Source organism: Mytilus galloprovincialis, chromosome 13 (assembly GCF_965363235.1).
Source record: "Mytilus galloprovincialis chromosome 13, xbMytGall1.hap1.1, whole genome shotgun sequence".
NCBI classification, from domain to species: domain Eukaryota; kingdom Metazoa; phylum Mollusca; class Bivalvia; order Mytilida; family Mytilidae; genus Mytilus; species Mytilus galloprovincialis.
The window spans coordinates 9984284-10128462 of record NC_134850.1 but is presented as its reverse complement, the minus strand read 5'-3'; the positions used below and the strand labels follow the sequence as shown (position 1 = coordinate 10128462).

General features: G+C 31.4%; 5 protein-coding genes and 2 long non-coding RNA genes across 11 annotated transcripts; 3 read left to right on the top strand and 4 right to left on the bottom strand.

The window, feature by feature from the left end:
- The first annotated feature begins 9637 nt into the window (after window positions 1–9637).
- Window positions 9638–15854, top strand: LOC143057394 (uncharacterized). The gene is made up of 7 exons (XM_076230699.1): window positions 9638–10350; window positions 10874–10985; window positions 11745–11834; window positions 12738–13040; window positions 13665–13766; window positions 14694–14792; window positions 15745–15854. The coding sequence occupies exons 1-7, from the start codon at window positions 9664–9666 to the stop codon at window positions 15852–15854; spliced, it is 1503 nt and encodes a 500-aa protein (XP_076086814.1). The 5' UTR covers window positions 9638–9663.
- A 6067-nt stretch (window positions 15855–21921) lies between these two features.
- Window positions 21922–29330, top strand: LOC143055960 (uncharacterized). The gene is made up of 5 exons (XM_076229022.1): window positions 21922–22024; window positions 23292–23376; window positions 24138–24232; window positions 25020–25139; window positions 25993–29330. The coding sequence occupies exon 5, from the start codon at window positions 26005–26007 to the stop codon at window positions 28105–28107; it is 2103 nt and encodes a 700-aa protein (XP_076085137.1). The 5' UTR covers window positions 21922–22024; window positions 23292–23376; window positions 24138–24232; window positions 25020–25139; window positions 25993–26004; the 3' UTR covers window positions 28108–29330.
- A 13561-nt stretch (window positions 29331–42891) lies between these two features.
- Window positions 42892–47204, bottom strand: LOC143057393 (uncharacterized). Its single transcript, XM_076230698.1, has 5 exons — window positions 47092–47204; window positions 46139–46267; window positions 45495–45839; window positions 44552–44629; window positions 42892–43154 (listed from the first exon to the last, which is right to left on the bottom strand). The coding sequence occupies exons 1-5, from the start codon at window positions 47198–47200 to the stop codon at window positions 42892–42894; spliced, it is 924 nt and encodes a 307-aa protein (XP_076086813.1). The 5' UTR covers window positions 47201–47204.
- A 9017-nt stretch (window positions 47205–56221) lies between these two features.
- On the top strand, window positions 56222–58187 carry LOC143057183 (uncharacterized). Its single transcript, XR_012972659.1, has 3 exons — window positions 56222–56750; window positions 57310–57378; window positions 57921–58187. It is a non-coding gene; the product is annotated as an uncharacterized LOC143057183 (long non-coding RNA).
- An 8862-nt stretch (window positions 58188–67049) lies between these two features.
- On the bottom strand, window positions 67050–94253 carry LOC143056485 (uncharacterized). 4 transcript variants are annotated; one of them, XM_076229560.1, is made up of 15 exons: window positions 94017–94253; window positions 89343–90028; window positions 88941–89052; window positions 88324–88425; window positions 86164–86463; window positions 85044–85097; window positions 83999–84097; window positions 82216–82314; window positions 81228–81326; window positions 80549–80644; window positions 79271–79962; window positions 78761–78872; window positions 77838–77939; window positions 68923–69231; window positions 67050–68009 (listed from the first exon to the last, which is right to left on the bottom strand). In XM_076229560.1, the coding sequence occupies exons 2-15, from the start codon at window positions 90024–90026 to the stop codon at window positions 67186–67188; spliced, it is 3684 nt and encodes a 1227-aa protein (XP_076085675.1). In that variant the 5' UTR covers window positions 90027–90028; window positions 94017–94253; the 3' UTR covers window positions 67050–67185. The 4 variants fall into 4 exon arrangements, with proteins under 4 accessions (XP_076085675.1, XP_076085678.1, XP_076085676.1 ...); XM_076229563.1 differs by having other exon boundaries at window positions 79271–79473; XM_076229561.1 differs by lacking the exon at window positions 82216–82314.
- A 3379-nt stretch (window positions 94254–97632) lies between these two features.
- On the bottom strand, window positions 97633–102003 carry LOC143056863 (uncharacterized). 2 transcript variants are annotated; one of them, XR_012972546.1, is made up of 5 exons: window positions 101807–102003; window positions 100231–100294; window positions 99661–99742; window positions 98833–98966; window positions 97633–98087 (listed from the first exon to the last, which is right to left on the bottom strand). It is a non-coding gene; the product is annotated as an uncharacterized LOC143056863 (long non-coding RNA). The 2 variants fall into 2 exon arrangements; XR_012972547.1 differs by lacking the exon at window positions 99661–99742.
- A 19319-nt stretch (window positions 102004–121322) lies between these two features.
- LOC143057067 (uncharacterized) lies at window positions 121323–138614 on the bottom strand. Its single transcript, XM_076230299.1, has 6 exons — window positions 138519–138614; window positions 130901–131012; window positions 129629–129757; window positions 127961–128305; window positions 124778–124855; window positions 121323–123609 (listed from the first exon to the last, which is right to left on the bottom strand). The coding sequence occupies exons 2-6, from the start codon at window positions 131007–131009 to the stop codon at window positions 122825–122827; spliced, it is 1446 nt and encodes a 481-aa protein (XP_076086414.1). The 5' UTR covers window positions 131010–131012; window positions 138519–138614; the 3' UTR covers window positions 121323–122824.
- Between the last annotated feature and the right edge of the window lie 5565 nt (window positions 138615–144179).

Sequence of the window (144179 nt, the reverse complement as noted above, 5' to 3'; positions counted from 1 at the left end):
GATCTCATTATCATGCATCATTTGGTAATGTTCGTTTTATGTTTTTTAGCATTTTGTTTATATACCTATATGCTGTAGCGCCACGGTATTTGGTGTATGGTGTCTGTCTGTCTGTCTGCATGTTTCATATATGACGTCAATTGTATTTGATATATTGAATGATAGTAAGATGTCTATGTTTGGCTGTCGATCAGGGTTCATATACTTTCGACCTTATGCTCCGAATTAATTGACCAAACATAACATTTACATTTGCCAGTTTCTCAGGTACTGTAAGGATCGGAACACCTATATTTGGTATACGGGATGTTTGTAGAGATTTGTATGGCATAGTTCATCTGACCTTGCCCCCTTTTTATGAATCATTGACAATCTAAAGCGTATTTGACGCTTCTAGTAAAAACCGTAAATATTACAGACGCTCAACAAATATACTATCATAAGTACGAGACATTTCAGCATTTGCGCTCTGGTATTCTTTAGTCTGTACTCTGTAGTATATAGTTATCTCATTGTAAATCAATTCAAATATGCTACGTTGTATATAAAGATACATAGAACTAATGAATGAACTGTTACACAAAATGTTGGTTATTGTTCGATCACAAATTGTTCATGAAAGATGCTGTTTTTGCTATAAGTTTTTGGATGATGGTTAATATTTTGTATTAAACGTTACATACCCATATTATTGGCTAAATAGTGGCTGTTTGCCTGAATTGTACTAGACCGATTCTCAGATCTGAATTTTTTACACTGATTTAGACACGTTTTGAGTTTGGTTTTTTTTTTTACTTTCGAGTTAAAGTGTTGAATAAAAAAATAATAATATCTTTAATGTTCATTCTTATCAAAATAGTTACAGGCTTCAACCAGTTGCAGGTATATCAAATGGTAAAAGAAATCTTGATTTCTTATTACTAGTATTAAGTCTGGTCCCGCATTATCTTTCACGATCAAAATAATTCGTTGCCTGATCTTTCACGATCAAGTGTGATGACAATTCAACAAAACTCAAGGTTTTCATAAACAAATTAACGCTTTAAAGGGAAGAGCATACTTTTATTTTACTGTACTATCAGATACACCGAAGATTAAATTTCAAATCTATCATGATATATTGAAATATGGCCATTATAGGTACAAATAGCGTGTCTTTTTTAATTAATTCGATAGACATGCATTGCGCCTTTTGTGTTTTTTCATAAAGTACTGCATATTAACTTTATCTTATTGCAAAGTAATGTTGAAGAAGTTGAACCATTTTGACAGACATATTTTTTTGTTCGGATTTGTGCCGCGTTTTGAAAATTAAGCGATTTTTTCACAGATTCTGAACTAGAATGTACATTAAATGTCTTTCACGATCCGGTACCAGAGCTTTCACGATCGGCTCGCAATACTTGACTCCCGTTAGATATTCTTTCACGATCGTTTCTCTCGTTAAACCGAGTGACTATAATATAAAAATATATGGTTTCCTGTTGGAAAAAAATAGGATAAATTTAAGTAGGTAAGATTATTTCTTTTTAAATAGTTTACATAGACTTTATACATTTACTGGGGTTAGTGGTGTACATGTAATATCAAACATATTTTGACCTAACAATGTCCATTATTGTGTCAGACTAGGCATGCTGATTTTTGTTTGTAGTGAAAAAGGGAACAAAAAGTAGCAGCAACATACAAAAGTACAGTTGGATCATTTTTCTTGGTGATGTGCTAATATTTACAAAAAAGCTTCAGATAGATTCAATGTAATCAGTTTTTAAAAGGTGGAAGATTAGAAACCTTGCCTTGATCGGAAAAATTGTAATTCTCAAATCATTTGCAATATTTAAGCTAATTTGTGTAATCTCATACAGCTTTTTATGAAACTCCAAAAATTAAATCGAAAGTTATTCGAACTTCTCCTTTCGACGGGGAACTGAAATTCCAAAAATTTAGAATTACAGCTGTATTCCTTTGGCATTATGTGGGTAAAAAGATTTCTGTCAAATGAAAACATGTTTTAATATGCAGAGAAGGTAGCAGAAATATGTAACAAAGTATCATTGCATATCCTTTTTTGTGTAAGGTTTGTTTTACATTGAACAAGCTGTTATTTTAACAATTCCAGTCAAGTATTCTGTATATTCCTTTACAAAAACTTTTGAGCTTTTGATTATTGCCATTTGTTTAGGGACTTTCCGTTTTGAATTTTCCTTTGGGTTCGATATTTTTTTCCTTGACTTTTTTTTAAGATAATTTAAACTTTATTAAGGTAAAAAAAAAATAGATTGTAATACTTGCCACCGGCCATTATTCAATTTTCAAGAAATTAATCATTAATGCATTTATAATACTTTAATCCAAAATTCATGTATTTTGTTTTGATGTTATATTTGTTATTCTCGTCCGTTTCTGTGTGTATTATATTTTAATGTTGTGTCGTTGTCGTTGTGTCTAATATTGGATGCATTTCCCTCAGTTTTATTTTGTTACCCCGATTTTGTGTTTTGTATACAGCGGTATACTACTTTTGCCTTTATTTTAATACAATAAACTCAAATCCATGTTGACCGAGGACCAACTCTGTGATTGTGTAATGAAATGATTAATGGTGGTATAAAATCAACTGTTAGGTCCAAGACCTCCCTTTCGTATGCATACATATAAATAAATGTTAAAAAAATGATAATGTCTTCATTATTTATTAAGATAGCAAAAAAACATTTTGATTGGGCCTTGTTGAAAATGTTCGATAATGCATATGTTTCAATTTTAAACATGTATGTATCATTTTTTTAATTCTATTTTTGTCATTAATTTAATATTTCCGTACATAATAAGCACTATCTCGTGATTTCGATTGCTTTTATGTCACGTAGTTTTCTTTGTAACAGTTAAAATACATGTAATGTTAAAGGTTAAGTATTTTCCTACAATTGTTGTGACATTATAGAAATACAATGTTAACAATTATTTCCGCATCAGTTCATTCCCTGTTATCAATCTCATGTTGTTTTTATTCGGCACGATATGAAGCTTATCATATTTCAATTAAAGGAACGGTCTATAATAATGAGACAAACCAATATCGTATGATCCTACCGAATTAGGAATATGCCCGTTGTTATCAAATATTTCGTTTCTATGTATGTTGACGTTTGTTTTTGTTGCACTCCAGTGGTCCTGTTATTGCCTTGATTTTCTCTCATAGTTATCCTCGTTTATAATTTGTAACCCGTATTTGTTTTCTCTCAACTGATTTGTAACTTTTGAACACCGATATACAACTGTGATTATAGCTTTTTTTTTAAACTTTTGTCATTTGGTTTTCTAGGAATATTCAAATATAAATAATTTTATCACATATTTGTACTAGAAAAATCCAGTTGTAGGTACATTATCCATAATGTATATGATTTTAGATTGAACAGGTTTCATTTCAAAAGGTTGAAAACATAGATTATGTAAACTGATGTAAAGTTTGAGTACAGAACTTCTTCGTACTAAAGTAATATTTTCTGTGTTTTAAAGTAAAGTTGTGTCGTACTATATGTGAACGAAATACAAATAAGTGTTTACAAGAAGATACAGCTTCAGTAGTTGGTTTATACTTAAATGTAAATTACGCCAACCGCTCTTACTGTTTAGGTGTTCCGTCTTTTATCATTTTAAATACATATTTAATTTATGTATGCTAAATCAACTCATAAAGGATCAAGGAATAACCCCCATCTAGAGCCTCGTACAAACTGTTTTACTTCCGATGATTATTTTCCAATACAGGAACAATTACATTTGAAAAAATAAAACATAACACACTTTTTACTATTTGTGCGTTTAAAAGTTTTAGTTTAATTCATGGTTAAGCTTTTGTCAGTAATTCTTAATCTTGTAAATTGCAGTGTCAATGTTTATGCTATTAAGTCGAATGATATATAAATATGCTGTTTCCTGTCTCCTGTTGGAAAATTGGATACATGTAAATAGGTATGAAAAATCCTTTTTTCTAATTCTTCGTCAATTTATTCCTCTCTGCACCCATAGTATAAAATTTGTTTATCAACGTGTGGTTCGTTGAATCTTCATTGGTTTAAATACGATTATGACGTCGATTTTTTTTTGCTATCATCTGAATTTCATATTGTGACGGCATACAAAAAGGTGACCATGCCTGATGACGTCACATATAAAGAACGCATTTTTTGCAGATCATTCGCAAATAAGGAATACGTTTGCTTGCATATTGTTTTTCAAATAAACACAGATTCTTCCACCAAATCTCGTGTAATACGATATTTATCCACTCTCGACAGTTAAATTTGAAATATTTGAAACGCTCAGCAAGCTTCGCGTTTCAAATTTGAAAATTTAACTGTCTCAAGTGGATAAATATCGTATCACATTCGATGCAGTGGTAGAATCTATGTTTAATTGAAAAATAATTTACGTAGACTATATAAATGATATTAAAAATAAACTTGAGTTGATGGTGTATTATCAAAAATATTTTGATATAACAATGTCCATTATTTTATCAGACTAGGCATGATAATTTTGGTTGGTAGTTAAACAGGGGACATTATACAACAGCAACGTAAAAAAATGTTCAGTTTCATCATGTTTCTTGATGATGTTCTAATATTTGCAAACAAGCTTTAGATAGATTTAATGGAATCAGTTATTATAAAGAGCAAGATTGGGAAACCTTAACTTGATTATAAAAATTGTATTACTCATATCACTTGCAATATCTAAGCTTAACTCACACCACATCTTCCTATATCTATTATGTATGTCATTTACTCTACTTATGTAATAAAATCTTATGCAACTAAATACAACGAGATATTAACAGGTTTTTTTTATTGAATGGTGGTACTCCAAAATGTAAATTGGACGTTATTCAAAAGTCTCCTAGAGATGGGGGACCCAAAATGTTGAGTAACAACTGACCTCCTTTCGTATTTTATGGGTAGACAGATATCTGTCAGATCATGAATTCAAATGAAAACATGATTTCAAATATTTTCCCTCTTTTAGATTTATATATTTCTATGTTGTGTAGTGTGATCTATTGTTTGTCTGTCTGTTTGTCTTCTTTCTTTTTTAGCCATGCGTTGTCAATTTACTTTCGATTTATGAATTTGACTGATTCCTTGGTATCTGTCGTCCCTCTTTTATCTTCCATGAGTAAAAATGGTTGGTTATCATGTTAGCGTGGTGTATAGATATAGACGATACCGATCTGTTTATAAAGGGAACATAACAATTCTGGTACACACAAAATGTTTTTAGATACCACATTGAAAAAATATCATGAAATAAATCAGGGAAAATCAGTCAGGTTGTTATGTACCGATCGAGATGTTATAGGATATGGGTTAAGCACGTTGAGCTCATTGGGTGTTGGCAGTGCTAAATATAGCTTGTCCGAAACATACATTCATAATTATATAGATTATGTAGATAAGGCGTCGCTACAGTAAAATACAAAAGCAAATAAAGACAAGAAATCAGCAGTTTGTATTTCAAAAGTCCAATATCTTAAATAAATAGGGGTGATATATGCATAACTGCGTGGCAATCTGAGAATTCATATGAGATAAAGTTTTCTACACTTAGATTATGTTCAGAACAAAATCACAGCAATTGCACTAACATAGTATCCGTATTTTCGAACCTGTACCACAGTACTTACTATTGGGCTATTGCTATCCACGTTGATTAACAACCAACCAGCAGAGATAGGGAAAGTGAATAGTAATTACACATAAGGTAACAATTTTCATAATTACCTTTGTACATTTTGACAACAAATTCAAATGTATTATCCGGGATTTTCGAGATAAAACATTTGTAAGTTAATCTGAAATGTATAATAAACAAACACGAAGAAACACAAAAGCTAGGGCTAACTAATTTTTGATATGACGAAGACACAATCTTTCAATTGGTTAAATTACGGTTTGGATCTGGCATGTCAGAAGCTCCTAGCAGTCCTTTATTAATGGATGTGGAACTGTTTTCTTGCTTAATCATTTTTTTTTAATTTTTCTGACATCGGACTAGGACTTCTTTTAAACTGAGTTTTACTGTGTGTATTGCTGTGTGTGTTTTATGTTACATTGGCTGCATGCTAGAGGTATACGACGGGGTAGGGGAATTCTCCGCCTCATCTCTTGACTTACATTTAGAAATTAACAATGAGTTAGTGGAAAAACAAAACTTTACGACAAAAATAATGATTCAAGCTTCCCATTTGTGAACTTTCCATTTATAAGCAGCTACATTTAAGCATCGCCTGCAGAAGGAGTATATATCCCCCGATTGACACGATATTCCAGATCTTTTATTTCCTATCTTAATTTCCTCGATACAGGGTTACTGCTAACAGGGAAGCATTTAAACAAAAAGTTTAAAAAGATTAAGTGTATTAACCCTTCGTAAAATGTACGGACAACATCACAAGTTCGTTGACCTTAATGGAATATCGGTTTCACAGATGATATCGGATATGTGCCTTAAGTATTAACTACAACCCTGTTCCCTTTTTACGAATCTGACCTACCTATAAAGATAAAGTACTGGGTTTATAATAACCAAGCAGTACGACGCGTGCCATATGTGGAGTAGGGTCTAATTACCCTCCGGAGCACCTGATATCACTCCCAGTTTTTGGTGGGTTTTGTGTTGCTTAGTCTTTAGTTTGTGTCTTGTTAACAAATTTTTGTCTGTTTTTCCTTTCTTTTTAAGCAATTACGTTTTATTTTCGATTTATGACTTTAAAAATTCCTTCTGGTCTGGTCGCCCTTCTTCAATATCTTACAAAATATGTTATACCTCTCCGATATTTATTCGCCTATCGAAAGTCTGACGCTGTAGGCTTTTATCAGTCTAGTATGATTTTAAATTTTAGTTCATTTATATGTTTATTAGACTAGTACATCTTGAGGGTCCAACTAAAGCCCGCTTCCGTGTTTTGTATTTTGTCCCTGTGTTTAAGATCTATTAGTGCGATTGGCTGCCTTCTGATCTGTGGTCGGGTTGTGATCTCTTTGACACATTACCAATTTTCATTCTCAATTTTATCGGTAGAAATTGAAAATGTGGGTTTATTGCCAGTAACACTCAACTATTCATGAGAGACCAAAATGACAGGGAAGTAAGCAAGTATAAAAAACTAAACGATCTTCAACTAAGTCAACTTGTTCCACAAGATCAAAATAGTCGTAACCCATAAGTTTGTGACATATTTGAAAGGAAGCATTAGCCAAATTCGCTTTAAGATTCAGAGATATGAATGAATGATGTCATCACAAGTAAAACAACAAAACTACAGAACTCCGAGGGAGAATTAAAACTGACAATCCGTAATCAAAAGGCAAAATTAAAAGCTCAGACCATAAAATGAATGGCAAAAAACCGTCATTTTTTTTAACTTGGTACAGGCATTTTCTTAGGTAGAAATTAGAGAATTGAACCTCGTCTTATAGCTAGCTAAACCTCTCACTTCTATAACAGTCACATACAATTCCATTACATTGACAACGCTGTTTGAACAAAACAGTAAGACATACATGTATAATAGGAACAAATGTCAAAAACATATATAGCGGTACAGCAGTCAACATTATGTAATTAATCATTATAAGGCATAAAATAAGTTACAAAGAAACAAGTATACATTTCAATTCAATTTTGTAATTTGTTTAAATAAAGTTTTCTTTTAAATATATCGCTATTAGAAGAAATACTTGGAGGACTTTGTCATTAGAGTTCCAATATGTAATACGATATATATCGGAAGATGTGATGTGAGTGCCAATGAGACAACTCTCCATCCAAATAACAATTTAAAAAGTAAACCATTATAGGTTAAAGTACGGCCTTCAACACGGAGCCTTGGCTCACACCGAACAACAAGCTATAAAGGGCCCCAAAATTACTAGTGTAAAACCATTCAAACGGGAAAACCAACGGTCTAATCTATATAAACAAAACGAGAAACGAGAAACATGTAAGTATATATATATACGAGTCTAAATTGAAAACTACGTTCAAACCTATGATTGCGTTGGATAAAAACCGCAATTTTTATACGTGTGCATGTCAAACAAATTTCGTTGTAGAAGGGTCTAAAAACAGCACAAACAACATTTTCCAAAAGACCAAAAAAAGTGAAAAAGTATATTTAAACAAAACGCATTTGACTAACAGGTCGAACAACTGATGTTCTTTAACCCTGCTGACTGCCATTGACGATTGCTAAATAAAATTGATCACCAGATGTAAAAAAAATGGATCTTAATATGAATTTAATACGTCACAGAAAAAAAAAATATTTGTTAACTTGTGGCTACGATGTTGTGCCACAAACATTCGGTGTCAATATTTCTTTAGTACACCAGATCTAGATTTCGACAATATATGTCTCTTCAGTGATGTTAGGGATCGAAACGGTATTTGGAAGGCCATATAATTTACTCTCAATTTAAGATTGACTCTTGAATTTTAGAGACAATATAGGATGAACGGATCATATAAACCGGAGGGGAAATATGATACATGCCCAAACAAAAAATATAAACGAGTCTAAATTGAAAACTACGTTCAAACCTATGATTGCGTTGGATAAAAACCGCAATTTTTATACGTGTGCATGTCAAACAAATTTCGTTGTAGAAGGGTCTAAAAACAGCACAAACAACATTTTCCAAAAGACCAAAAAAAGTGAAAAAGTATATTTAAACAAAACGCATTTGACTAACAGGTCGAACAACTGATGTTCTTTAACCCTGCTGACTGTCATTGACGATTGCCAAATAAAATTGATCACAAGATGTAAAAAAATGGATCTTAATATGAATTTAATACGTCACAGAAAAAAAAAATATTTGTTAACTTGTGGCTACGATGTTGTGCCACAAACATTCGGTGTCAATATTTCTTTAGTACACCAGATCTAGATTTCGACAATATATGTCTCTTCAGTGATGTTAGGGATCGAAACGGTATTTGGAAGGCCATATAATTTACTCTCAATTTAAGATTGACTCTTGAATTTTAAGAGACAATATAGGATGCACGGATCATATAAACCGGAGTGGAAATATGATACATGCCCAAACAAAAAATATAAACAAGTCTAAATTGAAAACTACGTTCAAACCTATGATTGCGTTGGATAAAAACCGCAATTTTTATACGTGTGCATGTCAAACAAATTTTGTTGTAGAAGGGTCTAAAAACAGCACAAACAACATTTTCCAAAAGACCAAAAAAAGTGAAAAAGTATATTTAAACAAAACGCATTTGACTAACAGGTCGAACAACTGATGTTCTTTAACCCTGCTGACTGCCATTGACGATTGCCAAATAAAATTGATCACAAGATGTAAAAAAATGGATCTTAATATGAATTTAATACGTCACAGAAAAAAAAATTTGTTAACTTGTGGCTACAATGTTGTGCCACAAACATTCGGTGTCATTATATATAAACAAACGACAACTACTGTACATCAGATTCCTTTGTTCCTTTCTTTCAAACTTTAGATGGGAATTTCCAAACTTATTTGCAAACTTGTCACTTTAACTTTTTTAGATAAATTCTCCCTGACGTCATGTTTTGTAGGAGGAACAATCTATAATAAATTACACGCACTGTTATAAATGGCTCCACAAGAGAAAATCAATTACTTCAAATTAGTGGCTCTCATTGCTGATATCGCATGTCTTGTTATCTGGCAGTATATAAGGGAAAATATTCTAGGAAAAGATTCTTTTGAAACATTTCTCAATAAGAAGAAACATACATTGGTGCACTTGTATGAAACCTTACCATGTTGTGAATGTATAGTTAGTAAGAAGATAAATGGAGAAAGACTAGTCTCAAGGAAACAGTTCCTCGTATTATATAAATCTATTGACCGGAACAAGGTTTATTACCACAACAAGTATGCTTGCAGAAAGTTGACACAAATTTGCACATGTAATTATTCTGCGAATGACAATGTAGATGTCAAAGTTGTTGATATCACACTTGCAAACTATATCATTAAAAGGTGTGGGAAACGCGAACAAGGGGTAGACAATTGGATTGAACAGATAAAAGACGTCCGAAACAAAATATTCCATCTATCTGATATACAAAAGATAACAGATCACAAATTTAACAGGATATGGACACAATTAGAAGGATCCATATTGGGAATAGCAAATCTAATGGGCAGTGTATACGTAGATGAAATTGAGAAAAAGATTTTACAAACAAAGGAACATATATTTATTTCTTCATATATGTTGAAGTATGAGAAACTTTGCTGTGACTACTGGAGAAATAAATGCGCTGAATTTGAGGTATGATTAACCATGTTCTGTATTCGTTGAATAAAACGATTAAATTTCAAGCCTCAGTTAAAAGTCAAATTTTCCAAATTAATCTTTTTATAAATTTTAATAAACTTATCATAGAAACCATAATTGAACTTTTGTTTTTATGCCAGACGCGCGTTTCGTCTCCAAAATACACATCAGTGACTCATGAATAAAAAAAGGTTTAAAAGACCACATGCTAATAAAGTACGAAGTCGGAGAGCATTGAGAACCAACAATTCCTAAAGATTTTGCCAAATACAGCTATGGTAATCACAACATTCAACTTGAAATCGATTGCCACGTTGTCCATAAACAAACATGGGATTATCTACACGCTTTTCCTTATATTTTTGTCTTGTGTTATAAAACGTTAAAAGTCTCTGGTTGATATACAAGCACACCCAAATTGATAGCAATTGATTTGTATTATATTTGAATATGATATTCAATTTTTCAAAAAATTATTAAATTTTTGTATTTTTTTTTAATTAATTTTTTTATGAAGAGAGCTCAGATACAGGTTTTCGAAAAGAAAACAGAGGCTCTACACATGAAAGATCCTAAAGTGTTCAGTAAATCCATGGAAAAGGATTGTCAGAAAACCATGGAAGAAATTCGTAAATATGTTGATTTATGTACTTAAGATTTCGACAATGTCCAGGTTACAAAGGTGGGGTATTCTTGCCGATGGTACAGAAACCAAATGAAATGGTTGTATGTAATGATAAATAACCTGTGACGTTGAACAATACAAAACACACATAAACATATTATCATGAAGATACAAGTGACCCTGAAAGGATAAATGTAAATCAAGTCAACCGGTGAAAAGAATAAAACATACACATACAAGGGAGCAAACCCAACATTTCAGTAAAACCATCGTGCTGTTATCCATCACATTTGTTGTAAACACTAGTAATGATATTATCATCATTTATTTTGACCAGTTCCCACAAATGAAATAACAACAACGAAACATGTATTTCTAGGTAAACTGTTAACCAACTTCTTTTCGCGGATACTTAATTTCGCGTTTACCCGTCCTAGATCACTTTGCGGCTATTTGATTTCTCGATTTTCTGAAGTTCAATAAATAAACTCATCATAGATACCAGGACTAAATTTTGTATATACGCCAGACGCGCGTTTCGTCTAAAAAAGACTCATCAGTGACGCTCAAATCCAGGAATGATCCAAGTATAACATATTCGCGACGATGAATATTGGCATTATTTTTCTACGCGCGAAAGTCGCGAAAATAAATCGCTCGCGAAAATAAGTTGGTTTACAGTATACGACTGTTTTATGAAAGAATATATGTATGTCTTGCAAAACATTAATTGTTACATCATTCATTACTTTTATTTGGACAGGAAAGTTTAGAACTTATGTTAACAACATTAATATACTGATCAAGGTATTTGGAAAGACCGAAGATGTGAACACATTATTAGTGAACGAAGGTATGATGATTCAGGAGTGATTAATCCTTTGCATCTTTTCCCGTTTCAACAAATTTGATCTATTTCGGTAATATCCGCATCCGTGTTACTTAGTCTTCGTCGTGTTTTTGTTGTTATTATTTCTTTTAGAAGTATGAGTTTGGATACCTTTTTTGATAAAGTATTAATAAAGAAGTGGCTAACATTCTTTTCTTGATTCATGGTAAGAAAAACAATAAGGAGATGTGATACGATTGCCTATCGGAAAACTACCCACTAAAGTTCATATGAATTGGATGTAAGCAAGTATAGTCAACCGTACTGTCTTCAAAAATGAGAAAAAAAATATCCCAGCATAGTCGTTTTTATTTCCCCGACATGCAGCAAAATTATGAAACAATCCTATTGAGAAAACTGACGGCTTAATAATTAGCAAAACAATTTGAGAAAAACAAATATGCCAGATATAAACAAATGACAAACCCTGAATTACTAAACTAACAGCTCCCAGTTTCGGAAAGCATATTAAGAATATAGACATTTGTGCGAGCGCTCAACCCGGCCTATCATGGAACAGTTTTGTAACAGCACAACTTACATGTAAGAACAAACTATAGGACGTGGCAGAGAATATATCGATCCCTCATCCCTTACACCAAAAAAGACACAAGTAAAGATCTCAGAGTACTCAAAATTACTTACATCTAGTTAAAAGTCAATAACAACATAAAAAAAGAACTTGTGTTTAAGACCAGTGCACACCCAACGTCAACTGTATTTAGTGTAAAGACGCCAATAACAATCAGAGAAGAACATGACCTTCTGCATTGCCAAAATATAGGCATCGACAGTGGTACCGCAAAGGTACATGAAACAGTATGTGTAATATTTACTTTGTTTTTAATATACTGATACATATTTTAGACATCCAGAGAGTACCCGTTTTCCTACAACTTGAGTTACCAGCTTCATGGTCCAGAACGAAAGTTTTGGAATATCTGGAGGAAATGAGAATAAATGAAACGTCTGAAATGAATTTGAGAATTATTGCAGTTTCTCCAGATGATCTTAACTTGTATTCAGAGATAGCAAAGACTGTTCTAAGTAAAGTTGATCTACTAAAAGATGAAGTCCAAAAACTATTGTCTGGAATGCTTTTAGAGGCGGTGATTAACTCAAAAGAAAGTGCTGAAGTTGGTTTTAATGTAACAATACCAACAATTACAGGTAATTCTTTTTCCAATGCAGGGGTTACTATATTAAATCACATGGCATGGTTTCAGATGTAGCACTTTTTTCAAAACGTTTCAATATTTGCACAGGACTTAACATATTTAGGTCTGATAAACAAAAATGTGTATGGTATTATAATTGCACTATATGTATATATGTTTAAAGAAACAAATTATCGAACAGCATAATATGTATTTTTGAAAGAAGCATACTTCTGTTGTAAGAACTCCCTGGTAATGAAGCCAACAAACAACAAAACGTTCGATAAAACGTTACAAATATATGTACACAGGGTGAACAGTTTTCTGCAGTTTTCACTAGTCAAAATACAATAATATTCGACGATGTTTGTGCTCTATGTAAGTAGAGTCAATCCAGTACGACATATAGTCACATATTGAGAAATCTGGCGAAAAATTATGATGACATTAAATGGCTTTAGTTCTATTCATGTAATAACATGTTGCAACATGTGTGATAAAAATTATCATTTTAACCTGCTAGAAGAGCTGCGAAACTCCTCAAGAATTATGTTTTTGATAGATTGCTTTAAAGTTACTGATTATTTGAATTTTTGCCTGTTAACCATACATAAGAACCCTAGTTGATATATTTTAGAAGAGACTAGTCAGATAAATAGTGACGATGAACATGGTCAAGCTGAACAGCCCGACCATCCCTCGGCTATTCATGATTGCAAAACAAGAACAGAATTTAATGGTATGTAAACTAGTAAACCAGTATAGAAAACTGGAATATCTCAATAATTTGCTAGATCATATATACAATTTGTAGTTGGCCCGTCATTTAAACTTACACGGCTAAAAAGTCACCCAGCGTATTTTATTTTTGGTAGATTGTACTTACAGGGACACTAGCAGTCAAATTCATATTAACCGATTTGACTCAAATTCTCATATTTGTTTTATAGCAATTAAAAAACACTATAATAAATTATTTACAATGCATAAGCTGTATAATATGTATTGTCTTTTCGGTCGTATTTTAGTTTAGACGCCATCTAATTTAACCATTGAGATGACCCCTCAAAAAAACCAAACGGTCACATAACGCAATATAAACATAAACAGAAATATAAATAAATATGTGGACCTCAAATTATTTTTCTATATCAGTTTGATTTCCAAATTAAGGTTAAAAAAAAAAATTTTCGATTTAACCCATAGAAAAATGATGTTTTGTCGACGATTCAGTCAAACAAATGATTTACCTTTGATTCACTTTTAATTTGCCATTCTTTTCTTTAATTAGCATAACACGCATCAAACATGCATAACCATCCCGAGCTAAGGGGTTAAATTGAAGTTCACATGAATACGGGTTCAATGAGGTCAAATTATTAACGTGCAAGTGAAAAATTTATTATCGATGTTTCTTAGCTTTTTTAGACAAAATTTAACCATACTGGCTGATAATAGCGAATTATTATTTCACTCTTTTACTTTCAATAATGATTGAACAAAACATCATATTTTGTTTTGGATGTATCTCAGTAAGTGCCCCTGTAATAGTTTATGTTACTTTAAAATGCCACAGTACGTGTAAAGAGACATGGTGACAAATATGAAACATTATAAATTTTTGCCTTGTAAACCATACATTAGAACCCTAGTTAATATATTTTAGAAGAGACTTGTCAGATAAATGGTGACGATAAGCATGATAAAGCTGAAAAGGCAGACCATCCGGCTATTCATGACTGTAAAACAAGAACAGATTTTGATGGTATGTTAAACTAGTATACTTGTAAAGAAAACTAGAATAACTCTATCATTTGTTAGATCAGATATAGTATTTGTAGTTGGTCCTTCATTTAAACTTACACGGTTAAAAAGTAATCGAGCGTAAATTGTTTTGAAATATTTTACATACAGGGGCACTAGCTGTCAAATTCATGTTCAAAGATTTTACTCAAATTCTCATATTTGTTTTAAAACAATTCAAATTATCTATCCAAATTATAATAAACACTATTATAATAAATAATTTACAGTGCATAAGATATATAATATGTAACTTCGTTTCGGGTGTTTTTTTAGTTTAGACGCCATCTAATTTAACTAGTGAGATGACAAAAAAAAATATCACATAATGCAATATAAACATAAACAGAAAATTAATATAAATAGAGATGTGGACCTCAAATTGTTTTTTCTATATCAGTTTGATTTCTAAATTAAGGTTAAAAAAACACTAATTTTCGATTTTACCTATAGAAAATGATATTTTGTCGACGATTCAGTCAAACAAATGATTTACCTTTGATTTACTTTCAATTTTAACATTCTTTTCTTTAAATAGCATAACACGCATCAAACATGCATAACCATCCCGAGCTAAGGGGTTAAATTGAAGTTCACATGAATAGGGATTTAATTAGATAAAATTATTCACGGGCAAGTGAATAATTTATAATCGATTTTTCTTAGCTTATAAAGACAAAATTTAACCATACTGGCTGATAAAAGCTAATTATTATTTCACTCTTTTACTTTCAATAATGATTGAACACAAAACATCATAATTTTTTTTTGATGTATCTCGTTGCTAGTGTTCCTTTTATAGTTTATGCTACTAAATGCCACAGTACGTGGGAAGAGACATGGTGACAAATATGAAATATTATGAATTTTTGCCTTGTTAACCATACATTAGAACCCTAGTTTTAATATTTTAGAAGGAACTAGTCAGATAAATAGTGACGATGAACATGATCAAGCTGAAAAGGCAGACCATCCATCGGCTATTCATGACTGTAAAACAAGAACAGAATTTGATGGTATGTAAACTAGTATACTTGTAAAGAAAACTGGAATAACTCTATCATTTGTTAGATCAGATATAGCATTTGCAATTGGTCCTTCATTTAAACTTTCACGGTCAAAAAGTATTCGAGCGTATTTTGTTTTGATATATTGAATTTACAGGGGCACTAGCTGTCAAATTTATGTTCATTGATTTTACTCAAATTCTCATATATTTTTTATAATAATTCAAAATATGTATCCAAATTATGGAAAAACACAATAATAAAAAATCTGCAATGCATAAGCTATATGACTGTCCCTTTGGTATCTTTCGTCCCTCTTCTATATAATATGTAACTTCGTTTCGGGTGTATTTTAGTTTAGACGCCATCTAATTTAACTATTGAGATGACCCCCCAAAAAACTAACGGTCACATAACGCAATATAAACATAAACAGAAATATAAATAGAGATGTGGACCTCAAATTATTTTTTCTATATCAGTTTGATTTCCAAATTAAGGTGAAAAAAAATAATTTTCGATTTAACCCATAGAAAAATGATGTTTTGTCGACGAAACAAATGATTTACCTTTGATTCACTTTTAATTTGCCATTCTTTTCTTTAATTAGCACAACACGCATCAAACATGCATAACCATCCCGAGCTAAGGGGTTAAATTGAAGTTCACATGAATACGGATTCAATGAGGTCAAATTATTCACGTGCAAGTGAATAATTTATTATCGATGTTTCTTAGCTTTTTTAGACAAAATTTAACCATACTGGCTGATAATAGCGAATTATTATTTCACTCTTTTACTTTCAATAATGATTGAACAAAAAACATCATAACATAATTTTTTGATGTATCTCGTAGCTTGTGCCCTTTAATAGTTTATGCTACTAAATGCCACAGTACGTGTGAAGAGACATGGTGACAAATATGAGATATTATAAAGTTTTGCCTTGTAAAACATACATAAGAACCCTAGTTAATATATTTTAGAAGAGACTTGTCAGAAAAATAGTGACGATCTACATGAAAAAGCTGACTTGTTTGTTATGATTGTCACAACACTGAAAGCGAATGAATACTAGAATTTTAATAATCAAAGCGACACGAGTGACGTCAGTTTTACAACAGGAATAAACTAACCCTTGTGTAACACTTGTTTTTATCTCTATTTTTGTGATGGGTTCGTGTGTCTCATTTCTATCTCGCATGTTTTATTATTGATGTTTGTTCGTATGTTACTTTTATTCCTATTATGAGCCGGATTTTCATTTGATCCCTTGTTATAGCTCATTGTTAAATTGAATGTAAAAGTGTATGTGCCTATATGTGTGTGTACTTACTTACTGGTAATCGTGAACGAATCCATGTTGTGAACTGGGTCAAGTTTAGCTGAACTATATCTTTATTTAATTATCCTAGATCCAACTTGACGGTTATTGTTTATTGTGTTGTTAAATTCAAGATTTATAGAATTGTAAATCAAATGAACTGAAAGTGTTTCAGGTTTTTTTTTATTTTTTTAAATTGTGTCTACTCAACATGCTCAATATATAATTGGCATGGGTATCACCATTTTGAATTAACGCAACAACTTGAATTCGACGAGTTGCTATCTCTTATACAACAGCATCGATTGATCAGATATTTATTGTGTAACTATATTTTCTAAATGCGTCAGAATTGAAAAAAAACATGATAGTATTCCAACTCCGGCTTTATTTGGATAATATCTATGATGAACTACATTCACTCCATTGAGAACGTATTGCTTAAATGAAATTGATCTTTTGAATATAAAACACCAAAAGAGTGAAAAAATATATTTTAAACAAAACGCATATATCTGTTTTGTTCACGCATCGTTGTAAATATAACGGAATTTGATGAGACTGTCATATAAGTGACAGGTTTAGCGCTATAAAACATGGTTTAATCAACCATTTTCTACATTTGAAAAAGCCTGTGTCAAGTCAGGGATATGACAGTTTTTGTCAATGCGATTGATGTGTTTTGTCATTTGATTTTGTCATGTGATTAGGGACTTTCAGTTTTGAATTTTTCTCCTAAGTTCAGTATTTTTGTGGTCTAACAGATCGAATACCTGATGTTCTTAAACCTTGCTGACTGTCATTGACGATTGTCAAATAAATTGATCACAATGTGTAAAAAAATGAATCTCTATATGAATTTGATACCTAGTAAAAGGCAATAAATCTGCGGCATTCTTTTGGTCTTTTGGAAAATATTGTTTGTGCTCTACAACGAAATTTAATACGTTCACGCTTATAAAGATTGCGGTTTTGATCAAACACAATCATAGGTTTGAACATTGTTTTCAATTAAGACTTGTACAGTATATATATTAATATATATAACTCGTCTAAACATCAACCCAACAATGTTAGATCTGTAAATTTGCTTTCGCAAATTTTTGGTTCTTCCCTCGCCGGGATTCGAACCCATGCTACTGTGATATCGTGACACCAAATCGCCTGCACTGCAGCCGTCCCGCTAGACCACACGACCACCTGGGCTCTCAAAAAAAGAGCTTTCGTTGCTATGTGTTACCTTTCCACGTCAGTTTTAATCTAGCGGCGTACTACAGTACATGATATATAAGGCATGAAGATGTTATTGTTACAGATCAGCTAAATTATCTATAGTAAAGGATCCTACAAATTAATGTAAGATACAGTCACAGAAAATAATTATATTCATAAGTACGTCTGAGTCAGTGACAACCCTACAACTGATGTATCCATCGGATCGCCATCAATGATGGTGATACATGGCTGTGTACATAATGTATATACAACTCGTCTAAAGATCAACCCAACAGTGTTAGATCTGTAAATTTGCTTTCGCAAACTTTTGGTTCTTCCCTCGCCGGGATTCGAACCCATGCTACTGTGATATCGTGACACCAAATCGCCTGCACTGCAGCCGTCCCGCTAGACCACACGACCACCTGGGCTATATATATATATATATATACATACGAGTCTAAATTGAAAACTACGTTCAAACCTATGATTGCGTTGGATAAAAACCGCAATTTTTATACGTGTGCATGTAAAACAAATTTCGTTGTAGAAGGGTCTTAAAGCAGCACAAACAACATGTTACAAAAGACCAAAAAAGGGAAAAAGTATATCTAAACAAAACGCATTTGACTAACAGGTCGAACAACTGATGTTCTTTAACCCTGCTGACTGCCATTGGCGATTGCCAAAAAAACTGATCACAAGATGTAACAAAATGGATCGTAAACTAAATTTAATACTAAACCGAAAAAAATTAACTTGTGGCCACGATGTTATGCCACAAACATACGGTGTCCATATTTTATTAGTACACCAGATCCGGATTTCGACAATAAATGTCTCTTCAGTGACGTTAGGGATCGAAACAGTATTTGGAAGGCCACATAAACAGTACCCTCATTTTTAGAAAAAGTACCCTCACTTTAGATAGACCCTTGAATTTTAAGAGTCAATATAGGATGAACGGATTATATAAACCGGAGGGAAAATATGATACAAGCCCAAACGAAAAAGTATAAACGAGTCTAAATTGAAAACTACGTTCAAACCTATGATTGCGTTGGATAAAAATTGCAATTTTTATACGTGTGCATGTAAAACGAATTTCAATGTAGGAGGGTCTAAAACAGCACAAACAACATATATATATACTCAATAACCTGTTAGTTAAAAATAGCTATAGCAATGTTTTAACATAAGGAAAGTAAGCATACTGGTAAATAGAAAAAACTGCAAAAAGAAGCCTATTGTCAATTTATAGAATTTCGTAAGCAATTCGTCTATGTGTATGTCACTCTTTGTCCACACCTTTTATACTGGTATCAAAACTTTAGCTTACACAGGTGCATTTTCTCCTCAATTCTGATACTTAATATTAGTTATATATATTAATTATTTATTTCATAAAATACTGGTCTGTTTTTATTTTTCCAGAATCTGTACGATTTAAGTCATATTTCCAGTTTGATATTAGTCGGCGACTGAGGTTACAAATAGAACCAATTCAAAATAGTCTCATAAGTGATTGTGTTATCAAAAATGATCATTTGGTGTTTACTGATTATTTCAACAACATATTACATATCTACAATATAAATGGGAGTCATTATCGAACTATCAGATTGTCAAATCATCCGAAATGTATTGCAGTAATAAAAGAAAACGACGTCGCTGTCTCGTTCAATCGAGATATAGAAATTATCGATATCAACACTGAACAAGTAAAGAATACAATTGTTACGCGTGGTGTTACTAGTGGTATATCTTATCAAAACAAACTGATGTATGTTGTAATTGGTCACCGGACAATAGATGTAATGAAAATAACGGGAGAAATATTTCGATCCATTCATTGCCCTTTTCAATCACTGCACATAGGTTTATCAACTGATACCGACAGTTTGTTTCTTACCGATCCCTTAACTCTTACCGTATACTGTTGTGACTTGTATGGATCGGTCAGATGGAAGTTTTCCAATGTAAAGATGCCAATGCCGACGGGAGTTACGACGGATGATAATGGTAATGTTTATATTGTTTGTAATAAATCGAACAATGTTGTAGTGGTATCACCTGATGGTAAACATCATAAAGAATTACTTACTGAGAAAGATGGACTGCAAAAGCCAACAGGAATATATTATGACAAATCGAACGACTGTCTGTTGGTGTGCAATGGAGGGACTTGTGATGCATTTCTATTTAATGTTAAACATTCAGTTAAAAATTAATGAATGTCATTTTAGTGAATGGGTAAATTTAACATTGCAATTTAATCAGTCTTACATTATTGTTATACTGCGCTGTATGTGACATGCTTTTAGTTAGGTACATGTTTTGTTTTTTTAACCCATTCACATTAAGGAGATAATACGTGTAAAGGAGCTGAGTTTCTATGAGATTTGTGTATCAGTTAATTAGTAGTAATTAGTTCTTATAGCATTGTAATTATACAAAGACTTCAGACAATAAACTTTATCAGTTACTGTCTGATATGGCATTTTCATAACATATGTTCAAAGATGCTTCAATATTTTCTTTTTCTAAATTTAAAAAATGTAACATTTGTGAAAAGTCACGATGCGTGACAATTATTTGTATCGCTTTGACTTGGATTTATTTGTTGTTGATTTGTTCGATTTATGATTTTTTAAAGAATATCTAAATGCAATTGCTTCTTTTTGATTATTAGGGGAAAGTTTAAATTACATTGCTGTTTTAAATGACTGTGTACAAGACTGTAAATGTTTTAATTACTGTTTATCGTCCAGTTTTAAAATCAAAAGCAATATAAATATATTCATATGTGAATGGTTTTTTTTAAAATAAAACCTGCTTTGAACTATTACCACACTATACAAAACCAGTTTTTAAATGTTTATGTGTGCAGACGGTGTCATCTTTAGCGGACATATTATTATAATTTCGAGCTAAACAGAGGCGAGACATTTTTTGGGGGTTTCGAGACTATAAATCCGGTACACAAGGCAAACATGTTGAATGACAATTCTACTGAAAAACGGTTGTAATTGGGATGTTGTTGTTTCGATGTTGAAAATATAAAACAAAAATGAATTTTGTATGTACTATATGTTCATTATATAAATCAATCTTAATCCGATTTGAGAAATAATTAGTATCGAAAATTGTAATTTTAAAGGACGATGTATGACAAGTGCAGTATTTGGCCCCTTTGTATGCAAAAAAATGAATAACAATATCTGGGGCAAAAATGACCACAAACAGTTACTGAAGTTTTTTATTTTGTTGAAATAAACTTATTTTTCAAGTTTTTGTAGGAAATCGATTATAAATGATACTATGAATAAATTATAAACGGGGGTCTATACGGAAAATCGTACTTTTCTGACTCTACTTTGAGTGATTAAAATATGAGCGCAAGTGAGAACATGTAAAATATTTTACATATGGTTTGTATGTTATAGTTTTGGCATTATATACAAATTTCATAGATGTTCTCAACTGCGCTCATATTTAAATCCTTAAAAAATATCATGTACAGTCGTTGATTTTTGCGTGCGGTTTATTTATGTCTGACAACTTCCGGTATCAGTTGCCAGGGAAGCTGGATAGCATCAAAGTCAACAAACAACGCTGCTGTGATAGTATATGATTATAGTTCAATGGTAAATGTAATACTTATTCATGCAAAAACAGAGATATATCATAAATCTCATGTGGCAAAATGCACGGGTTCCATAAAAAGTTCCAAGAAGAAACGAAAGAAATCAAAAAATAAATTCACGAAAAAGAGCAGACGTCACATGTTAGCTCACTATATTACAAAGCAGAAATTATAAAAAGAGTGGTAAATGTAATAGTTGTATGTCAAAAACAGATATATATTACAAACATTACTTGGGATAATGCATAGGTTCCATAAATACTTCCAAACCAAAGAAGTATAAATTCACAAAAACTCGGGGTCACCGCCGTTTCTGCTCAGAGGCTGAAGCCATTGAAGGAACATACATCATACTTGTTTGCAAGCAAAAATTGAATTGCTTTAGCAGATCAATCGTTTTCCGAATGTAACCGTGGTCAATTCAATTTGACATCCAGATGGTCAACCATCGGGTTTAAAAAAAAACAATTTGCATTTTTGTACGGAATTCCTAAACTGATTATCTCCCCTCGCATTCATAATAAAAGTAGTTTTTAAAAAAATTACCTTTCATATATTTGTTAGAAATAAAATAACACAACCATAAATCATTTCTTAGTGTATTATATAATACATAATAGCAGATTTTATGAAGAAAATTCAAATTCAATAAAATGTTGCAGCAACAAATAACAAATTATGCAAATATTGTAAACCTATTGACCTGAAAGAGGGTAGATGTATGACTATATAAACCTAAAACAAGTTATTTTTAGCCCTGTAGCATTGCATTTATAGTAGAAAAATGTCCAGAAAAACAACAAATATTTTTTATAACTGCTTCAATTCTTGATATAAATATGTCAATGTAAATTGTGCTAATATTTCTAAACAGACATAGATCAAATGCAAAATACATTTACACTAAAAAAAAATAATAAGTTAAACAGAATTTGATGGATTAAAATAAAATTAAAAAAGTTCATCCAGGTTGACAATTCCTTCCCAGTTGTATGTTGCAAATTAAAAGGACTTATTATTGTTCCTCAAAACAAAACAGATGGTAGTTGGCCTCCAAATTACAATTAAGAAGAGACTCAAAATCAAACATTTAATAATAGGTCAGGGTGAAAAGGAAGTGAAACATGTGTTAATTGTTCTTAAATATGAAAAAAACATTATTTTTTTTTTATTTAGGTTCACTTCCTTTCATTGGTTTCCTAAAAAAACTGTTTGAAATATATACCTTGTTGTTTTTTAATTTCATAAATATTTAATTTATTTTGTAGATTGTCTCAAAAGTTTTGAATGAGAATTTATATGCCATGTACACCATAAATGAGCCATGAAATGAATTACAGATGAATTCTAACTGTAAGTTTTTGTTATTCCAAACTTTTGTTAAGTTTGATACTATATTAAAACTTGCAAATATAAATTAAATGGTTCTTAGAGATGAAAAATAAAGTTCTTTTATTTAGTATAAAAAAGAAGATGTGGTATGATTGCCAATGTCCAATGAGACAACTATCCACAAGAGACCAAAATGACACACACATTAACAACTAAAGGTCACCGTACGGCCTTCAACAATGAGCAAGCTCATACTGCATAGTCAGCTATAAAAGGCCCTGATTACACAATATAAAGCAATTCAAAAGAGAAAACTAACAGCCTTATTTCAATCAAACAAATGAACGAAAAAAAATTATGTAACACATAAAGAAACAACCAGTCTGAATTACAGGCTCCTGACTTGGGACAGACACATACATGAATAATGTAGCTGGGTTAAACATGTTAGTGGGATCCCAACTCTCCCCTAACCTGGAACAGTAGTATAACAGTACAACATAAGAATGAACTATAAAAATCAGTTGAAAAGGACTCTACTCATCAGATGGACAAACATACCAGTGGGCGTGGCTGGGCACTTATACATCCCGAAAAAAAGACACAATGAACAGAACTGAGAGTACTTGCAGTAATCTGACAGCTAGTTAAGGTTAATTTTCATTCATTGCTTTCTAGTTCACCATGTTAAAAAAATTCAAATGTTAAAATCATTTAAGATTATTTTAATAAATAAATCCCTTGCTGCTTTGATTTTCATCAATTCTTTTTTTATTTTGTAGATTATCTGAAAAAAGTTTTTAGTGTGGATAAAAAGACAACAAAATAATTAAGTCAGGAAATGAATTAAGAAATGCATGAAAGATGAATTGTAGCCGTAAGTATTTGCTATTTTTATTTTCAGTAGAAGACTATAATATTAAAACTTGCAAAACTAATTCATTCACAGCAATCGAAAGAACCTTGAACATGTATGTTTGTACATACATTGGACAGGGGCAGTGGGGTCATCATTTGAAAGTGGTGAGTCTGTTGTTGAAGGTATTAGACATGATATCTTCTTCAGATCTTTATTGAATTGAGAACAAACTTTAAAAATTTTCATAATAAAAAAAATCCAACTAGTACATGTACAACAAAATTATAAGCAAAAGTAATTATTAAAGATAAGTAATTTGAAACTCCAACTCTTCTTGAACCCCCCTATAAAGCCCCTCAAAATTAAAAAATAAGTGCTGATCTGTCAGAACCCTCGTTACACTTTGTGTTTCATTAAAATATTCTCATCCCAATAAGCATGATATATTTGCTGCTGAAGTAAAACACTATGCACAAGTTTATCAGCAGCATAATATCATTAAATATAAAATATTCTGTATAATCATAATAAAATCACTGCGATATAGCATTTTTGAACTTAAATGCAGCATAAAGCAAATAACAATTAATCAATACATAATAAAAAGTTTGAAAATATATTAAAACCACTTATGTATTTAATTTATATAGATTGTATTTTAAGTCAAACATCATGCACATATTTATGTCAATTATAACATTTATTTATTTTTTAATTCATTACATTTGCACTCTTTCATTTTCTACCCTTGTTGTAAAATCTTTGGTTTTTTTTAAATTGCAAAATATTTATTTTTCCTTTTCAGATTTTCGCCACAGATGCATTGTACCATGAATGTTGATTTTGCTATAATGTTTACAGAACACCTATATATATATATGTCTGATGTTGAACAGTATATAAACAAATTAATGCATATCTCACAGTAAGTATTTGTTAAATGTTTTTTACTAGAAAATTCAGAATTCGGATAATAAATATTTGAAGTTGTCGTATGAGTGCCAATGAAACAACAAGTGGCTGATCCAGAAATTTTCATAAGTGGGGGCCCACTAACTGACCAAAGAGGGGCCCGCTCCAGTCATGCTTCAGTGATTCCCTATATAAGCAACCAAATTGGGGTCCAAAATTTAACTTGGGTTGATTTCAACAAAATTTGAATATAAGGGGTTCTTTGGTATACTTAATCTTACCATGTATTTAGATTTTTGATTTTTTTTTGCCCAGTTAAATATCAAACAGGTCCACATTGAGGTCAAAAGGGTCCAATATTAAACTTTGTTTGATTTCATCAAAAATGTTATTCTTGTTATTCTTTAATATTCTGAATCAATCCATGGCCATGTATTTAGATTCTGGATGATGGACCATAATATGTAAAACAAATATTTTGTAGTTCATCAGACCACATTATCAGACTATATTTATTCTGTGTCAGAAACCTTTACTGTGTCAACTGTTTGATCACAATCCATATTCAGAGCTGTATCAAGCTTGAATGTTGTGTTCATACTTGCCCAAACTGTTCAGAATTTGACCTCTGCTGTCGTATAAAGCTGTGCCCTTTGAAGCATCTGGTTTAATTAGTTTGTTATTTTTTTCAAATTGTTGTACATTAAGATTCAAAGGCTCCAAAATAACACTAAGCTTGATTTTTTGGTTCTTTTTTAAATTGGTCTACATTAAGGTCCAAAGGGTCCAAAATTTCACTATAGTTTGATTTTTGTTCTTTAGGTCCAATTTCACAGTGTTAATTTTTTTTTTATTTTTCATTCCAGTATTTTTACAAGATGACAAAGTCTATCAATTGCTGTCTTTGTAAGAAAAGATGCCAGCTAAATAACAGAAGACGCTGCTTCAGTGGTGTATTGAAGACATTCCTTACAGAAAAATTGCAGAGATGTGTCAAAGATACAGACAGGTTATGTGCATCTTGTACCGCAAAACTTTATAAACAAGTAAAAAACTGCAATAAAACAATTAGATCTCGCTCCATTGAGACAAACAATTCTTTGGAAAACAATGTGGAACATATTCTTGGAGCATGTGCAGCTAATGTTTTCACATCACCAAAGTCAATAAGGCTAGAAATTAAATCTGCACCAAAAACACACAGGTACTGCATTGTATGTAAGAAAGAAGGAAACACTAGGCATCGTCTGGTAACAATAACATCAGAAGCCAGAACTCAATCATTTATTGAAAAAGGAATTTTCATTAACCAAAAAAGTCGATGTTGTAAAATACATATGGAAAGCAGGTTTTTTAAAATACAAGCATTAGATGTTCTACAGTCATCAAAACAACATGAGTACTTCTCTCGTACTGACATAACAGGTCTCTTAAATGATTTAAGAACAATAATGAAAATGACATCTTCACGTTTAAATTTTGATATACCTGCACTTATGACGGAAGAAAATTATAATGACTTAACAGGACTGAGTAAGGAGCAGTTTTGTGATTTACTCGGATACATGTCAACTGTTAGGAGTTCTGGAGTAAGGTCAGTAAGGACTTGTCTGGGAGTATTTCTTACCAAACTCCGTGTCGGGTTGTCAAACAAAATTCTGGGAACAGTTTTTGGGTTGAAAACATCTCAGGTACAGAGAATTATACATGCAGCAAGAAGAACATTAATGGAAACCTTTGTTCCACATACACTAGGCTTTCAACATATAAGTCACGAAGATTTTGTAAAAAAGCATACAACACCAGTAGCTAAGCAACTATTCACGACAGATCCAAGACAAGCTGTGATCGTCCTGGACGGCACATACATTTTCATTCAAAAAAGTAGCGATTACCATTTTCAAAGAATGTCTTACAGTATGCACAAACACCGCCCATTGGTCAAACCCATGATTATTGTAGGGACAGATGGCTATATTCTGTCAATCTTGGGGCCTTACTTTGCAGATGGTCACAATAACGATGCGTCCATAACTAAACATGCAATAACAAACAACTTAGAGAACATAACAGCATGGTTAAAAGATGATGATATCTGCATTGTAGATAGGGGTTTCAGGGATGCAGTTCAATACTTAGAGGATCAGGGGTATATGGTTAAGATGCCTGTTTGTATGGTAAAAGGAAAAAAACAGTTGACCACGAATGAAGCTAATCTAACGCGCTTGGTAACCAAATGTCGCTGGGTTGTTGAAAGCACGAATGCCAGATTAAAACAATTTCATTTTTTTGAAAAGGTGGTTCCAAATACAATGATATCCAGTATTGGTGATTTAGTAAAAATTACTGGTGGTATACTAAATAAATACAAACGACCCCTTGTCTCCAACCCTGAAAATGAAGAGGTAGCAAAGAAGATGCTTGACCGCTCAGTCTTAGAGAACAGTCTGCAAACTTATGTAGAAGAGAACAACCTGATAAGACGGAGAACAGTATACCTACCAATTAATGCTTCTGGCACAGTACTTGAAAATTTCCCAAAGCTGACAGAGGAAATGTTAAGGGATATCACATTAGGTATCTACCAGCTAAAACAGGCACCAGGATACACAAGGGAACATCTCTCTGAATCCGGAAATTATGAACTTTTACTTTGCAAAGATTCTGAAACTCTTCTGCAAGTAAAAATACAATCAAGACATTCCAAATCCACAATCCATACATTATGGATTGACTATAATGATCGATCAAGTGAGGTCACACAGAAGCCTGTAAATGGATGGTACTGCACATGCAAAGTTGGGGCTCGGATGGTGGGATGCTGTGCACATGTGGCAAGTGTGCTGTGGTATTTGGGACTAGAGCGGCACATGAAAAGTCTCAAGCCATCACGTTTATCAGGAAATACCTCCATTTCATATGCACATACTGGTACACTGTCAGATAATCACTCAACATCAGCTGCTGGTATTGAAGAGTAGACAATAGTTTCCTTATCAGTATAACCTCATTAACATTAATTAGTAAATAGATGAATTTTATTTGTTTTTATATATTTAATTGCTTGAAGTTCATATTGTCTGATAATTATCTGTTTATATATATTTATGATTTAGGACATCATAAAATCAATTAATTGCCTTTAAATTGTGAAATCCTTATATATAACAATCTAGTTAATATTACAAATGGTGAACAATTTAACCTGAATAATTAAATAGTAAATGCTATTTCTTATAAAATCAATTTGTAACAGGCGATTTGAATAGTAGATACAGGCAGCTAATGTTTTTTATTTAGTATATTTTCTTGAAAAACCAAAATACTTTTTTTAAATATGTCAAATGTAGGATTTATAAGAGCTTTAATATGGTTCAAAATTTTGAACTCATTCAGAATAGACATTTTTTTTTCATCTAATAACTGCATCTATTCATTGCCTTGTATATTTTTCCATAAATCGTCCTGAGACAAATAGTTATAATATTTTTCTTTGGATTTGCACATATTTAGACAATATCTCTAGTCGCTACAAAAATTCAAAAAAAATCATTGGCTGGATTTATGACATTCCATTCAAAACAAAGTCTTTGTCACATAAGATTAAGTTTGATTTTGCTTGTTTACCATTAAGTAATTTTGTTAAAATTATCATATATTGCATTTAATAATTTTGTTTGTTTATATTTGTGTGTAAGTGTGTATGTGTGTATGTTAATGATGTTCATTTACTTAGGAGAGGTAGTATTTTTTAATGCTTGAGTATGATTCAGTTGATCTTGTTTATTTTTTCATTCTGCAATGAAATACTATATATACAAAAAAAATCGACTTGAAATACATATTTTACATTGATGAAATTCTATTTGAAAGAGAGAAGGAAACAGAGAGAGTGAGAGCAAAAGATAAAAAGAGAGAAAATGTGTGTGTGTGTGTGTGTGAGCATGTTTATCTGCACTTATTTGATTAAATACATCTTTTTCAATGGTAATATTGGAAATAGAGATATTTACAAAAAAAGAAAGCAAAAAGAGATGTGTCATGTGTGTGTTTGTGCATGTAGTTCAAATCCCTTTAACTTACTAGTGAGATGTATAGACAGGAAGACAGACAGACAAACTCATTTCCCTGGTACTTATAATATTTTATTTTATTGCATTTCAATAATAGTATGTATGAATAAAAGGATATTTGTTTTTTTAAAGATTTGGTTGTTTTCTTTAGTACCAAATTATAACTGCATGGTAAACAGATTTCATAGGATGACACAAAAAAATCTTCTTCTAAAAAAATGTGTAATGGAAGAGAGGTAAAATACTACATTTTTAAATCAACAGAGTACGTGTTGTCAACTGGATACACAGAAAATGTGACCTTTTATTTATTCTAAAGAATTTGTGTATAAACAAAAATGATCCCTTGAAGAATGAACAGAAAAAAAATCTTATTGACACAGTGATATTGTTTGCCTTAAATTAGTGGAGAATAAAGGCTTTTTCCCCTAGAGAAGATTCCCAATTTGAAAAAAAAATGGCTTAAAATTATTCCCAAAAAGACAACTTTTCCCCCCAACAGTGCAGTCTCAGTAGTAATTGTGCATTATTTCAAACTGAAAAAACACTCATTTATACATTTTTCATGCCTAAAATGACTATATGTGCAAATTTGAGGGTCTATTTATGTATCATCACTGACAAAAAGGGGTCTTATTTCAAAGCAGGGTTTGACCCTTGAATGGGGGTCTGTAAATTGAAGTTTCAGTCAAATTCATGGTTTATTCTAAATTTCCCAATTTGATGAAAATAACGCATATCTTCCCAATAAAAAAGGGTAGAGGTAGTTTTGAAAAAAGCCAACAATATCACTGTGACATTCAGCAAAAACAGTTGACTGAAGGTTTGAAGTTTCATATTGTGAGTTTGATTAACAAAGTAGAAACAATGAACACCTGTCAATTTTCAAACAAAAATAATGCAGAAATGTAAAAAAGACAGCCATGTTACCCAACTCATCTGAAAAGAAACCCATAACACACAGAAGAAATGCAATTCTGGAACTATGCATACAATTAAGCTCCATTTGCAACCAATGCACTTAATGTTTAACCTGTTGTGATTGTTAAAAAAGAGTATATACTGAAGAAATCATAAGATACACATATTGTTATGCAGCTACATTAAGAAAAATACTGCAGCTTATATATATATATATATGAAAAAAACATTGATTTGTCAAAATCAATCATATAATTTTTATACACAAATGTAACATTTTTTCAAAAAAAAATGGTTACCATGCAAAATTGACATTGCAAGGTAGTTTTAGGTCAAAGAACTTAAATAATATTTAAAACTGATGCATAGGAAACCGAAGCTTGAAAGAAGAAACATTTTGTTGTTGTCATGCCATGAAAAGTGTATGTGCAAATACATATCTTATTTATTGAAATAGTATGGTTGCTATGTAAAATACATGTTGCTAGGTAGTTTTTGAGCAAAATACCAGTCTGAAACTTATGAAAGGAACAAACTAGCTTGTCTATATGAATAATATGTTGTCAAGCACCAAATGAATGTTATGTATACAACAACATACGTTAAATGCCTGAAATAGTATGGTTGCTATGGAAAATACACGTTGCTAGGTAGATTTTTTTGGAAATACCTTTGTTAATACAAATGCATTTGAAAATCTAGCCAGTAGGTATTAACTATTTATTTGTGGTTTTGTGGTATGTGCAACTACATACGTGAAATGCCAAAAATAGTTCGGTTGCTATGCAAAATCCTTGTTGCTAGGTAGTTTCTAAGCAAATTTCAAGTCTGAAAGTGATGCATGGAACAAACTAGCTTGTTTGTATTAGTACTATGCTGTTGTCATACACCTAATGTAACTTGTTTGTGCAAATACAGACATTACATGCCCGTAATAGTGTGGTTGCTAAGCAAAATTATCTGTGTTCTGTAGTTGCTATGCATAATACATTTATTTTCTTTGTTGAAAGAATAAAAAAACTTTAAACAGATTATCAATATAATATAGTTTAACTTAATAAACCATCAAAAATCATTAAAAAAGAGATTTTTTGACGAAAAACAGACAATGCAAGTTTTAATTCAGAAATTGGTTGCTAGGCAACCAATCAGTCACAGGAACAACTAAAAGTTAGTATTTTTTTCAGTACCTGCCCAAGGGCTATTGATGGTATAAATATGAACAGGTTCTGAGAGGGGGCCAAAAATGACTCTTATCATACATCGTCCTTTGATGGAATCAACATCAGAATAATAGGTTCCCTTCAGTCTTCATTATAAGAAGCCAATGGAATACGAGCTAGTAGAATAATAGGTTGCCTTCAGTCATCATTATAAGTAGCCAATGGAATACGAGCAAGTAGAATAATAGGTTCCCGTCAGTCATCATTATAAGTAGCCAATGGAAGACGAGCTAATAGAATAATAGGTTGCCTTCAGTCATCATTATAAGCAGCAAATGGAAGACGAGCTAGTAGAATAATAGATTTTGTTGCCTTCAGTCATCAATATAAGCAGCCAATGGAAGAGACGAGCTAGTAGAATAATAGGTTGCCTTCAGTCATCATTATACGTAGCCAATGGAAGACGAGCTAGTAGAATAATAGGTTGCCTTCAGTCATCATTTTAAGTAGCCAATGGAAGACAAGCTATACGAATAATAATTTGCCTTCAGTCATCATTATAATCAGCCAATGGAAGACGAGCTAGTAGAATGATAGGTTGCCTTCATTCATCATTATAAGTAGCCAAGGGAAGACGAGCTAGTAGAATAATAGGCCTAGGTTCCCTTCAGTCATTATTATAAGCAGCCAATGGAAGACAAGCTAGTAGATGTGGTTGCCTTCAGTCATCATTATAAGCATCAATGGAAAACGAGCTAGTAGAATAATAGGTTCCCTTCAGTCATCATTATAAGCAGCCAATGGAAGACAAGCTAGTAGAATAATAGTCTTTGATGAAGGAAATGTAACGCTAATGCGCAAATCACATTATTGTTTTTCTTCCAATTATTGGAAATGCAATTTTTAAACCGTTATGCGCACGGGAATTTTTTCTGTTTTCTATGCGTTTCGCGGACATTGATGTATTCTGTTCGTCTTTCCAGTTTTTAAACCCGTAGAAATGTTCATGACATATGAAAGAAATTAAATTATCAATCAGATTTCTCATATTTTCTATTTAGAGGGTGGTGCTAGGCCCAAAATCGTAAAAATACAAAAATTAAGTCATAGTGAATTCGAAAATAGAAGAAGTTTGGCAAACCAACATAACACTAGAGAGATAACGACTAGAATCCTTCGGTTAATTTGGAACCGACATATATCGTTACAGCAGAAGCATACAAAAAAAAACCCAGAAGGGTTGACTTGTTTGAAAACTACAACCTGAAACCTAAACAAAATTTAAAAAAATTACATATGTATTGTGCTAAAATCGGCATTTGAAGAGTATAATAAGATTTGATTGTTCTATGTCATCTTTTAACAGAAGTTGTTACTGGAGCTGACAATATGTATGTGTCCGGGTAGAACGACCTTTAATAAGAAGTTTGAAAGCTGTAAAGTTTCATTGGTTTTCTGCAGTTTAAGCTCAAAGATAAAAAAAATTTCGATATGTAGACCAGTGACTTTTGAAGATTACACCAGTGTGGTGCTAATGTTTTTCGGTCTCATACCAGTCTTTTTTTTACCTGTTATACTTTGATAAGTAAGATAAAGATTTTCCCACCAATTATAGATTTCATTTAACTCCTTTATTCGTTTTGTACTTTTTATTGATTTTTTTACTTTTTTATGTAAATGTTTTTTTGTAAATGTGCAAATTTATTTTTTACAAGATAAACATTCAGATTGAAATATAAGTTTCCCCTGAAATCGATTTAAATACAAATTTTGTCTAACCAGCTAACTGTATTCATTTTGATATATAATGATGTGGCTCTTTGTGTTATAGACAAGCGACATGAAGGACAAGGTTAACATCCAATTTTACATTCTGTAGAGATATACCTAAAATAACTTCGTACTTCATATGGCCTTATTTTTTTGGGATTCGAGCGTCACTGATTAGTCCTTTATAGACGAAACGCGCGTTTTGCGTAAATAAAAAAAAACCTGCCAGTGGTATCTACGATGAGCTTATTTATAAGCTATATTCTCTTCATACTTTGAACGACAAAATAATTTTATATCTCTACATGAGTAACGTTTACATGTTGGCGTCAAACGCACAATTCTATGTCAGATTTAATGTTTATTAACAACCTCATTAATTACTTTCTTATTTTTGTATTTTATTGTTTGTGTCAAATCCACCCATTTGGTCCCAGTACTTATAATATTTCAATAAATTAAAAATAGAAGCAATTAATGTGGTTGTTAAATTTGATATACATGTATTTTTTTCTGTTTGCTTCTTTGTTAGATAGGTATTTGTTTTTATTGTGATTTAAAAGATTAGAACACACTAGGGACTGCTGCATCACTAATTATGACTGTTTTACCCGTCTGCATCACGTATCGTTATCGATATAATGTATTATGATGCGACTGTCGTGCACGTGTGAGGTTCAGTGCTAAACAACCAGGTTCAATCCATAATTTTCTACATCATAAAATGCATGTACCAAATTAGGAATATGACAGTTGCTATCCATTCATTTGATGTGTTTGAGCGTTTGGCTTTTCTATTTGATAAAGAAATTGGTACTTGTTATTTAAAAGATAATATAATAGGGTTGTGTGGTATATATATTCAACATTTATAAACTCTAAACTTCTGAACTTTAATTCTGTTCTTTAATCTTCATTCTATGTCTTTAACATAATTCAATTTGGCCGCTTTCAAAGTGTATGTATACTGATATTGGTTCAAGGTAATGTATCTAGAGTTGTAAAATAAAGGTAATCCCTAGGAACAAGTACGAAAAGAAAACAAAATAGCAATGGGTATGATATATCTGCATAAAAGAGGCGTGATTTGTGAAGCAGCAGTTTTTTACAAAGTGCAACTTTAAACAAATACCTAAATATAAAGTTTTATGTATATCTTTTTAAATGATACAAATTGTATTAAGTGTTTATTATGTCAAAACATAGTGTGGGCAAATGTTGGATTAGATTCAAAATGCAAGAAAAGAAGACAAATTACCCAAGCTGTTCCATGAAAATATTTTTAGAATACAAACAATGATAAAATTCTGTTAGAGAGAGGATTTAATCAACTATATAAAAGTTTAAGAAAATATATAATATTAAATTTGAATTTGTTTACAGATATGCAACCCACAAAAAGAGCAAACGACTTTAGATTAGTTGCATTGATAGTTGATATTGCATCCCATATTATTTGGACATATATAAGAGAAAAATATTTTTTGCAACTAGGTTTTGAGTCCATTCTGAAGATAAAAAAGGAAAAACACAAATTGCATCACTTTTATGAAACAAGTGGATGTTGTGAATGTTTGTCAGATATAATAAAGGGAGAAAAAATAATATCAAGAAAGCAGTTATATTTACATATGACAAATATAGAACATGCAACTAATCGACTAATTAAATGATAGAAAGGCCACGATTTCATATTTGGAGGATAGAAGGAGGATACTGTTGATGCATGATTATGAAAAAAGAAGATGTGGTATGATTGCCAATGAGACAACTATCCACAAAAGGCCAAAATGACACAAACATTAAAATTTATAGGTCATCGTACGGCCTTCAACAATGAACAAAGCCCATACCGCATAGTCAGCTATAAAAGGCCCCGATAAGACAATGTAAAACCATTCAAACGATTTTCCTCACTTTAGATGGATATAGGTTATAGAAGACTTGTCTGTGTTTACCAACTATACTTTCTAGCAGTGAGGCTACAGATATGAGAGGGACATTCAAACTCAAAATTCAAAATTACTGACAACGCCATGGTTACTAAAAGCAAAAAACAAACAGGCAAACAATAGTACACAAAACACAACATAAAAAATAAAAACTTGTGTACATTCTTTCTTACACCAACATACATTATTTTAGTTGTCGTAGTATCTGTAATCTGAATTAGTTAATCGTAAAACTTAAGTTAGTTGATTTTGAGAAAACTATTTACAATACCAGGATTATAATTTAGTACGCCAGACGCGCGTTTCGTCTACATAAGACTCATCAGTGACGCTCAGTTTACAAAACACAGCTATATTCAATTGGTTCATTCATAAACCATTATCTATGAATTAACCAATTTTGTATCAGAAATTTCACCTCAGGCGTATATAATAAAACAATCGTTAAAACGACAAAATGTGGGATAAACCAAATGTGACAAAGTTATGAGTAATATCTAACAACTTTTTCAACGTGAATGAACGAGCATATCAGTTAAAGACAAATAAATGTAAGTAGAAGATAAGCTCATATATATATATATATATATATATATATATATATATATATATATAAAATGAATATCGAAACCCAAGGAAAATTCAAAATGGAAGTTCCTTATCAAATTTAATATTAACATGATTAAGTTATATATTAATGTAAGATCAATTTGTAACTAAAACTTGTGTGTAAATCGTCAATGCACTTGAAGCATAACGCGTGACAGGAGACTTGTATTATGTGTTATACCGAATAATCGCGTTGTATACTTGTGTTTTAGATAAACTTCAATAACTACCTTTCTGATCTAACATTAAAAAAATGAAAACCTGTCATCCTTTACTTGTCTGTTTTATACAAGACTGAAGGTTGTATGTTCGTAATTAATAATTCGGAAGTTCTAGGAGCATATATTTTGAATGTCACATAATCTGGACACGTAAACACTTATCAGCTCCACCAACACGTACACGTAACAAGAATGACACAGACAACACATCATATTAAAGTGTTGAATGCACTAAAAGTTGCAGTTCTCGTTATTATTTTAACATTGATTTTTGGATTGTAACTTGAGTTAAACGAGGCAAAAGTATGTTTTATATTGTTGGACAAACATTTTGTCTTTTCAGTTTTGATATTAAAGAAAACAAAATAATGGCTACATTAAACCTTAATAATAAAGGACTTGGATATTGTAACATAATCATACAGTCAACAATTTTATTTCGCTGTTCAACAGTCATACATATCTCAAGCGAAAACAAATCCGGATCACAATCCAAACCGAAAGAAACACATCAACTGAAACATGTGAAAGAGGGAAACAACAGAACAACAGAAACAGAGAACTGCAACAAAAAAAACGGACTAATTGATACAACTGTCATATTCCTGACTTGATACAGTCATTTAAGGAAATACTGTAGGTTGTACCTGGTGTTATTGCTATCAAAACCTCCCGCTTATATGATAATGTTAAAAATATCGTTCAAATGACAACATTACATGACAAGAATAAAGTACAATTAAACGCAAAACACTCAGAACAGATAACTACATACATAGATAAGGTAATAGTACATCACTTCATTTAAATCACAGAACTAAAAATTAAAGAAACAACAGACACGTCATCCTCTGCATTATATTTAGACTTATACTGTAACGTTTATGGGTCATCGTAATTTCCCCTTTTTCTAGTTTTAGGTACTATATAAAACTATAGTTGTCCGGTCACTTTTTCGCGGGGATCGTTTTTCTCGTGCTTGGAACTCAATGTCCAGACTTGGATATTTAAACCTCGTCAAAGCAGTTGTCTTTAGATTGGGGAAAAATTTTGTCCTGGTAAGTTGTACTTTAAATTTCAGTTCATTTTGTATTTTGATGTTTGACTTAAATACTTATTTCTTTACATTTGATATATTTCTTTTCGGTCTTGTAGTCAAACAGTTCAAAAATATTAAATTACGTTTCCCTTCCAGAATAAATAGAGGGAATTGTACACTTGCTAGATATTTTATGATTTCGGGTTTATAAAGAAATGGAGTTCATTTTGATAGCGATATTTAGACAGATGGTTAATCCGAGGGGTATTTTGGAGTAACGATCGTCAATCTACGGAATTGTTCATGCCTTACTCTGAAATAGAATTTTGTATTATCGCATGTTTTGGTTTTGGGTCTTGAACTGGTCAATGATATTGAAAAACGTTTTCAGACAGTGCTCTGGTTGGACTGAAAATTAAACGGGTATAGATAAATGCGATGTTTTTTTACTGGATCGATTTTTGTTTCCTAGTCATAGAATAATGAGGTTCATGATCTAGTCTAACAAAGTGGGTATATTTATTTTGTCTTGGAAGGTTGACGTCACAACTTGATTGATCGGATACTAATTTAGTTAGAGACGACTAGTGTACAGCTCTCAATATTTTAAGTAAACGGACACCGCAAAATTCTAGTATCATATTATTGTATTCAATTAGATAGCACTAAGGCCAAACGCTTCTTTGAGTTGGTTAACTTGTCATGGGTATTTTTCACCGCATCGTTTGTCCAAAAAGAGGAAGTTCGAAAATGTATTGAAATTCTGTGATTGATATTTTCACATGGAGATACCGCGATATTTATGTATTCATATTGTCTTTGTCTATTAAATATGAAACTGTTTTATGAATCTTGGTTATTTGTTATCTGAGCAAATACATTGCTTGGCAAATCGTCATCACTGGTCATTTTTAGGTTTCTTATACCTGTCATTTATTGAATTTACTGGTTCGTAGTATTGTCAGTATGCTGTCAGAAGAACGTTGTGTTTTAAAACAAAAAGATTCATCGGAATATAACAAGACCTTGTTGACAAATATTCCGTTTCAACTTCACAAATACAACATAATGGTTGTCAAGTCTACATGCTAGGTACTTACGTTGTTTATCATCTTTATTAGGTTGATGCATGTGGTATTTTTTTATTTGTATTTGTAAATTAGTACTTTCACTGTTAATTCTAGTTTTGGTAATATCTATTTGACGTATCTTCGTACCTATACAATGGTATACATACCATCACTATGTTTTATGTAAAGTTTTGTATTGTTGTCTTTCTTTTTAATTAAGACCTTTGTATAGTTGCCTTTTTGTTTTTCTTTGTTGACATGTTTGTTTGTTTTTATAGTTGTTAAGAGTATAACTTAATGTTGACTGCTGTACCGCTATTTCTGACTTTTTTTACTAATTAAGAGAATAGAGTAAGGACTGGTAGACTCGGAAACAATATTATGTGTACAGCGAGGATGACACAATCTGTTACCATGGTTAGGTTGTGAAATAGCATAATGAAAATATGGATCTGCTTAAAGGTCTCGTTCGCAGCAAGGTTTATATTCATTCGTACTATGATTCTCTTGTCCCTTATATACTTTTAATGTGTCACTGGATGTTCAAAAACAATCTACCCAGCTATCCCAAAATTTCAGAAAAGGTCATCCGGTTTTACATTTATTATTTCATACAATTTTGAGGGTTTAAACATTTATAAGTATAACATATATATGAAAAATAGTTACATTACAGAATATGAATCAATTGAGAAAAGAAGTCATTAATCAAATGTAAAACAATATGCACTTAACAAATATAGTTGTTATCACAAAATTACCGTGCGTTCACTTTAAGTTGAATATGTCACGTCAAATAAAAACGCATCACAAGTCCCACTATCATACACCAACAAACAGTCGTTTGATTTTTCATAATAAATTATTGTCGGAATTTGCATTCCATCTTTCTCAGTAAATAGTTCCTTATAATGTTTACCATCAGATGATACCACAATCACATTGTTGGATTCATAACATAAAATATAAACATTACCTTTCCCATCAGTTGTAACATGCCGCGGCTTTATTTTCGTACCAAAAGTACAATTCCATCTGTTTGATCCATACAAGTTACAGCAGTATAAGGCAAAGTTGAAGGGATAAGTTAGGCACATGCTGTCCGTATCAGGAGATAGGCATTGTACCGATGATTTTAAAGGACAATGAAAAGATCTGATTATTTCCCCTGTCATAGTCATTACATCTATTGTGTGGTAATCAATAACAACATACATTAGGCCGTTTTGATAAGATAGTTTACATGAATAACCACGCGTTACAATTTTATTCTTCACTTGATCTGTACTGATATTGATTATTTCTACAAATTTTTGATCATATGATATGGAACGCCATGACTGCCTTATGTTAATGATCAGCATTATATGCAGTGCTCACACCATTATATTAAGTGCTCACAACATTATAGTAAGTGCTCACAACATTATATGCAGTGCTCACACCATTATATTAAGGGCTCACAACATTATATTAAGTGCTCACAACATTATATGCAGTGCTCACACCATTATATTAAGTGCTCACAACATTATATTAAGGGCTCACAACATTATATTAAGTGCTCACACCATTATATGCAGTGCTCACATCATTATATTAAGTGCTCACAACATTATATTAAGTGCTCACAACATTATATTATGTGCTCACAACATTATATTAAGTGCTCCCAACATTATATGCAGTGGTCAAAGCATTATATGAAGTGTTCAAAACATTATATGCAGTGGTCACAACATTATATGAAGTGATCACAACATTATATGAAGTGCTCACAATATTATATGAAGTGCTCACAACATTATACGTTTTTTGTTGTATGATGAGATTGTTGTATGATGAGATTGATGTATGATGAGATCATTCGGTAAACATCGTTTTTTAGCGGAAATTACCGAATCCATAATTTGTAAAATACGGTAATGCCCAGCAAACAAACAGTTATTAAAGTCATGTGATCATAAGGCAGTATACAATATTTAAAACTGATTGAAATAAGTAAGGAAAAGATGAAACTAAGAAGTGAATGATTAAAGTAGTTCTGTTCGTCGTAAGAAATACGAATGGCAAAATGTAAGTGAAATAATAAAAAGTTTATTTAATGAAATATATCGAAGGGAAATTTGTATGACATATTCCTCGAGTTCATTTCCTACTGAAGAACTTTAGCAAGGTGCCACTTTATAGTCCGTACTCAGTTTAAAAAAACTTAATTACCTTTTAAATAAAACAGTCAGCTTTCTATAACACATAAGCGTCATATTACGCTAGCTTATATATGTCATGATTGAGTCATTTTTGGCATCCATTTTCAGAATTTGTCATTTCACATGAATAAGTATCTAACAGATATGGAAAATGCAGTTTAAAGCATTTCATTGTAGGTGTTTTACATAACTTTAGGCAGCAACCTTTTAATTTTTTTTGGGGGGAGGGGGGGGGGGGGGGTGGGTATTGATTTTTATTTTTTTCGCGACAAGTCGAAAATATTTTTTTTAATTCAATTTTAGCATTACATATATTGGTAGCTAGGGGTGAATCAACCAAAATTTTTTTCTCAGAATCAAAAACAAATTATTTTTTTCTCCAAAAACTGGAAACACACTTTTTTTTCAAAAAAATCCATAAATTTTACCCTTTCAAGACCCGGTTTAACATTATTTTCATTTAAAGTTATCATCTCTTATGAAAACTGAGTTTGCGGGGATGAAAAACGTTTACTACGTTTGTTCGTCATTTTGCACGGTTAATATATATAAAAAAAGTGGTACGCTTGATAATGAAACAACTTTCCACAAGAGACAAAATGACATCACAGAAATTAACAACTAAACGGCCACAGTACGGCCTTCAACAATGAGCAAAGCCCATACTGCATAGTCATGCAGCTATAGAAGGCCCCGAAATGATAAACGTAAAACATTCCTAATTTATGTACAAACAAACGATCGAAAAACTAACATGTATATAACACATTAACAAACGACAACCACTGAAATAAATGCACCTCCTGACTTGGGACAGCCACATATACAGAATGTGCGACGGGTTTTAACATGTTAGCGGGATACCAACCCTCCCTCTAACCTGGGATAGTGGCGTAACAGAACAACATAAGAACGAACTATGAAAATCAGTTGTAAAAGGCTTAACTCATCAGATGGGTACAAATATAAATCCATCAACCAGAAAATAGAGTAGACGTGGGCGGGTACTTCTATATCCCAACAACAAAAAGACACTATAAGTACTGATCTGAGAGTATTCGCAATTACTGACAGCTAGTTCAAAGCCACTAACAACTAATAAAAAAAACATGCATCTAAGTTTTGCATTTAGGTAAAGATTGAAACAAACTGTGAGTAAAATAGAATGATTTACTATTATTGGATAGTAACGATTGTCCACGAAAAAGGATTCATTTCCAATGCTCTTCAACTTTGTACTTGTTTGGATGTATAAATATTTTGATATGAGCGTCACTGATGAGTCTTATGTAGACGAAACAAGCATTTGGCGTACTAAATTGTAATCCTGGTACCTTTGATAACTACTTGACCTAAATTAATTCTGGTTAAGGTACATTAAGATACAAAATATAATCAACTACAAGTCATAGAAGAATAATATCTTTTAGATCGCACTTCTTTGATAACAATGGACCTCGAAAAAAGATTCAAATTTGTGTTTAGGTCCAGATGATAGCAACAACACAAAAAAGAGGATTGCTATTTGTTGCTGAGCACTTCTTTGATTTTATTTAAAGTCCACACAATTTATTTTGTAACGGAAGCACACAAAAAAAGATACTCATTATTATGTCAATATATAATTGTAATATAATTATATTAATGGAGAACTTCTAGTATAATAATAATTGTTTTACTGTGAATTCTTCTCGTTGTTGTGATTGACGTTCTAATTCTTCTCACATACAAGCTTGTCTATAGTCTGAGGATTTCTGTTATTTTTGCTACCAATTTTTTTCCATATCCCATGTTAGGATCAATCTAAAAGGTTGAAAATTTCATATCTGAATATTTTTTTCGTTATCTGGAAAGTTACTTTTGACGGCGGATCTTGATTGTTTCTGTGGGGCTTCTTTCTCATGGATAGGGATCACTCACGGGGAAAAAATGGAAAATTGTCGAAACTAATTTGACTTTTATGTATAGCATAAAATCGAGAATGGAATTGGGGAATGTATCAAAGAGACAACAACCCGACTCCATAGAAAAAACAACGACAGAAGGTCACCAACAGTTCTTCAATGTAACGAGAAATTCCCGAACCCGGAGGCGTCCTTCAGCTGGCCCATAAACGAATATATATTAGTTCAGTGATAATGAACGCCATACTAATTTCCAAATTGTACACAAGAAACTAAAATTAAAATAATATAAGAAAAACAAAGACCAGAGGCTCCTGACTTGGGACAGGCGCAAAAATGCGGCGTAGTCCGAATTATATTCTTAAAAGAATCTAAATTCACAAACTAGTTATTTTGCACCAAACATTAATAACTGTTTAAATTTGTTTGCTGGGCATTACCGTAATTTACAAATTATGGATTCGGTAATTTCCGCTAAAAAACGATGTTTACCGAATGATCTCATCATACATCAATCTCATCATACAACAATCTCATCATACAACAAAAAACGTATAATGTTGTGAGCACTTCATATAATGGTGTGAGCACTTAATATAATGTTGTGAGCCCTTAATATAATGTTGTGAGCACTTAATATAATGGTGTGAGCACTGCATATAATGTTGTGAGCACTTAATATAATGTTGTGAGCCCTTAATATAATGTTGTGAGCACTTAATATAATGGTGTGAGCACTGCATATAATGTTGTGAGCACTTAATATAATGTTATGAGCACTTAATATAATGGTGTGAGCACTGCATATAATGCTGATCATTAACATAAGGCAGTCATGGCGTTCCATAATATGAGACTGCCACATCGTCGTCGTTTATTACAGTAATACATTGTGGTCTATTAAACAATTTAAGTTCTCGATTGTAACTTCCGTAAATATTGTAGATATGTAATATTTCGCTGAAATAACCAGTAAACACCAACTGCTCATTGGTAATAACACAATCACTTATTACCAGATCTGGAGTTGATTGTAATTGAAATATCTTTCGCAGTTTAACATCAAAATGAAAAGATGACTTGAATGGTACTAATTCTGTAAACATAGACCAATATTTTAGATAACATAACACAAAAATATTAATGGATAATTTCTATGACGTGAAACATATTTTGACTGATAAGTTAAGGTAAATTTAGGTAAATTTGGTTAAAATCTATGTACAACATATACTAATTGTAGTGTCTAGTAATAATGTCTAAACAGAAATAAGATAAACATATAGTATTGAACCAGTATGAAGTTATAAATGCTATTCGAGTAGTTAAAATATATTGTAGACTTATATACAAATCAAGCTAAAGGTAACATAACTGTTTTGATATTTGTTTGTTTGTATAGCGATTAAGATTATAACACAATACTGACTGCTATACTACTATTTTTGACATTTTTCCTATTATGTCTGTTTGATTTGTTCACACTTTGTTGTAAGAATAATGCGATTTTAAGCGACTGTCTCACAAGTGAACAGTTTAGCTAGCTACAAACCCAGGTTTTATTAAGTATTTTCTACATAAGGAACTGCCTGTACCGAGTGAGGAATATGACAGTTGTATTCTATTCGTTTGCTGTGTTTTAAATTTAAATTTTGATTTTGTTATTAAATTTGGAACTTCCCGTTTTTAATTTGATTTGGTATTTTTGTTAGCTTACTTTTTTATAGAGAGTTATTTAACTAAAAATGAAGAGTGAAAGCTACAATGCATAGTGTCAAATGTGTACACATTTGTATCTCATCAACATATCAATCTTGATGTGTTTTATTTGAAATATATTCTGCTATCGTTCAATTTTTACAAATGCAATAAAATTGAGAATGGAAATGGGTAATGTGTCAAAGAGACAACAACCCGACCAAACAAAAAACAACAGCAGTTTATATAAAATGGATAAATTTGTTCGGCTAAAAATGTCAAATGCTGAATTTAATATCCCATTAACAAAATACTTATCTGCAAGACTCACAATGCATCTGATTTTAAGGAAATTGTTTGAGACCTTCATCAATGTTTATTACATTTTCAGTTATATTGCCGATGTAATCTTTCTTATCATTTCTACTGACAACAAAATGAAAAAAAAATCTAGTCGTGAAGTATTAATGGACTGTCCCAAAAATGCATGTCAACTACTTATCAAAGTAAGATGTAGATATAAATAAAATGCCCATGAAACAAAATAAATAAATGTGCAAACTGTAAATTTACGGTCAATAGTTTATAATGATATTTATTTGAACCATGGACTGAGTGAAATGTATATTTCTTTCAAACTACTAGTTTATTGTGATAAAAAGAAAATATGAAATTCATGTCGCGAAGAGAAGTTTCACCAGACCCAACATGAGGTGAAATAAAGCGACCTTCTACAATGAGCAAAACGCATACCCTAAAGTATGCCATAAATGGCAATAAATAGCTCTGACATACCTCCCTCTGAAAGTGTCGAATCACTGTAATTATGCTGTTTTGTGCTAGGGAGCAATATACCAGTTCTTTCTAACTCTTCTACAACAGACTAGAGTATTTTAGTACGGAAGGAACAGTTACATATGCTACTTTTAACAAAGTGATTGAGTTTTCAAAATAACAGCGAATGTCTTTCTAAAAAAGAATTAAACATAATAGTATTGATGTAATGTAAAAGTCATGTGTTTGAATACGATGCAATATTGTGACTGCTGATTTAGCAAGATAGCACGCGTTCGGAATTCGATGTTTTGAACTCCAAACGTAAGGGTATGACAAATAAAATAAATAATCACAGGTTTCAACTCAGCACTAAAAAGAAACTTACTTCATATTCATGGTTATCTGCGATATATATATATATTCGTCAAAGGTCAGCCAAATAATTATTGCGTTCGCAAAACATTCAAATAGTGTACTCAAACAAATCTCTGAATCAACCTTCACTACTAAGTCTTATTACATATTACAGATTATGTTTATACTATGCACCAAAATAAGAAACATAAAAATTCGAAGAAAAAAAACCCAGCTTGTTATGAAAGAAAGCGTTCAACAATCAACATTGAGCGTTGTAACTATTCAATTTATTTTAGATTACTAGTACATTGAAATACGTTTAACAGAATGAACTATACTAGTAAATATGTTCTTTTAGTTGTGTTCACTGGAAGTTATCAAAGAAAAAACAATAGTTTCATTTTTTATCTACCATAAATGTAGCCACAGCATTCATATATTTTTTATTTATTACTCAATCCTTCCTATCCTTCCAAAATATGTCCATAGGAGTTATAATACATGTTCGTTACAAAACATATTTTTCTAACGGGGCTCATATTACAGGTTATCAAAACGAAATAGCTTGACATATATGAAGTATTTGTGAAAACTATTTCTTTACCCTGGGATGCTGATGGGTCCATTTTTAACTTTACATATTCTTGTGTCTCTTTGATCGCTTCTAAAAGAAGTAATGCCCAATTATCTTTCCTACGTTTCACAGCCAGAAACATTTCTCGACACGCAGCAGTTCTTCCTTTTGAGTACTGCATTGCTTCAATTGCTTCTTTGTCACCTTGATCAATACATCTATATTTATATAAATATGCACAAAGCTGCAAGGGTTCTAATACATCAACTAAATCTCCTGATAGGTAATTAATTATAAATTCAAAGTATTCTTGACAAAACGTTCTCCCTCTGTCTGGATAAATGTTGCTAATAGGATCAACAAATCTTTGATAACCTGAAAAACATTAACATCTTTTCATTGAGAACAATAAATAGCCTGTTTCTCTTACTCAACTATCTAAATTAGGATAAAGTATTCATTATAAGTAAGCAATATCAATATATGTACATATTATTTTAAATTTGTTCATTAAAGAGTATAAAGAGTTGACATGAAAATAAACTTTCATCATGGTATGTTTGATTTTATATTCATTTTTGGACACTTATTTTTATCATTGATGTATAGTTTGATTTCTTTACACAATGCTTTAATTTCGAATGTTGTAAAATAATCTACCAAATACGCCTCACCTCTATCGGATAATGCCAATATGAACTTTGAGAGAAGGTCAGTTCTGTCAGCTATTTTCTTAAGCAATTTATCGCAAGCTTCTTTCCTGTTAATTTTATCAAGCTCAAATATTTCATTGATAAAGTCATCTATAAACGAACGACAAAACTTTTATAAGACAGCATCATAACAGATGGCACAATGGAAGAAACATATATGGCGTACATCTTGATATATTTATAAGATAATATTCACTTACTATTTACTAGGGTAACAAATAACACATATGGTGGCACAGGTAGAATCTTTTGAAATTTCATTGAAAATTAAAATATTAATAATTACGATAATAGCACATTGTTTTGGAAAACAGAATACAATAGACCAGCTGTACAACATATATATTATATACAAATTAAAAGGTACATTTTAGAATATAAGTAGGAACTTATTAAGACTTTGTTTAAAAGTATTTTTTTGGCATTTTACGAATTTTTACGGACGCCATCACGAGTTGGTTGACCATTATGGAATAACCGTTTCACAGATTATATCGGATATGTTCCTTATGTCGTAACTACAATCCACTTCCCTTTTCACCAACAATGTAACCTACCGAATTAGACTATTTACCGGGTTTGTAATAACATGAGCAACACGACGGGTGCCTCATATTGAGCAGGATCTGCTTAATACCCTTCCGGAGCACCTGAGATCACCCCCAGTTTTGGTGGGGTTCGTGTTGCTTAGTCTTTAGTCTTTCTATTTTTTAGCCATGGCGTTGTCAGTTTGTTTCGATTTATGGGTTTGACTGTTCCTCTGGTATTTTTCGCCCCTCTTTTGTATGGTAGTCTATTCCAAGAAACTGATAAAAACACAGTTTTATTTAACAACTTATGTTATTAGGTTAGGATCTTCAGATAACATAGAAGGGGCACTAGATCAGATTTTAAAGATGTATATTTAAAAGTACCTTCCAGTCCTTGTATGTTAAATATAACATCTGATGGTTTCAAGAACTTTAAAAATTCCGACTTCAATAAACAAACTCGGTCCAACAGTTCTATCTGTGAATCTGACATACTCTGACAATCTTGTAAACAATAAAAACACCTTTAAATATTATTTTTTTAAATGACAGGAAACTCTGCTCAATATTGAATTTCTTGTTCTGTGAATTTTACAAAATCACAACGCATCACTTTGAAAATTAACTCTTAAATAACAAAGAACTCTGTAACAATTACACTAGATCACAGGAAATACGAGAAGAGACTGAACTAGAAACTCTTTCAGAATTGGTAAAATAAATTAACTCGTTGAAACACCATAAAATCCACCAGTTGGTAAACTTTGTAAATATTCGTTTTCAGAGACAAATAAGCTGTAAAATGTCTATATTGTCTTCATGACAAATATGTTCATGTCCCTTCTGTGCAAAGCTTTAAGATATGTTTTTCTGTAAATCCTTTAGCTACTAGCGTCTTATCAAAGAATTGGGAAACAAATTACATTTGTATTAATAGTTATCAAAAGTACCAGGACTATAATTTAGTACGCCAGACGCGCGCCTCGTCCACACAAGACACACCAGTGACGCCCATATCAAAATAGCTATAAAGCCAAACAATACAAAGCCGAAGAGCATAGAGGATCCAAAACTCCAAAAAGATGTGCCAAATACGGCTATGGTAATCTATTCCTGGGACAGGAAAATCCTTAGTTTTTTTCGAAAAATTCAAAGTTTTGTATCAGGAAAGGAATAGGTTCAGTAAGACCCCTTTTTTGCAAAATTGTGAAATGTAATCTTTTAGCTATTTTTTGGAAAGTAGAATGCTTCTGCTACATAAATATGTGCTGTTTTTGACAATACAATGCACATATATCGTGTACTAGCATCATAAAACCATGCTAAATTACTGAAATATTCACAATTATAGCATTTTAGTTAAATTATAGACGGTTTCCGTCTTAAATGAAAGTGGCCGCATTCGTGTCCATTCATAATATTGAAATGTAAGTTGTATTTGATGATAAAACATAACATATATAAAGGTTGAGGATGAACACGGATGCGGCCACTTTCATTTTTGACGAAAACCATCTGAAAAGTGACGTTTTTGGGCATATTTGATAGATTTTTCATATTTAAGCTTCAATCGGAGCGTTTTTAATGACTGAATCAGTTAAAATCTTTTACATACACTAATCGAATCAATTGAAATAGACACTTAAGTGTTTAAAAAGTGTCCTAAATATCTCGTTAGATGAAACTGAAATTTGGGGCCAAAAACGGCCCTTACCGGACCTACTCCTTTATAAAAATGATCACATTATTGATATTCATGTCAACACCGAAGTGCTGACTACTGGGCTGGTGATACCCTCGGGGACGAAACGTCCACCAGCAGTGGCATCGACCCAGTGGTGTAAATAGTTATCAACTTAGTTATCAACAATAGTTATTAACACTTACAAAAACGTAAATTTTAATTAGGAAGCCAAATATTTGACATTTTCCTGTCCAATTATACCACAAAACGATTTCCTTTAATTGAATGTGTCGAGAAATGAAAGAAAATTGTGCATGTAATATATTTTACTACTACAACACATACTTTTGTAACGCTTTTTGCAATGCCTTGTTAATCTTCCATGAAGCATGATCTGAGTAGTTATTTGTAGTTCCTGTTTCGTCATACAGCTCATAACGTTTCAATGCACTGATTTATTCATGTAATTAACAATTTCAATTTGAACGTTCTGATGACGGTAAATACAGAAAAAAGTTAAGACTCACTTAAAATATTAAGTGTTATTTTCATTAAGGTCTTAAAAAATTATATGTTCTGCTAATTCAAAACTAAAAAATTGGGAATCAAAATACTTAATCAAAAAGAGTATATACATTCATTCATTAAACATAATATTCATAACAATATACAAAAATCTAAAAACCTTCATTGCTTGTCAAGTAGAGTCAACTATGAAATAACACTTTCTGTACGGGGATATTGACATACTTAATGGTATTTTAAACGTTAAAGGTATTTAAAGATAAATGAAGTTGACTACTATTTATTACCATGCATTTACTGTACTATAATTGTATTTTTCAGCTCTTTACGTATTTATTCAGTGATGAAACAGTTTAGTTGTCCCATTGATAGTCATACATGTACCACATTTCATTATTTTTATGTAGATTGTTACCTGATGATCTGTTAAAATTCGTCTCAAAATGGCGACCGGGAAATGATTGTAGATCTAAATATAGTTATAGTTTACCTTTAAATAGTATTATACCGAATTGTTTGAATATATTAAATTTGCAAGAAAAAAAATATAAAAAAAATAAGGTAGATAATCACAATTAGTATGTCTGAGTTAAATTTCGAAGAATGAGCTAGATAAAAAAAAAATGATGGGATAGATGGTCTGCTCTACTTGTTTCAAGAATTTTTTAAATTTGGACTCTATATAAAGCTCTTAACAGGCAAAAATTAAATAACGAATTAAAACCCAACTGTCCAGAAATCAATTGATGTCTTTCTACCGCGCAAGTTGATGATCAAGGTTTAAAAGAAGAAATAAAAAAAGGATTTGATTACAAGAAAGAGGTTTTGATTTTAATAAAGTCAGAAAATAACATTTCTCTCATTGATTGTAAAATGTAAAATGAATGATAGTTCTTTCTCTGGCATTTGGTATTTGATCAGCTGTTTCTGGTTTAAAAAAAAAAGGAAACTGATATGGTCAAATAATAACTTACTTTTTTTTTATTCAAAATATATATTGTTTCTATATATTTACACTTCAAATAAGGAAGATAAGCTACTACTGCACATGTGTAAATACAATTTCCGATGTCGTTTAATAGCTCAGTAAACTGACTAAAAATATATGGTTTCTATATTTTGTTTGAAATAAGAAAGATATTTGCCTACTTCAAGACTGTACAAAATGCAACTGCCACTGTCAATGTGAAAGCTACCATAACACTGATTCGAGAGAAAAACAATGGTTTCTATATATGTTTGCTTGAAATGAGGAAAATCATTTCGACTTACGGTTTACAAATTAATTCTTCCGGTTCATATGATAGATAACTAAGGATCATTATGACTTTAAAGCACTGGCCCTTTTTGCTTTAAAATAAGGACGACAAGAGGAACAGTTGGACATTAAATATGGCTTGGACGTGCACTGTACTGGTACTGAATAATCAAAATCAGATACCACATTTAATTATATTAAATTTGTATCCTTCAATGTATGTTGGTTAAGCCCAAAATTGAAATCTGTTGAGTTGAGAAGTATTGTCAGGCATTTGATGTAATATTACTTGGAGCGGTATTTTTGTATTTTATTTTTTGCTTGTCAAGAATAAAGCATGTTTATTAAAATGTCATCAATTTTACAAATTTTCCAGCTTTGGTCCCTTTGAACATAATGTCAAATGACATCGGGTGTTGTTGCAGTTTTATTTAAGAAAGAGATGTTTGATCTTTTTGATTTCTATTGTAGTCGAAGGGCAGTTATGATAAAGTACTGTTGTTTAAATTTTTAGACATTTTTATTTCTATTGGCTCGCACCCTGTTATTCTTGGTACAGTTAAAGACAAGACGGGGGTATAAATAGAATCCAATGAGAAATATTATGGCTTCTTGCAGTTTTTAAGTGTAAGGAACATTTTTTCAGATATCTCAAATAATTATTAACAAAATATATTACATATATATTAATAAATTTGACTTGAGTATTTATATACCCCTTCTTAAATTAAATAGATTGATTCATATGTCAGACAAAATTACCTCCTCAGCCTTTCTTATAGTATTTCTTATAGTAACTTTTGAAAATGATCTTTGTTGAAAATGTCAGAAAGTGAGAAAAAGCTAGAAAAAGAACTCCGTGTTTTCGGATTGAAGTGTCATGTGCTGTGGAAAAGAAGGATGATTTTTTTGGAAAATTTGCTTCAATTAGACAAGAATTGAAAAAAAACAAAAAAACAAACTACAGATGGGTGCGGTCCTAACCTTGACAAAAGTTAACTTAGAGTTAACTTGTTGACTGCTTTCTAAGTTAACTTGAGAATTTTTAGGCAGTCAAGCAAGTTAACTTCGTCGTTGGTGGACCAGACCTACGGTCTGCTTTTTTAGGACTGCTGCAGACCTATCGGCAAGTCTGCTCCAAACCAGACCTGTGGACAAGTCTGCTTTTGACCAGTCCTGAGGACAGGTCTGCCCCAGACCAGACCTGTGGACAAGTCTGCTTTTGACCAGTCCTGAGGACAGGTCTGCCTCAGACCAGACCTGTGGACAGGTCTGCTCCTGACCAGACCTGAGGACAGGTCTGCTTTTGACCAGACCTGTGGACAAGTCTGCTATTGACCAGACCTGAGGACAGGTCTGCTTATGACAGACTATCGTTATAAGAGTTTTCATATCAGACTTGAGCTTTCATTAAAATATGTAAACAACATTCGCATTGTTTTTTCACAGATATCCTTTATTATTTACTCGCTAGACTCTACTAGATATTATACAAATGCTCTCTTTTAATTATTTGATATACATGTATTCTTATATAAATACAAAATGGCTATACGATCACACAGAGTTTTTTTTATTAGAAGGCGGATAGAAAGGTTATCCAACGCATCGGAACAATATTCTTATATCACGGGATATCGGCAACATTGTCTACGTTACTTCGTTCCCCGTTGTTTACCTGTCCCTTCCTAAATTTTACTTTATGCATAAATTTATACTTGCATGGATATTTCATTGATATTCAACTTGTTTGCATTGGATTTACTATTCTATTTCCCGCAGAATATTCTAACAGAAATTGTACAGTGTCCGTAAGCATACGATGTGGTAAAACTATCAACAATCTCGTCAAATTCGTCATATTTATCGAGAGATTTGTCATTGCCGATATTTATATGGGACGTCCTAAAATTATACTCAATGCGCACTTTAATGAAATAGTTGCAACTTGACGTTTAACTTTAAACAAAATCAATCAACCGACATAATAGATTCCAAGAAGAGAACCTCGTATACTTTTTTTATTTAATCATTGTAAATAGTACAAATGAATTCAGACATGTCAGTGTTGGTACTTTGATGATGTGGCATCATTGTTTTGATATAGATTTACAAATTAAAGTGCACATATGGTCAGTTTTGGTGGATGCGGTCGAATAATTTTGTTGTACCAGTCAGCTGGAGGTATCAAAACTACTGAAATTTTGTTACATATCAATATTTTGAATAAAATGAGGACATGCTGGTATCCTAAATTAATGCGAACCAAAATTTGTTGTTATTATATTGCAGTATTGCTGTCCATTGTCATGATTGTATTATACATTAAATCCTGACATAAAAAATATGGCTGATTTACTATGCGGGTATATAGATTTTCAAATTATAGTGAACATATGGTCAGTTTTGGTGGATGTGGTCAAATAATTTTGTTGTACCAGTCAGCTGGAGGTATCAAAACTACTGAAATTTTGTTACATATCAATATTTTGAATAAAATGAGGACATGCTGGAATTCTAAATTTATGTGAACAAAAATTTGTTGTTATTAAATTGCAATATTGCTGTCCATTGTCATGATTGTATTATACATTGAATCCTGACATTAAAAATAAGGCTGATTTACTATGCTGGTATATAGATTTACAATTTAAAGTTCACATATGGTCAGTTTTGGTAATGCGGTCAAATAATTTTGTTGTACAAGTCAGCTGGAGGTATCAAAACTACTGATATTTTGTAACGTATCAATATTTTTAATGAAATGAGGACATCCTGGTATCCTTAATTTATGCGAACAAAATTTTTTGATATTATTTTGCAATTTTGCTGTCCATTGTCATGATTGTATTATACATTGATTCCTGACATAAAAAATATGGCTGATTAATACTATGCGGGTACGTCATGGTGTATATAGATTTACAAATTAAAGTGCACATATGGTCAGTTTTGGTAATGCGGTCAAATAATTTTGTTGTACAAGTCAGCTGGAGGTATCAAAACTACTGAAATTTTGTTACATATCAATATTTTGAATAAAATGAGGACATGCTGGAATTCTAAATTTATGTGAACAAAAATTTGTTGTTATTAAATTGCAATATTGCTGTCCATTGTCATGATTGTATTATACATTGAATCCTGACATTAAAAATAAGGCTGATTTACTATGCTGGTATATAGATTTACAATTTAAAGTTCACATATGGTCAGTTTTGGTAATGCGGTCAAATGATTTTGTTGTACAAGTCAGCTGGAGGTATCAAAACTACTGAAATTTTGTTACGTATCAATATTTTTAATAAAATGAGGACATCCTGGTATCCTTAATTTATGCGAACCAAAATTTTTTGATATTATATTGCAATTTTGCTGTCCATTGTCATGATTGTATTATACATTGATTCCTGATATAAAAAATATGGCTGATTAATACTATGCGGGTACGTCATGGTGTATATAGATTTACAAATTAAAGTGCACATATGGTCAGTTTTGGTAATGCGGTCAAATAATTTTGTTGTACAAGTCAACTGGAGGCATCAAAACTACTGAAATTTTGTTACGTATCAGTATTTTAAGTAAAAAGAGGACATGCTGGCACCCTTAATTTAGGCGAACAAAAATTTGTTGTTATTATATTGCAATATTGCTGTCCATTGTCATGATTGTATTATACATTAAATCCTGACATTAAAAATTAGGCTGATTTACTATGCTGGTATATAGATTTACAATTTAAAGTTCACATATGGTCAGTTTTGGTAATGCGGTCAAATAATTTTGTTGTACAAGTCAGCTGGAGGTATCAAAACTACTGAAATTTTGTTACGTATCAATATTTTGAATAAAATGAGGACATGCTGGTATCCTAAATTTATGCGAACAAAAATTTGTTGTTATTATATTGCAATATTGCTGTCCATTGTCATGATTGTATTATACATTGAATCCTGACATAAAAAATAAGGCTGATTTACTATGCGGGTATATAGATTTACAATTTAAAGTTCACATATGGTCAGTTTTGGTAATGCGGTCAAATAATTTTGTTGTACAAATCAGCTGGAGGTATCAAAACTACTGAAATTTTGTTACGTATCAATATTTTGAATAAAATGAGGACATACTTGTATCCTAAATTTATGCGAACCAAAATTTTTTGTTATTATATATTGCAATGTTGCTGTCCATTGTCATGATTGTATTATACATTAAATCCTGACATAAAAAAATGGCTGATTTACTATTTTGGTATACAGATTTTCAAATTAAAGTGAACATATGGTCAGTTTTGGTGGATGCGGTCAAATAATTTTGTTGTACAAGTCAGCTGGAGGTATCAAAACTACTGAAATTTTGTTACGTATCAATATTTTGAATAAAATGAGGACATGCTGGTATCCTTAATTTATGCGAACAAAAATTTGTTGTTAATATTATATTGCAATATTGCTGTCCATTGTCATGATTGTATTATACATTGAATCCTGACATAAAAAATATGGCTGATTTACTATGTGGGTATATAGATTTACAAATTAAAGTGCATATATGGTCAGTTTTGGTGGATGCGGTCAAATAATTTTGTTGTACAAGTCAACTGGAGGCATCAAAACTACTGAAATTTTGTTACGTATCAGTATTTTAAGTAAAAAGAGGACATGCTGGCACCCTTAATTTAGGCGAACAAAAATTTGTTGTTATTATATTGCAATATTGCTGTCCATTGTCATGATTGTATTATACATTAAATCCTGACATTAAAAATTAGGCTGATTTACTATGCTGGTATATAGATTTACAATTTAAATTTCACATATGGTCAGTTTTGGTAATGCAGTCAAATAATTTTGTTGTACAAGTCAGCTGGAGGTATCAAAACTACTGAAATTTTGTTACGTATCAATATTTTGAATAAAATGAGGACATGCTGGTATCCTTAATTTATGCGAACCAAAATTTTTTGTTATTATATCGCAATTTTGCTGTCCATTGTCATGATTGTATTATACATTGAATCCTGACATAAAAAATATGGCTGATTTACTATGTGGGTATATAGATTTATAAATTAAAGTGCATATATGGTCAGTTATGGTGGATGCGGTCAAATAATTTTGTTGTACAAGTCAACTGGAGGCATCAAAACTACTGAAATTTTATTACGTATCAGTATTTTGAGTAAAAAGAGGACATGCTGGCACCCTTAATTTAGGCGAACAAAAAATTGTAGTCATTATTTAAATGAATTAAACTATTGCTGAATGTGGCTGCATTCCCGTATGAGAATATTAGGAGGATTCCGCTTAAAAATAGCAGGAACCCAGGCGGAATCCACCTAAAAATTAAGACTTATAGACGGAATTAAGGCGGACATGGAATATTGAAAAAAATCCGCCTGAAGTAGCAAAGACCTTAGGCGAAATATTTACTACTTTCCTGTTGAGTTAACAGGATTTCTTTAGTAAAAGAAATATCATAGACGGAATGCTGGACTTAGTATATTTGTTCAAGTTTGTTAGGAGGAAATTGGACTTAAAAGATTTTGTTCAAATTTATCAGGCGGGAATTGTACTTAGAAATTTTTTCTAACTTTTGAGGCAGAATTGTTCTTTTAATTTTTTTTTCAAATGAAAATGTATCATTACTGATGAGAGAGTGCATGCATGGTGATTATTTGGGCCATAAAGCCAGTATTTGTACCCCCCTGAAATCCAACATATTTAATATTTTTATATTTAAAGAGTCTTAAAGATGGCATATTAAATTCAATTAAATTCAAATTGTGATAGCATTGTTAGGTAATTTATAACTTTATGTTATGTGTTGCTATTTATATACATTTAAACATATAAAAAGTGACTAGAATATATATACTTATTTCACTAACAGTGATAACAATAACTTGTTTTTGAATTTTCCAACATAGGAATTGCAGGTTAAATTAATTTATTTTCAAGTACAATTAATTATTAAGTGTATCTCTATTTAATTAAGTAATAATCATGATAATACACAAATAGTATTCCCATGCAGTCTCTTTCTTATCAGTTAGTGATAGAAATGTTATGTAGGTCCCCCATCTGTTTTCCATTTGCCTCTGTGAAATGGACAGGAAATGATATGTACACACTCAAGAGTTGGGGCCTTATGAAGGAGACCACATTGCTTTGTACATTTCTCTTAAATTGCTACAGTCCAAAATATAAAAATAATAGATAAAAATTGGTGAATATTATTTATTTATTATTATAAATCAAATATTTAAGATTTAGGTAATTAATAGTATAATGATTAGGGAAACATTTCAAGGAATCAAACAACTCCCAAAATAACCCCAACACTCAGGTCAGATTCAAAATTTGAACTTGCAGACATTACAAGAAAAGATGTCTTAAATATTTATCTTGACCAAAATATGAATTTTACCATGGATGTAGAGTTGTGGACTAAAAAGAGCCAAAGTAGTCTATTAACATTAAAAAGTGCAGATGTATATATTCTTCTGATGACATGACTATTGGATTTGTGAAGATTGATGTTTTCATATATTTTGGATTGAATCTTCTGGTAAGTTGAAATTATGAATATAAGTATTTCAACCTTTTTGAATATTATGAAACTGCTATTTCCTTCAAATAACTTGTGACATATATATATATAAGTACCATGTAGGATCAAGAAAATAACTATATAAGACCATTCAATTTTTGCATAATTACATCATGTTCATAATTACTGTGGTATTTGTGTATGACACAAGACTTATATCTTTAAGACAATCTCTTTTATATGATATTATTTGATAGCAAAATTGGAGATCTGTTGTATGACTGTAATAATTAAATATATATAATAGACATCTATTCCGAAAAATCATAAATTGTTATCTTTTAAAATTTAGTACATATGTACTCAATTATCATGATTATGGATCAAATTTAAGATTTTTAAAATGGCAAGACAAACATTTTGTACATGTAAATGCGGGCCTATGATGTTAATGTAAAATAAAAGACCAATACTACATGTACTAATCAAAGTAAAGAATAACCTATACACTTCATGCACAGTATATGTAATAATTATTTTGTTTAATTGTAATAAGACATTTTTTTTTATATTTCAGAACTGGTGAAACAAAAGAAAATTGTTTTCTGATAGGACTGAAGAATGGACACATTCAATCAGACTTGGAGTAAGTAGTTTTATATGAAAGAAATCCTTATGAATGCTTTTTAAGTAACTTTTGCACATATTGGACTTTTAACAAATTTGAAAAAAATCAAAAGTTGTAAACCATCTGTAATATTTTTTTGATATAAACATGATATATATCTTTAAAATTAGCAAATTGAAAACAGGGGTTACAGCCCACAGGTCTTATTTTATTGAGAAAATCCCCAAAACAGGTCATAGTAAATTCATTATAATTATCTGCCCTTGATTTTACAAGGATTTTTTTTCTTAAAATATAATTACTCTTTAAAACATGCTTAACATCTTATTTTTCATAGTTTAATCTTATAATTTCAAGTTTTAGATGTTTCTGTTGTAATATGTATATTGAATGATATATGGTAAAAATAGTAAATTCAGGTCAATATGTCAAAATGAAGGAAAACCCCACCTACTTAGGCAGCTCACAATTTACCTGTATAACATAGAGAAATTTGTCAAATTCCTTTTAGTTAAACCAATAATGCATGGTAATTTTAATTTATGTCCTCTTTTTTTCAGGTTATGTTACTGCTTGGTGCACAAAACACAACAGATCCATGCAAGATGGTCATATCAATGATGCTGTTACAGAGCAAATCAGTTATGCACGAAATAAATTCAGGAACTTGTGATAATAATTTATATTCAAAGAACACTGAAAAACCCTTAAAAATATGACTAATAACTGAAAATGAAGAAATTGTGAAGAACTAAAAATGTCAAAATTATACATACATGTATAGTAATTTGTAGTTGCTTAAATAAATTCGATCAAGTTTGATAACATTTTTTGCATTTTATTGTATGAAGGCCTAGTTTTTCTTCGCAAGAAGGCATGGCAGTGGTAAAAACCTGAATCTTTGGAATGAAAAAATTCTTTCATTGAAGACAGAATTTTTTCATATTCTTAAGGCGGATTTTTTTTTCATATTCTAAGGCGGATTTTTTTTCGAAGGCGGATATATTTTCAGTTTCATTAGGCGGATATATTTTCCGTCTCTTTAGGCGGATATATTTTCCATCTCTTTAGGCGGATATATTTTTGAGAAAAACATTTTTCCTTTTAATTAGACGGAAATTTTTCCTCCTAAGACAAGCGGATAAATTTGCATATTTCGGCTCTATTCCGCCCGTAACCCGCCTGGAATCCATGTAAGAAAGATTCTTCGTGTAAAAGTGGACTTTAAACGGATTCCCTCTAAAATATCCGCCTGGAATCCGTGTAAAAGACGCCTGGATTTTTTCGTACAGGTAGTTCAAGGATGTATAACTAACAAGGACGTATACACCTAACATCAAATATACTTCTTTTCAAAAATATACATAATATGATTTAATTTGATCTCGGAATATATATATATTCAGTGCCTGTTATCATTGTAACCGAGATCGTTTTTATAATGGATAGATTGTCAGATCACAGATAAATTTGTGTTACGTTCTGTGCGTACTTATTTTCAAATATTTGTATTTAATCCTGTGCATAAAACGGAAGTATTAATTTTCAAATTACTTTATTTTCGATGTTTATACTACGAAACAAAGATATTAATTATTTTTTTAAATCAACGAAGAGCGGTCCTGGTTACAAGTTAACTTAGTGTTGAGCAGACCATTCACAAGTTAACTTGGGAACAGGTCTGGTTTTGATCGGATTTGTCCAAGCAGAAGTTAACTTTGTGGCAGGACCGGTTTCCAAGTTAACTTATGTTAACTTTATGACAGGACTGGTTCCGAAGTTAACTTATGTTAACTTATGACAGGACTGGTTCGAAGTTAACTTATATCAATAGCGGACCTGTTTCCAAGTTAACTTTTTGACAGACTTACAAACAGTCCTAGGACCAAGTTCGCTTTTCAAGTTAACTAGATTTTGGTCCTAGGACTGGTCAGAGCAGTCCTATTTTCGGTCACAGGTTAACTTTGACCAGTCCAAATGACTGGTTATCAAGTTAACTTGCTGTACAGGTTAGGAGTGCACCCATCTGTATGGGAAACCTGCAGGTTATTGAAGCTTTACTGCAAAAATGGAATGAAGAGAATGATACTAGTAACACCCAGTCAAAAGAGTTTCAAGAAGAACCCTGTCCATCCACATCATCAGAGCTAAGAAAGGAGACACAAACCAACATATGTTTCTTACTGCAGAAGATTCATTTAAGAGGCTTATTTTGGTTATTGCTTGGCAGGCAAGATGTTGAAACGAAATACTTTAGCCTACAAAAATGTAAAAAAAGGACATGTTTGCAAAACAAGCCTAAAATGTAACCATAAAGAGACACCTCGTGTATTTTCTTGGTCCTCCTCTTTTTATTTACCCACAGAGGATTACTGTGTGAACAGTAGAGTAAAACATGGGATTACATGTAGTGGATCAGGAATAGGGGTTATTGGTGATGAAAATCGTGCATCATTTTTCAACGTCCACAGTCAGCACATACAAAAGGAGTATAAATATTCAACTGACATAGCACTTTTACAAGAGATAGCATCTTAAGAAGAACTTGATAGCAAGATAGACATTATGTCAAATTATATCACACTAAAAGAAATTTAATACTGTGTACTTTTTTCTGTAAATTTTTGTTTTTCTATTTCTGTAATTATAATTTAGGTATTTACTGTAAATAATTCATACTTATTAATTTTAATCACTTATTGCAATTTTAATTATACTTACAAATGTACATTTTTGTTACCATGCTTACAAAGATACATAAAATTTATCATTCAGATACAGCCATGTGTTATTATTGTAAACAAATGATGTGTATATTTATAAATAGGATGTTGATAACAACAAGTTCCTCCCATCCCATATAGGTTTTATTGCTTTCCACATGGTAAATTTTATAGGTCAAGTCAGGCCTTTAATATTCAATCAGAGTGTAGAAATTATAGTTCTATTGAACGTGTTGATAAAAATAAAAATGATATTATTGATTTTATGTCCAAGACTCATGAATTTTTTTAAATGTGTTTGTTAGGGAATTTTTATGCACACACTTATGTTGTATCAGATTTTACTGGTTTAGATGACCATATATGTAATTATTTTCATTTGGACAAGATAACTAGAAATGGTTTTTTAGTACGAACTTTTCAAAACAATTTAATATTTCAATTACAAGATTTAATAAAGACAAAAAACTTATTTTCATTTGGACAAGATAAATAGAAATGGTTGTAGTACGAACTTTTCAAAACAATTTAATATTTCAATTACAAGATTTAATAAAGACAAAAAACTTATTTTCATTTGGACAAGATAACTAGAAATGGTTGTAGTATGAACTTTTCAAAACAATTTAATATTTCAATTACAAGATTTAATAAAGACAAAAAACAAAGTTAGACAAGTTCGGTAAAGGGTTATTTTTACTATGTGTAAACCTTTGTACTATCAATGGTAGAATTGTCAATGATAAATCTATTGGTCACGCTACATGTAAAGAGACAACATGTTATATTATTGTATATTGTCACCAACATTTTTAAGTTGTGTCAGTAACTTCCGATTTTTCCTTGTTATCCCAATGCTTAAAATTTTTTGCTAGCGTTTTTTTTTTCTTTTATGTTTTTATACATGTTATAGAAAGAAAAACAGTACGGTATTATGAGCTGTAGTCATAATTATGTACATCACTGCCTCTATTCGCTTTTTTTATGGTTCTCCGTAGTGTTAGATAATACAACATTGTTAGTAACAGAGTTACACTGACACGCATAACTGTGATTGGGCAATGAAACGGACTGAAAGAAAGTCGATGTGAACTGTTTATCAATTGTTGCATTTCTTACTTTTTTACTATTTTCACTGCTCATGTGAATCAAATTTTTGATTGATATATTAGCTTAACAATTACTACAAGGGCATATCGACAAGGATGATGGGATGAAAACATAATCTTTACTTTACAAATGTGTTAACTTATGTACTGTCAATGGTAGAATTGGTAATGATAAATCTATTTGTCATTTTAGTGTGATGAAAAGTAAAAAATCAAAACAAAAACCGTAAGTAGCAGAAAAGTTATGAAACAATGTATGTATTCTCTTAAACGGAGGTCGGTTGACATTAATTAAACATTTAAATTTGTGTTAAAAAATAAAACAGAATACCGCCGTATTCCATTTTGCTCTTGCTAATCGTGAGACAGTTATATAAAGTATTTAGTTTGGTTTAAAGTATATACCGACACGTTTAGATATGACCCCTATGGTCATATTATAATAGTAAACCTGAATTTCGTTCACGACCTAGCGATGAATTCTGCAAACACAGTTTGTTGAATAGCAACCAATTAATTTGTCTTATCATTAAATGATGCAACTTCATTATATTGTAAACATCTGTTTTAACGGGAAGAATCACATGTTTTTGATTTATATTGAATAAAAGTATAAATAGTGTTGATATTTACATAAATGTTTTAAACAGCTTACTATAAGGTTTTTGTTCTCTGACTGCAAAATAAACTTAACGTACTCGGCCGATTATAGAACGGACGATTTGTTGATGAAATAAAAATAACTACTACACGGATGATCTTCACTAAGAACTCAGTAATGGTTTAATTCCGGTTAAAAGAGAAAATTGTCAAATCTTTTGGCACATCTTAGCGTAAGACCACTGCTATGTATTATCAAATATAGGCTTTTGATAAGTTTTTTTTTAACCAACATCTCCATCCTTTTAACCACCTTTTTCATGTTCTTGGCTGGAAAATCAGTCAAACAACAGGTTATTGTAGTCAGGTGTCTATTAAATAAGTACTTGTTATTAAGTCAACAAATCTATAAAAATGATGAAACTAATATTTATGTAGTGTGAAAATGATTTCAATTTTTGTATATAAATTATATTCTGTTTACTTATGAAATCTCTGACTCTAAGATCACATTTTTTGACACTTTTACGCATGTAGGATGGAATCGTATTAACAGATCTGTGATGCAAACCCACAGACAAACATCAATATCGTTTTCCTTTGAATTTTCATCCTAAAAATTACATCAAGATCATTCCGTTCAGCCATGCCATACGAATAAAACGGATTTGCTCTACCAATAACACTGCAAAAACGGCGATTACTTCGCTGTCACCTTAAAAATCGGAGCTATAAAGTAAAAAAGACATTGATAAAGATTTCCCTCGTGCTAACAACATCAGCGGAGATGAACTTTTACAATATAAAGATAAAAAGGCCAACAAATAAATAATATTAATTTGATAATAACATTAACGGTACCAATTTTCCTGCACCAGATGCGCATTTCGACAATACACGTCTCTTTAGTGTTGCTCGTGACCAAAATATTTGAAATCCAAAGCTTGTATAAAAGATGAAGAGCTTTAATCCAAAAGGTCCAAAAAGTATAGCCAAATCCGCGAAAATGAATCAGAGCTATGCAAGAGAGAGATACATTCCTTAATTTATAATAATTTCTAACATTTTGTAACAGCAAATTCTAATAACACAAAAAATCCGTATTTTCAGGCCAGTACCGAAGTACTGGTAACTGGGCTGGTGATACCCTCGGGGACTCAAAAGATATCACACCTAATCCGCAAAAATTGAAAAGAAATTGAAAACATCCAATCCTTCCTAGACCTCCCAAAGCCAAATATACTGGCTTTTCATAGGCCCAAAAGCGCTGAAGACTCAATGGTGAGAGCTGATTTATCATCTAAAGCAAGTGGACTCCTGAAATGTATGCAGAAACAAACGATGTCTGACTTGCAAACACATCCTGAATGCCCAGAATTTTAACAGACACTTAACTGGTACTGGCCATACTAAGGCAGATCTCAATCGACTGACCATTTAAATCACATACCACAGCAAAGTTATTGATTCCTTTTCAATGATAGGTTAGATATTCGACAAACAACTAATAGCATATTAAACATTTTACTAAGATCCGCAAACCTGTCTGACAATGTAAAAACAGATTAAAAGAAAATAATATGCACCAATTTCCATTGTAATATTGCTAGAAAACCGACTAATGTATCATTGTTTCAGTAAACATTGACCTATAATGGTTTACTTTTATAAATTGTTATTTGGATGGAGAGCTGTCTCATTGGCACTCATACCACATCTACCTATATCTATGTCGTTTAAACCGAATCTGTAATAGTTGGGTAAATAAAGAAAAATAACTATGCAGTATGATTGCAAATTACATTTTGTACATCCTAGCTCCTTTGTTCTAACAGGGGTAATCTGAGCCGGATCACCCCTACCAGATCACCCCACTTTGAGTTTCTTTGTTATGTATGCTTTCCTTTGTTCTGTAACATTTTGGCGGGAATGTCAAATCCACTATAAAACTTATACTTATTATACGGAAAAGACTATCTATCAAAATTCTCGTAGAAAAAATCCAGTGTATATGCTGGGATTCGAACTCAAGACCTTTAGCATATCAAGCCACGACACATACCACTTCACCAGAATGACTGGATACAAACAAATCGTAATTTGACATACTTAAAGGAAGCAAGTGGGGCTAGTTGTCAGACCTTTATTCAGTGGGGTTAAAACTATTTTCGTTAATAAGTGAGTTGTTAGACTGATTGTTCAATTTGATTTTTTCTCTTTTTCAAAAGTGGGACGAGTCAGTAAACAAGAGTGGGGCGATTTTTTCTATAAAGTGGCGATATAGTGTGGGTCGATTGGCAAGTGGGGCGAGTCGACATTGTTTGATATCTACTCATCGTGTTCGGGGGTCATAAAGGGTATACATCATATAGTAATATATCAAGTATATTATAATGGTTGTGTGGCGTTCTTATGATTTTATGAATTGTAAATGTTTTTTCGTCTAATCTAAAACAGCTAGGATGTAAAATACTTATCCCACTTGGACTTGGTGTGTCAGTGTTAGATCACCCTCAGGCCTCTGGTTATCGGGGTGATCTTACACTGACACACTACGTCCTTGTGCGATAACTATTAAATAAAGTATCAATCTATATATCTAACAATTATCAAAGCCCATACCGCATAGTCAGCTATAAAAGGCCCCAAAATCACAAATATCCAACAGATCAAACGAGAAAATTAAGGGCCTTATTGATGTAAAAAAAAATATGTAACACAGCATAAACCAAAAACCACTGAATCACAGGCTCTTGACTTGGGACAGACACATATACAGAATGGCAGCGGGATCCTAACCCTCCTCTAACATTCGACAGTGATGTAACATTACAACATAAGAACAAACTATTAAATCAGTTGTAAAAGGCTTTACTCATTAGATGGATACAAATAAAAATTCAAAAACACAGAGTAGACGTGGCTGGGTACTTGTACATCCCAACATGTTTGTGAGCGCTCAACTCTGCGCAAATTGGTTCAGTGAAGTAACATCATATCCAATGATGCATTCGTACATTTGTTTTTATTGTAGTTATATCGTGTTTGATATCTGATATCGAACGGAGAAGTAAACAAAGCCGTGGATGCGTTCAATAAAGATAAATATAATTTGTGTTTTAAGGGCTGTCAGAACATAAACGGTACCATTTTTTCTGCACCAGATGCACTTATTCTTATATGCACAACTTCATAAACTTTTTATCATTGCAGGGCAATTTGCAGCTGATATATATTTGTATGACTATAATATGTGCAATAAGTAATATAAATATAGGTAAATAATTAGTCTTGCCTTGGTGTAACTTCTTTACATTACTAAGATGCATCCTTTTTAAACCAACCAATAAGTTCTGAACTGGTTGGGAAACTGAATTTAATGAAGTTTAAGGCAGAGATGGAAGTAAACTTCTAACCGAAAACTGCTCTAATCCAATGTATGCATTTATCATGACATTGTATACAGGTGACAAAATCCTTGTATAAAACCGAATAAGTTCGCAAAACACTGGTGTTTGGAAGAAACTTCAATAGGCACTCATCCGATCATCATATTGAAAAGCTTTGATCTTTTAGCCTGAATAAATTGTCGAAATTAGATCAAATTGAGAATGAAAATGGAGAATGTGTCAAGGCGACAACAACTCGACCATAGAGCAGACAACAACATCGGAGTTCATGTAAGGAAAATGTAAAAGTTCAAGGGTTTATGTTTGTAATGTCCCACCTAGACACAGACATTATTCGACTCTAGTAACGACTACCTTACAATAATGACATAAGACAACTAAATACTACTGTAATATTCAAATGTCGAGTTGATTAAACTGTTATGCGTTTTCATTATCCATGATACCAACATTTAACTATCATTTTTGTTTTATTGGTTTGTCAGCAAGTCCAAACGTTTGCTTTATTCCGACTTCTTTAACCGTAACGATATGTGTCGATTCTAATTTTCTGTCCAATATTTAATCTTTTAAGTATAATTGATAAATTATATGTGGTTTTAAAGCTAGAAAAAAAAACTATTTGCACATGCCGATTTTAAAAAGCGCAATACCAAGAATAAGAAACACTTAGTTTGATTTGCGTACATTTTGACGTTACAATTATCGTTACCAATAACAAGTACTCTACCCAACAGGCTTCCTTTGACTGCTATCATAATGACTAAAGAGAACCATATATACTTTTCGATTGTAGATTTCATTAAAAATAAAAGTTACAATTCTCGTAACTAATTCTTCCTAAATCTGATTCATATATATTATGCACTTATTTGACATGCATGATGATTTAAGAAGCGAATAACCAAGAAAGAGAAACACTGAATTTGATGTCATAACGTGTTGACGTCACAATTGGTGTTACCAATAACAATTATTCGACACAACCGGCTTCCAATGACTGCTCTCATAATGACTGTAGGCAACACAACCACATCTACTTTTCAATTGTCGATTGAAATAAATTTTAAGTTACAATTCTCATTATTTCGGCAATCTGATTTAGATAGATTACTATAATGAACTTATTTTACCAGCCAAAAAAATAGTATTCGAAAATTTTCAACAACGAGACAAGGAAATCCCAATTTAAACACAACTGTCTTAGTCATTAGAATTTATGTAAACAACTGATTGCCTTCAGAACCGAAGATCAGGCACTCGGAAAAAAATTCTTTCTTTGGCTAGACTAAGAGTCATAATAATGTGTCCTGTTAAGTTGAAATGTCGGCCTATATTGTGTAACATCATGTTTAAAAATGGCTTTAAATTTAAAACAATTACATAATGTCTTTATGTTGCCTTTAATTTGCCCATGGATAATAAACAGCGACCCATTTGCCATCCCAGTTGAAATACCATAAAAGTCAGGACAGTTTCCTTTAAAATAGCAAATCATTTCAAACTTTTAGCTTACTAGAATCAAGGAAGTTGTTAATGAACTTTTAAACTATTGGTGATCTGCCCTTTTCATCAACTAATCAAAAAGAATCAAAAACATTCAGATGTATCTTAGTCTTAGAACAGAAACAGAAGAAACCAAAGGAAGATCAAAAGTTATACATCGAACAAACAAACAAACATCTCCTTATATCCAAATAAAAACAACGAAAAAAAAAGTCATTCAAAAAATCATTACACTAATGAATTAGAAAGAATGAAGACACTAAAAAAAAAGCAATACAATGTTGAGTTCGGCTCCCCTAGTATTAATCACCATTGTGCCATTGTTTTTTTATAAAATTTATTCAAAAAAGCATATTGAAGCATCTACTTACATATGTTATAAAAAAGTACCATATCAGACAGTAACTGATAAAGTTTATTTTCTAATGTGTTTTGTACTTTAAAAAAAACATATATATTCTATCACTTAAATGTCATTTATTCATTTTTAGCTGAATGCTTTACATCAAACAAAAATGCATTACAATTCCCTTCATTGCACACCAACAGACAGTCATTTGATTTGTTGTAATATATCCCCGTTGGGTTATGCAATCTATCTTTCTTATTAAGTAATTCTTTGTGATGTTTGCCTTCCGATGATACCACTATAACATTGTTTGATTTATAACAAGACACATACACATTACCATTCTGATCTGTTGTAATCCCACTCGGCTGAATCATCTTATCATCAGTAAATGTCCATCTGTCTGATCCATTCAAGTCACAACAGCATAAAGTATTATTTAAGGGATATGTCAGGAACAAGCTGTCTGTATCAGTTGATAAACAGCCAACCGTTGATTCAAGCATGTTATCAGGGCGATATAAAGATAAAGATAAAGATCGGATTATTTTTCCGGTCAGATCTATTACATCTACCGTCTGGTAATTTATAACAACATACATCAATCCGTTTTGATAAGATATCCCGCCAATAATACCACTGGTTTTAATAATATTCTTTACTTTTCCAGTTTTGATACTGATAATGTCTATAAACTCTTGATTATATGAAACAGCAACATCATTTTGGTTTGTTACCAATATACTCACAGGTGTACCAAACAATCGGATGGTTCGAATATAACTTCCATTAAAATTGTAAATGAGTAATCGGTTGCGGACATGATCAGTAAACACCAAAAGATCATTGGTGATTATACAATCACGATTTCCAAAATCTCGAATTGATTGTAGTTCAAACTTTTTTCTTAGTTGAACATCAAGCTGGAAAGATAACTGTAATGGTATCGAATCTGCAAAATTGAAATCGGCCTCATATTTAATATGATATAATCCAAAAGAAATAGATGTATATGACTTGAAACAAATTTTAAATTAGTTAGAATAAGTTTATGTAAATTTAGGTAGAATTAAACAAATCCAAATACAATAAATTCATCATGTAGAATAATTGACTATTCTTAAGTTTTCTACGTTGTGTCATTTGTTCTATTGTTTGTCTGTTTGTCTTCTTTCATTTTAATCCAGGCGTTGTCATGGTTTTTTTTTCGATTTATGAGCTTGACTGTCCCTTTGGTATCTTTTGTCCCTCTTTTACAAATGCCGCTGTTGCATCAATGTTTTAAAGGAGGGTTTTATATAAATTTTGAGAGAGAAAACTACCTTATTATATACAAGTATTTTCAAATATGTACCATTTTGTATAATGTTGACTGTGTTGGTTTTTTTTTTTTTGGAAGGTTAGGAGTTTATGAGGGGGATTTGTTCTGCTATTGAAGAGAATATTGTTCGCCAATCTGGTTTTTAACTTTTTACCTTCGTATATTCCTAGTGCAGGTATATCCTGTGGTGCGATTGGGTCAACAAAAGTTTTACAGTATTGTTTCTATTTTGGTTGATATTGTATCTATATTTACTTTATTTTTACTTTATCGTGAAGTGTATATACTATATGCAGTGTGTATTTTCAACGATGAAAAAAAAAACGTCATCGTCAAATGTAATATCTATCAACTCTTTTTTTGTTGACCCCTTTGCTAAAATAATTTTCATGGTTTTATTGGTTGTTTTTTTTGTTTTTTTTTTTTATTGTTTAGTCATTGTAACAACACCTAAGCGTATTACATAGTGCTACTTCTGAGACCATGCCATGGAAAATGATATGATTCCTAAGCAAAAAGATAACAACCACATTTATTTTTGTACCTGTAAACTCTGGTATTGTTAGACTAACAACAACGTCATCAATGTGTTTCGTGTCACTTGCTACATCTACAAGCATTCCAGAAATAATCCTGTTGACTTCTTGTTTAAGTAAATCTACTTTTCCAAGAACGTTCTTTGCGATCTCTGAAAAAACTTTAAGGTCATCAGGTGAAACTGCCATAATTCGTATATTCATATCAGATGTTCTGTTCAACCTTAATTCGTCGAGATACTCCAAAACTGTGGTTCTGTTCCATGAAGCTGGTAAGTCAAGTTGCATGAAAACAGGGACATGAACTCTCTGGTAGTCTTGAAAATCAAGGTACAACTAGTTTGTAATGATTAATAAAACGTTTCCCAATGTTATTCTCGTGGGATTTTGTCTATGTGTGTTACATTTTAGTGTTATGTCGTTGTTCTCCTCTTATATTTAATGCGTTTCCCTCGGTTTTAGTTTGTTATACCGATTTTGTTTTTTGTCCATGGATTTATGAGTTTTGAACAGCGGTATACTACTGTTGCCTTTATTTCCCAAAACCTAGATTTACATTATTACATGATTTAAATATTATACACAAATAAGACAGCAACACATATAGATGAAGCTGACAATTTTGTAATTTTCTAATTATGATATCATATCTTCTCGCTCTCCATTTATTGCATTAAAATAGTTAAGAATCGAAATACTGTACAAAATAATAGAATATTATGTATCAAATATTTTAATGTCGTCGCAATACATAATCTTATATTTTCTAATTTGTCTGATTATGGAACTTCAAAACTACATGTCTTGTCATGCCAATTTTCATTCTACGATGAGACCTACCTTTACATAATGTGTACTTAATATTATATTATGTGTAAACACCTGTATGTGGTGTCAAGTTGACAGTATGTGCAAATATCCTTATATGGTGTTCAAATATACTGATATGATGTGCAATTATACTTATATGATGTGCAAATATCCTTATATAATATGAATAATGTGCCTTTTCCCGTATGTTATATGTGCAAACAAATTTATATGATGTTGGTTTTGTAATTATATAATTATGTCAAAACGGCCGAATAGTGGATGAATCAAGATATCAGACTTTATACAATCAGGTATTACAAATATGACTATGTTTAAACAATTCCAGATAAAATATTAGCCATAATGATAGATATATGGCAAAATATGTTATAATTGTGACAAGATGCAGGATAAAATACTTTATATAATCCTGAATGTTGGATTGATTACCAACTAAACTTTATATTTATAATACTCTGAGAATCTTTTAAATAAGTTCTACACAGGTTCCTTGCAATTCTTGTCAGAAAAAAATGCACAAAGGGTAAGCTGAAAAATAACCAAAGTATTATCTTCAATTTAAAAAAAATAAAAACAAAGGTCGGGATAAAGATGTACTGTAAATTAAAGTTAGATTACATGCAGTGATATCTTTTAGACGTTGATTTTGATAGATAATAGATATAGGAAGATGTGGTGTGAGTGCTAATGAGACAACTCTCCATCCAAATAACAATTTAAAAAAGTAAACCATTGTAGGTCAATGTACGGCTTTCAACACGGAGACTTGGCTCACACCGAACAACAAGCTATAGAGGGCCCAAAAATTACTAGACTAGTATTTTTTGGGCCCTTTATAGCTTGTTGTTCGGTGTGAAAACCATTCAAACGGGAATGTATAGAAAAGGATGTGGTATGATTGCCATTGAGACAATTCTTCACAAAAGACACAATGACTCAGACATAACAAATATAGGTCACCGTACGGCCTCCAAGAATCAGCAGTAGTTTTTTTTCTCAATATTTTTCAATTTAAATAAATGTCAGTTAATGTTACAGCAGTTTCACAAACCACGCCTCTTTTTGGGAGATATATAATATTCAAAGATATTTTGTTTTGTTTACGTACTAGTTCCAAAGTATTAAATTTATCGGTATACATTTACAAGTAAAGGAGGGAGAACGGAATTTTGACAACAATTTGAATTATTGGAAATGAGGAAAAATTCAAACATTGATAAAATTAAAATTAATCGTGTAATTGTAAAAAAGTCAACGTTTTATTGAAGTTGAAACATTTGTTTTTCCTTATACAAACAATTTATCATGTCCACAAAAGTTTAATAACCGATCTGCTTAAGATACATATCCTGTTTTTATGCATTCGTTACTGCGATCCCAATTCATTTTTCTTTCTGTTCTGAAAATTATTAAATGAGCAAATTAAATTTTAGCCTTCAAATTGTTTATGGTACGTAGGTGTAATACCACCAAATCATGGTACGTCACATCCGGATGTATACGAAAGTAGGTCTAAAAAAATATTCCCTTAAATTTGACAGTTGTAGGTATTTAATCCTACATTTTATTGCAGTAAAAACATTTCTGTGTCCTAAACATATGTCTTGGATATTTTAAAACACCATTATTTTTTATTTGGGATTTCTATAGAAAATTTTGTAATCTTGAGGTTACATGGTGACTACCCTTGTACACAGATAAAATAAGGGGAGACATTTGATTGGTTAACTTCCAGTGATGGTTATTTTCTTATATGCAACGAATGTTATGTGAATTTTTTTCTATAGTACTGGACAGGATAAAACTTTACTCATGCCAAGTGTTTCTTTATTTGAAACAAAGATAAATTCTGCACATTTTTTTGAAAGTGCAAATTTAACAAAGACTAATAGGGGAAAATCAATGGTGGTATTACACCTAATATGGGAAGCTGTACATGCACTTTTGACCTTGTGAGTAATCTCATGTGTTAAAATTTCTTGCTATTTAAGTGAAATATTACTAAAAATGAAATTTCTGAGTGGATCGAGTCTCCAAAACACATTTTATGAGAAAATTGTCTTGAAATAGGACTCTACCATGAATATTCAGTTAATAGTCTTTTTTTTGGGGGGGAGGCTTTTTCTCCTTATTTCTTATATTCTGCTATGATAGAACATTATCCTAGGAAATACTTAAATAAATATATATAGTTATAAGTACATGAAATTATTTTTAATGCTGTAACAACAAATTATTCACTAAAAGAGAAGCCTTTTATGTCGCTGTCTGGAACGCGGCATAAATTTAATTTTTACGTAAGGACTTATTGAAACCTCCTTGGAGACAGTAAACTTTTATATGGATTGTTCATTCTGCGGCTAAAATGCTTCAATTACTCATTTCTTATAACATTTCTACCATAAATGAGTGAAAGTTACCCCATTATTTTTATTTATTGGCCTGAAAAGTTGAAATTTGAGGAAATAAGAGGTATAAATAGACCAAAAGAGACCTTATAAGGAAGACAAAGAGGTCCATTAGTGGTATTTATTTTCCTAAAATCATCTTGTGTTTGTAGGCAGATAAGATATATATTTGATCATTTATTGGTCCACACTTTATTCTATCTTGATGCGGCTTGGTTTGGATTTGTCGAAGAAATTTTGCTCGAATCCCTGTAGATGTCGTCTTTCATTATACTAGATTTTTCTCAAACTATTGAACTGATTATGTCAAAACTTGACAGAAATGCTTGAAATAACCAGTATAGCAACGGAAAAAAGTTACATTCAGTTTATTGAACAATAACGTCTTCTTTAGGTGTAATACCACCAAATCATGGTACGTCACATCCGGTTGTATACGAACGTAGGTCTAAAAAAATATTCCCTTGAATTTGACAGTTGTAGGTAATTAATCCTACATTTTGTAAAAACATTTCTGTGTCATAAACATATGTCTTGGGTATTTTAAAACACCATTATTTTTTATTTGGGATTTCTATAGAAAATTTTGTAAGCTTGAGGTTACATGGTGACTACACCTTGTACACAGATAAAATAAGGGGAGACATTTGATTGGTTAACTTCCAATGATGGTTATTTTCTTATATGCAATGACATGTTATGTGAATTTTTTTCTATAGTACTGGACAGGATAAAACTTTACTCAAGTATTTTTTTATTTGAAAGAAAGATAAATTCTGCACATTTTTTTGAAAGTGCAAATTTAACAAAGACTAATAAGGGAAAATCAATGGTGGTATTACACCTGTATCAATCCGACAAAATCAGAGAATCCCAAATGATCTTTAATAAAGAAATAAGAATGGAGAGTTTTCATATCCTTTTAAGCAAAGCTTGGACACCCACGATCTGCATTTTAATAAGATTGTACTACAAAATTATCAGAGTCTGAAAAGACTATATGTTGTGCTCAGATTTTACTCGACTAGACTCGACAGTACTGTACTGTACTGAACTGTACTCGACTTTGGTCTCAACTTTACTTAATAATTCTGATTCAGTACTTGATGATCTTGGTTCAGTCTGAAATGGTCTTGACCTAGGTTCGACCAGACTTGACTTGACTCGACCAGTCTCGACTCAGTCTCGACTGGTCTTGACCTTCATATTTAGTCTCAACTGGTCTGAATTAATCAATCTAACTCAATTTAGTATTGATCTTACAAAATTCCAGGTTATTTGGTTGTTTGGTTTATTGCTGTCAAATTTAAGAATTTAATTAATAGGTAAAAAAGGAGGAATTTTCAGTTTTGACTAAATTCAGATAGTCAGCTTTAAAAATTGCTATCAACGGAGATATTGAATAGATACCATCAAAACAGAGACAATATATATAAAAATCGATATTGAAACAAAAGGATGAAGTCTATTTTCAAGTCAAATATAATCTTAAATCCATCCTAATTCTGTCTTATTCATTCAAATGTGACGTCATTTTTCATTTTTTGATGATCTGTTTTACAGATTCAAATGTGACAAAAGGTAAATACGCGTTTAGATTCGGCATACCACAGAACCTAAAAAGCGGGGCCCAAACTTAAAAATCTAAATAAACGGTTAAATTCAGAATATTAAAGAATCCTAAGAATTCAAGACTTCAAGGTAAACCTCATTTTGGCTCCTAATTCATAAACAGTTAAGACATAATCCCCAAAAATCAATCCCAAACTTCATAAACATCATATTGTATTAAGACACCTTGAGGTTCAGTTTAATAGAGATCCATATACCTATGCTCAAGTAATTGTCCGGAAACCAAATGTCTCGGTCGATGACAACGACGACATTCGCCATATCCTTATACGTCCGCAAATTATCAATATGAAAATTGAATACAATTTTTCCACTTACAAGAAAATCTCCGCTTCATTTTATTACTTTTTACCCCTTAATTTTTGTTACAAATAACTGATCCATAATAGGAGTTATTATCCTTTATTTTTTCAGTCTTTTTTCTACTAATATCTTGAGAAAAGTACTACATAAAGAGAAATTTGAACAGCTGATTTAATCACCAAGGCAAAATTTACCAAAAATGAAAATGCTTGAATTTTTTGTTTAAATTTCTTATAGAAGAAACTTTAAAGAATATTCATGGTATACCGCCATCTTGGATTGTACTATCCCAGTAAAAAACAAATGTGTAATTATATTGGTTAAACTGTTTATTTATATGACGAAAACTTGCTGATTTATTGCATTAATCAAAATATTTAAACGAATACCAAACATTTGTTTTTCATGATCAATTTTTTCAACTAAGCCATTTCAGGGGAGATAAATATTTTATTTAAAAAAAATATACTGGTCTACTTGTAGAAAAAAAAACAAGTTCGGTGACACAATTTTTTATTTTTATTTCCTAAAAACTTTTTATAAAACCTATCTTCTCACAATTTATTTCAAAATTCTATCCCATAGATTTCTCTTTGTGAACAAAAATGTGTTTTTTTCATGATCATTATCATCAGACTTAGGCAATTTTCAACGACTCATAGCTTCAAATACATCAAAGTGACCCATTTGTTTTATTATGTTTTTGAAAAAAAGCATTGTTAAGTCTGCATTATGGCAAAGTATAATAAAATTCCATTTCGGGAAATATATACCTATCATCTACCTTAAATAGGAAAGGCATTTTCAATGGAAACAAACTACCCTTTTGTGACAAATAATGATTTTTTCAAGAAATTTAAAAGAATTAGCCCTTGAAGTTCATCTATTTTCTCTTTTCCTTCTTACCGGGGATGGGGGACGGACTCGTTGGACAAGTGGTCTAAGAAGAAGAACAACTGTATCACTAGCCTGTCAACACTAAGGTTGTGACATCGAATCGCACAACTGGCTGGTAAGCTCGACTACAATCTTAATTGACTAGAAGTGTTAGTTTTCCGACCGAAGGTCATTGGTTCTCCCCATGTACTACGTGCACATCACATAAGGGAAAATGAACATCATATAAGTATACATGTATTTGCCCCTAATATAATGTCAACAGGACACTATATAAGGTTTTTGCATGTTACAAAACGTCATATGCATTCCATATAAAGATAAATGCACATCATATACTAGTAGTGAAAATTTGCATTATAAGATAATTTTGGCGTCCAAAGCATATTATGTTATTTCTATTGCTGAAGGTGGCGCTAAACACCTATCAAGCAATCAATTTATCACTCTACGAATCAATATTAATATCAACTCATATCGGTATAAATATGCATGACTGGGTAAAATGTGTTCAGACTTCTCTTGAACTGAATTTTACTGTGCGTATTGTTATACTTTTACTTTTCTACATTGTCTAAAGATATAGGGAGAGGGATGAGATGTTAAAACATGTTTCACCCCGCCGCATTTTTGCGCTTATCCCAAGTCAGGAGCCTCATGTCGTTTTAAGTCTTGTATGATTTTAATTTTAGTTTCTTGTGCATAATTCAAAGTTTAGTATGCCGTCCATTAACACTTAACTAGAATAGATATTTGTTTAGGGGTAAACTGAAGGTGTAATACTACCAATGGTTTCCCCTGTTAGTCTTTATTAAATTTGCACTTTTTTAAAAATTTTGCAGAATTTATCTTTGTTTCAAATCAAGAAAAACTTGGCATTAGTAAAATTTAATCCTGACCAGTACTATAGAAAAAATTTCACATAACATTTCCTTGCATATAAGAAGATAACCATCACTGGAAGTGATCAAATTTCCCCCCTTATGTAACCTGTGTACTAGATTTAGGCGCCATGTAAGATCAAGTTTCCAAAATATTGTATAAAAAAACAGATAAACAAATAATGGTGCTCTGAAATTCCCAAAGACATATTTTTGTGACACATAAAACTTGTTTCTGCAATACAATGTAGGATTAATTACCTACAACTATCAAATTCACGGGAATATTTGTTTTCGACCTATTTTCGTATACAACCGGATTTGTTGTACCATGATTTGGGTGCGGGAGTTTCTCGCTGCATTGAGGACCTTTTGGTGACCTTCTGCTTTATCTGTTCTATGGTCGGGTTGTTGTCTCTTTGACATATTCCCCATTTCCAAGTTTTATAGTAGAAATAATAAAGATATTGTTATGAAATACTTTTAGAAATGACTGGGATTGAATTGGTATATGAAATGATCAAGTGGTAATTCACAATATAATTTTCTTTTGTCATACAAAATTGTTTTATCACATTTTCGCCGTAGCAGGGAAACAATTTCAACTAGCTGCAGTATGGATCTAAATTTTCCTCCGAAATGCAATTTATATTTTTACAATTTTCCACAATATAAGATGTGATTTTCTTATCTTTAAAACAAGTTACATGTATCAACGTGCCAATGTTTATACCTTGTAAAATCACAACAATATTCCAAACGATATCTACGCATTTTACCCAGATTTATAGTAAATTCGAAGAAGCAGGTCGGAACCGTTTCTGACAGTTATCTTTCTTATCATTGTCATGTTTACTGACCATATCAACAATGAAAACACATCATGTAAGGACGTTTTAGAAGCTTACAATGAACCTAATCACTTATTAATACAGAGATGTTTGCACATTATTTAAGGGTCAATAACATCATATTAGTATATTTTTGCACAGAATATCAAAATGCATGTAATTGTACATCAAATTATGTCATCGGGATACCATATACAGGTGTTTGCATAAAATGAAAATAGAAATATCAAAAGAGCTTTGTCGTTCCAAATCTGATACTGAAAAAACTATTAGTCATGATAAATCCTTCATACATAAACCAAGTGAAAATAAAGGTTACATGATCCTTTATAAAATAATCTTTAGAGCAGTGGACATGAGACTCTTGTGTAGTTGTTTGTGCTAGTATATACATATATATTGGTTTGTCTTTTAAGCTTCATTATCGCTGTAAAATGTATTGGTGTAGACAAATGTAATATAAAATACTGAAACGAGTATATAAAAGAGGGACGAAAGATACCAAAGGGACAGTCAAACTCATAAATCTAAAACAAACTGACAACGTCACGGCTAAAAATGAAAAAGACAAACAGAAAAACAATAGTACACATGACACAACATAGAAAACTAAAGAATAAACAACACGAACCCCACCAAAAACTAGGGGTGATCTCAGGTGCTCCACATTTGGCACCCGTCGTGTTGCTTATGTGATTACAAATCCGGTAAATAGTCTAATTCGGTAGGTCACATTCATGAAAGGGAAGGGGATTGTAGTTACGACGTAAGGAACATATCCGATATCATTTGTGAAACGGTTATTCCATAACGGTCAACCAACTCGTGATGGCGTCCGTAAAATTTACGACGGGATGATTTCAACTTCACCATTTGGAACTCTTGGTTTAATAGCTTCCTTGTGAGCAGTAACCCTCTATCAAGAAAATCATGATAGGAAATTCAAGCACGGGAATATCGTATCAATTGGGAGGTATATATATATAACAATCATGAACAATTGTCTAAAATATATATAAATGTATTCAAATCAGCTATTTTGTTTGTTGTTGATAATTGTATTTGTCACAAGTATCATACCTATATGACAATAAGGAACTTCTTTGAAAAAACATACCTTGTTTCCTTGATTCTGTATCCTTTAACGTATTCATGTCTTGTTCATTCCCAAAAACTTTGATCAGTATATTGATGTTGTCAACACTAGTATTAAGATTTTCTGTTTAAAACAAAAGCAAGAATTAAGCAAAACTATAAATAAAGCTTACAATAATATATGTGGTTTGTTAATTAATGAAATCCGCACGGTTATGCTTAGCTATTTACATCAACATCAATTGTTCTTAATGAATAGTTGCCTCTTTAGTAAGAATACCACATCTTCTTATCTCAACATTCAAAAATCATTCTGGTTATGTCAGATAGTCTACAAATGACAGGCAAAAACCATAAGATCAGTACCAAATCGCGGAAAGTACTGAAACTAAAGATAACCTGCAACCCTGTTAAAACTTGTTATTTATTACTACTGTTAATACCATGTTGTCACTTTAGAATTGAGGTATCCATACCATATGAAAAATTGCATTGACCTCACAGAATAACTTAAATAGGATCTTTCACGTGGTTGTTTTTTGTACAAACACTTTAACTTGATATATGTTAACTATTAACATAGGTGTATACATATATAGATATGTATGCATGTTAAGTAAATACTGGCAAATATCATGGTGTGTGTATAATCCATGCACTACGCATTGCCAAGTATTTGTATTTTCGTTGTTATTGTTGATAATAAACAAGACTTTATATTTTGAGTATGTGTTTTTTTACTTTTTGATGTTATCTTAAACTTGTGTACGTTTTTTAAAATTTCCTTTTACTTTGATCTAAAGTCCAAAAGTTTTAATATATAGGTGTTTGTGTATGATGTCGAATCCTGTAATGTTACAAATTTCTGTAAGGTTGTTCAATGTTCGCTGATTGGGTCAATTATATACTCGATAAAAACGTAGGTTTATAATTCTGGATATTTACGTATTTTCTCCATGGTTTTCTGGGAATCTCTTCCAATGGATGTACTGCAGACCTTTGGAGAGTGTATGTGAAGAGCCTCTTCTTTATTTAGGAAATTTTCAATCTGAGTTCTCTTCAAAAAAAGAATTAGTAATATTACATATTTCATTTCAGTTTGATATCATTTTCAAACAGAATTCAAAATATTTCGACAACTTGGCTTCAAATTTCATTCAAAATCATTTTATCCATCCATAGAATCTCAACAAAACGTAACTTACATGTATTCTGTCAGCAAAAAAGTTATATGTGAATTGAAAGCAGACTTGTTTTGCAAATAATATGTTTCCACTAAATATTTTTTTCTGAACATAATGAAGGAGGGAGCTTTAAAGTAAAAATGTGTTGCACATGTTAAAGGAAAATTTCAGCTTGAACGTGTAACAAAATAACGCCATAAGAATTATAGTTTTAACCATTTTCCCAGATTAATCGTCGTATTAAACGAACACATTACAAATATCCTCTTACCTCAAATTCGGCACATTTGTTTCTCCAGTAATCACGACAAAGAATCTCATACTTCAGCATATAATCAGGAATACAAGTAATCGTTTTAGTTTGCTGAATCTTTTTCGTGGTTATTTCAGCAAATTCACTGTTAATGAGTTGAGCTATTCCCAATATAGATCCTTTAACTTTTTCCCATTTCCTGTTAAATTTGTTATCTGAAACTGTTTGCATATCTGATATATGGAATATCTCATTGCGCACTTCTTTTATTTGCGTTATCCAATTATCTAGCCCTAATTCTTGTTTTCCACATTTTAAAATAATATGGCTTGCAAGTGTTATATCAATTTTTTTCACATCTATGTCTTTTATTGCAACATATTTACAGGTACAGACTCGGACAACTTTCCCGTCGATATATTTTGCGTGATTTTTGATCTGTTTAGATACATCTGATTTATACAATAGAAGTAATTGCTTTCTAGATATTAATTTTGAACCCTTTATCAATTCAAACACACATTCACAACATGCATTTGTTTCGTACACGTGAATCAATTTGTGCTTTTCCTCGATTATGTTCAGAAATGACTCAAAACTAGTGGAACCAAGTATTTGTTTTCTTATATATGTCCAGATAACATGACTTGCAGTGTCAACTAGCAATGCCACTAGCTTGCAGTAGTTTGTTTTTTCCGTTGAAACCATGTCTACAAAGAGATTCAGATTGTATCAAGATATATCTGTTTATATTTGATTAAGGAATCGTTTATTGGTTAAGATCATTCTTACAGAATATTGTCGAAAAAATACATTCAATCATTTATGACACATGTATGGGACAACTATATTCTGCACTTTTAAGAGAAAAAAAGCACGTAACTATAACAATGAACACAGGTTGTATGATAAAATAAATTGAGCGTACATATATTTATTAACCAACCCTTTAGAGACACGGATTCGTAGAAGTGTTGAGTATCCGAAACCAACATTCCAGTACTGATCTAATATACTGTTATTATCATATATCATATATAAATAAATCATGTTTTAACAGATTTTGACAGGTGCATTTATTGATATCTATGATGAAGTAATTCTCAACACTTCGGTCAACATTACTGCCGGTGTCATAAGTTTAAATTAACTATTATTATTATTTATAAGAAGAAAAAAAAATAGTTCACCCTGCACTGCATCTTTTTCCAAATGACAGAACACTTTTGTAAATTTATTTTCCAATAGTATCAAAATAAATCTATTACATACTACCTATTTCTGTGTTTTACTTACCAATAAATTCAGCTTGGGTTCTTAAATTTATATTGTGACCAGATGAAGCTTGTTTTGTCTTCTCTACCACATCTTCCCTATTCATCTCACCTATCTCTTTTAAAAAGAATTAAAAAATAAACACGAACCCATATATGTATACGAATCCCTACCATTCCATTGATTGTGAGTTATGTAGCAGAAAGTTAAGCTTTCTAGACATTATAAAATATTAGAAAAAAAAATAATGCGTACGAATAAAAAAATAAGACGATTTACAAATATAAATGTTATATGTGTCTCAAGCTAAGACATGTGTGTGTGTAATTTTGTCAGATGTATTGTCGTCTACAGGCTTAATAGGCAGAAACGGGATGCAAGGGGGTCCGGTCCTCTCTTTCTTGGGAACAAAATGTGGTTGATAATATAGGAAATCACTGAAGCGTGACTAGAGCGGTTCCCCCTTGGGTCAGTCAGCGGCCCCTTCTCCCTTGCAAAAGGTTCTGGATCCACCACTGGGCTTTATAACACAGAGACAATACTTAGAGCCGGAACAGTTATATGTTATATTCATGTGTAATAGTTCAACACTACAGTGCATTTAATAAATGACCGAATAACTGCTACATTTTGAAAATTTTAATTTTAATAGATTCAAAATTATTCTGTCACACACTACCCGTTTCTGTGTTTTACTTACCAACAACGTCAGCCGTTGTTCTTGCTTTGCCATCTTGAACATCTGAACAATTTTCTTGCCTTTCTACTACATCTTCCCTATTCATCTCAATATTCTTTTCTAAATATATTTAAAGTAATAGCGTACTAATGTATTGTATCAGGGGCAAATATCGTTAATTACACAAACACAAATGTGTTGTTCGGTGTGAGCTAAGGCTCTGTGTTGAAGACCGTACTTTGACCTATAAAGGTTTACTATTAGAAATGTTTACTTGGATGGAGAGTTGTCTCCTAACCGCTTATACCACATCTTATTTAATCTATGTGAATTCCGTTTATTCAATTGATAATAAGTTTGTTAGCATCATTTAAAACTGTCATTTCAAACATAATCAAATATCAACAACAAAAATTGTCTAATGTGTGCGAATAAAAGATGTTTTTTTTTAAATAGTAATTGAATATTTAAAACACAAATAACTTTTGTATTTAAAAGAATACAAATTTAACAAAGACTAATGGGGGAAAACAACGGTCATCGTGGTATTACACAAATTTACTCCATTTCTATCCTCAAATCTTGAATTCTGATTGCAATATTTGTATCTATATCACAAATAAATATTATGTTTTTTTTTATTTATTATGTGTTGTCAATCTTTGTTCGGCTTTTGAGTTTGAATGTCCCTTTGGCGGATCAGAGGGGGCTGGGACCCGGCCGCCCCCCTTAAGTGGGAAAAATGTGGTTGATTATATAAAGAATAACAGAAGCATGACTGGAGCGGTCACCCTTCCCTCTTGTAAAACGTTCTGGATCCGCCGATGGGCTTTATAACACAGAGACAGTACTAACAGCAGGAACAGTTATATCTTATATTCGTGTGTAATAGTGTAACCCTACAGTGCATTTAATAAATGACCGAATAACTGCTACATTTTGAAAATTTTAATTTTAATAGATTCAAAATTATTCTGTCACACACTACCCGTTTCTGTGTTTTACTTACCAACAACGTCAGCCGTTGTTCTTGCTTTGCCATCTTGAACATCTGAACGATTTTCTTGCCTTTCTACTACATCTTCCCTATTTATCTCAATATTCTTTTCTAAATACATTTAAAGTAATAGCGTACTAATGTATGATATGAGGAGCAAATATCGTTAATTACACAAACACAAATGTGTTGTTCGGTGTGAGCCAAGGCCGTACTTTGACCTATAAAGGTTAACTATTACACATTGTGACTTGGATGGAGAGTTGTCTCCTTGGCACTCATATCACATTTATTAAATCAATGTGAATTCCGTTTATCCAAATTGCATTAGAATAAATATTTTGGGTTTTTATTTTTATTATGCGTTGTCAATTTTTGTTCGACTTTTGAGTTTGAATGTCCCCTTAGGCGGATCCAGAAGGCCTGGATAATATGTGCGAATTAAAGATTATTTTTTTTAATAGTAATTGATTATTTGAAACGCAGATAACTTCTGCATTAAAAAACAAGTTTAACAAAGACTGATAGAGGAAAACAACGGTGGTATTACACAAATTTACTCTATTTCTATCCTTGAATCTTGAATTATGATTGCATTATTTGTATATACCACTTATAAATATTTTTGAGTTTTTATTTTTAGTATGCGTTGTCAATCTTTGTTCGTCTTTTAAGTTTGAATGTCCCCTTGGTACAAAATGTACCCCTCTGCCGTTTTATACATGTATAAAAGTTGGTTAACAACAATCTTGTACAGGTCAATTCATCCAATCAGGAAATGGTTTCCTTTAATTCTACAAGGCATTGTTTATATTACAGAGAACACAAACAGTTAAAATGTTCATCTTTACCTACACAGATACAATAAATATTTGGCAAAGTGTGTTGTTATACATAAACGGTTCGAATATCGAATTGCATACGATAATGATGGTATGTTTGAAAGGGGAAATGAGTACACACCAGGTATCTTAAACAAGCAAGAGCGTTACAGTAAGACTAGTCTCACACGAGGCATCGAACTTGATGTCCACTTTCCAACAACACTTAGTTCTCGATTGTAGTTGTGATGAGTTCCCGTTCCAGACAACGAAAAGGACGAACTTTGTCATCTTGTACTAGTTGTGATGAGTAAAGGTGCATGCATAAAATGTATTCCAATTTGAAATTGCTATTCTCCATCATTGTTATAACCATATTATACCCGTTTTGACCTGATATATTATATTTGCTATACATGATGAAAGTAAATCCAGAAAAGCGCTTCGGACGCAATAAATTATTAAACGCGTTGTTTTTCATTTTTTACATCACTGGTTCGATACCTCTGCTGGTAGACTATCAGTCCCCGAGGGTATCATCAGATCAGTAGTCGATACTGACATGATTTAACAAACTTTACTAAATTGTCCGTTTATAAATTTTGAAATTATTATAATACTTAGGTTTCAACTCTCTCAGGCAAAGTTGGCTTTAGATGAATTTGGCTTTTTATTTTAGGTATTTTTGACTATAGCTCTTTTCGGTACTGATCATATTTTGGATTTCAAATGTTTCGCTTTGAGCGTTCCTGGTGAATGTAAATCCAGAAAAGCGCTTCGGACGCAACAAATTATTAATCGTGTTGTTTTCCATTCTTTTTTAAAGAACATAGCAATCCATCGTTAGTACAACATATTAATAAAAACTCATTACAGAGTTTCAAACATTATCCAACAGGTAAATTGTTTTGAAATGAAGAGCATTTACATGTAACTTTACATAAGATATATTCAAAGAAAGATCAAACTTTTACCTTTAGGTTCATATTTTATACTTGACTGTTCTTCAGAAAAATTAGAATGTCTGCTTTTTTCTCTGATTGTCTGTTTCCGATGCAATTCCACTAACACTTCTAAAACAATAAACATTAAATCATTGACAAAATCGGCTACCAAAGTATATAAATATGTTGGTTTTTTTTTTAAATATTATAGACCTATTGACTAGTATGCTGTAAAGTAACAATTATTGTTATTTGGTTTTGCGTTCGACGTTTGAACAATCGTTATGATAACAGGTCCTGTCCTGCGGACAAAGTGTGGACAAAGTCAATGCAGCGCTTACTTGTACATATATAAAGTAACAATAGATCATCACCACATTTAGGGGGGGGGGGGGGTTCGTGTTTCTCAATCTTTAGTTTGCTATAATGAGTTGTATGTACTGTTGTTTTTACTTTCGTCATTTTTTTCATTTTTTCTTATGGCTTTGTCAGTTTTATTTTGACTTGTGATATAAAAAAAGAAGACGTGTTACGATAGCCATTGAGACAACCTCTCACAAGAGACCAATTGACACAGAAAAAAACCAAGTGTAAGTCACAGTATGGCCTTGACCAATGAGCTTATCCCATAACCTGTAGTCAGTTATGAAAAGGCCTCGAAATGACAAATGTAAAACAATTAAAAAAGGATAACTAATTGTCTAATCTATATACAAAAATAACCAAACGACAACCAATGAATTAAAAGCTCCTGACTTGGGACAGGCACATACATACAGAATGTGGCGGGGTAAAAAAACATTAGAGGGATCCTAACCTTTCCCTTACCTGGAACAGTGATGTAACAGTATAACATAAGAACGAAGTATACATATCAGTTGAAAAAGGCTTAACTCATTAGATGTTTAGACATAGACATACAAAAACACAGAGTTGATGTGGTCGAGTACTTGTGCATCCCAACAACAAAAATACACTAAGTAGAGATCTATGAGTACTCGCAGTATCCGGCAGCTAGTTCAAAGTCAACTTTAAAAAAGGGCATCTTTTTCTTTTCATGTATGGTTAAACTTACTATCATAAATAGTTGTTAACGTTTCATCACATAACGTTTCAGCAGTCGAATTTCCTGGAAAAAGCAAAAACACTGCTATGGTCATGTCTCATTTCAACACATCTTAGTATATATGTTGTTATCGTCCCTACAACTAATAGGGAATGGTTTGATACGAATAACATAAAACAAATAAGAAGAGCCGTGGCAATGCATACACTTTTGAAACCAAATACAAGATAGTCAATTTAGTAATTTTTCCAGGCCAAGTTTAAATTTCCTACCAATTATCTAGGTTTATCTTATTTCTCGTAGAACCTACCTTTCATATATATTACTTATTTGTTCTAGTTCTGAACATATAAAAAAATGGTACCATGTAATATTAGTCATATTCCATTGTATATTGAAGGTTAGAGGAGCAAAGTAACTCAGAGCATGTGAACTGGCATGAAATGCAGAAATGATTTGATTGCAATTTTTCTAATGAAAATACTTTTTCTACAGCGCGAAAAGACACTCGATAAAGACCTAATATTGCATTTTATTTTTTGGGAAAAGCAAGAACGATTGAAAGAAAGAACTAGATTGGTTGAAATTTATTCAAACATCATATTAAGAACGATGTATATTCTGCTCTTTGATAAACATAGTCATTTTATTTCTTAAATTTTTATTTTCAATACTTTTTTCACATATTGTTTCAGTAAGATCTTCATCGTCGCCTCATGATTTCAATATGTGTATGTTGCTTAGTATAATAGAACTATAAGTGCATTACTTAAAATCATGAAAACAGAAGTAGAGGCAGATACGTATTTATCCGAATTTATTATACTATTTTCTGTGTTATAAGTTCTTAATCCGTATATTACAGTAATGATATACGTTTTGTTGTACGACGGAAATAACGGCACGACTCTGCAGCAATAAGTATACACTACGACGTAATTAGGGACAAATAGAGTTAAGAAACTATGGGGATTTTTTTTGGTTCACTTAATAAATACACGGACCCCTTTTTTCTGTTATATTCAACAGTGTTTACTTTAAGTATGTGATGTCGAAATTATATTTTGTTAAGTATGCATTTGTATTATCTTTATTACGTAAAGAAAAGAAAACCATATACATAATCTACCTGGTATTGTTACATTGACAGATATATCAGCCCCTTGTGTTGTATCAATTGCCACCTCTGAAAGCATTCCAGACAATAATGTGTTTATTTCCCTTTTAAGTGAATTTACATTTCCAATAACTGCTCTATCCATCGTTGTATATATATTTAGGTCCTCACGGGATACAGCAATTATTTTTATATTTGAATCGGACGTTCCGCTCAATCTCATGTCTTGGAGATATTCCCAAATTTTTGTTTCGTTCCATGAAGTCGGTACATCAAGTTGTAAAAAAGCGGGAACTTGAAAACTCTGCCAGTCTGTAACATTTGATTAAAATTACATTAACTTTTTCAAAATTGTGTTCCGATTCAATTATACTTTGATAATTTGTTATCAAATAAATAGGAACATACTAAATTAAAAAAAAGGACAGTATTAAACCATGGATTTCTTTTATATCAGTAAAAACATGACAAATTGCTTTCTGACTCTCCCATTAGTTCAAATGGATGCAGTCCAAGTCGTCACAAAAGCAAACTTTAAGCAGATCCTTTTACCTCTTGCTAAATTAACTTAAAAAAGAACAATTCAATAACCTTTGTATGGGTCTTCGGAATAAAAAAAAGTCCCTTCTTTATATGATACCTGAGTATGTGTATACGCCAAACGAAATGTGCGAAATATTATTACAATCTTTTTGTTTATAAGAGAATTTGTTATGAATTTGTAAGCACCTGACTAATAATGATAGGAAAAGGAAAAATACATTCAAATAATGGTATGGTAACAACGTAGTTTTAGTTCTACATTTTTCTCATATAAACCATCACGAGAGATCAAAATAACTGATATCGAATAGTTATTGGGTTTTTTTTCAGTTGAAATGTTGGCACTCAAATTTATGCAAGACAACTGTGGTGCTCCAATATTACTGTCTCTTTGTTATCAATATATTATTCATTACCAAATTTATTTGTTAGTCATACCGCCATATACATTAACTCCAAAATATTAGATATTGGCCATGCTGATTGATGTTGGCAAAGAAGTGTATTATACAATTCATCCCGAGACATCATAAAGTTATATTTTAACGACGGTTCGGTATTTAGATTGAAAAAGACTTTATGATTGACTTTTAAACTAAAGGTGAACCAGTTGTGTAACCTCGTTTATCAATTTTGCTGTCCACATGTGATACAGTCCATTCTAAATAACTTATTTACTTATCCATGATGCCTTCATATTAGAATCATTTTGAAGTACAATTCTGGCCAGTTTCTTGATGCAGGAAAATATTTCTTGTTATACAAATGACTGAGATAACACAATAACTGTTTTAAGTGATTGTTGAGTATAATAGTAAAGAAGGTAAGTCCACATTTATATCTTATATAAACCATAATAAGAGAGCAAAATGACTTGTATTGACTGACGAATATTTTTTTCAGTTTGAATTCGAAAATCTAAATTCATGCCGACAAATTGTTTTAGTCATTCCACAAAAATGTTGCTGTCATTTATATTATATAGTTCATAATGAATTGCTTTTACGGATTTATGATATTGGTAAATAATGTTCATTATAAAGTTCGAATTAGGCCAATAAATGATTTATTTGATGTTTGTTAAACAAGCGATCTTTAAATACATGAATCAGCAAAAAAGATTGTGTATTATCCAATTGAAAGTATGTATGGCCACTGTTAATCGGAGTCATCATAACCTAGTTTTGAAGCTTACATATATTCAAGGACTTCAACTTTTATAATGAAAAATAAAGAAGTTTGCAAGAATTTGATTTTGTTAATAAATACTGTTTTTTAGTTTGGGTTTTTAAACAATGTAACAAATATCTTTTACTTACAAATTTGAAAGACCGTAATCAAATGTCAAAATTAAAATCTCATAAACATCAAACGAATGGATAACAACTGGCACATTCATGACAAGGTAAAAGCATTTTTGTATGTTGAAAACGGTAGATTAAACCTGCTTTTATTACCAGCTAAACTACTCACTTGTATGACAGTCGCATAAAATTATAATTGCATTGTTATAGTCAAGAAACAACAACATATTAAAATATTTTTTCCTCAATTGATGCAAAGCATCCTAGCGTACGGATGGAAATATCTCGGTTGGCCCTAATGACAATATAGGCACAAATTTCATACCTTCTCCCAGTGACTCTGCATCCTTGAATACTCCCAAGGTTTCTTGGTTTCCAAAAACCTTAGTCAATATATTTATCTTGTCAACAAACATTTGAAAGTTGTCTGTTAAAAGAAAAAAAACCTAATCAGTAGGAAAAATACTTACCTTAACCAAAGTAAAGAATATATGAAATATGCTTTACAGTCGAATAATGTAATTTAATACATAAATTGTTTTGTGGTCATGTTATCAAAGATTCAATTTTCCTGCTATTATGTTCTTCTTTTTTTTTAAAGAATTTTGAGAAAGCCAAATATTTTACAATGAACAAGGGCTCAACACAAAATGCAAATAATATTCAGATTATCTTTTATTTCTTGCTTGAATTGATTTACATGCAGTCATGTGAGTGTCTTTTGAAATTAATTGTAAACTTTATGTTTTGCTTCTTTATGTAGGTCATACAGCTTCTTCTGCATATCCACGTCATTAGCATGTTATGTAATATGTTTGAAACATTCAAGCTCAAGTGATAGAAAAAGGTTTATCTTTTCCAGTTGAAAAAGGTATATCAAAAACTTTTGAAATAAAGGAATTATATATTTTGCATTTTTTAATTGTGAATATGAATATTTACGTATTTCTTTCATTGTTGTCTGCCACTCCTTTTTCATCGATCCAGTAAAGACTCCTGGCAACTTTGTGTGTAAAGCATTTGCTTTCTGTTCGATTTCGTTACACTGGGTTCTCTTTATAAAATAAATGAAAATTCTATACAGAAATCGACTTTTTCTTTTTGCTTTTTTTTATTCAGTTTAAGATTTCAATCAATACAAAACAACTTTTATATTGAATCCAAATGTAAGTGGAGCTGCAGATTATATCATATCACTATAGAACTAAATCTTTTTCAGGAGACAATTTGTTTTATTTTAAATTTTGGAATTTATTCTTTTTTCGTGTCAATCACAAACGAAAACGTCAATAAGTATAAATTTTGTAATTATATTTAACAATTTAATTAAAATAAATATCTTACCTCAAATTCAGCACATTTCGTTTTCCAGTAATCACGACAAAGAATCTCATAATTAAACATATACGCAGGAATAAATGTGAGTTGATTTGTCCGAATGATCATTAGCTTGGTTTCCTCAGCATATTCTTTATCTATCAGATTAGCTATTCCTAATATAGAACCTTCTATTATTTTCCATTTGTTTTTAAATTCGTCATCTTTTAGTTCTTTTATATCTGATAAATGGAATATTTCATTTCGCAAATCTTTAATTTGTGTCATCCAGGTATTTAGCCCTTTCTCGCCTTTCCCACATCTTTTAATAATGTAGTTTGCGAGTGTTATATCAAGGACTTCGATATCTATATTCTGTTTTGCATGATAATTACAAATGCATACTTTAATCACTTTACCGTGAGAATATTCTTTGTGACTTTGAATTCGTTTCGTTTCGTCAGTTTCATATAGTACGAGTAACTGTTGTTTTGCTATCAATCTTTCTCCTATTATCTTATCTGACCCACATTCACAGCATTCACGTTTTTCATACACATGAACTAATTTGTGTTTAACCTCCTTTAAATTCAAAAATGATTCAAAACTTAAAGAGCCGAGAATGTTTTGTTTCATATAGTTCCAGATTACACTACATGCTGTTTCTACTATAAGAACCACTATCTTGAAGTAATTATCCTTTGTTGTCATATCTAGAAAGAATGAAAATATCCTGATTTAGATTTTCGTTATTGACTTTCCAATTCAAAATCATCAGTTCTTTACTCATATGAAATATACTAACAGTCGAAAACGATTGTCTATTCATAGGATAATGTACTGTATGATTCATTATTATTCTTTTGATATTAAGTTTCGTGGATTTGTTTGGTACACGTGAACCACAAAATTAAATGTTCAAAGAAGGACATATTTTCTATAGTATTGTACGTAGACTTTTGCAAAACCATGACATTAAATATCAACGAAACAGTGTTCCTTAATTCAAATTGTCCTTCTTTAATTGAATATTTAAACCTTACGAACTAACTTATACGCCGTGTTGTGTACGTTGTTTTATTCATGCTCGGTAAAATAATCGCTCGCATGTTTAACATTATGTGAAAATTGCAAAGGCTTCCGGAAATTGGTCAAAATAAGTATTTAATTTACAAGGCGTTTATTTAGAAAGCTTATAGTTAGTTTACATCAAAGGAAACTAAACGTTGAATATTATTTGTAACAAGGACGGATATGTGTAGTTTTCAGTGTTATAGTAAAGTTTGGCCAAGAAAGTTATATTTATCTATACACATTCGTATATAACATTAATCAATGAAAGACATGTAGAAAATTATTGGAAAACAAAGATGTAGACAAATCGTCAAAATGTGAGCAATTATTATACAACAAACACATACATATAAACAAAACCCTATATGAGTGTGGTATTGGGTTATTTTCGAGCAACGTGTTTTGCCATTTTTATTTCACGTCCAGTCGTGAAAAGGGTTCGTTATCCATCGTGTTTCGTGAAATCGGTAAAAAGATGAGTGTACAAGACATTTTTAATTGTTCGTTCATTGTGAAATGTAAATGTAATTTCGCGTTCTTCCGTGCAGCTACAAAAATTCACAGATGTACAAGTGTTTGTAAGATGTGATGACAGGAAACATAGTTCTATAGTTGATTATCAACTTCAATTTCAAAGTTTTATTTACATTTGAATAGAGATATGCCTAAAAAAACTAAACATCTTTTCAAAATCAAAAATATAATAAATTAAACTTACTGAGACATGTGAGACCAAATCTCACAAAAATAATTTAATGTATATTATCTCCTGACAGAAACCGCAAAAAAAAACATATTCAGATGAATGTGGTAGCAAGTGCACTATTGCACTATATGGTGAAGATTCTTAGAAAATGTCATCTGATTATGAGTTTAGGTGAAAAGGGGATAAACATGTGCACTGTTTTTTCATTTGATTTGCTAAAGGTAGGCGCGAACTTGATTTTGATAAAAAAAAAAAAAAAAAGTCCACTCAAGAACTATGTAGTTAGTTAAATTGTTAGAAAGTTTAAAATTGTTAACAAGGGGTTAGGAAAAGATCTGGATATAAAAGGATTACCTCTTGCCCTATATATATCAATTGTAATGTCACCGTCTCTGTATTGACACAATTAATTCAAGAAGTTCAGAAGCATTTGACATTACGAAAATGTGGAGGACGGAAGAACGATCGAATGGACCGACAGGTTACCGAAAACATCACTCTTTATCGTCCGCCTTTGTAAGCTGGGGCAATTATTGGCAATATATATATACAGAAGCTACATATCGTTGCAGACTAAGAACTGACTTCACAAGACATTTGATAAGTCAATATAGACAATAGATACTATTTGATATGTATATATTAGGTAAATGGGTAATTAGTGAAACACAATAGGCATGCGCTGCCCTGGAAAGGTTATTTCAATCCGATACATTTGAGTTAGAAATGTAGGCACCAATTAAAAACTAGCTCTATTAAGCTTTTATATTTGAACATGTAGTGTTCTAAGTTTAACTTTCATAAATACTACACGCATATGAAAATATGAGGTATTTATATGTTTGGCCAATTAGATAAACATATCAATTATTGCTGAAAAAATATGTTTCAATCAAGTTCATACTTTTTTCTTATTCTTCTAAAATTTGTAGTTTCCAGTGACATATTATGGGACTTATTTCCCCTTCACCATTTTGCGGAGTGGTATGTTAGTTTTAATTGTAAACGATAAGCTTTAAAGAGCTAAAAGTTACCTAGTGTCTTTTGATTTCAGATCATTAAGTCATAAATTGGAAACTTAGGACAAAGGTCAATAAAATTGAGAATGGAAATGGGAAATGTGCCAAAGAGACAACAACCCGACCATAGAGCAGACAACAACAGAAGGTCACCAACAGGTCTTCAATGCATTCTTTTTTTTATGTATGCTTTGCATTGTTTTTCCTCTCAACTATAAAACACACTATTCAGCCTCCCTTATCGTTTTGTTTGAAACCAGATGTATACGATCATGCATCTCTGAAAACTTGAAGGGTTCGAAAGAATATCCGTATGTATTTCACTATATTTTCTTCTAATAAAAAAATCTTGAATTGCCAGTTATATTTACATTTTCAGATAAAAAGGACAAATGTGTATTCAAAGAGGGACGAAAGATACCAAAGGGACAGTCAAACTCATAAATCTAAAACAAACTGACAACGCCATGGCCAAAAATAAAAAAGACAAACAGAAAAACAATAGTACACACGACACAACATAGAAAACTAAAGAATAAACAACACGAACCCCACCAAAAACTAGGGGTGATCTCAGGTGCTCCGGAAGGGTAAGCAGATCCTGCTCCACATGTGGCACCCGTCGTGTTGCTTAAGTGATTACAAATCCGGTAAATAGTCTAATTCGGTAGGTCATATTCATGAAAGGGAAGGGGATTGTAGTTACGACGTAAGGAACATATCCGATATCATTTGTGAAACGGTTATTCCATAACGGTCAACCAACTCGTGATGGCGTCCGTAAAATTTACGAAGGGATGATTTCAACTTTACCATTTGGAACTCTTGGTTTAATAGCTTCCTTGTGAGCAGCAAACCTCTATCAAGAAAATCATGATAGGAAATGCAAGCACGGGAATATCGTATCAATTGGGAGATTGAAACTTGATATAATTTCTTCCAGTTTTTACTTTCAAAATTGAAATCATCTTGAGTTAAGAGATTTCTATGTTGTTTATATTGCTACAACCAGTTAAAATATCATCTAATGAGCGTTTTATTTTACATGAAAAAATGGTTGTAATTCGCTGACCGTTATATTTTCATTTAACATGTATAATCGGACTTTGGGTACATGATATACCGTCGGATTCACGGAGGTCCATGATGTAACCTTCACATTAAAGAGTAACTAGTGAAAGCTAAATTCCAATATATAACCTCTTCGTTTTGAGTATGTTAAAATGAAATCCACTGCTTATTAATTTTATGTACATTATCTTTACTGTTATCCGTTTTATATACAAATATATGTATACGTTCATGATAAAAGACGAAATACACGCAAATGTGCTTTAACAGTAATTATCTTGATGTTAATCAATATTGAGTAAAGTAACACAGCTGACATCAAAATTCTTCCAGATATGGTGGATGACAACAGTGCTGCATGACAGTTTTCGCAGGGTTTCAAACAACATGATAAGGTTACACAGGCAAAATTTGCTCACATGAATCTCACATGAAATTATAGGTTGTACATAGTGTAAAAGATAAAATAGATCTAATAGGTATGATTGTTGAAAAATGCTAGGGTTATTGGGATGCAGATTTAGCACATGTAGTTTGAAGTATGTCTATGACTAATAATAGAGGTTATCATCTTGGACATAGTTTCCGAAATATCAAAGGGTCTAATGAATGATAGTAATGTGATTAAAACTACGAATAAATAAACCAGTAGCTTTTGAAAAGGCTGGTTAACCCTGCTGGAAGGAACAAAATGAATTAGTTTTGAGGCTTGCTTATATTATAAAAAGTCTTGTATTTTCAATGTTTATTTTATTATTTATTTACATGAATGTGTGACAAATACCTATTTTCAAACACAGGTGTATGCAATCTAAAATTATAATGCCTTACCTTACTCATTTATTGGCAATGCTTAGTAAAACAATTGCTTAATCACCGCTTACTCTACAACATGTCCATTTACCATGTACAATGTATATATTGTTCGTAATTTATGATGATATAATAAACAAGGTCACTTCATATACCTTGCTATACTATGTGTCCGACCATGCATGTATAGTGTTGGTCTAAATACTATAACTGATGTCATAATCTAAAGGGTAATTAAACAAACACTGTACTCATATATAATTTTTCCGCGAAATATTTAAGACGCTTATTCTACAATGTGTACGTGTCTATCAGCCACTTTAATCATATGTAACAGGAAATAATAGTAAGTAACACAAGGGTTACACTTAATGTCACATATGAGGGTCCGAATGGGGTTTATAAAATAAAGAGCACTATGAAAAAAAAACTTATAGAATATATATAACAGTTGTCCAACAAATTAAGAGTAGGGAATAATTGGGTCCTATTATTTCAAGTATTGTGAAAAATAGGATAAGTGATAAAGGATAGAACTTGAAAATAACATAGAGTCTACAGAATAGAGAAATGAGCATAATCCGACAATAATCTTATTAGGTGCTTGTGTCATTCGTCAATAGAAAGATATGCGTTCAATGTACTTTGAATTTTTTCAACATGCATTAACGTCATTTAAAAATAACTGTTATCTTTACAAAACTTTGCAGTATCACAGCTTTTCATATCAATTGAATTTGTGTAAACAACATAACGTTGCATTTCCGAACCTACGCAGCCGATTAAGAGATACTTAAAGATACATCAAAAAGACAATTTCAAGAGATTAGAATACATTGCAAAGGATAGAACAAAAAACAGAAACAAACTTCAGAATACAGAAATTAAAATTCTCCATTGAGATCCTCATATATTTGCGTCATTCTCGTGAGAAAGATTTGTTTTCAATTTCTCATGAATTAATGCATAAGGGCGTCTAGAAAACTATTATCTTTACAAAATGTTGCAGTATCACAGCTTTATATTTATACACAGCATTACTGAGTATTTCTCAACTTAATTAAGATTTGATCAAGGTTTTCAAAAGCTACGCATATATTAATGTATGTTTTTAATGATGAGTCTGCAGTGTAGTACAAGTTTGTAATAGTATGAATGGACTTGCTTCCCTGGAAAGAACACTGAGTTTAGGTTCTTCAGTACAAAATATATGAGACACAAATCAGACAAACGTTTACTACTACAGGGATCAAAGGTGAGGTCCGACTGACATAAAGTAAATTCAATTAACCTACACACATGTTTTGCATCAATAAGATTTTATAATAAACAAGAAATAATTGTAACATGATGCTGATCTCCAATAATTCGTCATTCCTATGGTCGCCTGATATTAGGCAAAGTCTAATGCACATTGGTTTGGTCTAGTAAAGTGAAATGCATAGGTGACGCATAGGAGACTGACCCTGTATGTCACTCAATTGTTTTTGAAATAACGAACAGGAATAAATATTGTAAAGAAGTGGGAACATCGACCGTTTACAAGTTCTCAAACATGGACTCTACCATATTGCATTTGATCTGTAATATTGTCCCATACATGATTGTATGGTTTAGGGATGGAGATCTCGACCGTTTACAAGTTCTCAAACAGGAGGTGATGGGGTGACCATTATGACTCCCCCTATATTTTTTTTGATTTGTTATATTGTGCCATACATGAATATATAAGGTTAAGGGATAGGGATCTCGACCGTTTACAATTTCTCAAACAGGAGGTGATGGGACGACCATTGTGACTCCCCCTATATTTTATTTGATTTGTTAAGGTATTCGACCCATAATCAAGCAAAATAATTTACATTTTTATCAAGGATTGTAAGTAGGAGGGTCTAAGAGTTCTTACTATGAAATAAAAATCCGCAAAATATTTGAGGTTAACAGCAGAGCTGGGTTACAGTGCCCCCCCCCCCCACTTTTTGTCCTCAAATGCCAAATAAGGGGTTTTAATAGGATGTAAAATTAAGAAATCTATATAGTATTATTTACGAATCTATCTTTTAAAAGGAACCTTACATGTAACCTTGTAAAATTAAACATAAAAAATATATTGTTTTTTTTGCTATTCTATTTTTAGAACTGTGTTATTGTTACTAATAATAGAAAAAGGAGAAAAGTCTAAAATTTGTCAATTTTATATCTTCACTAGTTCAAAAGTGAATATTTTAGCAGAGCATTAAAAGTGACATTTAAATTAACTTTACATATTGTTCCATCCTAAAAAAAAAATTTAGAAAATTTTACCGTACCAATTTCAAGAAATTTTGATTTAGAATGTCAAGGTCACAGTTCGTAAATGGAGACTTGGTATCCCTGTTCTGATGTTTTTTGGTATAATTTATGTAAATCTATAGCAAAACTAACCATACTTCATATAATCTTATAATAAGAATAAACTATGATATTTATGACATGTAAAGTTCAAAAGGTCATAGGTCAAGGTCATTTTTGGAGCTAAAATCAACAAAAATCTCCTTTTTTGCTAAATTGCTAAAAAGTGTATCTACCTATTGGTCCCATAATCTTCACAACCTTTGTAAATAAAGACCATTTGATGATATTCAAAAGATCTTGGTTTGGTTTCAACCTTTAGGGGTCAACAGGTCAAAAAGTCAAGTAATTTTAGGAGCTAAAATTATACAATGACCTCCTTTTTTGCTCAATTTTCTATAGTAAACTTACCTTTATGAACTATAATCTTTCATTACATTTGTTAATTATGATAACTTTATGATATGCATTAGATATAGGATTAGCTTCAACCTTGAGGTCAAAAGGTCAAAGGTCAAGGTAATTTTAGGACCTGAAATATGAGAATTCTCTCCTTTTTGCTCATATTTCAAAAGTATATAATAAAAAGAAGATGTTGTATGATTGCCAATGAGACAACTTTCTACAAGAGACCAAAATGACACAGAAATTAAGTTATAGGTAACTACAGCCTTCAACAATGAGCAAAGCCTATACCGCATAGTCAGCTTTAAAAGGTCCAAAATGGCAATGTAAAACAATTCAAACGAGAAAACACATGGCCTTATTTAAAACAAAAAATGATCAAAAAACAAATATTTTACACACAAACAAACCACAACCACTGAATAACAGGCTCCTGACTTGGGACAGACACATACATACATAATGTGGTGGGGTTAAACATGTTGGACAATATTTATGGTTTTGCTACATGTTTTCGATTTTGTCCAATGTGCAACACCAGACATCACATGAAAGCATTAGGGCTCAGACTGAGGATGCATTTTCTTATATTTCACACCAGTATTAACTAGAGCTCATTAAAAAATACCCCATCATTCCTGTTCAACATTGAACTCAGTTAGGTTAATTATCTCCCATGAAATATTTCAGAAAATGTTTATTCTACTTCATGCACATAATAAATAATAGAAATAATCTTCTTCGATGATATTAATAAACTCTATCACATTTCAATATTTATTTGTACATTATCATGAAAGTATGACATGGTGACAGGTCATGATGGTTCAAAGGATACAAATAAATATTATCATATCTATATACATGTATACAATGTACAATCAATATTTAATCTTTTGAATATTAACATTGATCAATAAAGCATGACAATGAGATCAGGATCAATCATACAGTATACCAAATTAAGCAGACCTATTGCTTTTTTAATCTGATACATGGACTTGACCATGGGTACATAACTTTTTTCACGGATCCATGAAATGTGGTCAATGTCAAGGGAAAACAGTTTTACAGACATGAGGAACTTTCAATTCATGCTCATTGCAAGTATAGATATCATATTATTCATAAGAGAAATTAACATTAAAAACATTAATAAAAATTGCTGAGTTCAAAATATCTGTAATGCAGCAACAACTTTTCTCTTTAGTCTAAGGTTGGTCAAATTCCACACAATTCCTGTTATGTCTTCAGCCCCTGATGGTATTGGAGCTTTTAGTACCACATTATATCAATACTGGCTGTCAGTTTCATATTCCATCTCTTTGATATGAGAGATAACATCTTGCCTAACTGGAAGTAAAAAAGAAAATTCATCACAAATTAATTAAAACTTTTAAATTTAGCATTCTGAAGAAGAAAACTATCACTATAGTATATGGTTGAAAGCATTCCGACTACCAAATGTGTTTATGTGTTGCAACACTGAGGGATGTTCTAGAAATAAATGTAGGGGAATCAGGGGTCAGAAGACACTTTTTATTTCACCCCCACCATGCATAATATTTCATTTGTCATTTCAGTGCCTTTTATAGCTGAATATGCGGTATGGGCTTTGCTCATTGTTGAAGGCCTTACAATGACCTGTAGCTGTTAATTTCTGTGTCACTTGGTTTCTTGTGGAGAGTTGTATCTTTGGCAATCATATGACATCTTCTTTTGTATATAAATAGGGGCATTAAAAAAAAGATTGTAAAGTTCTAGATTTCTTTTTTCTTTTTTTTAATAGAAGTCATTGACTTTCAAATATACACTACAGCTCAGGTGTATTTTGCGTTGTCCACCCGTCCACAGTGGGAGTGGGCAAACTTTCTAGCTTGTCAACTCTGCCCACCCATAGGAGTGGGCATGCAATTTCGTTTGTTTAATCAAAAGACTTGCAAGTACAATCAATTGAAAAAAGCAGATAAGCATTAGATATCAATATTTTAACAAAAAAGAGATTAAAGTTGGAGTGGGCCGGTGGAAAAAGCAAAATCCACCCAGGCTGTTGTGTAGCACTGTTCAAACATAATTGATTAAATGTTAGCTAACATACTCAATCAGTTGTTTCAAAGTCCGAAGAAGGATGTAGATGTATTCATAGGTCTCTCAACATTTGAAAATGTCTGCTTTGGTGTGGCATTTGGTATCTGGTGGATATATCTGCATCTTGATCTCACAGGCTAATTTCTACAAGAAGCAAATTATAGTTTAACAAATATGTAAACAGCAGAGTAATCTGAGTTCACTTAGTAATAGGCATTTTTAGTTTGATAATGGGTAATTTTTTAATAAAGTTCAATTTGGTTTATCCCTGCCACATTCTGTATGTGCCTGTCCCAAGTCAGGAACCAGTAATTCAGTAGTTGTATTTTAATGCTGTATAACTAATAATTCAGTAGTTGTATTTAGTCTTCTCCTTTGAATTGTTTAAATTTATAGCTGATTATGTAGTATGGGTTTGTCTTATTGTGTAAGGTTGTATGGTGACTTAAAGTGGTTCCGTTATATGTCATGTGAAGTACATGTATTGGGGAGAGTTTTCATATTGGCAATCATTCCACATCTTCTTATTTTCAAAATGGCTTTGTACCAATGCAAGCATTATGAATATTTTATCCAACTTTATAGATTAAATTTTCAAACTCTATCAATTATAAGATAAATCATGGACAAATAGAGAAACAAATAGACTAAAATTTTGATAGTACTAAGTAGTTATCAGCTTTTAAACAGGTTAGATAACTCTCTAATACATGTAAACATGGAACATGTACATATGTGTTCATGTTTCATATCTATATTTTTTTAAAGACAAGGCATAATATACATGATATAACAATAAACATGAACATGTATCTTAGAAAACTGCTCTATTTATTACCTTTGCCCATCTGTGTTTGTCTGTGTATTAGGTAAATGTAGCATAAGTTCTCCACAGTCATAAACAAGGTTAATTAGCATCTCTGAAATTTAAATAAAAAGTTCCTTGTCATCATTGATACATTGATCATGTACATATAGATATACAAATGTAAATAAAAATTGGTTATAATACAATGTAAATTGTATCTATATATAAGTTAAGTTCAGACATGTTTCAAATAATTTTAGGTACAACCATTTATTTCATTCATTTAGACAATGACAGTTTATTATGACACTACAACAATTGACAACAAAATTGCTATCAATCTGAACACAAAAAAAACCTGTGTATTATTTAATGAAAATACACACCATTAGTCTTTATACATGTATCATGTTTTGATTATTTACTGACCCCTACTGTACATTTAAATTAACAGTGACAGATGGCAGAAATACATATACAACTGTACAAATTACAAGATACATGTATCTTCATTATCATATAAATGAAAGAAGAGTAATACATGTATGCTTCATTTCTTGGGATGATAATCAAAAATATCTCAGATAATCTGCAACTTACCTTATCAATTGTGTTTTGTAGGTTTGGAGGGATTAATGTCACATCTTTAACAAGGATGGTTTCTCTAAAAAATGAAATATAAATTTCTGTTACACAAATGTTCTTCATTTTAATAGCACATAGATAAGGAATGTATATATGTAGCAGTACAATGTACATGTACATCATTTGTACATGTATGTATGTACAAATGATGTTTGTTAGTTTATAATACAAATTTTCTTACCAAATATAATAAAGTGAAAACTGGACATATATTAAAAAACACATACATTTTATAAATGAATAATATTTGTTGTAAAAATGCTATTTGCCAATGTACATGTACATGATGTAATAAAAAGAATAAATAATCAAAGAATTCAAATATTGAAAAGCTTTACAACTTGTGACCTTACAACGCTGAAAATTTACTCAGGGACAATGCACCTTGGTGAATTTGTGTCTTATTCGCTCAGTCGTTGAATATTTGTCTGTATTTAAATTTTTCGACTAGTTATTGTATAAAAAAAATTAATTATAGTATGGATATCAGATTAAAATGGGAAGTACACGTACATTGTTTTGTACATGTAAAGTATCAACTTCTTCTTACATTCATAGAAATTAAACAGAAAAAACTCCCAGATATATACATGTACATGTATGAACCGTCAATTGTTTGTTTACTCTTTATTTATGTTTCTTTGTATCCTACATCATGTACATGAGCATTTGAATTTTAATCAAATACTGATTAAATTATCAGATGATTTTTAGATGGATATTATCAAATATATATTACTATAGTCATGCTAGTATATACATGTATTAATTAATTAGTGTTGTGGCAGTGTCTGTGTCAATGTGACAAGTTTAACAGCCATTGATGGTTCATGCTACATGATGATCATACATGTACATTGTATGTGTACCATGGCAATTCAACTTTTGAACATGTTGAAGGGTAGCCTTGGCTTGAATCCCTCAATTGTCTGATAGCATGCATGTTTTCCTATTTAGTTCTACTGCACTTTTGTTTAATGCTTTCTTGCAATTGTTATCAATATGTTTGTATTTGTTTTTTGCCTTGACTTGGGTGTTTGTTCCTAAATTATTACAAACATATAAACTGACAGACCTGGATTATTTTTTAAATAATCATTTTTTTCATACATGTATCTAGTTTAGATTACTATGACATCTAAGGCAGCAACCATTTGATTTTCTGGGGGGGGGGGGGGGGGGCTATGTTTTTTTTTTTTTTTTAAAAGTGTGTTTCCAGTTTTTGGAGAAAAAAAAAATTTGTTTTTGATTCTGAGAAAAAAAATTGTTTGTTTCACCCTCAGCTGCCACTATATGTAATGCTAAAATTGAAAGAAAAAAATTGTTTTCTACTTGTCGCGAAAAAAATAGATTGTTCTCGCCGCAGGCGAAAAAAAAAAAAAATATGTCCAGAAAAAAAAACCATAGCCCCCCCCCCCCCCCAGAAAATCAAATGGTTGCTGGCTAACGGCTGGTGTAGTGGGGCATAATTAACATGACAATGTTGTCCAACTCAAGTTTTAAAATGTTTGGATTTGTAAATGCAAATTACCTGGCACCTGCTCAAAGTTTTACACTGAAGCTTGGCATCAGCTTGGCCTTTGGTTTACTAGGTTCTCCATGTAATAGGAACCATAAGGAAGGCGGTTCAATTCCATCCAGATATACACTTAACATATGAATACAGAACTTTAAAACATAAAAATGAACGATCCATTCAAATCGTCTCCCAGAGCAGATCGCCAGATGAAAAGGGTATCACTAATTAGCGACAACAAGCGTCAAGAAGCGACAACAAGCGTCAAGAAGCGACAACAAGCGTCAACAAGCGACAACAAGAATTATTTTAGCGACAACAAGCGACAAGAAGACTATTTAGCGACAAGAAAACATTTTTTTTTATTAGATATAAAGAAATTTGTATTTAATGTTTTTTTTTTTTAAATATACGAGCAGATATGTCTAATTAAAATGTTTTATTATATAGATAGACAAAGAAATGAAACATTTGTGAGGAAGAAAGAGATTGTGAAGTTTATATTAGTATATATTGGTAGATGAAGAAATTTAACATTTGTGAAGAAGAAAAAGATTGAGCTTCTTTTCCTCCTGTTTGATTTCAGTTCTTTGTATTTCACAATTTGTGTCAATATTTTCAGGACAATGATGCACAAATAATTCATTTTGCGAGCTTAATATATATTGCACGAAAAGAGTTTTAAAAAACAAATTATAAGATAAATAATATGTTCTAAAATACAAGGAAAAGTAATCTCATAATACAATAATTAAACGTAATACTGGCTGTTTTTCATAATAGATGATAAAATATCATGTAAATAATGTTTCATTTTTTTCTATCAATTTTAACTTTCTTGTCGCTAAAATTATTTTCTTTTGCATATTCTTTTAATATTTATTGCAATAATTAATTTTAATAAAAAAAAAATTTCTTGTCGCTAAATAGTTTCTTGTCGCTTGTTGTCGCTAGAATAATTCTTCTTGTCGCTTGTTGACGCTTGTTGTCGCTAAAATTCTTGTTGTCGCTAATTAGTGAGACCGGATGAGGAAAAGGACAAGTGCGTGATGTGTTTACATTCCTTCTATCAACTAATCTTCCTATGCCGGTACAACATATTTGACAACCAGTTGCATCCAAACTGCACACATTATTTCTGCATCACGATAAGACGAAGAGACTTAAATCGGCGTACTTTTTTTGGTAAAATGCCTTCGTCTGTCTTGGCAGCCGACCGAGTCGTCCATATTTGTTTACCATATACAGTCAGAGCTCTGACATAAACAAGTCAGAATAAAATGACTTCCATGGTCAGATATAATTTGATGTAAGTGTTGTCTCCCTTCTTGCACTCAACAGAATATGACTTGTACAGGTCAGTTTATGTCAGACTTTAATTTATCATAAAATGACTTCCACAGGTCAGCTTTTGCATAAAATATTGTGACTTAATATCTTCATATTCTAATAAGATTTATGTCCCTTTTTAATGCATTTTGACTTAGAGAGGTCATTTTTGTTCTGACTGTAAGCAGTCATTTCTACCACTTTGTTATCAATCTCCATAAAATATAGTGATTACTAGTTTCGAATCAAAGAGTTTAAAAAGTGGGGCTCATCATACCTTCTTCTTTCCAGAATCTTAACATAATATATTTATCTCATCAAATTCAATCATTTCCAAATACAAACAAAAACCAAAGCAGAAAAAATGGATCATACAATTTTCTGTCAATATCATAAGATTTACAAAATACAATATTGGATACATTAACTAGTACCATGACAATACTTCAAATCTTCCAAGGAAAAAATAAGGGATCTATTCTCATCCACTTTTAGCTAAATTTATCAAGAGCAAAACATTTATTATTTTAATATTTCATTGAGGTAAATACTGTTGTGCAAACTGACTCAAACAAGTCACACTATGTTCTGACTTCAAAGAGTCAGTCAAAACTAAACTTATTTCAACCTTTAAGTCTAGTACTGTCATATTGATTTAAAAATGTATGAGAAAGCCAGATATGGGACAGAGAAAATATTAAGGTCCCCTAAAGTCACAATGAGGACAAAAAAAAAAAATATTTGGTATATTCAATATTTAAATGCATTTTCTTTTAAACAGGTCAAATCATGTTTTGACTTAAAACAGGCAGCCCAAAACTAAATTTATTGAAATTTTTAGAGTGGGGCACTGACATATGATATTAAATGAAAGTATGGGAACGTCAGACATAAGAAATATATGTAAGATCCCCTAAAATAAATAACCATTTGACTTAATTGTTTCTAAACATTTATCAAATAAATTCACAAATGGCAGATTCAGAAGCAGGGCTTAAAGGAAGTACACCTAGCTTTGATTGGAAAATTTGTTCTGCAATCTGACTTGAACAGGTCAAATCATGTTCAGACAAATTGACTTAAACAGGTCAAATGGGCATGTTCGGACAAATTGACTTATACAGGTCAAATCATGTTCTGACTTAAAAGAGTCTGTCAAAAACTAAATGGCTTGCAAAGTTCTGTAAAAGTTGTGCATTATCATGATTGTGATGTGATTGTTAGAATGTATGAATACAAGTAGGAACAAAAATCACAAAAAATTAAGTCACAATTATAAGAACTATATATATAAAAGATAATTTGGTATATTTTTGATATCTTAATATTTCATTGAGGTAAATCCTGTTGTGCAAACTGACTTGAACAAGTCACATTATGTTCTGACTTCAAGGAGTCAGTAAAAAACTATACTTTAATTAAGTATTGCAACTTTAAGTCTGGGATTGTCATATGCATTTAAGAATGTATAAGAAACTCAGATAAAAGACACCCAATAATAAAGTCACAAAAATGTGGACTATAAAAAAGTGTATTTGGTATACTATTATTTAATTTTCAAATGTATTTTGTTAACAAATTTCTCCAAATTATTTAAAAAATTTTATTATATTTCTGTATTTTCATGACTTTTTTTCTGTTAAATTAGCATTTGGAACTTTCGGTTTTAAAAAACATTATTTTAAAAACCATTTGACTGAATTGGTTCTTAAAAAAAATTGTGAATTAATTAACTCAACAGTAGCAGATTCAGATATGGAGGGGGCTTAAAGGAGGAAGACTTAGTTTTGATTGAACATTTTTTTTTCTGTCAACTGACTTTAACAGGTCAAATCGTGTTCTGACTTCAAAGAGTCAGTCCCAACTAAACTTATTTCAACTTTTAAGTCTAGTTTTTTTCATATTGATTTAAAAATGTACGGAAAAGCCAGATAAAAGACAGAGGAAATCAGGTCCCCATACGGCACAATAATGAGGACTATAAAAAAGTTTATTTTGCATATTCAATATATTTAAATGTATTTTGTTTTAAACCGGTCAAATTATGTTCTGACTTCAAAGAGTCAGTCAAAAACTTCAATTTAGCTAATCATTACAACTTTTTAGTCTATATAATATATTATTTTAAACCATTTGACTGAATTGTTTCTAATAAACCTATCAATTAATTAACTCAACAGTAGCAGATTCAGATAAAAGGGAAAAGGGGGGGGGGCTTAGAAGAAGAAGACCTAGTTTTGATTGGATTTAATTTTCTCTGTAAACTGACTTTAACAGGTCAAATCATGTTCTGACTTCAAAGAGTCAGTCAAAACTAAACTTATTTCAACTTTTAAGTCTAGGATTTTCATATTGATTTTAAAATGTATGGGAAACCAGATAAAAGACTGATGAAATAAGGTCCCCTTAAGTCACAATCATGAGGACTATACAATAATGTATTTGGTATATTTTATATTCAAATGTATTTTGTTAACAAATTTCATCAAATTAATATCTTAAAAATTTATTCTATTTCCGTATTTTCATGACTTTTTTTCTGTTAAGTTAACAAATAGAACTTTTGGTTGTAAAAAACATTATTCTAAAAACCATTTGACTGAATTGTTTCTTAATTTTTTTTTAACTCAACAGTAGCAGATTCAAATAAGGGAAAAAGGGAAGGGGGGGGGGCTAAGATGAAGAAACATAGTTTGATTGGATTTTTTTTTCTGTAAACTGACTTTAACAGGTCAAATCATGTTCTGACTTCAAAGAGTCTGTCAAAACTAAACTTATTTCAACTTTTAAGTCCAGGATTTTCATATTGATTTAAAATGTATGGAACATTTTTATTTGATATATTCAATATTCAAATGCATTTTGTTTTTTAAAGATTTTTATCAAATTATCTAAAAAAAAAAAAAAATATTGTATTATTTCTGTATTTTCATGACTTTTCTTTTCTGTTAAGTTAACACATGGAACTTAATTGTGGTTGCAAAAAAAAATTATATTTTAATAACCATTTGACTGAATTGTTTCTAAAAAAAAATCAGTAATTAATTAACTCAACAGTAGCAGATTGATATTTAGTGGGGAGGGGGATTAGAGGAAGAACACCTAACTTTGATTGGACATTTTTTTCCTGTCAACTGACTTTAGCAGGTCAAATAGTGTTCTGACTTCAAAAAGTCAGTCCCATCTAAACTTATTTCAACTTTTAAGTCTAGTTTCTTCGTATTGATTTAAAAATGTACAGAAAAGCCAAATAAAAGACAGTGGAAATAAGGTCCCCATACAGCGCAATAATTAATGAGGACTATTAAAAAGTTTATTTTGCATATTGATTATTCAATATTTAAATGTATTTTGTTTTAAACTGGTCAAATTATGTTCTGACTTCAAAGAGTCAGTCAAAAACTTCACTTTAACTTATTATTACAACTGTTAAGTCCGGCATTGTCATAAATATATGCATTTAAGAACGTATGGGAAAATCAGATAAAAGACACCCAATAATAAAGTCACAATAATGAGAACTAATATTTTATATTCAAATATATTTTGTTTACAAATTTCATCAAATCATCTTTAAATTTTATTATATTTCTGTATTTTCATGACCTTTCTTTTCTGTTAAGTTAACACATGGAACTTTTGGTTGTAAAATATATTATTTTATACCATTTGACTGAATTGTTTCTAATAAACTTATCAATTAATTAACTCAACAGTAGCAGATTCAGATAAAAGGGAAAAAGGGGGGGGGGGGGGGCTTAGAAGAAGAAGACCTAGTTTTGATTGGATTTAATTTTCTCTGTAAACTGACTTTAACAGGTCAAATCATGTTCTGACTTCAGAGAGTCAGTCAAAACTAAACTTATGTCGACTTTTAAGTCTAGGATTTTCATATTGATTTTAAAATGTATGACAAACCAGATAAAAGACTGATGAAATATGGTCCCCTCAAGTCACAATATTGAGGACTATAAAAAAAAATGTATTTGGTATATTTTATATTCAAATGTATTTTTTTTAACAAATTTCATCAAATTAATATCTTAAAAATTTATTTTATTTCTGTATTATCATGATTTTTTTTCTGTAAAGTTAACATATAGAACTTTTGGTTGTAAAAAATCATTATTCTAAAAACCATTTGACTGAATTGTTTCTTAAAAAAAATTAATTATCCCAACAGTAGCAGATTCAGATAACGAGAAAAAAGGGGGGGGGGGGGGCTAAGATGAAGAAACCTAGTTTGATCGGATTTTTTTTCTGTAAACTGACTTAAACAGGTCAAATCATGTTCTGTTAAAAAAAAATGTTGAGGAGAAAATACTATGAAAATCAGACTAAGTTTGGTGACTTTGTTGTCCTTCAAGAAGTGGTACATATAAATACATAATATTTTCACTACAACTATCTATTGGGTGTTTTTTAAATAGATTTTTTAGCAACATTTATAACTTTGTAATTTATGTTCAATTGTACACTTGTTATTCTTAATATATATTTTTTTGGGAACAAAATCTTGTCAGGGTTTCTTATGGTACTAGCATGACAAGAGCATTCATATTCTTAAATACTCTAAACATTAAAAACAAGTCATTATCTTCAGATCATTCTGAGTCTTTCTGGCCTTATTAAATTAAAGTCAGAACATTCAGACTTTCATGAGTCAGAACATTCAGACTTTCATAAGTCAGAACATTCTGACTTTCATAAGTCAGAACATTCAGACTTTTATAAGTCAGAACATACTGACTTCCAATGTTCTTCTCACTTCTGTAGAAACAAAGACTATCTATATTTCAAATAAAAGGTTAATGCTTTATGTGGCTAAGCATCTGGGGTAAGAATTATAGATGTGTAACTTCATAGGAAAACATATATGCCATATAATTAGGGATTGACCCTGTACATGTATGTCATTCAAATCTTCTTGAAATGACGAACAGGAATATTATATGGTTTAGGGGTGGTGATCCAGACCATTTCAAAAAGGGGGATGGGGATGACCCCCATGGACTTTCCCTTTATTTCATTTGATTTGTTGTATTGTCCCATATAATAATATATAGGCTTAAGGGGTGGGGATCTCAACCGTTTACATGTTTTCAAACATGAGGGGGTGGGGTGACCCCAAGGGACTTTATCTTTATTTCATTTAATTTGTCTTGTTGTCCCTTACACTAATATATATGGTTCAGGGGTGGGGATCTTGACCATTTACATGTTTTCACACTGTAGGGGTGAACAACCCCCCCCCCCAAGGGACTTCCCCTATATTACATTGGGTTTGTTTTATTTTCCCATACAAGAATATATATAGTTTAGGGGTGGGGATCTCAACCGTTTACAAAATATAAGAACATTCGCAAATGGCAGGGGAGGGGGTAAACCCAGAGACTAGCCCGGTATATTTCATTCAAATCAATTTGACATTATAAAAAGGAATATATATGGCTGTTTACAGGTGGGGATCTCGACAATTTTCAAGATATATAAGATCATTCTCAAATGACAAGGGGTGGGGCGACCCATAGAGACTAGCTTGGTATATTTCATTATACTTTACAGAGAGAAAAAATTGAGTTAACCCTCTTAGTGCGTAGCTAAATTTCAAAACATTGACCAGAAACGGGTCAATTTCAGTAAAAAATACCAAAAACAGTAAATTGTTATTCGTCTTGTATAACAGCATGTTAACTCAAATAATTGAAGAATTACCAAACATAAAGTATAGATGTTTATTTTTTTTCAAAAAATAACGTTATTTATATGACATGACGTAACGTCATAATGATGATCACGTCACGTTCTAAGGAAGTTTCGCGCTATTCAATTAGTCAAGCACTTTACAGTATTTTGGAGAAAACGTTCAGTTTTTGCAAAACAGCACTATACTTTACCAAATTACAAGTCAGATTTACTTATTTTCGGTTGTTCATCTTAGATCAAATAAAATATTTAATTGGATAAAGCACATATAAAAAAAAAAGATGGCATTGCGTATTCCAAGTGTACTTTAACAAACTTGACATATATAAAACATGACAAATAATGTAATTTAAAATAAAACATAATGCAAAATAAGAGAAAATTTATTATATTCTGTATCTATAACTACAAGTCTATTTTTTTGTATAGTTCTTCCATTATTTATGGTAGACTAACTGAGACTTAGCATTGTTTTGAACTTTAAATTGTGGTTTCCGCATTGTGAATGGCCGTACGGTTGCCTGTAATTACAATGTACTTGCATCCACTTCACTTGAACTTTGGTGGATAGTTGACTTATTGCCAATCTTACCACATCTGACATCTCCTTTGTTTATATTCAAATGCTTATCTCATGTATTTACAAATTTGGTTGGCATCAGTCAATTAAATATGATACTGATTTGATGACATTAATTTGAACCAATTTTTGAAAACTTAAACATAAATTCTCCCGAAAGTTTTTATATTGGGGACATTATAAAAGGAAATGTGCACAATATTCTGCGTTATCTCCGCAAAATTTACAGAAACTTTCAGATGCTAGTGCTTTTATATGTAAACTGTGTATCATCCCGTTTCAATAGCAAGTGATTGTTCACTTATTTTTGATTCGTAAGAAGTAAGCTCCATATTTTGGTATAACAAAGCAATAGGTAAGCCTTTTAAAGTCAAACGATTAGCAAGTTATACAAAACAATATGAATTAAATAGTGCTGTGTTATTATGTTAACTATCAAGTTGATATTATAGTATTAATGAATGGGTGTTTTTATAATGGCCCTGTTATATGTCCAAGGTCTGTTATAATGGTCGAGGAAGTCTGTAATGGCCCGAGGCAACGCCGAGGGCCATTACAGACATCCGAGGCCATTATTACTGACCGAGGACATATAACAGAGCCATTATAAAAACACCCATTTCTTAATACATTTATTAACCAACTGAATAAAAGTGTATGTGTTAATATATCAAATATCCAAGATATTAAGTTGACAGAAGTTATGTGTTGAAAAACAGGAGGAACAGTGATCCCTATATATGGTTCTTTAATGTTGGTTGCTGGTTACTAAATAAAATAAAATACAATAGAGTATTATACTCTTTACAACTTAATTTTATAAACTTTATTAAAAACCCTAACTGAGCTTTATACAGACAAACCGGGCATTAATACAGGGCCATTACAGAAAAACAGGGCCATTACAGAAAAAACAGGGCCATTACAGAAAAACAGGGCCATTACAGAAAAACAGGGCCATTACAGAAAAAAACAGGGCCATTACAGAAAAACAGGGCCATTACAGAAAATATGGTTATTTTTAATAACCAGTCATTTTTGGTAATAATGTACTAAGTTGGTTAATAAAATGTTATAAAGGATGTATGTGCCCCAACATAAATATCGCCACACCTAAAACCAAAACCATTTTATTGGCTTAACTATGACGCAATTAATTTTCAGCCTTAATTTAAGAAAGACACATTTAAGATTAATGGTGTTTACACATGCAACTTTATATCCTTTTTTTTAATAGAAATGTTTAAAGTTGCCAAAAATATGTCAATGTTGTGAAATGTTTTGCTATGTATGCTGTGAAATGTATCTGTCTCCATATATATCCTCCATCAGTGATACACTGTAATCGTCTTGTTCCCTTTTCTGTGTAGATGATGGTTGCACCGACGCTTGTGTCATCACTTGAACTATTTCTCGTGCTTACTACTGTTATTCTTTTCTATGTTATACTGATGTTCAGTAGTTGTCGTTTGTTGGTGTGGTTTATAAGTGTTTCTCGTTTCTCGTTTTTTATATAAATTAGACCGTTGGTTTTTCCGTTTGTTGTTTTTTGTTACACTAGAATTGTTTAGGGCCCTTTATAGCTTGCTGTTCGGTGTCAGACAAGGCTCCGTGTTGAAGCATGTACTTTGACCTATCATGGTTTACTTTTATAAACTGTGACTCGGATGGAGAGTTGTCTCATTGGCACTCATACCACATGTTCTTATATCTATTCATATCATATTTCATTTGTCATATTCATTATCATATCACATTGATGCTTGACGAATAACAAATCCAAATCAAACACACATTTTTTCCTGCATGCTTACTAATTACGACCATAAAATCCCTTCTTAACTAATATCTTTGCATACCTGTATTTTTCATTCAGGTGTTTGAATCTGTGGATGGTGTGCGCTATTAGCTATATTTTTACATGGTTTTTTTTTCATGTTTCTTATTTTTTAGGTTCGGTTCAAATATTTTCGTAAATAACTACTTAATTTCTTTGATTACTTTTGTTCAATGGTATATTTATACTATTTGTAAACATCAATATGTATATATTTATTGAATAAATAATTAGAGAATTAGAGGGCCCTTCCGAATTTATATGCGTACTTCAATCTAATATTTACTCATATTTCGAAAAGATATTTTATTACATCTTTCGATTTTTATACTGCACTTATATAGCACGTGAAGTATACTAAGGAAAACATAGATTTTTGTTTAAAGCACCGTATTCAGTATCAGCATGATAGATCATTATATGACTTTTAAAAATGTTATTGGTCTCAAATTTAACCATCGTATGGTGTTACTTCATTGAATAAATGTAAAGGAATTTCAAAATTTGCCGTTAAAAATGTGAAACTCTGATCTTCTATTGATATAAATACAGTTCCAATGTGATGCAACTTCGAGTAATCACAATCCAAACGTTATAAAATTATAATATAAGACCACTTGTTCTGGATAGGTTGAAAGGCAGGATACAAAAAACTACAACACAAAATTGATTAAGTAAGACATAAGTTTTCTGCAGCAAATATTTCAAAAGGTAAAAACACCCGTCAAACAAAAAAATGACCTGAAAAATAAAGATAGCACACTCTTTTTTTTACGTCCCAAGTCATGAGTCTGTAATTCAGTGGTTGTCGTTGGATCATATCTGTCACATAATTATGTTTTTCATAAACTAAATTGTTATAAGTTATGCCGTTAGTTTTTATGTTAGTTTTACATTTTTTTCATGTTGGGGCCTTCTTTAGCTGACTTTACGTTAAAAGCTTTTCTCAATTTTGGGTGATTCCTGCTCCTAACGGGTTTTCAATAACTCCATAGTATCTATCCATTTAATTTTTTTGCACATAAACTAGTTTATAATAGCTAATAATGCATAAAAAACATTGAAATGCAGAATGCTATTTTATACCAATTTTACAATTCGTGTGAGTAAATTGATTGTAGACTTATTTATTTATTAAATACCAACGTAGACTTTTTCGTTGTTTAATTAATTTGTTTTTAAAGAAGTAAGAAAACCAAGGCAAGCATCAAGTTCAAGACTTAGTATATAGGTGTCCCTCCAAATATAAAAGAGTTAACGTTAAGGCCATTTGTTTAAAATATTTATTTATTGTTGGGTACAAGAACGAAAACCAATAAGCAAATAGTTTTGTTTATTGCTTAAATGATCATTGTTGATGTTGGGTTTTCCCCCCTTCTGTTTCATACTATGATTCTTTTTTATCTTATCAATAAAAGCATAAAAATCGTTCATTCTAAAATTTGATAGCGCTATCATGCCGTCAAATCAATTACCACGTCGAATGACGTCAAATAATATTTGACGTAATGATGACGTTTTATGAAAAGTATGGGTAAAAAGAAAACAACAACAAAAATAATAACCACATGATGAATAAAATATATAAAATGTATTCAATAATTGAAGGAAAGGTGTTTTTCAGAAACATTACGAAAGGGAAAAAAATAATATTTTTTTTTACACAAAGGACATATATGTCCTTCCCGCAGTAAGCCAGGGGAGGACACATATGTCCTTCCCGCAGTAAGAGGGTTAAGGGGGCAGGGATCTCGACTGTTCAACATTGTCAAATGACAGGGGTAGGGTGATCACTGGAGCCTTACCCTACATTTCATTTGATTTGTTTTTAATATCATATTCCATGTTCATAATTGAAAAACCCGTTTTGTGAATCTCTTTATAATGTTCTCAAGTTAAAATCATTTTTAAAATAAAAATAAAAAAATATTTCGGTTCTTTTAGTTAAACCCTCCCTTCCCTTTTCCTTTATTAAAATTATTCCGATTTCATTTCATTTTCATTAATATCAATATTCAAAAGATCGTTTTTCTCATTGGGAGAAACGAAAAAACAAATATATTTATAAGCCGCAAACTCGGAAAGGTTAAAAAGTCAATTCATGATTAAGTTTAAAAATAGAAAAATCACGTGATGATGTTCAGCTCGAAGCAATAATTTTACTTTTAAAATTGCACGGACTGGTTATTAATGTTAATACTGTTTAAGACAACACGAGTTGTCTCCCGAAAATAACAGTTCATTATCATAACAACATTTTCTGACCTGAACAAGTCAGAATTGTCAGACACCAGGTCATCTCAAAGGCCACGCGTCCGTATTTACAGGTCACGCGCCTTCATGAAACAGCAACAAAATCACTTGCAAAGACCTTCTTCACACGCAAAAAATATTAAAATGGCCATGAAAATACGGAGGTAATATGTATTACCTTCTGAAAATGACCACATTGACCTAGATTTTCAATAAAAAAACGTAAATAATCACTATATTTTCAATAACTTCTCGTTCGAGAAACTCCCAAAACAACGACTCTCAAACACGTGATCTCTCGCAAAAAACCACGTGATCGTATGTGTCTTAGATCGGCGGCAAATTCAAAATATCTTCTGGTTTGACGGACTCGATGGAAAACTACGCAAAACAAAAATTGACCCGTACAGGTCAGAATGTCAAAACATTTTCTGACTTGAAGAAGTCATTTTATTCTGACTTGTTTATGTCAGAGCTCTGACTGATATAACTTCTGTTTCCGGATTGTCAAAATTGGACAATTTTTCGAAAAAATGAGCGTTTACTCTATAGTTAATGAAAATATACTTCAATTAAGCCTTTCTGATATTTTAATCGTCATTTTAAAAATAATAACTATACTTTCGCTTACTAGGCGGAAAATACCGAGGTGTTGAAAAAATTGACACCTCGGTAAACTCCGGAAAATTTTCCGTAAATCTTTATTATGGGTCGGATAAAATTGTCCAATACATGAATATATATGGTTTAGGGATGGGGATCTCGACCGTTTCCAAGTTCTCAAATAGGAGGGGTTGGGGTGACCCCATGGGCTTCCCTAAATTACAAGATAAAAGCACATTTTCATATTGAAGGGTATGGGATGACCCCCAAGGGACTCATCCTTTATTACTTAAATGGAAAATATAAACAACTCGTAAAAATTACAAATTTTCGGCGATGAAATATTTCATACAATTGTTCTTTGACATCTTAGCTAAAAGCACAGGGGATAATAAACTACCGTCTACGTACGGATTTCTATTGAGCCGGCCTATTTCCTATGTGCAACTTCAAATATTATGGGTCGTTCGACGATCATTAAAGATTATTATGGTCATATTTTTTGTATTCCAGAATTAAAAGTATGAAAAAAAAATGTCCAGTTAGTTATAAATAACATATTAGCCTGCTAGGTTAAAACAATGGCACTTTTTTCAGCATTCGTTGGAAAGAACACAATTCGAGAATGCTATCAAAACATTTTTATGTCTAAGAGTATTATTGCTCGCCCTCACACACATGTCACAGTAAACAATCCTACCTTCATCTATATATCTATATAGAGTTATTATTTTAAGAATTATATCTTTCTATTTTCTAGAATTAATACAACCCCGATGATACCCATTTTAAATGAAATTAGCTTCAATACATGAAATTTGTTATCATATTTAACCTGAATAAAATGTCATCATCAGAATGTTAAAAATATCCAGTTAATTTGATTTGAAATATAGGTATCTCGTGCTAGGATCATGATAAGGAATTAACAGAGACTTAAATAGTTTTTTTTTTTTTATTATTGGATCATTTATTTGTTTTGGAGTTGAGTGTTAAGTCCATTTTCGCTGAACTAATATTAATTTTTGTTAAACGGCCAGCTGAAACCAGCACCGATTGCGGAAATGTTCCTAGTGATAGCCTTGTGCTGTTTTCTGCTCTTCAATTGGGTTGTTTCATCTTTGACCAATTCCCCTTTTCCATTCTCAATTTTATTTCTTTAAACTTCATGAGGGTTGGTTGAAAACAAACTTTACGACAAAAGAGATGATTTCAGCTAAAAGTGTTCAAAGTAAAGAAGTTGTTTTCACCTGTTCGATGTTTTTTTACGAACGCATTTCAAGTACTTTTAACGTTATGGAAAATTTATTTCATAGACGACAGATATGTTTCAAACAACGTAACCAGTCTCATCATCATTTCCTGATGCATTAGCAACTATAATGTTTTCAACTATCTGAAGAGAGCAAAAAGGGCACATGATATTGCCCCCGATTTTTGTTAGATTTCATGTTGCCCAGTATTTAGTTTTCTGTGTCTGTCTTAAGTTCGTTTGTAGTGTTTTCTCATTGCATTTACGTTGTTGGTTTGTCTCATTTGTTTGACGAGTTTTTTCTTGCATAAAATATGTCTCGGTTAGAAGAAAAATAATTCACAGCTAATGGTTTCTTAATAAACTCATCATAGATACCAGGATTAAAATTGTATGTTTACGCCAGGCCCGCGTTTCGTCTCCAAAAGACTCATCAGTGACGCTCGAATAAAAAAAATGTTAAAAGGGCCAAATAAAGTACGAAGTTGAAGAGCATTGAGGACAAAAAATTAAACGTTTGTTTTGCCTTGTGTACAGCTAATGTTGCATGGCAGCTCTTATGAGTAGTTCTAATGCCATATAATTTATACATTCTTAGCTCGAAAATATGAGCAATCCCGATAAAGAAAATTTCAGAAAAAGTTATCACAAGCAATCTGTTTCTAAAGTGAAACTGCAACATTTTTATTTACTGAATGTTAGTGTCATTATTTGACGGATCTTAATATCAGTGATTACCTCGAGCATGCTTTGCAATCCTTACTTTTCCAGGTTGAATCGTAACATTTGAAATATCTATTTTATATATTTGAAAGATAACTATCAAGAACATTAATCTATCCAAATATGGCTGTCGTTTCAGTATATCAGAATTTCATAAAAATTACTGTGAAATCGTTTCGATAAAAGAAAAGAATAGTGAAATATAGCTTTTCAATTCTTCGATGAGGAGGTCATTCCTATTTTCTTCCCAAATAATTTTCAACTTAAGATTTTGATGTATTATATATATGATCAACAGCTTATTTTACAAAACATATGCATGTAACACCCAAAAATAAGGTAAACTACAATTTATTGTGACAGCGTGACGTCTCTCATAGTATTAACCATACAATAATTTAATATTACCAATACGTTTTTAAAATATGTTCATCTTGTCTTATCACTACAAACTGCTCAAAGTCTGAAAAGTCCATTTTTTGTGCTTGACCAGTAAAATCGAGCACAGATTTTACTCGACTTGTCTCGACAGTACTTCACTGTACTTAACTGTACTCGACTTTGGTCTCAACTTAACTTAAAACTTCATGAACCTGGTGTAGGCTGAAATGGTTTCAACCAGTCTCGACCTGTCTTTACTAATCTCGCCTAAGTATCGACAAGTCTCGAATAATCTTGACCTTCACAATTAGTCTTGACTGATCTTAATCAGCCCGTCCAACTAAATTAGATAAAGATATTACAAAAATCCAGTTTATTTGGTAGTGTGCTTCGTTGCTGTGAAATTAAAGAATTTATTTAAAACAAATGCAGATAGTCATCTTTAATTATTTCTATAACTTTTTTCAAATCAACTTGGATTTTCATAAAACTCTATAGCTATCTCAAATATACTTTGAGATTACAGAATGCCAGGACGTCTAGTAGTTTGATAAGTTGCTGTCAACTTTGAGGTAAAAAAAAAGCTAGAATTTTAAGTCGGCCTGAATTTAGATAGTCAACTTTAAATTCGTTATTCCTTTTTCAAATTAACTTGGATTTTCATAAAACAATACAGCTATACATTTTAGTTATATATTGATCTTATTGAACCCCAGTTGTAATGACGTTTGGTGTATTACTGTCAAATTTAGGAATTAAATAAATCTAGGTAAAAAAGCTAGAATCTGCGGTTCGAACTAAATTCAGATAGAACACTTTAATTAGTTTTATAACTTTTTCAAATCAACTTGGATTTTCATACAACTATACCACTATCTAAGTTATATATTGACATTACTAAATCCAAGGTCGTTCAGTAGTTAGGTGTACTGCTGTCAAACTTTAGGATTAAATTTATCTAGGTCAAAAAGACTAGAAATTGCAGTTAGGACTAAATTCAAATAGTACACTTTAATCTTATTTTGAGACTTGCAGGTGAGAGCTGATTTATCCTTTAAAGCAGGCCTTTCGTATGTGGGCTTATGCAAAGGCAGATACAAACGATGTCTGACTTGGAAAAAAACCCTGAATAACCAGACTTTTAACAGACACTCCGGTGATACGGAATACACTATACGTTACAATGTTAATTGCAAGACTTCAAATGATGTGTGTCCTCAACAATGTAAATGAGGTAAACAGTATGTTGGCGAGTCAGGGCCGCCTTTTCACTAACGAAGGAACGGCCAACGTAGCGACTATGAGTTAGCATATTTACCTGACGATATCTGGATATTGGTATTTATTAAAAATCTTAACCGTAATTTGTGATACAACTAGAATTCCAAAATTTATAAAATATAAACAATATGTCGAAATGTTTAGACTTTAAATAAATACCTATTTGGGTAAGTTAATGCAAGCAAACGAGTTGTAAAGTGTCTTATACTGTTACAGGTTAATAATGTTTAACAACCATATTATATCAATGTGTAAACACGTTAATTATAAAGTCAAGTAGTTCGAGCATTTTTCTGAGTATGTCTCATTGTGTATGTTTCCTATCTATTTTGCATGCCGTAATGTCTTTGTCTTCCTCCATAATTTGTCACGTTTGCAATTTCTCCGGTTCTTGATGCTGTGTATATATATCTCGTAAAAGTTTATAAAAAATTCAAACCAACATTCTTTACTGTGGGTTAGCATTCATTAGTCGTCACTATCCTATAGATCAACAAGTTGTGGTTATATTTATAAGTCAATGTGTTGATTGTCTACCTTGAATAGGGTTATAATTTAATCTTTTACATTTTTTTTAATTTAAAATCGTTACAAAATCTGTAAATGTACTAGAAATTAGTACAAAACTTTTTTACAAGCTTATCAACATGCAAAGAAAAACACCACTTACTAATACCAAGACTAAGATACTGAAACTAAATGAAAAGACTGCAGAAGATGGACCCAGCATAATGAACATCTGGCAAGAACATTTCCAACAACTAGCTACACCAACAATAGAGGAAAATTTTGACACTGAAAAACTAGAGCTAATAGAAATACAAAACAATATAATAGAATCCATAGAAAGGGAAAAAGGTCAAGGCATAGATCTTGTTAATGTAAAGGAAGTAAATAAAGCTATAGAAAAACTTAAAGCAGGAAAAGCACCTGATGAAGATGGAATTTCGGCAGAACACTACAAACATGGGATGGAAGAGTTAACTCCCTTTATAGTACATCTGATAAATTTAATCTTAACATATTCGGATGTACCAATCTTCCTAAAGACAGGGATTCTAACACCAATCTTAAAGAAAGAAAAAGACAAAACATTACCATCTAGCTATAGTGGAATAACTGTCACTAAAACCTTTGCAAAAGTATTACAAAGTATATTGAAGGATAGAGTTGGCTCTGTATTTAACAACATACAAAACTCCCTGCAAAGAGGCTTTACAGAAGGAGTATCATCACTATGTGCAGCATTCCTCACATCAGAAGCAATCGAAGAAAGTAAGAAATTAAAGATACTGTTGATCTTAATAACTATTGATTCAGAAAAGGCATTTGACAAGCTAAACCATGAAATACTATTCAACAAACTGTACCATTATGGAATAAAAGGAAAACTCTAGATATTACTGAGAAACTTGTATAAAAGAATGAGCATTAAGGTTAAATGGGAAGGGCAATGTACAGATGATGTAATGGTGCTACAAGGAATTAAACAAAACTATCTACAACGCTATATAAATGCTACAACAACGTCATACTGGATAGCATATTAAAAAGTGGACTTGGAGCATGTATTGGTGATATACAAGTCCCTGCACCAACATGTGCCGATGACATTGCTGTCCTGGCAAATAGTATTGCAGATGCACAAGGAATATTAGACATAGTACAACACCATACAAGCAGATAGAGATCTAGTCAAAATCAATCCAACTAAATCTGAAGCTGTTCTATACAATGCAAAAGGCTCAAACATATCAACATTGCAATTTGAAGACAATGACATCAATATAACCAATGAAACCAAACATCTAGGTATCAAAAGAAACGAGCAAAACCGTGCAAATATCTCAGAAAGAATAAGAACCGGTAGGGCAACAATATACAGCCTTCTTTGAGCTGGGTTACATGTCAGAAGGGGATTCTCACCCATGGTCGCATACAAGCTATGGACAACATATGCAGTACCAAGAAGCATATACGGACTTGAGGTGATGAACTTACTTGCAAAAGAAAAGGATATGCTAGAACTGGCAGAGAGAAAAATCCTCCGATAATTTCAAGGGCTTCCAAATAATACAGCAAATATGGCTGTCTATACCCTGGTAGGAGCAGAACCTATTGCCATCACATTAGACAAAAATGTACTTACCTTCTTCATGAATATTGTTCGAAATTCAGGAACCATAGAATGTGAAATTGTGCACAGTATTTTCAGACCAAAGAGGAAAAGACTTTATCAACAGAGTAGAAAAAACTTTATCAAAATACAATTTGAAATCTAGTAGCTACTACATAGAAAATCCACTGAATAAAATCGAATGGAAAAGACTAGTAGGAATAAAGATCAAGGAATACTGGAAAAATTAATGTCATAATGAAAAAATGGAGAAAAAAAAAACATCACTTAAATACATAGAGATACAGAACAATCCATTAAATGAAGCTCACAATATATGGAAAAGTGTAAAAAACAATAGTAAAGATGTAAAGGCAGGAGAAATAAAAGCAAGAATAAGTACTCAAACGTACATATTCCAAGCCAAAAAGAGCTAAGTTCGATCCGAAAGTTAACCCGATGTGTACAATCTGTGAACAAGGAAATGAAGATCTAGAACATTTTATTCCTCACTGCAAAGAATTAGAGCAAATAAGATCTAAATACTGCTCAAAAATTGAACAGACAATGGATGAAATTGATACCTCAACATACAAGAAGATCATACAACAAGGGAATTTCCTGCAGCTCATAATGGACTGTACTAGCAAGGACATAAACTGTTACTCAACTGTATATGAAAACATTGAAACTCTGGCTAGAAATATGTATTATGAGATGCACTTGCTGCGCACAAAAAGGATAAAAAAAAACTTGATCACAAGTACAGTATAAGTAAACTTTTTAAAATAAAATAGTTCATTACTAATAGTATATCATCTTACTATTTTATGACTTACATTTATAAGTATTTAAAAATAAATCTCCTCTTTTTAAAATTGTAAGATATCAGTTATAATTTAAAGAATAATGACAAGATCTCCATAAAGCAAATTAAACTGTGAAGAAAATTTATGTATATAATTATAGCTTAATTTTTTTCCAAACCCCAACCATTTTACATAAGTCTTATAAAATATAATGTTCATTATAGTTCCCGATGTATGTATAGCACTCTTAACTAATAATTATAAGTAATTTTAATTTGAGACCATTTTAATTCTTATTTGTAAATATATGCAGTTGTTTCTTAACATTTTCTTACAACCCAGCACATATGAATTATTATATATCTTTTAAAACTTTATGATGACAATCCTATGAATTAATTATGATATTTATTATTTAGTGATTATCATAAACAAAATTCAGTCATCTGTATATAATTAATTGTTTCCTTATGTTTTAAGGTGTACATAGTTGCTAAAACTATACCCTTTGGGTAGTGCTCCACAATTAATGGAGGAATATACAAGAAACTGAACTGAACTGAACTTATTAGTATTTTTCATTGGTTTATTAAAGACATTTATGTATATCTATAATTTCAGTTCTTTGTTTTGAAAAGTTGAAAATTAATATATACCAACATAAAGAATTATTTTATTATTTTATAAATATATTTTTGTTACATGTACATGTATTAAATCCAACTGTGCAATAACGTCATATATGTGCAAGGTCAAGTCTGTTCTCTTCATTGAGTTTCTTAATGCAATGAGACAAGGTATTCTGAAATCAGAAACCACAGGCAGGTTCAAAAGTTTGCCTTGTTCTGACTGCTTTAACCGTAATTGATTTCAATTTTCTGACCAATACTTAATCTTGCATGTATAATTGATAAATTATATGTGGTTTTAAAGCTAGAAAAAAACATATGCACATGCCGACTTAAAAAGCGTATTACCAAGAATGAGAAACACTTAATTTTGATTTGCGTACGTTTTGACGTCACAATTATCGTCACCAATAACAAGTACTCTACCCAACAGGCTACATATGTCTGCTAGACTGCTATCATAATGACCTAAGAGAACCATATCTAATTTTTCCCAAATCTGATTCAGATTGATATATATCATGCGCTTATTATTTAACATGCATACTGATTTAAGAAGCGCATTACCAAGAAAGAGAAACACTGAATTTGATGTGCATACGTCTTGACGTCACAATGTTGTCACGAATGACAATTATTCTACCCAACCGGCTTCCATTGACTGCTCTCATAATGACTAAAGGCAACCATATCTACTTTTCAATTGTCGATTGCATTAAATTTAAAGTTACAAGTCTTATTTTCTTATTTTTAGCCGAACTGATTAAGATAGATTAGCACTTATTTTACGTGTAAATGCAAATATTCGTACATCTACAACAATGCGACAACGCAATCCCAATTTAAACACAACTGTCTTAGTCATAAGAATTTATGTGAACAACTGATCGCCATGTGTACCGAAGGTCATTGACTCGACAAAACAAAAATGTCTCTCTTCGGCTAGGCTTAGAGTCATAGTAATATGTCTAGTAAAGATTAAACAGCAGCTTCTCGACTGTTATATTTTTTTATATCACGTTTATACACGACTCCGAAACAAAAACATTTCCATGGGTGACATAGAGCAACCCATTTTTCTAAGTTGTTAATAAAATTTCAAACTATCGGTGATCTGCCATTTTCATCAACTAATCAAAAAAGAACCAAAAACATTAAGATGTATCTTAGTCTAAGAACAGAAACGGAAGTTTCCAAATGAAGAGAATAATGCAGGAATCGAACAAACAAAATCAACGTCATCAACAAATCATTAGACATAAAACTAATGAAAGAAAAAGAATAACCCTAAAAAACGGGTATACGATACAGAGCAATTGATGATGAGTTCTGCTCCCATAGTGTCAATCGCCGTAGTGCCATTGTTTCTTTTATAAAATTACTTTTAAAAAGCGTATTGAACATTTGAAGCATCTATTAACACATAAAGAATTTCCATATCAGATAGTAACTGACCAATAGATTATTTTCATATGTTTGATGTAATCAAGTACATTAATATAAATGCTATCACTTAGATTTGCATCATTTTAGCTTAATGTTTTACATCAAATAGTAGTGCATCTCTGTAATCTTCATTGCATACCAATAGACAGTTGTTTAATTTTTCGTAATATATCGCTGTCGGGTTTTTCAGTCCATCTTTCTTTGAAAGTAATTCCTTATGATGTTTACCATCAGATGATACTACTACAACATTGTTAGATTCATTACAGCTCACAAACACATTACCATTTCCATCTGTTATAACTTTGGTCGGCCAATTCATAGTATCATCAGTACACTTCCATTTGACAGATCCATACAAGTCACAACAGAATAAAGTACCAGTTGAGGGGTCAGTGAAAAACATTATGTCGGAATCAGTTGATAAGCATTGTACAATTGATTTACTCGGACATTTAAAAGATCGAATTAGTTTCCCTGTCATGTTCATAACATCTATATTTTGATCATCAACAACGGCATAGATCAATCCGTTTTGATAAGATATCACATGAATAACATCATTTGTTTCAATTATCTTCTTTACTTCTCCTGTGTTGATACTGATTATTTCTATACGTTGTCCTCGATAATAGGAGACAGCAACATCGTCCTTGTTTATTTCTGATATACTCAAAGGATTACTAGACAATTTAATTTCTCGATTGTAACTTCCATTTATATCATAGATAAGTAAACTGTTCCGGGCATAATCAGCAAACACCAACTGATTATTGGTGATAACAACAGCACGAATATCACTATATTTAATTAGTTGTAGTTGAAACTTCAGTCGTAGGCTTACATCAAATTGGAAATATGACTTTACTGATTCTGCAAAAATATAAACTGACCAATAATTAAGATGACATATATATAATTCATAATTATTAATGAATAACCTATATGCCGTAATACATTATGATTACATGTACCATGGGTGGATGTAGGTGAAAATGGAAAAAAAACCTTAAAAGTTTTTGTCGTTTGAATTGTTATATATTTGTCGTTTCGGGGCTTTTAATAGCTGTAAATGTGGTATGAGCAATGCTCATTGTCAATGTCATACGGTGACATACATTTGTTGAATTCTGTGTCATTTGTTCTCATGTGAAAGTTGTCTTAAACATAATTTAGATTAACATTGTATAAATACACTCGAACCAATAGAACGTATAATTTAAATCATGAATTCAAAATAGACCCAAAATTAATATTAAGATAAGGCTGTTAACAAACATGATTGGACAGAGAGTACCAATAGTAAATTAGAGTATACATTACTCCACAATTACGTATAATATTGTATGAAATGTACACAGGTGTGTCTCACTTACAGGTCACGTTGTATGAGTTTCATTTAAAACTTATTCTGCGATTGTTAAGTAAATGTCGTTGAAATATTACTAATTCTGAGTTGGTTTTACTGTCTCGTCAAAATATTTAACATACAACGTAAGGAGAATGGTTGAGCACTTCAAAAATGTTTACCACGTTTTCTTTATATTTCCAATAATATATTCTTATCATATTTGATGATCAAATCTAGTCATGGAGTATTGATAAAGGATCTTTTCGTACACATTATAGACTATCCCAAAAGATATGTCCACTTTTTAAAACAGCTTTATATACAGTTGTTCACTGTTTATTCTTTGTAACCACAAGACATAATTTTCAAATTGTGGTAGGATTTTTATCGTCATTTTGGAACAATTAGAAAAGTTGATGCAAAAGGAAGTAAAAGGTAAAGCTTGTTCTAATCTTGTTACCAATCTATATTTATTGATATGAGCTTAGAATTATACTGCTTTTGTTGCTTTAAGTCAGCAACATATATTTGTTAATCGAACTAAAAGCTCATTATAACAATTAAGGTAGACAAATTTCAAACATTGACCAATAAAAATGGATGTAAGTAAATATGTTTAGTTCACAATACGGACATCAACAATGAGCAAAACGCATTCCCTATAGTGATCTATAAAGAGCACTGACATACCTTTCTCTGAAGTTGTAGAATCACTGTGATAACGCTGGTTTGTGCAAGCTACCGATATACCAGTTCTCTCTAACTCTTCTGCAACAAACTATAATATTTGAGTACAGAACAAAATGTCCAAACGGTTTTACTTGTTGAACATAATTTGTTTACAAACCGATTGAGATTTTCGAAATAACAGTATATGTTCTATCTCTGAGTTACAGTAATAAACATAACAGTTACAAGTCTTTCTAATGTAAACATTATGCGCTGGAATATTTTGACTGCTTACCATATATTCATGAGATTGAACACACTATCTCCTGTGTATATCGAAACTTTGCCAGATCACAACAAACTGCTGACTATATATGAAATTATTATTTTAAGAAGTATTTCATACGTGTTTGAACAATAATTTTAAATGTATTTGACATATTGAATAATCCAACTTATAATGATTCATAAAATAGGTCTCAACGCTCTTTAACTTTGTTTTGCTTTCTTGTTATTTTGATCTGAGCGTCACTGATGAGTATTATCCAGACGAAAAGTGCGTCTGTCGTATCAAAATATTAGCCTAGTACCTATCTCAAGCATAGCAAGAAAGTTCTGCATTAAAAATGACCCTGCAATTACTTTCCAGTTGCTAAACAAATATTTCTTGCTGCTTTATATGAGAAACGAAAATTTTAGTTTGAAGACAAGGTGAATGCAATAACATTAACGGTACCAATTTTACTGCACCAGATGCGCATTTTGACAATAAATGTCTCTTCAGTAATGCTCGTGACCAAAATATTTGAAATCCAAAGCTTATATAAAAGATGAAGAGCTATAATCCAAAAGGTCCCAAAAGTAAAGTCAAATCCGTGAAAGGAATCAGAGCTTTGCATGAGGGAGATACATTCCTTAATTTATAATAATTTATAACAATTTATAATCTTATACATATCAATTTAATCTTGTACATATCAATTTAATCTTATACGACAGGACAGTCACACAAGGCTTTTTCTTAAGGTCCATTCGACAAACAAATTTGACATTGACTATTTACTGAAAAATGACAACTATATCCAAACAAATCTACTAAAGACTAATATTATTCATTATATATTACTCCAATGTTGTAAAAGATAAAAGGAAACAAGTCCCCACCAAAAGCTTAATTGTTGAGGGCATATATTCTATGCGATCATGTGTTCATTTTTGTTTTCAAAATTGACAGGAATATCATATTCTTTTAATAAAGGCAACAGTAGTATACCGATGATCAACGGTAAAAAATATATAGAGAGATTATAAATCTCGGTTACAATAGTTATCAAAGGTACCGGGAATATAATTTAATACGCCACGCCAGACGCGCAAAACTTCAACCGAGGAAAACACATCAACTATAAGAGGAAAACAATAGAACTACCGAAACGCTGAACTGAATAAAATCAAAAATAAACAAATGCCTCATACACAGAGACGGACTATTTGATAAAAACTGCCACATTCCTGACTTGGTACTGGGAATTTAAAAAAATGTTGTGGGTTGAATCTGGTTTTATGGCTAACTAAACCTTCTGCTTATATGTCAATTCTTAAAACTATTGCTTAAGGTAGATTCGTGGTATACCGCCACCGAGGTTGTACTACTGCAGAACTCATACCGTCTAGTTATTTGCCCAAATCTACAAATATGTAGTCAGACATGCAATTATATTGATTCCAATGATTATATATATGAAGAAAACTTGCTAATTTATTGCATTATTCAAAATAATTAATCTTATACCAAACATTTGTTTTTTAGAATCAAGGTTTTCATCTCGGCCATTAAAGGGGAGATAACTTTTAAGTAACAAATTAAACTGGACTGATAGGGAAATTTTTAATTTTTACTTTTAGCAAGAAAACTAGTTCGGTGACATCATTTTTTTTTTTCATTTTCTCAAACATATTATAAAACCTATCTTCTCACAATTTATTTCAAAATTAGATCTCAAAGATATTTTTTATGCACAAAAATGTGTTTTTTCATGATCATTCTAAGCAAATTTATGCAATTTTCAACGACTCATAGCTTGAAAATAGCACTGTGACCAATTCTTTTTATTATATTTTTGAAAAGAGCATAGTAAAATCTTCAATCTAAGAAAGTATAAGAAAATTCTATTTCGTGAAACTTATACCTATGATCTACCTTAAATGACTACGTGTCAGAAATACAGTACAAACAAACGCAAGAACACTTGAAAAAAAGGAAAGCATAAATAAATAATATAAGATAATGTTACTAACAAGTAAACCCCAGAAGAACAACGAACATCTATCATTAACGACAGCAAAATGACTCCACAAACAGTGGCGTATATATACAATTTTGAAATTTATACCATTAAATGGAGGGTATCGAAAATTTAGCAGTTGCTGTCACAATACTAGTCTCAATAATTATCATGATTGTGACTGCATGGAAAGGTTATATTCAATTAATTCTTTGACGACTTCAAAAACATTATATTCTATTCAGTTCTCAAAAGCCGGGAATTTGACCCTTTCTGAAACCCGAAATACACTTTTATGACGAATTACCCTGCCTCATAAAAATCTTCCACAAATACAACATAACCAAGTTAACCGTTATCATAGACTTTCCTTAAAATTCAACCAACTAACGAATGCGTCCACAAAACATTTAAAGGTTTAAATTTAAAACCAAAATATTTAAATGAGTCTTAATTATTTTGTCTGATAACAGGTTATGACTGCACTCTGCATAAATCATAGTACCATTAGAAATAGAACTAAAATAATAAACACAATACTACACACTATAAAAGAAAGCATTTGGAATATGCTGCACAAAACGGACCATTTTTCGAAAATATGTTCTGTAAGTAGTATATATCGGAGATTATGATTAAAACAGACAATGGCTTCATTGTTCATCCAACTTCAGCTTGGCCATAATAATCATGTTACCTGTTTTTAATTCTTTGTGTAATTTGAAATTTATTATGTTATCGTTCTAAAATTTGTCTTTGGCTTATCAGTACAAGATAAGACTTAAACACATAATTGGTAATAGGGGTTCATATTATAATATGTTACTAAAAAGATCAATAATTGTGGGGTCATATTTCATGGAATTTAAAAGAAAACAAGTAGAATTAAAAGAAATTGTTTGTTAAAAAAAATCCTTACCCTGAGATGCTGATGGGTCCATTTTAACTTTTACATATTCTTGTGTTTCTTTAATCGCTTCTAACAGAAGTAATGCCCAATTATCTTTCCTACGTTTCACAGCCTGGAACATTTCTTGACATGCAGCGGTTCTTCCTTTTGAGGACTGCATTGCTTCAATTGCTTCTTTATCACTGAGTTCAATACATCTATTTCTATATAAGTATGCACAAATTTGCAACGGTTCTAATATATCAGCTAGTTCTCCTTTCATGTAATTTATTAAAAATTCGAAGTAATCTTGACAAAACTTCCTACCTCTGTCTGGATAAATATTGTTAATAGGATCAACAAACCTTTGATAACCTGAAATAACATCATTTTAGTGAGCTTTCTTATTTTACCTAATTTTAAAGTTTGGGACACTGTTCAATGCAAAGAACCAATTTTGTTTGCTTCTAAAATGTAAATATAAATTATTGTATATGGAATATTAACTACAGTTTCAAGGACAGCAACACTCAATCTTATATGTCTGACTATATCTTTAACTAGATATTTTGTCAATTTTCAACGTTATGTTAACACATGGATAAGTGAGAACTGAATTCAATGTTTGTTTCACTATGACTTTTTCACTATTTCACCGTACACATAAACAAAACCGTGACCTTCTATTTTGACATGACTAATTTCTTTACGTCCATGCAAAAAAAAACACGTATTGAGGTGCTCAAAGTGACTAGTCTTGTTATCTCCATGTCAATACTGTTCTTCGCGTATCTTTCTTTCTTTTCATACAATGTGCACAATTTAAAGAGAAATCAAACAAATAAAAGACAAGGTTCTCTGAATACATAATTTTGTTTTTGCCTATTTCTCTGTTTATCTAGAACGGTGGTAGAACATATTAAAATTCGAAAATAACATACGTTTTTATATTCTTCGATATCATAACAATAACAAACTTACATTTTACCGTCTGTTGATGATCCGTCACCTTACCGGATAGTAGATGTAACTGAGTCCAAACAGTTTTTTATTAAGGGAGTTTAGACACAGTGCATTCGTTTCAAATAATATTGGGGTTTTTTTTGTACAATTTTTTCGTTCTTTCTTTATTTTTTAACTTTAACTGAGCGTTGTCAGGCGAGGTTATCCAATATGAAGGTGTTTATTTTGATTGATTGGTTAATAATTTGTTGCTTAACAGGCAGTGGACGATTATTTTTAACACTAATTATTGTCGTTCGTTTGGTTTATGAACAAACATATATGTATCTTAATTACATGAGTAAAGTATACCCTTATTCAAACATTACCATTTGTGAATGTATGCTTTTGTTATTTTTTGTTTATATGATTAAGAATGTGAGCATCAACTCAATCTATATAACTTTGATTTATAATTCGTATGTTTGTGCATAATACAAAATTGTTGTTATTCTTGTAGATTTAATATTTAAAGCGTTTGTTTGAATAAAGATTAAGCTTTGCTGCACAATTCCAGAAGAGTTTCTCCCATGAAAAGGTGTTGAGTTATGTACATAAAAGAAGTGCTTTTCATTAGAATAAGTGTCCTTGTTTTTCATCGTGACAATTGTTTAGTTGATATATTTATTATTTTATATTGGTTTTTTTTCTGTATTGTCAGTCGTTATTAACATCAACTATATACATATTTCTCACCTTGATCGGATAATGCTACAATGAATTTTGGAAGAAGGTCACTATTTTCCGATATTTTCCTAAGAAGTCTATCGGATGCTATTTTCCTATTGTTTTTTTCAAGCTCCCATATTTCGTCGATAAAATCCTCTATAAGAAGAAAAAAGTCTAAAAATCGTAGTTGCATTTATTCATTGGACAGCTCTATCTTATCAGTGAAAAATATTCACAATGAAATAAAATGTTATTACAAATTAAAATCACATTTAGAAAATCTGTACAAATATTGTATTTATTGTATAATTATATGCTTTCTGATGGGGACAATACATTTACATGATTACATCAGAACTGGTTAATTTTTACTGATAATGTTATGTATATTGATGCGACTTCGAAACCTACTGCTCACCTCAAATCATAAACTATAATATATTAACACGATTACACTTCTATGTTGTGTTGTTGTTCTCCTCTTATATTTAATGCGTTTCCCTCAGTTTTAGTTTGTTACCCCAATTTTGTTTTTTCTCCATAGATTTACGAGTTTTGAACAGCGGTATACTACTGTTGCCTTTATCTAAATTATGATAATGACATATTAACTATTATGTTGTACTCTTAATAGGCATAGCCTAGGGCAAAGGCCCATTTAACTTTTCAACAGGTTTGATGCTCGAACTAATATTCTAAACGATGACAGCATTTGTTGCTGTTTATCTTATTTGTTTTTCGTTCAGTATTTTGTATATTAAATAAGGCCGTTGTTGGTTTGTTTGATTTGTTCATATATTTGCCACATCGGTGCCTTTTATAGCTGGCTTTGTGTTATGGGGTTTGGTAATAATTGATAACCGTACAGTGACCTATGGTTGTTAACTTCTATGGCATATGGTTTCTGATGGAGAGTTGTTTCATTGGCAATTATACCACATCTTCCTATTTGTATAAATACGTTATACTACAATATCATAGGTTGCCATTTTCTTTTTACAAATGCATTCGTACGTTATAAAGCCAATATAACATTCGGTAAACTTGTTTGTGAATAGTTTCTAAACATAATTTTATATCAGCTACGTATCAGACACATGATAGTGTGAATTTGCTGTAATGAAACACGTCCACAATAGATAAGAAATATACAAAAGTCATGACAAGCTCTTTTACTGTCATTAATATTTCTAACGTAACTTTGCTAATCATGCTAGAATTACCATTGCCTTCAAACAACAATGAACTAAAAAAAAAAAAACTAATGCAGACAATGAAATGATGTATATTTGAAGGTACCTTCCAGTCCTTGAATCTTGAAAATAATATCTGTTGGTTTCAAGAATTTCAAAAATTCTGATTCCAATAAAAATACTCGGTTCAATAATTCTGTTTGTGATTCTGCCATACTCTGAAATCAAACAAGTGTCGATAAAGGAACAAAAAATATTACGGTAAAATTTAGGACATGTGTTTCAACATTATACTTGTTTGGTTTTCTAATTACTTACGTCTGAGCGTCACAGATTAGTATTATGTAAGCGAAAGCGCGACAAGCGTATCAAATTTTAAGCATGGTACATTGGATAACTTCATCATATTTATATAATTTATTGAACTTATATCGACATTGTGCGGAAAACACGTGTAAACGGAATAGTAACATACAAGGAATGTGTAGTTCGAATTTTTTTTTATTAAAAACAACGCACCAGATTATTTGGATTCGACAATATGTTAATAACTAAATCCCGTTCACTAAAATGAATTTCCTTTTCTATTAATAAGTAAGACTAGTTAAACGGATTGCCATCCACTTAACGTTTTAGGTAACCTTATAATCGATTTAATATGTGATTAATCTTATCCAAATCATATCAAAATGGAAATATTGTCCAGTAAATAATATGTTGGTGAGTATGAAGGATTCGATTCATTCAGGTTCGCAATATTCCTACATTGAAAAAAACATGTGACGTTAATCCGACGAATGCCGAACTCTCTGATGGGTCCGCTGTGAGTCTATTTAAAAAGTATAACATGTGTGTCTGTGTGTGAGTGTGTATGTGTGTCCTTTCACATATACAAAAAATTGTGTACTCTATTTCCATTTTACGTTGAAATATAATTGCAAAATTCCACACACGAACAAAAGTAAATTGTGATACAAAGTTAACTCAATTAAATGAAATTTTTCCTGTATTAAGTAATATTATGTATATTTATTATAAAATAATTTATCGTTCTTTGACAATTTTTAGAGATGATTCAAATTTATTTATTTTATCATATTTGGACTACGAAGATACATAATGTCTGAACAGTCGTCTATTTCATTGAACAAAAGAATGGTACAGAAAGTAATTATAAATTGGGTTTGCATATAAATAAAGGCAACAGTAGTATACCGCTGTTCAAAACTCATAAATCCATGGACAAAAAACAAAATCGGGGTAACAAACTAAAACCGAGGGAAACGCAATAAATATAAGAGGAGAACAACGACATAACACCGAAACGTAACACACACAGAAACGGACCAAGCATCAGACAAAACACCATGAGAATAACAAATATAACATGAAAACCAAATACATGAATTTGGGATAGACAAGTACCGTGCCACGTCTTATCTCAATTTCTCAAAAATAAGAGAAAACACAAACGACTCAACGTTAAAATGCAACACACACAGAAACGAACAATAATATAACAATGGCCATCTTCCTGACTTGGTACAGGACACTTTTAAAGGGGAATAAAAGTGGTGGGTTGAACCTGGTTTTGTGGCATGTCAAACCTCGCACTTTAATGGCAAAGTTAAATATAACATTGAAATGACAACATAATATTACAGGACTACAATACATATTAATAGAACATATTAGACAAAGAGAAACATGATAAATAGATAACAAAAAGCATCAGGTTTAAAATTCAATACGCCAAAAACGCGCCTTGTCCACACAAGACTTACAAGTGACGCCCAGATATAAAAGATCGAAAGTGAAAAAAGTACAAATTTTTACAACACTGAAGATCAAAAGTTGAAAAGGTTTCGCCAAATACGGCATTGTTTTTATGCCCGGGATAAGAACATTCTTATTATATAGAACAATTCATGCTATTGCAAACAGTAAATTTTATCAAATGAATATGAAAGAGATATACATAAAGAAACTGAAGTATTAACTAATTACAGAAAACTAAACCCGAATACATAACGCCCAGATATAAAAGATCGAAAGTGAAAAAGGTACAAAGTTGTACAGCACTGAAGATAAAAAGTTGAAAAGGTTTTGCCAAATACGGCATTGTGTTTATGCCCGGGATAAGAACATCCTTATTATATAGAACAAATCATGCTTTTGCAAACAGTAAATTTTAACAAATGAATATGAAAGAGATATACATAATGAAACTGAAGTATTAACTAATTACAGAAAACTAAACCCGAATACATAATTCTATTAAAGTTAACACAGAATAGACACACCCGAATCAGTCCAGGCGTCAACGTAATTAAAAAAAATGTGACGTCACATACGATGGCGAAAAGGCACAAACGTTATGCCACATTTGAATTTATGAAATTTAGAAACAGCATGACGTCACATATGAAAAACTATCAAAGTGAGATAGAATTAAAATTGATTTAAGATTATATTAGAATTAAATACTGATAATTCATTTAAACAAAATGCATATTGCAATACTTATTAATAACAATTAACTGTAATATATATATGTCCAGTTTGTTATGAATCCAACTTCAAACGTAAATAATCGTACAAAATTTAATATAATTAATAAAGGCGGTGATTAATTTTTCTATCTGTAACACCTAAATATAATAAAAAGACGTCAACACATTTGACAAAATCCGATGAGAATTACAAATATAACATTAAACATGTAAACTAAATACATGAATTTGGGATCAACAAGTACAGAAACACGTCTTATAGTGATGCGAATTCACATTCAGCAAAACAGTCACAATCGGGAATAAGACATGTTTGGTAATTAAAAGATTAGACGACATAATGACAAACCACAATCTACCATGTGATAAAAATGTCCTTAGCTAGTTTGGTTAAAGAGACATCATATGGATCCATCAATTCGTGATGGTGTCCATAAAATTTACGGAGTGTCAATTTTAATCTGTCCTCCTCATAACTTTGTTGGAACTTTGTTGGAGCAGTTTCTGCAAAAGGAGCACACTCCTGTATATGAAGTCCGTATAGTGTGAACAAGCACGTGAATAACGTATCAATACGAAGGGGCAGAGGGTATGTTACTGCTGAGAAATGGGAAATTGATAATTGGGAAGTTGAAATCATCCCGTTTATCATAGATTTTCGTGTGAAGTCGTCCATCTACGTCAATATTGAGGAAAAGATCAAGGTATGAAGCAGTCCTTCTAGTATCAGTAGTATCCTTAATTTCAAGTTCACTGGGATATATGAGATGTAAGTATTGGCTGAAGTATGGGTTGTTCAATAATAAAACATCATCAATATATCGGAAAGTAAAATTAAAGAATTTCGCAAGGTGCTTTTTCTTTTTGTCTTTTAGAAGGTTCTGAATAAATTCTGCTTCATACGAATACAAAACGAAATCAGCCAGCAGGGGTGCACAATTAGTACCCATTGGAATACCGACTGTCTGTTGAAATATAAATCCTCCAAACTCAACAAATATATTGTCGATCAAAAAGTCCAGCATTTTAATAATATCATCTTCAGTATATTTTCTGGAAGATTCAGTGTGATTCTTAACAAAATATGAATTATTGTATCCCAAAACAAGAAATTTGTATCTACGATTCCCATTTTTATAGAAAAAGCTCTGTTTTATGAGATGGTGAAGTCGATCTTTCAACTGAGCATGGGGAATAGTAGTATATAGCGTAGAAAAATCAAAAGTTTTTATGTTGCTGCAAAATTGCAAAGATTGTGATCGAAGGTTAAGCAGTAGATCTTTCGAATTTTTGAGAATCCACATCTGGTTAACACCACTGGTAGAATATATCTCCTCACAATATTTTTGAAGCCCATCTTTAACTGTAGAAAGAATAGTAGTCAATACTTTAGAAAGATGTTTAGTCGAACATTTTGAAGACCCAGCTATGTATCGTTCTTTATATGGAGTTTTGTGTAATTTAGGTATCCAGTATAATGAGGGCAAGTTTTCTTCGTTTTCTTTGATGTTGATACCAAAAGAAAGAAGGACAGATTTATGATTTTATAAAATTTCATCCTTGGTAAATGATGTTAAAGAATATGTAGGATTACCAGTAGTTTTATCAATTCCAAGCTCTGTAGTGAGACATTGCAAATAATGTTTTTTACATATGAAGACAATATTATTGGAGGCTTTATCTGCCGGAACAACGACATATTTGTCATGCAAAGAGGATAAAGCATCCAAAACCTCCGGATTCTTGAAAGGGTTAGAAACTCTAGTACTCATATTACATCTTAGTTTTTGTATGCGCCTCTGAATGCATGATCGAATAGCTTTGATCCATTCAGACAGAGTGTCCAGGTCGGGTTCGTCTGGTTCGCGCTTTATCCATTTTCTTGCATAGTCCTCAACTGCATCCATCAGTAACTTGAAATTCTTTTTCCAGTTGATGGGCTGGGGGATTCTATACTTTGGTCCCTTGGCTAGCAACTCTCTTAGTTGTTCATTGGTAACAATACCAAGGTCACCAGTAATAATATGACCAGCTGGATTATAATTGTATTGAGAAGATGTACATGAGCCATCCGGAGGCTTGGATTTTGTATCTTTGAGGTTAAAAGCCTCTAAAACTCTCTTGTGGTTGAAAATCTTTGATGCAATAGACTTGGTGTAAGTATAAGAAATAATAGGTGTAGCTTTATTTTTGAAGTAATCAGGTATAGTTTTTTGTACAGATTTTTGATGGAAAATATTGCCAATATTTACAGCATCTAAACCTTTATTGGCGAATTCTACCTAAATAAAAGTAACGTTTTTCCTCACTATTGGATGAAGTCAATACGGGTTTGAATAGTCTATGGTTAGCAATGTCCATGATAATTGCAACTAATCTATACAAAACAGAACGAGAATCAGTAACGGAAGTATTTTTGGCATCTTGAAATAGTAAAGAAAGTTTTGACAATGGAATGGAGTATAATTTAGTTCTAATATGATGAATTCCTAAAGGTTTTTGAACAGACGTTAATAGACTATCAATTGTCACGGTGTGTACAGCAGGTGGTATATATTTTCTGTGACCATGACTTCTATTTCGTCATATAAAATTGTCTTATTTGTTTTTATAATTTATAGTATAAAACGAAGATGGGGTATGATTCCCAATGAGACAACTCTTCATAATAGACCAAATAACACAGAAATTAACAACTATAGGTGTAATACCATCATTGATATTACCCTATTAGCCTTTGCTAAATATACACTTTTCAAAGATTATTATAGAATTTTTCTTTGTTTCAAATAAAGAAATAATTAGCATGAGCAAAGTTGTATCCTGTCAAGTACAATAGAAAAAATTTCACATGACATGTCATTGCATGTATAAGAAAATAAACATCACTGGAATTTAATTAATCAAAGGTTACCTCTTGTTCACCTGTGTACAAGTTAAGTAACCTTCTAACCTGAAGTTTCCAAAATATTCTATGGATTTACCGAATAAAAAAAAAGATGCTTAAAAAACACCTTAGATAAAAGTGTATGACACAGATGTATTGTTCTGCAATGAAATGCAGAAATAATTCCTCCAACAGTCAAATCAAAATGAATATCTTATTTTCAACCCCTTTCCGTATGCAATCGGATGTGACGTTTTATGAATTGGTGGTAGTACACCTATATGTCACCTTACGGCCTTCAACATTGAACAAAGTCTATAGAAATAAAAATATATTTACAACAGCACATAGTGAATGTGGTCGGGTTCTTGTACATCCCAACAACAAAAAGACACTAAGTACAGATCTGAGAGTACTCTCATCTATTAATAATTACACATCCGACATCAAATCGATTAAGATAAAAGACGCCGTTAAGAGTCCGACAAAATCATTACCTTGTCAAAACCGCGATTCAGCATGTTCAGGTATCGACAGATTGTAGGGAGTTAAGACTAATTTTCGATTGTATAAACTATTTTAACAATACATTACGAAAGTTATGCATCTATTTATTAAGTAAGTTTGTAATGATTTTACTCCCAAAGATGAGAATGAATCAATTGAATAAAAGCTGAAAACACACAGTTTTGTAGGATCTAAAAAAAAAACGTGATATTTGATTATGATTTACCACATGTTCATATGTTACATTATTTTTTTCTCATACTTTTTTCCAAATATTACTGTTGTACTACAGCTAAATTCACCTGTGTTTAAGTCCTCGTGTTTCAAGCGGTATCTTGGATGACAACTTGTGCTTACTAAAAATAGTTTATGAACTACAATAATAAACTTTAATTTGTTTATATATCTATTAAGATAGAACAATGGCAATCTATACAAAATGGTATGTAAATTAATATGATAAAGGTAAACATTATAAATTAGTTTGTGATAACAATATGTATACCATTTCTGTGTAGCAACATCCCAGTGGTACCAGCATATGGAGTAAATGTGTTTCAACTGGTACGTTACTCTAGAGCTAGCTCAAAGTACGTTGAGTTTGTTAAACGAGGAATACTGCTTTCTCAAAAGTTGCTAAGACAGGGGTATGAATCAATCAAATTAAGGTCATCACTTAAGAAATTTTACGGTCGCCATCATGAGCCGATTTGCCATTATGACAAAGAGTGTCAGAAATCATATCTGATATTCTTCCTCAGTCATAATAACCTTCAATCAATACCGAACTGAACAAAAAAATAACACGACGGGTGCCGTATACGGTGCAAAAATTGCCTACCCTTCCGGAGCACCTGATTTAACTCCCGGTTTTTAGTGGAGTTCGTGTTGTTTCCTAATTAATATTTATAACTGTTGATGTAAATAAAGGCAACAGTAGTATACCGCTGTTCAAAACTCATAAATCCATGGACAAAAAACAAAATCGGGATAACAAACCAAAACCGAGGGAAACGCATTAAATATAAGAGGAGAACAACGACATAACACTAAAATGTAACACATATAGACAAAATCCCACGAGAATAACAAATATAACATATATATATAACATCAAAACCAAATACATGAATTTGGGATAGACAAGTACCGTGACACGTCTTATCGCAATGTGAATTTAAACGTCCTTTGGGTTTGTGAGTCTTTATTTACTCCTTGGTTTTGATTGTTATTGCCTATGTATTATCTTGTTGGTTGAACAGAAATGTTAGAAGTATGAAGTAAGCATACGTGGATCATGATTAATATACATTCCTATTCAAGATATGATATGAAATCGGGTATGGTGTAATACAACATGTACAAATATAAGCATGGAAGATCTGCATAGTTAACCTGTAATAGAGGTCGGTCATTTAAAAACTTTTCAACCGAATCATATACGTTGACGTATACGTATCTGCAGATATACCAAACAGTTTTATGTGAACCCGAGCTTAAGACTATTATACGTTTTCCCTCTGTCCCTCTGGTATCTTTCGTCCCTCCTTTACAACAATTAAGTCAGCTACATAATTAAATACTAGCGTTTGAAATTCATCAGTTGTCCATCTACATTATTTAATGTATATACAATTAAAGCTCGGGATCACATAATGTTTATTGGTAAATCTGCAGATGCAAATACGTAATAATCAATGTTTATCAGTTGTAGCTGAATAATAATTGATTACGAAATCGACAGTAACACACCGATTTACGCAATAAAGGTAAATTTACTATATAGAAACAATCAGTCTAACTCAATGATGAAATACCTGAAAATAATCTGTTTAGACCATAACACTGATTCAAAATAAACTTATTGCTTCATAACAGTACTAGTCAAAATGGCGACCAGGTAAACATTGCACTAAACATTTAAAAGAAAATTTTCTTGACCTATGAAATGTCTATAAATAGCAAAACCAAATTACAAATATATATAGTAAATTGTAGTAAACTAGGTCAACCCTAAACATGTTTTATAAATTAAACTTGAAAATAATAATCAACAATACAATTTCACACAAAACAAATTCAAAAAGTAATGACATCCAAAAAATATATGAAAGACACGAATGTTTTAATAGGCGTCGTATCCTCTTTTGCAAATATCTTGAGACGAAAATATAATTCGAGCGGCATATTAGATAAATTAATGTTATCATTTGGTCGATTTGATTAGGAGACAACTAAAAAAAGTTACTAAACCCTTCTTCCATTATATATACAGTGTATAACTACAAACTACACAATGACCTATGATTCAGTAAGATCTATATATTACTAAGATGCTGTATAATTTGATGAAAATCAAAGTTGATTTGAAAAAATAATAAAAACATTTTAAGTGTACTATCTGAATTCTGTCGGAACTACAAATCCTAGCTTTTTTTTAATCTAGATTCATTTAATTCTTAAATTTGACAGCAATACACCAAATTACATAATGACCTGGGATTCAGTAAGATCAAAATATTACTAAGATAGCTGCATAGTTTGATGAAAATCCAAGTTGATTTGAAAAAGTTATAAAAAAATTAAAGGTGCCTATCTCAATTTAGTCTCTTTTTTATATAATTAATTGAATTCTTTCATTTAACAGCAATGAATCAAACTACCAAAAAGACTGATATTTTGTAAGATATATATATAATTTAGTTAAATGGGCTGATTTACACCAGACAAGACTAAATTTGAAGGTCCACACTAGTCGAGACAGGTCGAGACTGGATGGGACTGAGTCGAGAGAGGTCGAGAATAGTCGAAACTCACCAAGATCGTAAGTACTGAATCAGATTAATTAAGTAAAGTCAAGACCTAGTACAATTTAAAAGTAGTTAAGTACTGTCGAGACAATGTTGAGACTAGTCAAGTAAAATGTGTACTCGACTTTACTGGTTGAGCAACATAAACTGGACTCTGAGCAGTTTTTAGTGTTTGAAATGCATCTTTTGTATATCTATTTTTATTGTGTGCCGTTATTTTGTATATATAATTATTGAGAGATTCTTTACGGTATTTATAATTTACAACAATGTTTACTTAGCTAATCAAATAGCAAGCTAAGATACATATATTACAGTATTTCAGTGGTGGTTAAGAATCAGTTATGCATTTCACTTGACCGGGAATAAACAAAAGCGCTTGTAAAATTATTAGAAATGAGTATATAATCAATATAACGAACTGTATTTGAAGGTTGATATTTGAATATTTGATTAATGTTGTATCTAAAACATCATTTATAATAACCAGGGAACAATAATTTTTCTAAAATGACTTTCACCTCGGTTTTCTTAAATACGGCTTAATCTACGTGCGAAAAAAATATGGACGGGTCGGAAAGCGCTGTTCTACAGAGAGGCAGATGTATTGCAACGAAACAAATAATAAACTTCACGATGCTTTCGGCGAACAAAGCAAAAAAAAAATAAATTGGCAGCAAGAGGGTTAAATACCAATCCAGTCGATTCTATTATATTGTTTTGTGCTGTTGTTCTAAAAATGGGACAATCTATCTTTTAAATTAATAGCATAAGACTTTATTGTCTAAATTTAAGTAATATCTAATTTTGTTGTTTGTTAGAAAAGTTCTATTACATGTACTATGGCAGAAAAAATCATGAAATTACAGTTGTATATATAAAACAAAAAAAAGGTAATTACATCATGTTTTCCAAAACAAATTTGGTTATTGCTTTTTTTTTGACGTATACTCTCTTTACTCTTTTTTAAGGCCGGCAGTAAAACTCTTGTCTTTTTTTATATACCTCCACTTATCGAGGCTGTCAAACTTCAACATTCTCTATTTAATAGGAACGTGTGGGGCAGGTGGGTATGACGGGCTGTCTTCCTGAATTCCCCAAAAAAAAGCATTCTTGATCCCGAAAAATTTATTCCTAAGTCCTCCTTTTCCAGTTGCATTTCAAATATTCCCGACCTTCATCCCGGACGGCCGCAAATACAGAACCCACCTAGTGTAATTGTTGTTTATTTATTATCATTCTGACCGTGTTCTGACCGTGCATGAATATTGTCCGTGAACTTTATTCCACTTGTTAATGTGTCTTGAGTGAGGCTAGAAACTAAAATATTTAAAAGCTCAAAACCAAATAGCAGTACATAATTTGAAAAATCTTGAAATTTTGGAAAACTCTTCTTCGGTAGCTTTCAATGCAATAGCGTCATACATGATAGTTAGGAACCACCAGATCACATAAGTACAAAAAGAATCAAATTATTGAACGATGAATTTAACTGTACAAAACAAATTAATTGAAATGTGTTGTATTTTTTCTTTCTTACATTAAAATCTTTGACTTTGTTTACAACAGTACCAGATGTGCATCTTTGTTTAGAGGTAAAACAAATGTACTTTTATCAAGCTAGATATCATTTTTCAAACTTTGTACTTCTCTTTCAGACATTAATGAACAAACCAAAGATACACAAAACAAACCGTTTTCTAGGTCGAACTAAAGAATAATTGTTCTTGTAAAGATGAATAAAAACAATCTTTTCAATATTCACGATACACACGAATAGTCATAAAATTACCTTATATTTAGCAGCCGTCGACGATACTATGATCAAGCGATACATGCTCAAAAACATGATTTTGAAAGCCAAGGAATACATGTAATACCTACCTAAACACACGAAAAAATAGTCACAAGGAAGATGTTTTTATTTAATTTCTTATCGATTTACTTACTTACAAAACATGATATAATAATGTTTGTGTCGATGCATATGAAACTTAAATCCGTGAAAAGTCGGTTAACTGGCAAGGAAAAAACTTGATCTGTCAGTTCTATTTATAAACCTATTCAGCTCCATGTATGTATGCAGAACTAAAGAAGTCAGGATATGTTCAATTTAAATCCAACTTGTTTAAGTCCTATGGTTAATTACATAAATCGTAACAATTGTTCTGCAGCAGATGTGCATTTCAACAATTAATGTATTTGTAGTGATGCTAGAGGACAAAATATTTGCCTATTCGATTTTACTGAAAATTCACAATAGGAAAAAAGCTAACCCACCTGTGAGTCATCTTTATACATTATACAGTAAAAAAAAATAGGTTATTTTTCACCACGCACAAATAAATGAATCGCATTTCGGATTATTCAAAAAGTATATTTTAAAGTCCTCGTGTTTATAATGATGATTTCACGTTAGGTCTCTCTAGGTTATTAAATTCATTTGAATAAACATTTAAATGCGCTAAAACTGAAATATTTCACGGACATAGAAATATATGTGTCAATCAAATGTAAGTGCTTACATAGAACACTTTGAACTCACTCAAGGCTGAAAAGTATGGGTATATTTTGTTTTCTCTATAATTATAGGCATGACGTGAAAAGTTTAGATATATACTTGTTTTATCGTAGATGACAGAACGCGAATTGGTTACACAAATCATCAAAATCACCAAGAAGACCATAGGTAAAATATTTTAAAAGAATTTTAAAATCGCAAAAACAATCAAACTAACAAAAAATACACTTAAAGCAAATTAATAGTACACAATAGAAATGTGAAAGACAAATAGGATTTTGGTTTCAAAATATAAGAACTGATCTGGTTGAGAATTAAATGGAAATGAAAGTTTCGGGACGACAGACCAGGATTTAAATGCATCGTGGGATAGATTGGCATATTAAAAAATAGAATTAAAATTGTATCAAATGTAAGTGTTATTGTATCAAATATGTTTCAAAGTAGTTTGTTTATATACAAAATAAATACAAATTAAGCATCATCAGTGTCGCTTTTTTCATTTATGTTTTATTCTTAAATTTGCATATTAAAACATATATACATGTATATGGTGAATCGTAGTAAAAACAAATATTTTTGTAAGTCAGCAATTTGGTTTTATAAACCGAATAACGCTAAAAAGTAAAATCACAAAAATACTGAACTTAGAGGAAGATCAATTGGGAAAGTCCATAATCACATGGCAAAATCAAATAACAAAACGCATCAAAAACGAATGGACAAGAACTGTCATATTCCTGACTTGGTACAGGCATTTTCAAATGTAGAAAATGGTGGATTAAACCTGGTTCTATAGCGCTAACCACCCTCTCACTTTTGTAATGACAGTCTCATCAATTTCCGATATTTTTACATTGATGCGTTAAATAAACAGACACAATAAATATAATAGTCAAAATATGGGTACATCAGTCATCATCGTTTAACAATTTTAAAAGGAACAATTTAACAGAACACAAAAACATCTACTATCTACGAACACATTTATTGAGTGTCTGACGTCAGAAAATTTGATACGTCACATAAATTTGTCGTTCAATGTCCGTACAAACAATTTTAAAATTTTCATGGGAATGTTAGCATACAGGGTTAAAAAATCAAAAGTATGTGAGAATAAATTTAAGAAATAGACCGAGATTTAAACTAGTCCAAAAGTTATATATAGAATTTATAAGAATCCAAAAATAGTTAATACCACTACGCGATTGAATGATTTTGACGTTTGTGGTTCAACGTATATTGTAATTCATAATAGAAATATATCATAATGACATATAATAGAACAATATCATACTGACGGGATCTTTTAAAGTACAGAGTCACGTTATAAGAACAAAAGAAATACAAAAGGTCGCAAATACAAAACAAACCACAAAAAAATGAAAGCCAATACAAACACATTGACGAGATGTATAAGTACCGAGCCACGTGAAACGGATATCACATGAAACCATTTAACAGTAAAAGTAATATTAATAATAGAACAAAGACAAATGAAAGAACTATAAAACACGTTGTTAAGATGATAAACAACATCAGTACGAAGAATCTATACATCAAGACCATCGTGTATTATTTGAGAAGTTGATACGGAATATTTATCAACAAGGTCTTGGTACCTTCCGATGAACTTTTTTAGAAAAAGAACGAGACGTTCTTTGACATACCCCTGTTTCATCAACTTTCTACTCAGACACTGATGACGTATTGCAAAGTCTGAGTAGGAGCTGCAAGCTCTTGAATATCGAATAAGTTGGGAAATATATATCCCATATGCAGGTGAAGTTGGTATATTGCTACTAAGGTGGGGGAAATTTATGATTTCAAAATTAAAATCGTCTCGTTTGTCATAGATTCTGGTACTGAGATGACTGTGTAAGTCAAATTCGAGATATAAGTCTAAAAATGAGGCGGAGGAAGCCGTGTCTGTTGTTTCTTTAATCTCTAGTTCTGGGGGATATATTAATGGAACCCAATCAGAAAAGTTCGGATTGTTTATGGAAAGAACATCATCAATATATCTGAAAGTGAAATTAAATAATCTGGCTTCTTTGATTCTCTTGTTTTTTACAAGTGTCTGGAGGAACTCCGATTCATATGAAAATAAGAAGAGGTCGGCAAGAAGAGGCGCACAGTTTGTTCCC

Coding starts and splice junctions, on each gene's coding strand:
- LOC143057394 (XM_076230699.1), top strand. CDS start 9,664: ATGGCTCCACAAGAGAAAATCAATTACTTCAAATTAGTGGCTCTCATT. Junction 13,767..14,693: donor AACAAGAACAGAATTTAATG/GTATGTAAACTA, acceptor AATATATTTTAG/AAGAGACTTGTCAGATAAAT. Junction 14,793..15,744: donor AACAAGAACAGATTTTGATG/GTATGTTAAACT, acceptor TTAATATTTTAG/AAGGAACTAGTCAGATAAAT.
- LOC143055960 (XM_076229022.1), top strand. CDS start 26,005: ATGACAAAGTCTATCAATTGCTGTCTTTGTAAGAAAAGATGCCAGCTA.
- LOC143057393 (XM_076230698.1), bottom strand. CDS start 47,200: ATGTCAGATTCACAGATAGAACTGTTGGACCGAGTTTGTTTATTGAAG. Junction 46,268..47,091: donor TAACATACAAGGACTGGAAG/GTACTTTTAAAT, acceptor GTTCGTTTATAG/ATGACTTTATCAATGAAATA. Junction 43,155..44,551: donor TTCGACACTTTCAGAGGGAG/GTATGTCAGAGC, acceptor CTATGTTTACAG/AATTAGTACCATTCAAGTCA.
- LOC143056485 (XM_076229560.1), bottom strand. CDS start 90,026: ATGACAACAAAGGATAATTACTTCAAGATAGTGGTTCTTATAGTAGAA. Junction 89,053..89,342: donor CGAAATGTGCTGAATTTGAG/GTAAGATATTTA, acceptor TATTTTATAAAG/AGAACCCAGTGTAACGAAAT. Junction 84,098..85,043: donor GTTAACAACTATTTATGATA/GTAAGTTTAACC, acceptor TTATTGTTTTAG/AAGTGTTAGTGGAATTGCAT.
- LOC143057067 (XM_076230299.1), bottom strand. CDS start 131,009: ATGGCAGAATCACAAACAGAATTATTGAACCGAGTATTTTTATTGGAA. Junction 128,306..129,628: donor TGTAGCATTATCCGATCAAG/GTGAGAAATATG, acceptor ATGTTATTTCAG/GTTATCAAAGGTTTGTTGAT. Junction 123,610..124,777: donor TTCTACAACTTCAGAGAAAG/GTATGTCAGTGC, acceptor ATATTTTTGCAG/AATCAGTAAAGTCATATTTC.